General features: G+C 47.7%; 7 protein-coding genes and 1 pseudogene across 21 annotated transcripts; 1 reads left to right on the top strand and 7 right to left on the bottom strand.

Annotated features, from left to right (window-relative positions):
* Window positions 1–2332: 2332 nt before the first annotated feature.
* On the bottom strand, window positions 2333–8020 carry FFAR3 (free fatty acid receptor 3). Of its 2 annotated transcripts, none has more exons than XM_036346989.1 (2): window positions 7912–8020; window positions 2333–3861 (listed from the first exon to the last, which is right to left on the bottom strand). In XM_036346989.1, the coding sequence occupies exons 1-2, from the start codon at window positions 7988–7990 to the stop codon at window positions 2840–2842; spliced, it is 1101 nt and encodes a 366-aa protein (XP_036202882.1). In that variant the 5' UTR covers window positions 7991–8020; the 3' UTR covers window positions 2333–2839. The 2 variants fall into 2 exon arrangements, with proteins under 2 accessions (XP_036202882.1, XP_036202883.1); XM_036346990.1 differs by lacking the exon at window positions 7912–8020 and adding an exon at window positions 4060–4519.
* A 65-nt stretch (window positions 8021–8085) lies between these two features.
* On the bottom strand, window positions 8086–9587 carry FFAR1 (free fatty acid receptor 1). Its single transcript, XM_036346991.1, has one exon. The coding sequence runs from the start codon at window positions 9012–9014 to the stop codon at window positions 8112–8114; it is 903 nt and encodes a 300-aa protein (XP_036202884.1). The 5' UTR covers window positions 9015–9587; the 3' UTR covers window positions 8086–8111.
* Window positions 9588–22768: 13181 nt separating this feature from the next.
* CD22 (CD22 molecule) lies at window positions 22769–34589 on the bottom strand. 2 transcript variants are annotated; one of them, XM_036346997.1, is made up of 16 exons: window positions 34382–34589; window positions 33971–34019; window positions 33414–33549; window positions 32315–32370; window positions 31710–32084; window positions 30169–30474; window positions 28584–28862; window positions 28196–28459; window positions 26889–27146; window positions 26421–26684; window positions 26076–26339; window positions 24737–24833; window positions 24488–24563; window positions 24200–24324; window positions 23497–23581; window positions 22769–23225 (listed from the first exon to the last, which is right to left on the bottom strand). In XM_036346997.1, exons 4-16 carry the CDS (start codon window positions 32346–32348, stop codon window positions 23094–23096), a joined length of 2559 nt encoding a protein of 852 aa, XP_036202890.1. In that variant the 5' UTR covers window positions 32349–32370; window positions 33414–33549; window positions 33971–34019; window positions 34382–34589; the 3' UTR covers window positions 22769–23093. The 2 variants fall into 2 exon arrangements, with proteins under 2 accessions (XP_036202890.1, XP_036202891.1); XM_036346998.1 differs by lacking the exon at window positions 33414–33549.
* Window positions 34590–37334: 2745 nt separating this feature from the next.
* Window positions 37335–68005, top strand: LOC118674739 (annotated as a pseudogene).
* Window positions 68006–71770: 3765 nt separating this feature from the next.
* Window positions 71771–85188, bottom strand: MAG (myelin associated glycoprotein). Of its 4 annotated transcripts, XM_036346964.1 has the most exons (12): window positions 85119–85188; window positions 83417–83475; window positions 82901–82968; window positions 82361–82729; window positions 80907–81203; window positions 80571–80828; window positions 79170–79430; window positions 74782–75069; window positions 74101–74197; window positions 73260–73353; window positions 72966–73003; window positions 72156–72292 (listed from the first exon to the last, which is right to left on the bottom strand). In XM_036346964.1, the coding sequence occupies exons 3-11, from the start codon at window positions 82944–82946 to the stop codon at window positions 72977–72979; spliced, it is 1737 nt and encodes a 578-aa protein (XP_036202857.1). In that variant the 5' UTR covers window positions 82947–82968; window positions 83417–83475; window positions 85119–85188; the 3' UTR covers window positions 72156–72292; window positions 72966–72976. The 4 variants fall into 4 exon arrangements, with proteins under 4 accessions (XP_036202856.1, XP_036202858.1, XP_036202857.1 ...); XM_036346963.1 differs by lacking the exon at window positions 72966–73003 and having other exon boundaries at window positions 71771–72292; XM_036346965.1 differs by lacking the exons at window positions 72966–73003; window positions 73260–73353 and having other exon boundaries at window positions 71771–72292.
* A 3796-nt stretch (window positions 85189–88984) lies between these two features.
* On the bottom strand, window positions 88985–92677 carry LOC118673970 (hepcidin antimicrobial peptide). Its single transcript, XM_036345058.1, has 3 exons — window positions 90472–92677; window positions 89493–89552; window positions 88985–89407 (listed from the first exon to the last, which is right to left on the bottom strand). The coding sequence occupies exons 1-3, from the start codon at window positions 90553–90555 to the stop codon at window positions 89303–89305; spliced, it is 249 nt and encodes an 82-aa protein (XP_036200951.1). The 5' UTR covers window positions 90556–92677; the 3' UTR covers window positions 88985–89302.
* A 149-nt stretch (window positions 92678–92826) lies between these two features.
* On the bottom strand, window positions 92827–102402 carry USF2 (upstream transcription factor 2, c-fos interacting). Of its 2 annotated transcripts, XM_036345056.1 has the most exons (10): window positions 102341–102402; window positions 102035–102081; window positions 101809–101927; window positions 101504–101704; window positions 100936–101086; window positions 100728–100815; window positions 100379–100437; window positions 93829–93923; window positions 93592–93720; window positions 92827–93498 (listed from the first exon to the last, which is right to left on the bottom strand). In XM_036345056.1, exons 1-10 carry the CDS (start codon window positions 102400–102402, stop codon window positions 93409–93411), a joined length of 1041 nt encoding a protein of 346 aa, XP_036200949.1. In that variant the 3' UTR covers window positions 92827–93408. The 2 variants fall into 2 exon arrangements, with proteins under 2 accessions (XP_036200949.1, XP_036200950.1); XM_036345057.1 differs by lacking the exon at window positions 101504–101704.
* A 1089-nt stretch (window positions 102403–103491) lies between these two features.
* LSR (lipolysis stimulated lipoprotein receptor) lies at window positions 103492–117893 on the bottom strand. Of its 9 annotated transcripts, none has more exons than XM_036345046.1 (10): window positions 117616–117868; window positions 115937–116281; window positions 110517–110636; window positions 108500–108556; window positions 107823–107969; window positions 105066–105227; window positions 104840–104899; window positions 104616–104747; window positions 103705–104330; window positions 103492–103619 (listed from the first exon to the last, which is right to left on the bottom strand). In XM_036345046.1, exons 1-10 carry the CDS (start codon window positions 117815–117817, stop codon window positions 103584–103586), a joined length of 1887 nt encoding a protein of 628 aa, XP_036200939.1. In that variant the 5' UTR covers window positions 117818–117868; the 3' UTR covers window positions 103492–103583. The 9 variants fall into 9 exon arrangements, with proteins under 9 accessions (XP_036200939.1, XP_036200940.1, XP_036200948.1 ...); XM_036345047.1 differs by having other exon boundaries at window positions 104840–104896; window positions 117616–117866; XM_036345055.1 differs by lacking the exon at window positions 115937–116281 and having other exon boundaries at window positions 117616–117893.
* Window positions 117894–140448: the final 22555 nt, after the last annotated feature.

Below are 140448 nucleotides of genomic sequence, written 5' to 3' on the forward strand. Positions count from 1 at the left end.
ATTTGGAGAAACCAAGATGGCGGCATAGGTAAACACTGGAAATTGTTGCCTCCCACAACAACTTCAAAAAAACAACTAAAAGACAAAACGGACATCATCCAGAACCACAGGAAGGCTGGCTGAACGGAAATTCTACAACTAGAAGGAAAGAAAAGCACTGAGACTCAGAGGAGGTGCGGAAGTAAAGTGCAGAGGTACCGAGGCGCATGCGGCAAGGGCTGGCAACTGAGGACACGGCTGTCTTTTTGAATCGGGAGGGAGTCACAAGACCTCGACTGCTCTGAACTCCAGTTCTGGGAAGTCTCTGGGGACCCAGACTCATACAGAGAGAAACTGGACTGTCTGGCAGCAGGCAGGACTCAGAACTTGAAGGCGGCTCTCTCTCAGAGGCGCTTGCAGCAATTACTGGGACACTGAGACGCAGGGCCTCTTAGGGCAGGGCTGAGGATCAGCCATAGCTGTTTGCTCCACCCTGTTGATTCCCTGAGACCCCGCCCCACCCAAGTGGTGCACAGAGGCTTTTGCATATGAATGCCCTGGCCCTTTGCAACCTGAAAATTACCTAACAAACTGCAGCGGGGCCACAGACCCAGAACTTCCAAGAGAAGGCCCAAGGCCCCACAGCAGCTTGCATTGCTTCACAGCTGGGCCTCATCAGGGCACCTCCAAACTCCAAAAAAGGACGGGGAATCTGCAGTTCTCTCCATAGCTCCTGCTGGGTAACCTCCAAGAGCCAGTGTACCCAGTGGTCAGAGGGGGACCATCTGGATTACAACTCCTCAGATCCATAAGGGACACACCCAGGGGGCAGACTCAGTGAGCACCCAAGCCCCACTGAAGCAAGTCTTGCCCCATAAGGGTGTCTTCAGCACAGAAGTTCTCCCACCATAGACACAGCTGATTCTCACTGCCAATTGGCCTGGAGGTCAATTCCTCCCAGTGATACCTACAACAATCAAGGCTTAACGACAACAAGACTGTGCACAAAGCCCACAAAGGGGTGCACCAAGAGTGTCCACCTCAGGTAATTGGGGAGGCTGAGCCACTGGGCCCTATAGGACACCTAGCACACAAAGCCACTCTACCAACACAGAGAAGCATAAAAAATACGGAGACAAAGAAACACGTCACAAATGACAGAAATGGAGGAAAGCACACTGCTGGATATAGAGTTCAAAACCACGGTTATAAGGTTTTTCAACAATTTACTAGAAACCACTGATAAATTTAGTGAGACCATGGAGGATATGAAAAAAGACCACTAGAAATTAAGCATACACTGACTGAAATAAAGAATAATATACAGAGATCCAACAGCAGACAAGAGGGTCCCAAGAATCAAGTCAAAGATTTGAAATACGAAGAAGCAAAAAATACCCAACCAGAAAAGAAAAAAGAATCCAAAAATATGAAGATAGTGTAAGGAGCCTCTGGGACAACTTCAAGTGCAAACAACATACGAATTATAGGGGCGCCAGAGGAAGAGAGAGAGCAAGATATTGAAAACCTATTTGAAGAAATAATGACAGAAAACTTCCCCTACCTGGTGAAAGAAATAGACTTACAAGTCCAGGAAGCACAGAGAACCCCAAACAAAAGGAATCCAAAGAGGACCACACCAAGACACATCATAATTAAAATGCCAAGAGCAAAAGACAAAGAGAGAACCTTAAAAGCAGCAAGAGAAAGACAGTCAGTTACCTACAAGGGAGTACCCATACGACTGTCAGCTGATTTCTCAACAGAAACTTTGCAGGCCAGAAGGGAGTGGCAAGAAATATTCAAAGTGATGAATAGCAAGAACCTACAACCAAGATTACTTTATCTAGCAAAGCTATCATTCAGAATTGAAGGTCAGATAAAGAGCTTCACAGATAAGAAAAAGCTAAAGGAACTCATCACCACCAAACCAGTATTATATGAAATGCTGAAAGGTATTCTTTAAGAAGAGGAAGAAGAAAAAGGTAAAGATAAAAATTATGAACAGCAAATACATATCTATCAACAAGTGAATCTAAAAATCAAGTAAATAAAAAACCTGATGAACAGAGTAAACTGGTGAATATAATAGAGCCAGGGGCATAGAAAGGGAGTGGACTGACAATTCTTGGGGGGAAAGCGGTGTGGGGGTGCAGGAAGAGACTGAACAAAAATCGTACACCTATGGATGAGGACAGTGGGAGGGGTAAGGGCAGAGGATGGGGTGGGAACTGGGTGGAGGAGAGCTATGGGGGGAAAAAAGAGGAACAACTGTAATAATTTGAACAATAAAGATTTAATTAAAAAAAAAGAAAGAAAACAGAATAAGGAAAGACCATTGTCTTTTGCTTGCTATCAAATTTATTCAGGTAATTTTTGTTCTGTCATTTTTTTCATAAATGTCCCTGAAAATCTGAATTTATTGAACAATGGAAACTTTCTGGAAAAGTCCATGTGAGAGCAGGACGCTCCTTCGTGCCTGGATCCTGTGTCCTCCGCTCCTGACTTGCCAGGTCAGCGGCTCTGAAGGGTAGATTCTTCTCTCTTGTCTCAAGCCACTGGGTAGCTCCCTCGGCCCTGGACACTGCCCTCAACTCCTCTTTCACCGGAGCTGGCTGCTGTCCCCGGGAGCTCGTTTTCCTCGCGCGCTCACCTTGACTACATCCTGGGCCTAATCCACAGCGGGGGGGATGGGAAGCGAGGGAGGGAGGGCAGAGTGGTGAAATCAAGAATTGGGCTTTGGCGAGCACATCCTTAGGAAGGCTGGGTGCCTGCTCTGCTCGACGGCATCAGTCTCCAGCCTGCCACTCCCAGGTCCCGCCTAACTTGAGCTGGGAACTGCCTTGTGATGAGATGTCTTTCAGTTCAGGCCACTTGACGCCCGCTCCACAGCCCTCTTAGAGTCCACTACCTGTTTCTCTACATTGGACAGCTCCCGCGGTTGCCCCTCTTCATTCTTCTTCAGTTTCAAGCAGCTCTCCTGCCTCCAGAAGCCCCAGACCCCAGGCAGCCTTTGCAGCAGCCTCTGAAAGTCAGCCTGGAACCCAGATGATGAGAAGTAGTAAACCAAGGGATCAACGCAAGAATTCAAGGTGCTGAGGAGTAGCACGTAATTTCTCCATACTGGGCTTTTATTCTGGAGGTAGCCCACAACATGAGAAATATTGTAGGGCCCAAAGCAGATGAGGAAGTTAAGCATCGTGGCTGCCACTAGCCCTGCCACCCTCTTCCGCCGGTGGCTGGCTCCCCTCCTGAGTGTGCACACCAGGCAGCTGTAGCAGTAGCTGGTGATGAGCAGGGGAATTCCAAAAAGGACCACAGCCATCTCCAGCCGGACAGGCAGGAGAATGGCCAGCTGCTCCTTCTGGAAGTCCAGGTAGCAGGTGCTGAGGGAAGAGTTTCCTGAGAATTCGGTGATAAAGACCACGCTGCAGTGCCCAGTGGCCAGGAGCCAGCAGGCCCCACTGACCAGGCCAGCCTGTCGGAGCCTTGGCCGGGCCTTGTACCACAGCGGGTAGGCCACGCTCAGGTAGCGCTCGATGCTCACAGCTGTCAGGAAGAGGGATGTGAGATAGATGGTGGTGAAGAAGAGGAATTTGGTTAAGGGGCAGAAAATGAAGGGCAGCCGCCAGTGCATGCCGCTGGCCGCCTCCACCATGCGGAAGGGCAGGAAGAGCAGCAGGAGCAGGTCCGAGAGGGTCAGGTTCAGCAAGAGCACGTCCACGGCCACTGGGCGGCGCTGCAGCTTGCGGGCGAAGATCACCAGAGCCACCAGGTTGAGCGGGAGCCCCACCAAGAAGGTGAAGAGGTACACGGAGAAGTACAGCCAGTGATTGCCGGGGAAGAAGGATGGATCCAGGCTTGTGTCCATGGTGATGGCCACTAGAGAGAAAGAGGTTGTGAGACAGAGAGGGAGAGAGATGGCAGCGTCTCAACAATCCACAGAGAACATCGTCACCACCTCACTTTCTCATGCCCCCTGACGCCTTCCCCACTGGGGTCAGCCTGTCTCCTACTGCTTCCCCCAGTAAAGTAAGCGCCAAGCGGCTCCTCCACAGTTACTCAGGGCCCAGCACTCACCTGCTTATTTAAGAATCCAAGTGCTCTGCCACTCGGCACCTTGCTGGTTCCTCCAGAGCAAGTGCAGTTAGCTATTAATCTGACGGAACTGATAAAGATCTGGCAGTGCCTGTGATGTCACTCACTGCTGAGCCATAGCACAAAAGATGCCTTTAGCTCTGTATGCAAAATGAAGAGCAAATTCCACAAGTGGAGGCCTGGCTCCTAGGGCAGCCTCCAGTGGAATGCCCCCACCAGGCCTGAGCCGACGTCATCTCTCCTTCCCCCATCCTCCACTTGCAGTTTATCTGCTCTCTACGTGGCACTCGTCTAGTTTGCCTTGTAAGGACAGGAAGCAGGATGCAGTGATGGTAAGTATGGCCTGGGTCCAATGTCGGCTCCGTCACTTATTTACTCTGATATGGAGCAAGTGATGTAAACTCTCTGAATCTCTGCTTTTTCATCTAAAACAGAGAGGATCACAGTACCAATCTCATATGTTATTGTGTAGATTACAGCATTAGTCCATATCAAATGCTTAGAAGCGAGCCTGACATGTTAGGGTGAGCACTTAACAGGTGTTAGTTGCCATCACCCGAGTCCCTGGTATGGGCTTGTCCCTGGGGTGACGGTAATAATAACATTAATAATAATGATGATGGTGGTGGTGATGATAGCAGCTACCTTTTAGGGGGCATATAATCTATAGCAGATACTCTGATTCTCAAGGTATCACCATTATGTCTTGTGCCTCACTGTGCAGAAGTGACTTGCTCCAGGTAATCACCACCAGAATTCAAACCCAAGTTCTGTCCAGCTTCAGAGATTATTTATTTATTCATTCAAATATTTATGGAACACAATGAGATACCATTTTATTCCCATGCTACTGGAATGGCTATAAGTAAAAACAGATGTCAAGTGTTGGTGAGGATGTGAAGAAATGAGAATCCTCACATGTTGCTGGGGAGAATACAAAATAGTGGAGTCACTTTTAAGCAGTGTGAGTGTCTTTAAAAGGTAAACATAAACTTACCATGTGACCCAATTCCCTTATAGGTAGGTATCTACTTAAAAGAAAGAAAAACATATGTCCACACAGTCTTGCTCATAAGTGTTCAAATAGCATTAGTCGCCCAGCCAGTGTTACTCAGTGGTTGAGCGTTGACTCATGAACCAGGAGGTCACGGTTCGATTCCTGGTCAGGGCACATGCCTGGGTTGTGGGTTCAATCCCCAGTAGGGGGCATGCAGGAAGCAGCTGATCAATTATTCTCTCTCATCATTGATCTCTCTCTCTCTCTCTCTGCCTCGCTCTCTCTGAAATCTTTAAAAACATATTTTAAAAATAACAAAAAAATAGCATTAGTCATAATAGCCAAGAAATGGAAACATCCCTCTGTGACCTATCAGCTAATGAATGGATAAACCAGGCAGCATATCCATACAATAGAACACTACCTGCAATAAGAAGGAATGGAATACCCATGTGTACTATAATGCGGATGAACCTCAAAAACATTATGCTAAGTGAAAAAAGCCAGACATTAAAGACTGAGCATTATATGTTTTCATTTATATAAAATGTCCAGAATAGGCACATTTATAGAGACAACAAGTAGATGACTGGTTATAGGGGTGGAAGTGGGAGTTACTGTAAATGAGCATGAGGGATCTGACTGGGGTGATGAAAATGTTCTAAATTGGATTTAGTGATAGTTGCACACCTCAGTAAATTTACTAAAACTCATTGAATTGTACATACCAAATGGGTGAATTTTATGATATGAAAATATTATCTCAATAAGTAGTGGACAAAACAAAGTTTTTGCTGTTGTGGTGCTTACAGTTGGTAATGAGAGGGTTGGGAGGGTTGAGTGGTGGGAGGATAATACAGAGGCAGAGAACCACTGGAGGAAACACTGCAGGCAGAAGGAATGGCAGGTGCACAGGCTTGACCCACTGGGGGAACTGGTAGAAGGTTTAGGGTTCAAGGGCCAGGGGTCAGGAGATGATGCCAGGGGAGGATCATGCAAGGCCCATGGGCCCCAGAGAGCAACTGAAATCTCCCCTATGAGGATGAGGCACAAGTAACAGGAAGAAGTGGCCCAGCAGCAGGTACTCCAGAGAATAGGAGAGAGAATAGTCTCTGGCATTATGGGAGGAGCAGGGGGCCACCGGAGCTGTTATGGGAACCTCTCTGGAATCACCACAGTGTAGGGAACTAACGTGTTTCTGCCCCCGACAGAGCCTCCAGCAAGTTACTTCCCTGGCCTGTTTCCATGTTTATAAAACAGAAAATAAAACTTGCTTTGGAGGGCTATTGTGAATATTCACTCATGCAACAAACATTTACTGAGAGCCTACTGTGTGCTAGGCTCTCTTCTAGGTGCTGGGGATATATCAGAAAATAAAACAAAATTCCTTGCCCTTGTAGACATTTAAGCATGAAAAGAAATAACTTGTATAAATCTGTTCACGCATGCTGGGCACATAGCTACCACTTTTGGTGCTCCTATATGTTCATGGCACTGTCATCATCAGAGGAACAAATCTGCTTTCTACCCCTGGCCTGGGCAGAGCAGATGCCCAAGTGTCTGCCTCCTTTATGGCCTCTCTCTTCTGCCTGCTTTCTTGTGGGTTCAGGGTGCCACCATTCACCTTTGTAAAATGGACCCCAAGGACAGGCATTAACCCAATAACTAAGTTTTCCAAATGTCCCCTGACCTTGGGGGCCCTGCCTTGAAAGATCACATCCCACATCTACCCCTTCCTTGCTGTAGGGCCTTGGGAAAATTTTTTCTCCCTGCAAAATAAAGATGATAATGGCTTCAGTTACTCTCTGGGGTCCTTCAGCCGGGCCTGCCCCCTTTCACAGTCCAGGAGCCCTTAGGGGTGGGAGGCAACCCGGCGATCAGGGGAAGACGATGCCCCCATCACACCTCTGCTGCTGCCACTGTCGGCAGCGCAAGCCTCAGCTGGCCCTGGTTACCTGAGCCTTGGGTGGCCCTGGGCAGCTGGGGGGCTGAGAGGACTGGAAAACTCCAGAGGCAGGCATGCAGCAAGGTGGGCCCAGCCTTGCTGCGCCTGCTGCCCCAGCGGTGCTGTGGGGACTGGGCGCCACCATCTTGTGGCTGTGGGCACTGCCATATTTGAGGGCATGGCAGTCAATTAGCATGTTCCCTCCTTATTGGCTGTGGGTGCCACCACTTTGAGGGCGGGGCAGTCAATTAGCATATTCTCTCCTTATTGGCTGTGGGCGCCACCATCTTTGCGATGGTATGTGGGTCAATTGGCATATTCCCTCTTTATTAGATAGGATGCTGCTTCCCCTGGATAGAGGCCCCCCTGTGCCAGGCACATGGCTTGGTGAGCAAAGCACAGGCTAGAATTGAGTTAATGAACAACCTGCCCAGCTGCACGGGTAAATCAGAGGCCTTTGTGAGGATGAAATGAGACAACACTAGTCAAGCACTTGGCATGGTGACTGGCTCGTATTAGAGGCTCTGTATTTGTTTGCGACTATTTCTGGTGTTGCTAATATTTTCCCTCCCCCTGCTGAAGCATCCCTTCTCCCCAACTTCCTGTTCGCAGTTCTAATGCTGCCCTCTTGTGAGTTTCCAGTGGTATTACAGTGTCATTATTTTGCCTCCTGTCTCAGTCAGAAATTAAATGACTAGGAAATGACTTTGGAGTAGCATCTCCCAATATGTATCATCAGATGGCAGTTCCTCTAGATTAGAAGCAAACTCCCCTCCTACTTTCCCACTAGTAAAAGGCCTCTGCCCATAACACTGACAGGCAGGCAGGTAAGGACCAAGCAGAGGAGAGACAGATACGGAGAGTCTGCTGCTGTGTGCAGAGGTCAATTTACCTTTCTCCTGCGACCAGCTCCTGGCCTCCATTCTTCTCTCCAGGTGGGACGATATCTTGCCAGACTCAGTTCTTCCCATAAGTGGCTCCAGGGGTGCCCCAGGGCAAGGCCACCCTGCAGTTCCTTTGGAGCAGCCCCCACCAGAGGCCTAGAGAAGCAGCGGGGTTCTGCTGCATGTTCCTGCCCCCCAGCAGAGGCTACTACTTCTGAGATGTACCCCCTTTGATTCTTGTCCCACATGATGTCCCCCGGCCAATCCCCCTTCCCAAGTAGCCGGTCACCAATGGGTTGAGCACCACGCTCCAAGCACCTGTGAGGAGCCCCAGCTTCCTCCAGCGGCCTCCCATGTCGGGTTGCAAGAAGCCAGCCACATTGGAGGCATTGTAGGGTCCCAAGCAGAGCAGCAGTGTGAGCAGTGCCCCGCCAGCCACCCACGCTGCTCTTAGTTTCCGTCTGTGACTCAGGCCTGAGCTGGCCAGTGCCCGGAGGCAGCCCACGTAGCAGAAGGCTGTGATGGTCAGGGGCAGAAAGAAGAGCAGGAGAGAGAGGCTGAGGCGAGCAGGGCCTGCTGAGGCTGGGTCCCAGGCCTCCAAGCAGACTGGAGAGCCATTGACTGGTGTGTTGATGCCTAGGGAGCTGGTGGTATTGTCCATCCAGCCTCCCGGAGCCTCCAACCCAAAGACCAGCCCCAGGTGACAGAGGACAAGGGCCCATATGGCCACACACACGCCCCAGGAATAGCAGGGCCTCCTAACAGCTTGGTAGCCCAAGGGGAAGGCGGCTCCTAGGTAACGGCCAGCACTCAGGGCAGCCAGGAAGCCGCCACCCGCATAGAGCGGAGCAAAGTGGGCCAGGGCAAAGGCAGGACAGAGCGGGGCCGGCAGAGGCCAGGCTCCCGCAGCCAGGGCCTCCACCGCCTTCAGGGGAAGAGAAGCCGCCAGCAATAGGTCTGAGCAGCCCAGGTGGAGGGCATAGACAAGGCTGGGAGTGAGGCGGAGCCGGGCGTGGGCCACGGCGCCCCCAATGGCCAGGACATTGAGTGGGAAGCCCAGTGCAAAGGCGGCCACGTAGAGGGCAAAGGAGAGCTGCGGGGGCAGGTCCATGGGGCCCGGTGGCCCAATTGGCTCCTGTGCTCACTGCTCCCTGACCTCAGATCTCAGGCCTGAGGAGGGAAGCTCTGGAGTCACAAACCGCCCAGGGTATTAGAAGCCTTCGGCAGACGGAGGCCCACAAAGGGAGGTGGCAGCCAGTTAGCAGGGGAGCCCGGATGATAGCGACACTGCTAGCCCTCAGTCCTCTGCTTTCTTTCCACTGTATCGCCTCTTAAAATACAGAATGTGATCGAGGATTGACAAGAGAAGACAGAACGAAAGCGTGCAGGTCCCAGAAGAGCGAAGGCTGCTTAATTTCTGAGACTCTGGGGAGAGAAGGGGGAGAGAGAATTCAAAACAGAGTTGGGCCCCACAGTACGTGCTTTTCTTAGGCATGGAAGTTAGACTTCTGCTTTCAGTTCCCTTCCCCCAACTCCCTGGGAAGAGAAGTGGCTGCTCCCCCACTGTGGACCACCAGTCCAGCAGTGGAGGGTTGGTGTTAGCTCCTAGCCAAGGGAAGGAGAAGTTGGGGTTTGGGTAGGGTGGAGGTTGTGGCAACCAAAGGGTCCCCCCAGCAGAGAGCCCCAGAGAAGCCAGGTCCCATCGTGTCCACGGGAATGAACTTGCTGATTTCAGGGGCGCCCTGAGCAGGGGGATTTGGGAATCTGGGGAATAACTGTTGGTGTAGAGAGGAGCCACAGAAAGAAGGACTCACCTCTTAGTGCTGCCAGATGTCTCTGAGGCTCTGGAGTCCCCGTGCTGGGCTGAGGGAGGGTGCCTGGGATGGGCAGTGGGCCGGAAGGGAGAGAAGGGTGGAGTGGCAGGGCCATTAGCTCAAGGCACCAGCAGCCTGGGTGAGCAGCTAATGGGGCATCGCCTGCTGGAGCTGAGGCCAGATGGAAGGAAGTAAGGGTCCAGGATGACGTGAACACAGGAAGGGGAGAGGGCAGAACTGTGGGCTTTTTCTGAGTAGCGAGGAGTGCACAGCCAGCACCTTGGAGGAGCGGGATTGGTGACACACAACCAGAATACAGCTTCATCTCCCCCGCCCCCACCCAGCCTGCTCAAACCTGCTCTCCAGTCCTGGAGGAGCTGCTGGGCAGGCTGCAGGCTCCAGTCGCCTTCGTCCCCACACTGTCTCCAGCTGGTCACTCATATGTGGGATAATTACATAACTGCATCAAGGTGTGGCCTGTGCCCTCCCCCCCCACCCTCCACTGTGCGCAAGTGTGGGCACGTGCTGTGGGGAGCACTCCTCCATTCTCCCTCTCCTTTCGCTCTGCCAGGATCACACTGTTTTCTGCCCCTTCCGGTGTTGACAGGAGGAGGAGGAGGAGAGACAAGGTCTCATTTGGCAGCACTGGAGTAACCGGGCTGCGTGGATGGCAAAGGGGACTCCTCCTTGGGCATTTGTAAGGACATTGGCCAGCACAGTGCTGGCCCAACCAGCTGCTTAGCTTTCCTCTCTCAGCTTCTGGGAATTTGGCCATTTACCGCCTGTCAGCAGGAAGACCTCCTCAATGAGATTTAAAATGGCCCCAGGTTGTGTTCTCTGTCTCTCTATCTCAGAGTGTGCACGTGTCTTCCTGTCTGTCTGTCTCTATCTCTCTGCTGCCTCAGACTGACAACAACCTTCTGACTTCAGTTTTCTTGTGTGTGTGTATGTGTTGCTCACCAAGCTACTGTGCCCCTCCCACATTCAAAGTCTCTCTAAATAAGTAAATAAGCTTCTTTGGGTGGTTTTCTGGGAGTGCTTCTCACCAGGCTTCAGGTGAGGGCTACATATCAACAACTACCTCCAAAAAAATAATCTAATTTCCTTTTATTACTTCAGTCACTAAATTGATTCCAGGTTGCCTCCCTTGTAAGTCCCATGGATGTTGTTCAGCCCCTCTCTTGGAATGCAGAAGAATTTGCCACCTGTTGAATAGTATTTTCTCTTTGGAAATCACTGAGAAATTGACAGAACCAAAGGGAAAAGCAAGAGGAGTGCCATTTCACCTCCCGTAACAAGCGTTTGTGAGAAGAGCAAAGCTGGGCACAAAGGGAGACAACAGGTCTTCAAGATCTCTACTCTGGCCCCGCCCACCTGGCGGTTGAGGTCTCTGGCCATTGCCACCTTCTTAGGGGGCCTTCCTTGATCCCTCCATACAAACAGTCCCCTCCCCTGCTCCAGCCTCTCTGCATTCCTCTTGTTTTGTGCTTATTCACAGCACTCACTGTTCTAGACATCAGATTTGCTAGCTCCTCTGCTAGAATGTTGGTCAGTGAGGGCCAAGATTTCTGTCTACTTTGTCTACTGCTCTTTGCACACATAATAGTGGCTCAGGGAGTTGAACAGTCAATTGTCTGGGCCCTGGGAGGGTGGTGAGATCTGCAGCTGGAAAGCGGGCTGCCTGTGGTCCAGAGTCTGGAGAGTCTGCAGAGGGCTGCGGCCTTAGAGCTCCCCAGCAAACTGCTGTACACACCTCAGCAGTGCCTATTCATAGTCACATCTCTTGGTCAATTGGTCATGAAATAGATTTACGTCAGTGACCAGGCTCAGGGACAGGAGGAAAGGAATCCACTGGTTGCCAGGAAGCCTGTGCCAGGCCTCATCAGGCTCAGGGCTAACTCCAGCTTCTTTCAAGGGGCCCTGCCCTAAAACCCTTTGGGTACCCCAGAGATTCCCCCAAATTAGGACTGTGTCATATTTTTTCTGTGCCCCAATAACTGGCTCTGTGCTGGATGCATTGACATGTGCTCAGTAAATGTTTGTTGAATGAATGGTTGAATGATACTGGGCCTCATTTTCAACAAGGAAACTCCCAATCCCTTCCCTTCTCATTTAAGCAGCTCTTGGAGTCTCTTCTTCCTCCAGAAAAACTGATGGTACTCACAGGAATTCAAACAGGACAGTTCTTGAGGAAGATGGCAGCCAAATAGGCAGACCTTTCTGGCACCCCTCCCTCAGGACCAGGCAGGAAATACAACTAAACTGGAGAATATTCACCCAGAATTACCAACTGAGGCCCAGCTGAGGAAGAGACTTATATCAAGGAAGGACAGAAAACACCTGGAGACTGGTCGGAAGGATGAGGTGGTGAGAGGAGCTGACCCAGCTTCTGCAGGTGGCAGGCCAAGAATGAAGAGGGATCTTTCGGCTATGGAAGCATTATTTCCCTGAGAAGATCGAGGCCTGGAATCCAGGCTGGGCCCCCTCCCACCCCCACTCCCACCAAACCAATGGCCACTTTTCCTGAGAGACTATGGCCCATTCCAGTAGCCACAGCTCAGGAAAACGAAAGCCCTGCCCTAGGCGTCACAGCCTGCCACACCCTGCATCTTGACCTTTGCAGAGCAGACAGCAGCAGAGGCCAAGTTTTTAATAGTCTCAGGAACCAGTGACTGGATTAGGGATGGGGCTGTCCACCCTACTATCCCGGGAAGCTGCCTGGTGCTTCCCTCTCACAGGAGAGCTGATAGAAGCTCCGGGTTTCCAGCTGTTCCCCTGGACTGCATATAAGGGTCTCGGCCCAGCTCAGGGCATGGAAATATTGGATCCTCTCAGAGGAGTAGCTCTGGAACAGGGAAACACACCCATCACGTTCCCTGACATCTGAATGGCACCTCCTCCTCAGGGGAGACCCAGAGGTCAAGACTCCTGATTCTGCCTAAAGCCCTTTCAGAAACAGACTTTTGAGTGATTAAGATTGACAGTTGGCTGGCAGGTGAAGGCAGGCAGAGGTAGAGCCCGGTAACCTGGGGAAGGTTGCTGACCCATCACTGGGCCCTGTACTGCTAATGGAACTGGCCTTAGAGTGCAGCTCCTCCTGCGAGCAGCCAAGTCCTAGGGAGAAAGACACAAACTGCGGATCCCTGGAAATTTCAAACAGGTTGCTGAAAGCCAAAGGAGGACAGTTCCTGACAGTGGTTAGCACCTGAGTACCTCCTTGGGAGGCCCAGCATTAGCAGACAGAACAGCCTTGGTCATCAGAAGAGCAGAATCCAAAGGGACCTCCCAGGAGGCACTGAAGTCTGCTGAGATCAATGCCACTTTACTTTTTTTTTCTTTATCTTCTGTGTCTTTCTTCTTTATTGATTATTATTTTAGTCTCTCTTTTTTCTTTTATAGATCTAATTTTCCCTTCCCTTTTCTTACTCTATTTTTTCTTCTTTCTCCTTCTTTCTATTTGCTTTGCCTTTTCCTATTATTTTGTCTATCTGCTTTCTACTCTATTTTCCTTTACATAATTATCTTATTTCTCTTTTCTTTTATAAAATTTTCCTTCCCCTATTCTTTATTCTTAACTTTTTTCTTTCATCTTTGCCCTTTCATTGTACTTTTTCTTCTTTCAAATTTTCTCTTCTTTTGTGGTTGCTTTTGTTGTTGTTGTAGGGGCCTTGTATGTTTTTATTTTGTTTTATTTTGTTTTTATCTGCCAGCACCTAGGCAATAGCTTGGATGATGTGGTTGGGGGTGAGCCTCACAGTCAGCCAACGTCAGAGGAGATTCTTCCCAGAAATGGGACAGCAGCATTCAGGACCCATTTATAATGGGAGAGCCCAAGTAACACACAAGTAACCAGCTCAGGGGATTTAAGAAACTGCGCCACTGGGTCCCATAAAATATTTACTACATAAGGCCACCCTGTGAAGACTGGGAGGCATAGCAATTTACTTTAATACATAGAAAAAAAATACAAAGGAACAACAAAAATGGGAGACAAAAAACAACCCCCAAATAAAAGAAAAGGAGGACACTCCAGAAAGAGAGTTAACAAAATGGAGGGAAGCCATTTATCAGATACAGAGCTCAGAGTAATGATAATGACTACACAAGGAACTTAGCGAGAATTTCAAGACACTTAGTGGGACTTACAACAGTATGAAACAAGAAGTAGAAACTATAAATAAGACCCAGAGACACAAAAGCATGAACAGACTGGAAAGGCAGGGGAGGGTGGGTGGGAAGAGCTCAATCAATGAACTTGTATGCATATATGCACAACCCATGGACACAGACAATGAGGTGTTGAGGGCCTCAGGTGGGGGTGGGGGGGCAGCAAGCAGGATGAAAGAGTATAATGGGGAGAAAGAAGAACCTATGTAATACTTTCAATAATAAAGATTTTTTTAAAAAAAAATCAGTTGGAAATGAGGAATAACATAACTGGCATCAAGAATACATGGGAAGGAATAAAAAGTAGGTTAAATGAGGCAGAAGAGTGAATCAGTGACTTGAAGAACAAGGTAGAAAAAACACAATCAAAGAGCAGCAAAAAGAAAAAAAAAATTATGCAGGAGGACAGTTTAAGGGAACTTTGGAACATGCGAGGTAACAACATTTGCATCATAGGGATACCAGAAGGAGAAGAAAGTGAGCAAGGATAGAGAACCAGGTTAAATAAATAATGACAGAAAACTTCCATAATTTGGTGAAGGAAAAAGTCACACAAGTGCAGGATGCACAGAGAGTTTCAATCAAGATGAACCCAAAGAGACTCATTCCAAGACACATCATAATCAAAATGTCAAACATGAAAGACAAAGAAAGTATCTTAAAGGCAGCAAAAGGGAGACAGAAAGTTACCTACAAGGGAGTACCCTTTAGAATGTCAGCTGATTTCTCAACAGAAGGGATTTTCATGAAGTATTCAAAGTAGAGGAGAAACCAAGATGGCGGCATAGGTAAACACCAGAGTTTGCTGCCTCAAACAACCACTTCAAAAATACAACTAAAAGACGGAACGGACATCATCCAGAACCACAGGAAGGCTGGCTGAGTGGAAGTTCTACAACTCGGAGGAAAGAGAAAAACATACCGAGACTCAGAGGAGGCGCAGTGCTGAAGTAAAATACTAAGGTGCGGAGTGCATGCGGAGCAGGCTGGTGGCTGAGGGCGCAGTTGTCGTTTTCAATCGGGAGGGAGTCTCAGGCTCTGAGCTCCAGTTCCAGATGAGTCTCTAGGGACCCAGACTCATACAGGAGAAGCGGGACTGTCTGGCATTGCTCAGAACCCTAGGGCAGCTTTCTCTCCGTGGGGCTTGCAGCGATTACTGGGACATTGAGAAGCAGAGCCTCTGAGGGCAAGACTGAGAGCAGCCATAATTGCTAACCCCGCCCTGTTGATCCCGTGGGACCCGCCCCGCCCTAGCCCTGCAGGGAGACTTTTGCTGGATAGCCTCAGGCAAAGGCTAGATTAGCACCTCCCTAGAGATCCAGGAGCCAGGAAGCCCAAAGGTCAGAGTGGGACCATCCAGTTTGCAGCTCCATGGAACCATAAAAGACACACTCAGGGGGCAGACTCAGTGAGCACCAAAGCCTCATCGAAGCAAGTCTAGCCCCAGAGGGTTGTCTCCAGCACAGAAGTTCTCCCACTGCAGACACAGCTGATTCTCACAGCCAATTGGCCTAGAGGTCAATTCCTCACAGTGATAAATACAACAATCAAGGCTTAACTACAACAAGACTGTGCACAAAGCCCACAAGGGGGTGCACCAAGAGCGTCTACCTCAGGTAATTGGGACACTTAGCACAGAAAGGCACTCTATCGGCACAGTGAAGCATAAAAAATGCTGAGACAAAGAAACAGGACACAAACAACAGAATTGGAGGAAAGCAAACTGTTGGATATAGAGTTCAAAACCACACTTTTAAGGTATTTAAAGAACTGTCTAGAAGCCGCCAATAAATTTAATAAGGCCCTCGAAAAGACTGTTGAGACCGCCGATAAATGTAGTGAGATCTTCAAGAAGACTGGTGAGACCGCCAATAAATGTAGTGAGATCCTCAAGAAATCTAATGAGACCCTCGATGTTGTGATAAAGAACCAACTAGAAATTAAGCATACACTGACTGAAATAAAGAATATTATACAGACTCCCAACAGCAGACCAGAGGGTCGCAAGAATCAAGTAAAAGATCTGAAATATGAAGAAGCAAAAAACACCCAACTGGAAAAGCAAAAAGAAAAAAGAATCCAAAAATACGAAGATAGTGTAAGGAGCCTCTGGGACAGCTTCAAGCGTACCAACATCAGAATTATAGGGGTGCCAGAAGATGAGAGACAGCAAGATATTGAAAACCTATTTCAAGAAATAATGACAGAAAACTTCCCCTACCTGGTAAAAGAAATAGACTTCCAAGTCCAGGAAGTGCAGAGAACCCCAAACAAAAGGAATCCAAAGAGGACCACACCAAGACACATCATAATTAAAATGCCAAGAGCGAAAGACAAAGAGAGAATCCTAAAAGCAGCAAGAGAAAGAAAATCAGTTACCTACAAGGGAGTACCCATACGACTGTCAGCTGATTTCTCAACAGAAACTTTGCAGGCCAGAAGGGAGTGGCAAGAAATATTCAAAGTGATGAATACCAAGAACCTACAACCAAGACTACTTTATCCAGCAAAGCTATCATTCAGAATTAAAGGTCAGATAAAGAGCTTCACAGATAAGAAAAAGCTAAAGGAGTTCATCACCACCAAACCAGTATTATATGAAATGCTGAAAGGTATCCTTTAAGAAGAGGAAGAAGAAGAAAAAGGTAAAGATACAAATTATGAACAACAAATACACATCTAGCAACAAGTGAATCTAAAAATCAAGTGAATAAATAATCTGATGAACAGAATGAACTGGTGATTGTAATAGAATCAGGGACATAGAAAGGTAATGGACTGACTATTCTTGCGGGGGGAAAGGGGTGTGGGGGTGAGGGAAGTGATTGGACAATAATCGTGCACCTATGGATGAGGACAGTGGGTGGGGAGTGAGGGCAGAGGGTGGGGTGGGAACTGGGTGGAGGGGAGTTATGGTAGGAAAAAAGAGTAACTAATGTAGTAATCTGAACAATAAAGATTTAATTGAAAAAAAAAAGTATTCAAAGTAATGAAAAACAAGAACCTGAACCCAAGACAACTCTATCCAGCAAGGCTATCATTTAAAATTGAAGGAAAAATAAAGAGCTTCCCCGACCCCCCACTCCCCAAAAAAATGCTGAAGGAGTACATTACCATCAAACCAGCATTGCAGGAAATGTTAAAGGGAGTGCTAGAAGAAGAAGAAGAAGAAGAAGAAGAAGAAGAAGAAGAAGAAGAAGAAGAAGAAGAAGAAGAAGAAGAAGAAGAAGAAGAAGAAGAAGAAGAAGAAGAAGAAGAAAAAGAAGAAGAAGAAGAAGAAGAAGAAGAAGAAGAAGAAGAAGAAGAAGAAGAAGAAAAAGAAGAAGAAGAAGAAGAAGAAGAAGAAGAAGAAGAAGAAGAAGAAGAAGAAGAAGAAAGAGAGAGAGAGAGAGAGAGAGAGAGAGAGAGAGAGAGAGATAAGTAGAAAGAAAAAAATGGCATATATAACTATCTATCAATAATAACCTTAAATGTAAATGGATTAAAAGCTCCAGTCAAAAGACATAGGGTGACTGAGTGGATAAGAAAACATGACCCATATATATGCTGTCTACAAGAGACCCACCTCAGAACAAAGCTTGACACAGACTGAAAGTGAAAGGATGGAAAAAAATTTTCCATGCAAATAGAAATGAAAAAGAAAAAAGCCAGGGTAGCAATACTTATATCTGACAAAATAGACTTCAAAACGAGGGCCATAAAAAGAGACAAAGATGGTCATTACATAATACAAAAGGATATAACTCTAGTAAACATATATGCACCCAATATAGGAGTACCTAAGTATATAAAAACTTTGTTGGAGAACCTTAAGGGAGACATTGACAGGATTACAGTCATAACAGGGGACTTTAACAACATTGACATCACTGCATGTATCTTCCAGACAAAAAGTTAATAACAACAAAAACAGAGACCTTATATGACACACTAGAACAGATGGATTTAATTGACATTTACAGAATATTCCACCCCAAAGCTGCAGAATATACATTCTTCTCAAGTGCATATGGGAAATTCTGAAAGACTGACCACATATTAAGACAAAAGATAAATCTCTACAAGTTCAAGAATATAGAAATCATATCAAGCATTTTCTCAGATCATAATGGCATGAAACTAGAAATTAATTACAATAAAAACACTCAAAAACATTCAAACACATGGAGGCTAAATAGCATGTTATTAAACAATGAATGAGTTACCAATGAAATCAAGGAAGAAATAAAAAAAAAACTTCATGGAAACAAATGAAAATGAACACACAACAACCAAAAATCTATGAGACACAACAAAAGCAGTCCTGAGAGGGAAGTTCATAGCATTACAGGCCTACCTCAAGAAACAAGAAAAAGCTCTAATAAACTATTTAACATATCAACTAAACGAATTAGAAAGTGAACAACAAGAAAAGCTCAGAGTAAGTAGAATAAAGGAAATAATAAAGATCAGAGTGGAAATAAATGACATAGAGATTGAAAACACAATAGAAAAGATCAATGAATCCAATAGATGGTTCTTTGAAAAGATAAACAAGTTTGATGAACCTTTAGCTAGACTCATCAAGAAACAAAGAGAGAGGATCCAAATAAGTAAAATCAGAAAGAAAAGAGGTAAAGTAACAACTGTCACCACAGAAATACAAGATTGTAAGAAAATACTATGAACAACTCAAGCTGTACAACATGGACGAAATGGACATGTTTCTAGAAAAATACAATCTTCCGAAACTGAATCAGGAAGAATAAAAAAACCTGAGTAGGCCAATAACAATTAATGAAATTTAAGCAGTATAAAAAGGTCCCAGCAAACAAAACCCCTGGTCAAGACAGATTCACAGGGGAGTTTTACCAAGCCTTCAAAGAACAACCAACACCCATCCTCCTCAAACTATTCCAAAAAATCGAAGAGGAAGGAACACTTCCAAACTCTTTTAGGAGGCCAGCATTATCCTAATTCCAAAACCAGATAAAGACACTACAAAGAAAGAGAATTACTGGCCAATATCCTTGATGAACATAGATACTAAAATCCTCAACAAAATATTAGCAAATCGAATTAAGCAATATAATAAAAGATCATACACCATGACCAAGTGGGATTTACTCCAGGTACTCAGGCTAGTGCAATATTCTCAAGTCACATAAAAAAAATTGAAAGACAAAAATCACATGATCATATCAATAGACACAGAAAAAGCATTCGACAAAATTCAGCAACCATTTTTGATAAAAACTGTCAGCAAAGTAGGAAAAGAGGGATCATACCTCAACATAATAAAGGCTGTATATGACAAACCTACAGCCAACATCATACTTAATGGGCAAAAACTAAAACCATTTCCCCAAGAACAGGGATGTCCTCTTTTACCACTTTTATTCAACATAGTACTGAAGTCTTAGCTACAGCAATCGGGCAAGAAGAAAAAATAAAAGGTATCCAAATTGGAAAGAAGGACGTAAAATTGTCATTATCTGCAGATGACATGATATTGTACATAGAAAACACTAAGGACTACACAAAAAACTTCTAGATTTAGTAAATGAATTTGGCAATGTAGCAGGGTACAAAATTAACACCCAGAAATCTATGGCTTTTTTATACACCAATAATGATCTCTCAGAAAGAAAAACTTAAAAAATAATCCCATTTACTACTAAAACAACAAAATTAGGAAAATTAGAAATAAACTTAACCAAGGAGGTAAAAGACTCAGAAAACTAAAGGACAGGAAAAAAGAGATAGAAAAAGATATAAAGATGTGTTCATGGACTGCTAGAATTAACATAATTAAAATGGCCATACTACCCAAAGCAATCTATAGATTCAATGCAATCCCTATTAAAATACCATTAGCATATTTCACAGAGCTAGAACACATTCTCCAAAAATTTATATGGAATTTAAAAAGACCCTGAATAGCAGCAGCAATCTTGAGAAAGAACAAAGTTAGAGGGATCACAGTATCAGATATCAAAGCCACTGTAATAAAAACAGCCTGGTCCTGGCACAAGAACAGGCATATATACATCAATGGAATAGAACAGAGAACCCAGAAATCAACCTAAGCCACTATGTTCAATTAATATTTGTCAGTGGAGGCAAGAGAATACAATGGAGCAAAGATATTCTCTAAATGGTGTTGCAAAAACTGGACAGGTACATGCAAAAAAATGAAATTAAACAACCAAATTACACCATAGACAAGAATAAACTTAAAGTGGATAAAATACTTAAATGGAATAAACTCAAAATGGATATAATACAAAGTCATGAAACCATCAAATCCTAGAAAAAAACCATAGGTAACAAAATGTCAAACATCTCATGTAGCAGAATTTTCACAGATATATTGCCTAGGGGCAAGAGGAACAAAGGAAAAAATAAACAAATGGGACCATATCAAACTAAAAAGCTTCTGCACAGCAAAGGAAACCAGCATCAAAATGAAAAGGGAACCCACTTCATAGGAGAACATATTTGCCAATGATACATAAGGGGTTAATTCCCCAATATATAAAGTATTCATACAACTCAACAAAAGGAAGACAAATAATCCAATTAAAAAGTGGGCAAATGATCTGAATAGACATGTCTCCAAAGAGAACATACAAATGGCCAAGAGACATATGAAAAAAATGCTCAACGTCACTAATCATCAGAGAGATGCAAATTAAAATGACTATGAGGTACCACTTCACACCTGCCAGAATGATTATCATCAATAAATCAACAAAAAACAAACACTGGCAAGGAAGTGGAGAAAAAGAAACCCTTGTACACTGAGAATACAGATTGGTACAACCACTATGGAAAACAGTATGGAGTTTCCTCAAAATATTAAAAATAGCCTGGCCAATGTTGCTCAGTGGTTGAGTCTCAACCTATGAACCAGGATGTCACTGTTTGATTCCAGGTCAGGGCACATGCTGGGGTGTGGGATCCATCCCCAGTGCGGGGCACGCAGGAGGCAGCTGATCAATGATTCTCTCTCATCATTGATGTTTCTATTTCTCTCTCCCTTCCTCTCTGAAATCAATAAAATATATTTTTTTAAAAATTAAAAATAGAACTGCCATTTGACTCAGTGATCCCACTTCTAGGAATATATTCTAAGAAGCCTGAAACACCAATCAGAAAGGAATATATGCACTCCTATGTTCATAGCAGCGCAATTTACAATAGCTAAAATCTGGAAACAAAAATAAATAAATAAAATAAAATCTGGAAACAACCCAAGTGTCCATCAGTAGATGAATGGATAAAAAAACTGTGGTTCATGTGGTGCACAATGGAATACTATGCAGCAGTAAAAAAGAAGGCTCTCTTACCCTTGAGACAGCATGGAGGGACCTGGAGAGTATTATGCCAAGTGAAATAAGCCAGTCAGAGAAAGACAATTATCACATGATCTCTTATATGTGGAATCTAATGAACAAAATAAACTGACAAACAAAATACATCCAGAGACATTAAAGTATGCAACAGACTGAAGTATTTCAGAGGGAAACCAGGAAGTGTGGGGGTGGGGGTAGGGTGTGGGGGAGGGAGAGGAAGAGATCAACCAAAGAATTTATATGCATATATGCATAACCCACGGACACAGACAGTAGTGTGGTGAAGGCCTGGGGAGGGGGTGGTAATACTTTCAACAATAAAGATAAAGTACAAAAAGACAAAAATAAAGTGGGGACAAAGTAGGCTGATAAGAAATCGGTGCCTCACTCTGTGTAATTGTGAGGATGAGCAGAACCTCCTCTTCTCTTTGAGAGCTTTCAGGTATTGAGCAGACAGGAAAGGGGACAGGGAAGAGAGGTGGATTAACCACACGTTCTTGCTCCTATGGAGAATGGGCCTTTGCCCGTTGGCATAAGCAGGAGAATGGGAGGGGAGAGGTCAAACCTGACAAGTAGAGGGAAGTTGCAAGGACCTACTGGAAAGTCGGAATTAGCAAATGCAATAGGGAACTGGTGGGGCGACTGCAGGAGGTAGAAAAGCTAAGGTTTCTCAGGGCAGGGGGCCTTCGAGGAGCTCTTAGGCAACTTGGATTGTAAAGGAACTTGGCAGGGTCACTCTTGAGAATAGCTGGGAGTAACGGGTTGGCTTCCCCTTTTTGCATTCTTCAAGAGATGCAAATAAGACGGGACTTTGGTTTCAGGGACTTTTGGCTATTGCATAAGGCTTCTCATAACGGGACGCATGCAATGTAAATTATACAGCACTTCCTACACTGAACCACCTGCACAAAAACTGAGGCTCAAATAAGCAGATGAACTTTGCCCAAGATGGCTTGGCTAGTAAAGCAGAGGGGGCAGACAGAGGGGGCAACAGTGGGCTCTTTGCAACAAGATAACAGACTTTTCAGTCTGCTGATTTAATCATGAAATTACCTTGACTCCTGTCCCTTTTCCTTAAGCCCCATTCATGAGGCCATCCCACATCTCTGTCCTACTCTGATACCACAGACCAGAATTAGCTCACTGATTCTTTGAAATAATACCAAGACATTTTTATTGTGCAACTCCGTGCTTGTTACATGTTTGTTCACACAGGTGTATGTCTCACACCACCAGCCCCTGAAGGTGGGCTGCAGCCGCGTGATCCTCTCCGTGGAATGCCTCGCTGACATAGAGAGAAGTCAGGGCCAGGTAGTTCCTCTTTCTACCTCATTTCTGTTCCTTTCTCTGGACATTGCTCCAGGTAGATTAGGCATAAGATTAGTGAGTGGGGCTCTCAGAGTGGGGCGGATGGGTGGGGTGTTAAGGAGAAGGGGAGGGAAAGAGGAAAAGCTAGCGACCAGCTGATCTCCATAGGGGTACAGACAGCTGGGGGTGGGAGTTGGAGGGGGTGGGTGGTGGCAGACGGTTGGGGAGGAGCAGGGGGACTTGTACAGTGCAGGCTAGGTGTTCAGATGACTTTCTGGGATGGAAGGAGCGTGGGACAGGACAGGGCCAGGCCTTTTGGATGGTTGAGGTTACAATGCTGAGAGGGAAGACTGTCTCATGTCCAAAGTTCTCTGTACCGACTGGGGTGCAGTAATTGTGTGTGTACACACGTATGTGCATGTGTGTGTGTGTGTGTGTGTGTGTGTGTGTGTGTGTGTGTGTAAGGAGAGGTTGTGTAACTTCTCAACTGAGCAACAGTGACTGCAGGGGCCATGACTATACCCGACAGCCCCTAGGCACCTCCAGCTCAGCCACTTGGATCCATTAGTGCTTTAGGGTCACGTACTCCACTCCTTCCTGTCTCAGAGGCCGCTCCCCAAGCCCCAAATGAACCAGCTCTGAGTAATGTATCCCATCGTCTTCTGGAACATCTGGAATCACGTTCTCATAGTCGCCCTGAGAAAGCCACATCATGGTCAGTGTGGCTGACCCACTGTTTTCTCTCCTTGACTCCACAGGGGAGAAGGGTTCAAGAGCCCAAGCAGGAACCCTCTTATTCAGAAACCAGCTGCCTTTGGCATCTCAGAGTGGGAGGTGCTGGCCCTGTGCCTGGGCTGCCTCCCCAGTACCCAGCCTTGACACCGCTGAGACCACCCAAGCCTCCCCACCTGGGGCTCACAGCTGGGGCCAGGTCCTCCACTCCCTCCTTCCACACCTGCCCTCTTACCACTCGAGGCTTCTGCACCACCGAGTAAGTGACCGTGTTGTCCCTGTTTAGGGAAGGTCTGTGCACCTCTGGGGTCCCTGCATCCCTGAGAGGAAAGGCAGATAAATGACCACAAGTGAAGCATTTCTTATGAATTCTGCCCCTTCTTTTAACTCCCTAGACCCCAAGAGCACCCCAGCCTCTCAGCCCTTTATGTGTATGCCTAATGCTCACAGTAGGAGCTAACTTGTCAAACGAGTGAGTACCACAGCCTTAACCTAGGTCAGTGATGGCGAACCTATGACACACGAACTCATTTTTTTGGTTGATTTTTCTTTGTTAAATGGCATTTAGATATATAAAATAAATATCAAAAATATAAGTCTTTGTTTTACTATGGTTGCAAATATCAAAAAATTTCTATATGTGACATGGCACCAGAGTTAAGTTAGGGTTTTTCAAAATGCTGACACCCCGAGCTCAAAAGGTTCGCCATCACTGACTAGGTGATAGAGACTGACCCTGGGCATACATTCTCCTGGTGTGAAGGAGCAGGTCCAATTCCTGAGACCATTACTTACCAAAGGGGATTGGTTGTCATGGAGCTGGAATGAGGAAATGGTGCTTGGCATGGGCTTGGCACAAAGATGGCAGGTGAGACATGGGCTTTCCCTCCCACAGCCCTCCCAGGGTGCAGCTGTCACCTTCCCGGTCCCTTCAGTACCCAATCCTCGGTGGGTCCGTCTCGCCGACAGGAAAGCGCAGCGTCGCATAGCTGATGGAATCTTCCATCATCGGATTGTAGCAGCCCAGGGACTGGGGGCCTTCAGGGAGGGGGGCTCTTCTAATCTGCATGAGGGACAGGGTCTCAGCTCTCACCCCTCCTTTCCCCACCACAGTTCCCTTCCCCGGAGGCTGACAGCCCAGGCTTCTCCACAGCACTCTTCATCGCCCCCTTGCTTCTTTGCTTGACTTCAAGGTCTGCCTGCACTTCGTCTTTCTTCCATCCTACCTTGTTATTCCTCACAAAGAAGCTCTGCCCACTGGAATTTTCCTGAGGCCCTTGCTGGCTCTGAATCCTCTTCCAGCTAAGAAATAAAGACCCGCTCAGTGAGGAGCAAGGGATGGGGACAGGACCCTGTGGAGTGGGTGAGCTGGGTCCTACAGGACTGAGTAACTGGAGTTACTCCCTGGAATGGGCTGAGGGACAGAGGAGGGAAGGCAGAAGGAAGAGAAAGGGAGGGCAGTGTGAGGAGCTCACCTTCCCTGAAACTTGACTCCCAGGAATGCCAGGAAGAGGATGACCAGGCACAGCCCCAGTCCCAGGGCCACTCGCCGGCTGATGGTCTGTGGACTATCTGTGGGGAAAGGAGGACCCTCCATTGAGGACATTGTCTCAGTCAGATACCAGCCCACTCTGCCCTGGACATTCGCCTGGAGGGCATCCTGTCCTTTCTCCTGCATGATCTCCACCAGTGAGGACACAGTGCAGACGAAGAGAGAGACTCTAGTCCCTGCCCTCTGGACCTGCTGTTAAGAGGTCCTGTTTGTGACAGGCAGGGGCACACACGAAGCACGGAAGCCTCATAAATAAGTACCACTTCTTCAGAGGGCGCTTGGCCTTACTATGAGAACTTCACAAAACTGTCCTTGCACCCAGCAATTCCATGTAGGAATTTATCCTGCAACTATCCTTGCAGGGGTGCCCTGAGCAAGAGGCTGCACACGCGTGAGAAGGGCACTAAGCAGCATTCACACACCGGACTACGGCGTGGCCGTCAGGAAAAGAGACAGGTCTCCAGGGGAGACCAGGGGACATGCTTTTAGACAGTTGCATTTCCAAGTAGCACGCGCAGGCTATTTCCTTTTAGTGCGCCGTTTTGCAGGCAATAATCCTCTAAATTTAAAAACATAGCTCCAATCATAAATCTGAACAAAGCATAATAAATAAATAAAATATCTTCCCTATGTTTCCAGACACCCTCTGTATGCACTCTCCAAGTGGTGTTATTACATTGGGGGGAGGGGGGGACAGCGGGGAGATTCAGGGCAAAGTGTGAGCCCTGCTACCATTTGTGTAAGGAAGGGTGCGTAGACACCGATGGACAGGTGCACACTGTGCACATACAGAATCCTCTGAGGAGACGTAAACCGCTGCCAACAGTGAAGGCTTTGAAGAAGAGGGCAGAGTTCTCAGGGAGCAAGAAAGGAGAGGTATTTCCACTATGTACCCTTTCATGCTGTTTTAGTCTTTTATCAGGTACTTGTATGGTTTTAAAAAATCACTCAAGTTTCAAAAGATAAAAACAAGGGTGAGACAGAGAGAGACAGAGAGAGGGACCCGTAGGAGCTCAGGATGTCTGGGAGGTGGAAGCAGCCTGCCAGGGATCCTCCTGGAGAGAGTCAGGAGAGACTGGGCGGGAGGAGGGAGCCAGGGAGCTGTGTGCAGCAGGGTGTGCCTTTGAGCACACAGGTTGGGCTGGCCTGGCAGGATAGGGAGGGAGAGGAGAGGGAAGAAGGGGCAGGTGGTCTGGAATTCAGTCTCGGGGCAAAACCACAGGAGTGGCCAAGGCCAGAGAAGAAGAGGGAAGGGGCCTTACAGTAGACAGTGAGGGTGCTAGGGGGCGACCGGTCCACACCCAGTCGGTTGCCCCCCTGGCACCAATAGGCGCCTGAGTGCTGGACCTTCACAGGATCCAATCTCAGTGTCTGATGATCATGGTGGAGGTTCTGGTTATTCCAGTCAAACCAGGTGTAGCGGGAGATGGGAGGGTTGGCATCACTCTCACACGTCAGGACTGCTTTCTTCCCCTCCATCACACTGTCTTTAGGGCTAATGGACACCCGTAGCCTCCTAGGTGCATCTGTACGAAAAAGCGAAATCAGGATCCGGGTAGCCAGTTACCTGCCCTTCTCTGCTCTTAGGTCCAGACCCAGCCACTCACACAGCACTGGGAGCACCCAGGCCTCGGATGTGCTCTGTCCTATGGAGTTGCTGACCACGCAGCTGTAACTTCCAGCATCTTCTGGGGAGATGGAGCCAAAGCTCAGTTCTCTTCCTTCCTTCAGAAAGATCCCATTCTTCTTCCAGAAGAAGTGGACGTCCGTGGGACGGCTGCTAGAGAAGTTACATCGGAGGAGGACTGCGTGTCCGGAGTGAATCTCAGAACGGGGGCTAATCCACAGGACCTTGACATCTCTGGGGGCATCTGGAGAGCAAGGGCCTCGGTCTGACTTCTTGGGTCCCCTTTTCTCCTCCTGCCCCAGGAGTTCCTCTCCCCTTGGTGCTGAGGCCTGACTCTTACCCCCTCAATTCTCTGTAAAGACTCTCGTCCAGGCTTCTGGCTCCTCCCCCTTAGAGCCCCATCTCCCACCCAAGCCACCTCCCAGATGGCCCTGCCCGGGTCACTCACACTGGACCTGCAGGCTGACAGGTTGAGCCCACGAACACCACAGGTTACAGGCTGCACAGGTGAATGGCATGGCATTCCAGGCAACTTTTTGAATCCTTAGCACCCCAGGTACTAGCTCTTTCCAGGAGCCCTGGGGACTCCATTCATATCTGGTAACTCTAGGGTTACTGGAATTATAGTTACAGAACAGGGTCACATTGTCTCCTTCTCGAATTGGTGTAGGATTTTGAATCACCATGGTTACCTCCTTGGGGGAATCTGGGAGGAAGTGAGAGAAATGGGTGAAGAAAAGTCAGCTGGTCGTAATACCTATTCCTTCCAGCATTCACGTAGTTCCTAAACTAACCATAGGAAGGCTCGTGCTTCCTTCTTGCATCTGTGTTAGGACAGAAACCCTCCCCTTCTTCTCTGGCCTGGCTGTGGTTAGAGGCAGGATGGAGCAGTGGTTAGGAGCACAGCTGTGACAGAGAACATGTGGTGCTGTTTGTGGGTCTTTGCAAGGGTCTGGCGCACACAGCTGGGTGGCTGCAGCATGAGTGTTAGTAAAAATGACAACAACAACAACAATAATAATAATAATAAGCACAGCTCTGAAGCCAGGCTGCTGGGCCCTATCACTTAGAACTGTGTGACCATGGACTGCAGGACTCAGTTTACTTATCTGTCAAATGAGGTCCTAAGAATATCTAACCTCATGGGATTGTTGCCAGGACAAAATAAGATGATGTCCTTAAAGCAGTGTGGTGTGTAGTAAACACTTAATAAGAATTGGTGCCACTGCTGCTATCACATATCAGGCGATATATCTAGATGTTCAAGATCTGGGCATTCCCATCAGCGTATTTGGTCCAGATGATAATGTTCCAGGGTCCAAGGATGAAAACTATGGATTCTCTTTGTCCTGGGCTTGACTCAGTGACAAGATTCACTGTGTTAAATAAGGTCTGATGATGGAGAGGTAATGACACGTTTTGCCTCAGTTCTCCTTGAACACTTCAGAACCCCTTCTGGGACACAGCCACTGCTTACTGATGCCAAGTCTCTGTGTCCCTCAAGGGGCCCTGGCATCGAGCAGTATATTCGTTCAACAAACATCTACTAAGCACCTCCCACCAGCCAGACCCTGTTCTGGTACTGAGAATACAGCTGTGAACAACAGCAGAACACCCAAGGAGCTTACATGTCAGGAGGCCCTGGCTTCTGCTTGCTGTCCATCCTAGGACCCAGGAATGCCCTGCACTCATCTGCTTCCTCCTCCACCCACATCCCTCTTCTTTCTCTAGGACCCAAAGGCTCTGACTACTCACATTGGACATCCAACTCAGCAACCTGGTCAACGTGTCCACCACCAATACTGTTTTGTGCTATGCAGTAATAATTCCCAGCGTGCCTGAGGCGGACCTGTGGGATCTCGAAGGTCTCATCTGTCCCTCTCCACACTTCATTGTCATTGTGATACCAGGTATAATTGGTTGGAGGAGGATTGGCCTGTGATATACAAGTCAGCTTTACACTAGTTCCCTCCTTAGCTGGTGAGGAGAAGATCTGAACCCTGGAAGGTTCTGGAGCATCTGGAAAAAGGGGCAGAGACAAGTGGGGGAGTTGAGCAGAGGCCTCTGCTGCTGACCTCTCAAGGGTCTTGGTCCCACCCCACTAACTCCCTGCCTGCCCTTCCACAGCTCCCAGGAGGCTCACAGTGCACTTGGAGGACCACTTCTGATGTTGCTGAGCCCACATCGTTGCGGGCCTGGCAGTGATACTTTCCACGCATCTGTTTGGTCACTTTGGGCAGAGTTAGCTTGAGAATCTTCTGCTCCCTCTGCAGTGTCCCCTGCTCTGTCATGGGGATTCCATCCTTGAGCCAGGAAAGAGTCTGGTACTCTGGGTAGCTGCTGATGACCTGGCACGTCATGGTCACAGGGTCATTCTCTGTTACATTGACTTCTTTGGGACTGACCTTCAATTTTGGGGAGTCTAGAGGAGCAGAGGAACAGTGAGGGATGAGAAAGGGAATTCTTAGAGAGTGTAAAGCAGTGAGAAGTTGTAGAGCATAAAGTTGTATAGCCACTTCTTCTGATAAAGCAGTGGCCTGTGTATAGCGTGTGGGGTGTGCAGCCTTGTCAACAAGCATGGGCTGGCAACCATCACAGCCTCCTAACTCCTGTCTCTGCTCCTCCCACTCCCAGTCCCTGCAGGTCTGGTCTCCCCAGCAGCAGCAGCATTCCTAATACTGTCAATCAGACCTTGTCACTCCCTTGCTTGAAACCATTCAGTGGGGTCTAAAACCTGACTGCTGCCTACAAGCTCAAGTGCCCTGGTCCCTCTCGACTATCCTTTCCTACACTGGGCCCCTCAGACATAGTGCTGGGGCTCTGTGGCCCCTTGTTTCTCACAGATACACTACATTCCTACTTTAAAAATTTCTCATTCTTTCCTCTTCCTGGAATCTTCTCAAAAAAATATGCCTGCCTCAGTCCCTCCCTTCACTCAAACCTCAGCACAAGTTCACCTGCATCACAGAAGTCTCCCTCTTTCCAAGCCCTGCTTTAGTTTTTCTTAATACACTTAGCACTACCTACTCTTATGAACTCTATTTCTTTGTTGATCTCTTTTTGCTTGTCTTTCCCACTGCAATGCTAGCTCCACACGGGCAAGAATTTTGCTCACTGCTATCTTCCCAGCAGCCATAATGAGGCCTTGCACCTAGTAGGTTTGCAACAAATATCTATTGAACGAATGAATGAATGATGAAAAAAAAAATCCCTCCCCTCTCCCCAAAGAACAATAAAACCTAACCAGATGATCCCAAAATCATGTCATGGCTGGAGGATAGATTAAAATATTTTATTCTGACCAGGGATGGGAAACATCCTGTTCACAGGCTGTATGAGGCCCATGAAATCATTTGGTCTGGCCCTGCCAAGGCATTAGGGGTGAGGTAATTAAATGTTTGACCAAATATAGCAGCTAATTTTTAAGTTGATAATTTTGTATGGCCCACAAATGATGTTATAAATATCCAAATGGCCCTCGGCAGAAAAATGGTTCCCTACTCCGATAAGCAGATGCTGAAGTGAGTCAGTTTCCAGATATACCAGGGCTGACCACAGGGATGATGGAGGAAGGAACCCAGCTCAGTTAGACCACTCCCGGCTCTGGGGCCCACAGACTGATTATGCTTCCTTCTGAGGAGGCTCATGCTACCCTGGGTGCTCACTGAAGGGTTGGGAGGAGAGGACAAGTTCCTCGTCCTTCCCATAGGAGCATTGGAGAGACTCACGCTTCACATCTAGCCGCACCGTTTCCTGAGAGAGCAGCCCATCTGCTGCGTCATTCCAGACCTGGCAGGTCAGATTCTTGCCATGGTGAGTCCACTGCGGCTGCAATGTGAGCTGGCTCTGGGTGAAGATAGTCTTGGTGGTCAGGGAAGTTAAGGGGACAGAGGGATGTTGAGATAACCCTTCCAGGAGCCACAGCAACTTGACCTGGTACTCAAAGCAGGCAAAATTCAGCATGCAGGTCAGAGTGACTTCTCCGGACTCCCAGATTTCTGGAGGGAGCTCAATGCGAGGTGGAGGAGCCGTCTCTGCAAAAGAGTAGAGACCATGCTGGCAGCCTGGAAAACAGGACTGCTGTGTACCAGCCCTCACACCTGGCTTTAGATGCTCTGGCCCAAATAACCCTTCGGGATCCCCTTACTAGTCCACCCACCTCTCTCCAGGCCTGCTTTGAATCACTTTTGCTCAGTGAAAGCATCCTCTGAAAGGTCTTGCAAGTGCTGAACCTCCTTAGAATTACACGTCATATTTTGTGCTTATTTTATTCTACTCCCAAATGTTTGCTTTCTAAATGTTTTCAAAAAATAAAAAATAATAAATGTTTTCAAGATCGTTCTTCCATCACCACTAAATGAATTTTACCAGTTTAGCTTAACATGCATTTCTTAGTTTTGACAACAAGCCTGCACTAATGGCCTCGCTATTGGAGGCACAACTAACAGCACTCCTGTCAGAGGCTCCTCTGGTGGAGCAGGATGGTGGACAGCCAATCCTGGCTCTCCCGGGGCTGGGCTACCCTCCAACTGCAGGGTCTGAAGCTACATCTCTTACTCCAAACATAGGGCTGCCTAGTCCCCCCACCAAGACAGGCTATAAAACGGAGTGAGCACATGCCCCAGGGGAAGGCCTCAGATCTGTGCTTTATCTGCCCCTACACATGTCATTTATCTATGAAGGGCCAGTTAGCATTAATCACCGACATTAACACATTGCAAGATTTTACTTAAAAATCTAGAGTTTTCCCTTGAAAAATCAGGTCACCTGGCATCCAGACTGCAGAATGGGCAGAAGCTGGGTGGCAAGTGGGTGCTTGAGGAGGAACAAGAGCGCAGGGGTGAGGTAATTAAATGTTTGACCAAATATAGCAGCTAATTTTTAAGTTGATAATTTTTTATGGCCCACAAATGATGTTCTAAATATCCAAATGGCCCTCTGAAGAGAGAGGGAGACACACACACACACACACACACACACACACACACACACACACAGCAAGACACAAACCCTACCCCACATTTACTCTTCTCTGCCCCAGATCTTTCCTCCTCCTCCAGCTCCACAGTCACCCCAGAACCCAAGCACCAAGAGCGCATGCTCCAATTTGGCCACAGCCCCATTGTCTTGTGCTGCTGAGTCACTCATTGGCACCCCCTGCCTGGCCTCTGTAGGCCACCTGGTTTTCAGGCCCTGGCCCAGGAGGTGGTGTTTCCCACTTCCCTCCTACCCTTAACTGAGGTAGAGGACACCATGCCCAGGGTCTTACTGGAGATGTTGAGGACTATTTTCTCCATCCACTTTCCACTCTTTGATGTCATCCTCAGCCCCAGCTGACCGTTGTCTTGGGCTTTTACAGGGTGGATGCGAAGGGTGCAGTTGGATTTGTTGTCTCCCAGGAATTTCACTCTTTCCAGAGACACAGTCATCTTTGACTTTGTATTCTCATAGAGGATTGTCCCATTGTAGTCCTTGGTCTTGTCGTCAAACACATAATTCTGGTACACAGTCAGGTTTTCCAGGACCATTCCATACCCTGGGATTGTGTAGTGGCAGGGAATCCAGACACAGGCTCCCTCCCAGGCATAGAGGGTGGCCGGGTGCTCAAAGTTCCATGTGCTTGAGTTTGAAAAGGCCAAGTATTCTGAAACCCACCACAATGATCAGAAAGCATTATTGAGGGACATGGAGAACTTTCAAAGGAGTAAAGAATCCCCTCTGAAGAGAGAGGGACACACACACACACACACACACACACACAGCAAGACACAAACCCTACCCCACATTTACTCTTCTCTGTCCCAGATCTTTCCTCCTCCTCCAGCTCCACACTCACCCCAGAACCCAAGCTCCAGCCCAGACCACAATCCTTACCGAGGAGCAGGAACAAGGGGCCAAGGAAATGCATGGTGTTGTGTCTAGGCGGGAGCCTGGGGCAGAAAGAGTGTGTTTTTGAGCCACCTGGTCGCTTACTTCTTCTTAGACGACTTTTCTTGCTCATTTACTGAGTTCCGACCCCTTGTCCCTGATCCCGGGAAGCCCATGTCTGGCTGCATAGAGGGATGTGGGGCTCTGGATGCACATTGGGCTTCTTTGGTATGCTATGCCTCTCTCATCAGTCCGAGATCCTTGCAGGGCTAGTCTCAATCTCTCTTCCCAGCACTCCTTCCTTTCTTACTTCCATCTACCCACCAATCCATCCATGCATCGTCTATCCATCCATGATTGTATAAACTTCCTGCCTAGCTCTTGGGCTTTGAGGAGCACCAGACGACTGAGCACTGCAAGTACCAGGCTATAGGAAACTTGGAGCTCACTTTGGGGCAACTAGTGAAGAATTTGCATAGGGAAGAGACATGACCTAATAATTAAGTATGATATCAGGAGAACATTTAAAGGGGTCTGAGAAGACTTAGAAGTCCAGGGGTCCCTCTCAGATGCCTAGGGGCTGGGTAGGAAACATAAATCAACCAGGTGGTTCTGAGTCTAGCCAATTGTGGCCAAGTGGGACTGTGGGCTCAGCACAACCTGATCTTCCACTGTTTTAAGAGAAGCCAAATTGCCATGTGAAATATCCTGCTTAAAAAACATAAACAAGCAGCCTGTCTGTGCACCACAGACAGTCTAAGGACTGCCAATGTTCAATCTCTCTCTCTCTCTCTCTCTCTCTCTCTCTCTCTCTCTCTCTCCCTCTTTCTCTCTCTCTCCCTCTCTTCAGTGAGCTGGCCACCACCTTACTATACTTTTACAAAGTTACATTTACATAAAGTTAAATTTAAGTCTTAATTTGCATGGCTGTGCCCTCAATGCTGTCCCTGGGGAGTCAGGCAGGATGTGTCCACAGAGTGTGTCTCCTTTCTCAGCACAGATCCGTGCCCCTCCCACCCGCCCAGCCAACATTTCCCACACATCAGTGTCCCCCACCCCCCACCAGCTATGTGGCTTCTGCCAAAGGCTGTTGGGTATGCAGTACCTGGTGTGCTGAAAGCATGAAGGGGTCTGTCCCCAGGGGTAGTGGCTGTGCTGGCTTGGCCCAAGCAGGGATTAGGGGTAAAGTTTCTGAACGGGCGCAGTCTCTCCAGGCAGAGCTGACACCAGCTCTGTAGGCACTAATAGTGTTACACACAAAAAAAAATCTTCAAGGTCAGATCCATTTGAGAAAAACTGGGTTTAAAAAGTTAAATAAGACTTTACTGCAGGCCTTTCAATCAATGGAGGGTAGGGGGGTAGTCCGTGGGGGAGGGGGGAGTGTCATACATCTCCCAGCATGGGGTTAGGGTACATACTTCTTTAGCCATGGGACTACTTTACATTTTCCATGAAAAACTCGGCAGGGTTGCAGGGTCAGTGTTTTTAGAGATGCACTTTGGATCCCCTCTGAGTTTCCACAAGGTCTGTGGCAAGGGCCAGATTCCATGCAAAGACTAGCCTTCAGCAGCTGGGCCACTGTGCCAGCAGCCAGCATCCACCCTCTCATTGAGAACTGGCTTAATAATTCCAGGATGAATGGGAGAGGGGCTGGGTGCTTACCTGAAGGAGCTCCAGAAAGTCTCTGGGGCACAGGAAGTGGGCTCCAGGCCTGGAATTGAAAGGCTGCTAAAGCAGGGTGGAGTGTGGAGGCTAGGGACAGTAGCATTAAGCACAAAGACTGAGGACAAGGCTACACTGTTCAGGACCTCAGAGCCAGCCTCCCTGAGTTCATTCTTCCCTCTTGGACATCCAGTGACCATCTTATTCTCAGAGGCTCACCAAGCCCAGCAGGGGAGATGCTCAAAGACAGGCCTCTACAACCTGCTATAACACAGCAAGAGAGGGAGAAGGTCCCGTTGTACCACCAACCCCAAGACCTGTGCCTGGCACACAGTAGCTGCTCTATACTTGCCTGTTGAATGCAAAAAAAATAACACACACACAAACCACCAAAACAAAATTAGTTTTTACCTGTTTCCTGGTGTCTTCTCTCTTCAGAGACCCTGGCAGCATCTGAGAGTGAAAGGAGAAGCACAGTGAAGTCTTCACTAACTAATTTTCACCCTTTGGACACACCCCCTGCCTCTTAGTGGCTCTGAAGGTGACTAAGAGGCATGACGATCTGGGGAGTGGGGAAAAGAGGCCATGAAGGGGATATAGGCTTGGAGCCAGTTTGGAAGGAACACTCAAATGTCTGTGGTCAGTTTTTCTCAGTGTATGGAGTTTGTACATCAGATGAGTGTCAGAGTGAGCTCCTCCACAAGTTCCCCTGCATCCAGCTCTTAGGAAATGACAATGACTCAATCCAAGCAGATTAGAACTGTCAGCCTGCTGGAAAAGGCACAGGCCAACTTGAAAGTATTTGTCTTTTAGTTTCACCATCCAATTATTCTATAGCAGTGATGGCGAACCTATGACACGTGTGTCAGAGGTGACACGCGAACTCATTTTTTTTGGTTGATTTTTCTTTGTTAAGTGGCATTTAAATATATAAAATAAATATCAAAAATATAAGTCTTTGTTTTACTATGGTTGCAAATATCAAAAAATTTCTATATGTGACACGGCACCAGAGTTAAGTTAGGGTTTTTCAAAATGCTGACACGCCGAGCTCAAAAGTTTCGCCATCACTGTTCTATAGGCTTGAAAGGTAGGGAATCCGACCACGAACATTGACGTTTCAGGAACCCCCCAAGGGTTGAGAAAGAGCCCACATATATCAGAAAGGAAGGAGATAACTTATGTGAACTATGATTACATGGGCAAGTCTTGGAACTAAAACCTCACCACTTTTATCAGGCGTCTAGTCCAGGGGTGGGCAAACTTTCTGACTCGAGGGCCACAATGGGTTCTTAAACTGGACCGGAGGGCCGGAACAAAAGCATGGATGGAGTGTTTGTGTGAACTAATATAAATTCAAAGTAAACATCATTACATAAAAGGGTACGGTCTTTTTTTTTTTTTAGTTTTATTCATTTCAAACGGGCCAGATCTGGCCCATGGGCCGTAGTTTGCCCATGGCTGGTCTAGTCTGTGAGTATTTGAAACCAGAACTGGACAATAGGCAAAGCCATCCAAATCCTACAGATGATAAGGGAAGCTTCTGAGAAATCTTCACTCTGACACCACTCTGCTGACTGCTGGGCATTAGGAATAAAAGAGGGAAGAACAAGGTCTTCAAAAAGCAGTGATGTCCTGGGAGGTTCTAGGTACCTTGATTGTAGCATCTTTGCTGCAAGAATTTTTGCCAGAAATGTTTTTGCCATATAACTGGCCATAAGGCAATTTTGCCATAAAAAAAGTAAAATAATGAAAAATAAAAGAGAGCACTCTCCCTCCCAGGAGCATGTCCATGTTTTCCCTTCCCCTCCCCGCCCCCACTACATTACCATTAGCTTCCTCACTCCCAAGCTCCAAGGGCCCTTCCTTTAACTCTAGAACTTGTTTGCTAAGTCCATTTCTTCTAGGATTACTTTTTCTACCTCTGTAATTTGCCCAATAAAGGTCTCTTACAGTTAAAAAGAAAATAGAAATATTAAAAATAAAATCCTGTATAATAAAAGTGTAGTATACAAATTGTCCCCTCCACCGGGAGTTCATCCAGCAGTTAGACCAGGGGGTAGGGCCAGCCAGGGGAAGGCAGGGAGGCCCTGACCGATGGTGGTGGCAGGATGCCCCAGCCGGTGGCGGCAGGTGCTGGGGGAAGGGAGGGAGTACCCAGCCAGCAGCTGGTAGCCACTATGGACCCTACCAGTGCATGAATTTCATGCACTGGGCCTCTAGTTAAACCTAACAAATTTAAGAAGACGTTATTAAGAAATACAAAATATTTGAATGCATTTAAAATGTGTGTAGATTCATAGCAATACTGTGCAAATAACTGACGTTATTTTGTACCTAAGCACTTGTCTTTGTTCATGGGAAATGTGGGTTCAACTCTGCACCCTCAAAGAGGGTCATTGGCCTCTTTTTCCCTCCTAATGTAATGTGTTTCAAAACAAGAAACCAACTCTTGGGGCAAATAAATGCTAACTATTTTAAGACCAACACCATGTCTTCTCATCACTGTGCCGACCACTGCGAAGACTAGCTATTACTTATTTATAATACAAAAATGTGAGTAACTGTGAAAACCTCGTCAATGGAGAAATGAAACCAAACAAACAAATAAAAACACCAAACTGTCAATTATTTTATTTTTTTACAGTGGTTGATTAATCTATACTAATAATAGCCTAGGCCCGTCACAACCAGATGGGATGACCAAAAAGTAACAGTAACAATCACACAGCAGCTGCGTGGTGTGACCAGACCGGCAGCGGGGTTAGCGAGGGACAACCGAAGGACTGACCAGCAGGCTGCATGGGGCAACCAGGCCAGCAAGGGGGTTAGTGAGGGATGACCAAGCGAATGACCAGCAGGCTGTGTGGGGTGACCAGGTTGGCCAGGAGGGCTGTTTGGGGGGCGACCAGGCCGGCAGGAATGGGCAGTTGGGGATGATCAGGCTGGCAGGCAGTGGTGGTTAGGGGTGATCATGCTGGTGGGGGAGGCAGTTAGGGGTGATCAGGTAGGCAGGCAGACGAGCGGTTAGGAACTGGCAGTCCTGGATTGTGAGAAGGATGTCCGACTGCTGATTTAGGCCTGATCACGCCTAAACCAGCAGTCGGACATCCCCCAAGAGGTCCCAGATTGGAGAGGGTGCAGGCTGGGCTGAGGGGACCCCCCCCCCACTCCTGTGCACGAAGTTCATGCACTGGCCCTCTAGTTACTCAATGAAGAAATGAAACCAAAAACACAAACAAACAAAAAACATACAAAGTATCAACCAGTTATTTTATTTTTGTGTGTGTGACAAAATTGCTTTATGGTCAATTAGTTCTGTTGCAAACATGCTTGTGGCAAAAATGCCTGTGGCAAAGACGGTATGGCGAAAATACTGGACATGGTTCGGGGGAGATGGGGTAGGTGTACTTTCCCCTATTTCTTTTTTTAAGTATAATTAAAAACCCTGGACATTGTAAAACAAGCATAAGAAAACTCTGAAAGGTGTAAATAAGGTACACTAGTTAGGGACCTCAGGATCTGAGGAATAATATGGCAGTGAATTCCGTTGATTTTCTCTTTACTTCATATATCCCAGACTAAATTCTGGAGAAGCCAGCAACTAGAACTACCAATGAGCACAGACCAAAAAAGTTTCAGTAAAATCCCGCTCTTCTAGCCAAAGAACCAGGAAAGGGGCAGTCTAGATAGACAGAAATCTTTCAGGCAATAACTGCTCAACTACAGAAAAACATGCAGCTTCACCCTCACTCCCTGGCAGCAAAGGCTGAGTGGGGAGCCTAGACTTTTTTAGCACGGATCCTCAGGCCACTCCCTTAAGCCCCATCTAAGTGGTTCCAGAGGAGGCTGAGTCTGGAGCTGGGCTCTCATCCCCACAGGGCTCCCCTTCTCACTGGAGTGGTGTAAGAGGAGGTCTAATGGTCAGTCAGGACGTCCACCATCACTCAGTGGTAACAAGCCCACATCCTACAGTAGAATCTGTGTGGAAGCCATATGGACTGCCATAATAAGTTACCCCTCCTCCCTTCCAACTAGGGTGGTAATAGTGGGTGCCTAATGGGGGACTTGAACTCCCTCTCCTGTCCAAAAAAAAGGAACCTTCATCCACCCCCTGCCCGCCGGGTCAAGGGACGCTGAATGGAGAATCTGGACTTCTACCCCCACACCCCCACTTAACAGTAGTGAGGCAGTGCCCCGCTTCATTTCATTGGAGCATTGTTGGGGAGGTTTGTTATAACACAGATTTAAGGTCCATTCCTGAGCAAGATTAAAAATGGCGGTGGAGTACGTGGATGCTGCATTGACATGCTCCCAGGACCAAACTGGAATTACAACTAAAATACAGAAAAACTGCCTGAATAATCAATGGAAGACTTGCTTGAGAGAACCCTGATAACCAAGGACAGTGGGGTGGTGAAGGCCTGGGGCAGGGGACAGGAGCGGGCTGGAGAGGGGTAATGGGGATGAAGGGGTACATATGTAATACTTTCAACAATAAAAAAATAATTTTAAAAGATCCATTCCTATAACATAATATCCAAAATTCCAGGTTTCAATTGAAAAATCCCTTATCATACTAAAATCCAAGAAAGTTCTTAAACTGAATGAAAAAAATTATCAACAGACCAAATGCCAAGATGATACAGATGTTAAAATTATCTGGCAAAGGTTTTTAAGCAGCTATCATAAAAATGCTTTAGTGAGCAATTACAAACATGCTTGAAACAAATGAAAACAAAATAGAAGGTTTCAGCAAAGAAATAGAAAATATAAAAAGAACCAAAAGGAAATTTTAGAACTAAAAAAATATATTAACTGAAATAAAAACCTTAATGAATGGGCTCAATAGCAGAATGGAAAGTGTAGAAGAAAGAATTCATAAAATAGAACATAGAACAATAGAAATTCCCTGTGGAACCACCAACCTGTGCTCCACCAGAGGGAGGGCAGAGTGGACTGGAGCTGTGTGAGCAGAAGCCAGGATCGGGGACTCTGGGATTAGAGCTCAGAAGGCAGGCACCCTGGTTTCCTGTGCAGAGTCATTTCCTCATGCTACGGATGTCATCTTTCTCACATAGACATCTGCTATACAGGCAGGTTTGCCTGGGGGTAAGACAGTTGACCGCTCTATTAGAAAACACCTTGCCCCATGGTGTGGAGTTTCTGAGGCCCAATAAGAGACTGAGAATAACAATTAGCCTCCAGACAGAAGCAATTGTCCACACTGTGGATGAAAAAACTCCCATCACACCTGTGCACGATTGCCTGCAGGGAATTTAACACAGAATCCTATTCGTCTGTAGGCAGAGGAGGTCTCTGGAGTCTTTGAGTCTTTGCCTGATCTAAATAGACAGTAACAGCAATTGACACTATCCTGCACTAGAGATTGAGAATGTACTTTTCTAGGAATTTATCCATTTCATGCACATTGTCCAGCTGTTGACATATAGTCATTCATAGTATTTTCTTACAATCCTTTGTATTAGTGTTAGTGTTAGTGGTTACTTCTCAAAAAGTATAAAGTACCCCAATTCACTTAATGTAAATTAGGTAACTTGAATAGTCCTATAACAACTAAAGTAATTTAAAACCTGAAAAAGAAACTTCCAGCCCATATAATCTACTCAACATTTAAAAAAGAATTAACACCAATTCTACATAATCTCTTCCAGTTCATTCTATGAAACCAGTATTACCATGAAGCCAAATCAGAAAAAAATAAGCCAACAAAACAAAGATAGTACAAAAAAAGACAAACAAATATTCCTCATAAATATAGATGCAGAAATCCTTAACAAAATATGAGCAAATAGAATCCAGCAATATATAAAAAGAATTATACAGTATAGCCAAGTATATTATTCCAGGGATGCAGGGCTGGTTCAATATTTGAAAATCAACTAATGCACTCTCATATTAATAAGATAAAGGAAAAAAATCACATGGTTATATAAATTGTTGCAGAAAATAAATTTTATAATATTCAACACCCATTCATGATTAAAATTCTCTGAAAACTAGAAAGAGAAAGAAAGTTCTGCAGTGTAATAGCCTATAACTAACCTACAAAAACTGCAGCACTAAAAGACTAAATAATTTCTCCCCTAAGAGTGAGAACAAGGGAAGGATGTTTACTTCTCACCATTCCTATTCAAGACAATACTGAAACTTCTAGACAGCACAGTTAGGGAAAGAAAGGCAATAAAAAGCATATAAATTTGAAAGGAATAAATTAAACCATCCCTATCAGCACATAACACAATGTTCTATGTAGAATATCCCAAGGGGAAAAAATTCTCTCAAAAGTGAGTTCAGCAAGGTTACAGAATGCAAGATCAACACAAAAATTAGCCACATTTTTTGTACTAACAATGAACATGTGGAAACTGAAATTCAAAATACAATTCCATATATAATGGCTTAACAAAAGAAGTACTTAAGTGTAATACTAAGTGTACCAGTTAATAATGCGGATTTTTTTCAATAGATGAAGTTATACATATGTTGATATATATGCAATTTGGTATGTATGCTATTTTGTTGTATTGACAGCAAGCTTCAAAACTTCACATGTCAAATGAAGGTGTTAACATCATAGATAATTTTAAAATGTCGAATTTCATGCCAAAAAAAGAGCATTTGCAGGAAGTTTTAATTCATTACTTTTTTTGAAGAAAAGTGCTGCTGAATACTTCATGAAGCTTATGGTGAACATGCTCCATCTCAAGATACTTGTGAACGTTGGTTTAAATGCTTTAAAAGTGATGATTTCGATGTGAAAAACAAAGAACTTCCAGGTCAACCAAAAAGTTTGAAGACCAACAATTACAAGCATTATTGGATGAAGATGCGTGTCGAACTCAAAAATAACTTGCAGAAAGATTAAATGTTGCTCAGCACACAATTTTAAAGGAAGGAAAATGGGTGCCACATCAACTGAACAAAAGACAAATGGAAAACCGAAAAGTCATCAGTAAAATGTTGCTTCAACAGCACGAAAGAAAGTCTTTTTTGCATCGAACTGTGACTGGTGATGAAAGTGGATTTATTTTGAGAATCCCAAATGCACAAAATCATGGGTTAATCCAGGTTAACCATCAACATCAACTGCAAGGCCAAATCGCTTCGGAAAGAAAACAATGCTCTGCATTTGGTGGGATCAGGAAGGTGTGGTGTATTATGAGCTTCTACTAAAACCAGGTGAAACCGTTAATACTGATCGCTACCGACAACAAATAATCAATGTGAACCACGCTATGATCGTGAAACAACCAGAATGTTCCAGAAGACACGGCAAAGTAATTTTGCTTCATGATGATGCACCATCACACACTTCAAAACCAGTTAAAGACATGTTAAAAGATCTTGCCTGGGAATTATTAACCCACCTGCTATATTCACCATACCTTGCTCCTTCAGATTACCACTTGTTCTGATCGATGGCACACGCACTTTCTGAGCAGCATTTCAAAACATATGAAGAAGTGGAAAATTGGGTCTCTAAATGGTTTGCCTCAAAACAAGAAAAGTTCTGAATCTGAAGATGGCGGCGGTATAGGCAGACGCGTCCCAGGTCGTGTCCCGGAGCAAATGGAGTGAGCAGCTGAAACTAGTAACATCCACCCCGAATTGGCGAAATTGCTCAGCTGATGAGACGGTTTGCAACCGGGAAGAGCAGAACTCCCCTGGAAAGGTAAAAAAACCAGGGATTTGGGCAGGAAAGTTTGCCAGACCTATGAGCCCAGAGAGTCGGAGGGAGACCGCGTGGCAGACAGCCGAGTCCCTTGGGACAGGCACAGCCCCTGACGGGGGGGGGGGGGGGGGGGGGGGGGGGAGAACCACGGGATTTCTGGCGCCGCCGGGGGAATTGAGAGCTGGGTTCTGTGATCACAGAGGACTGAGCCTAAAGGGGGCAGCCTGAAGAGCTGACCAGACCATGCAGTCCCGGTAAGAGAAGAAGCTTACAGAAACCAAGCCTTTCCCGTTTCCGTGGCCGGCGTTTGTTTGTTTGTTTTTACTGAATCCTGTTCATGGGACATTTCCGATACAGACACTCACCTGTGCTGAAGAGAGGGAGAGTGTGCGGAGGAGTGGAATCTGGGGAGAGACTGAGGAGAGAAGGGGGGCCAGGAGAGGTGGCAGCGAATTGAGTGCTGAGACACCCCTGAGCCCAGGACTGGGGCAGCCATTCTCTCTGGAGAGTGAGACTCCTCCCCCCAGCCCCCAAGCAAGGAGCACAGCCACACCCAGATTCCACCCTGTATGAGATCAAGGATTAAAATAACCTGATCAGTCCCTGGGAGTTAACAGGGTCTGGCCTATAGAGGGATTTTCAATCCCAGCAACAACACAGCGCTGGTAACTATTACGCAGCCAGCTCTGGGCAGTGAACTTCCACTGGACAGAGAGGCCCTATAGCCTCAGAGGCCAACCCCAGAACACTGCCACCCAGAGGCTGACCCACAAACTGACTCTTTGCTAAACACAAAATAAGGCAGTCTGGGAAACAAATGCGGCTTGCTTTAAAATAAGGACTGTGGTTTACAACACAGAGGAACAGTGTATCGCAGGGAAACTCAACACTCTCCTGAATACCTGGCAGGTCTAAGGCGAGCCACACTGAAGAATAGAAGAACCGAAGGACCTTCACTACTGCAATTTTTTTTTCTTTTTTCACCTTTTAACTAAGAAACCAATTTTTTTTTCTTTTGTTTTCTTTTCTGCTTTTTTTTCTCTTTTTTTCTTCTTTTTTCCATCACCTGATTTTACCCTTTTAATTACTACCTTCTTATTTTTAACCAGTATTATTACTGCTACCATTTTACCATTTTTTTTAAAGTGCCACTTTATTTTCTCTTTATTTTATTTTGGGATTAGTGTTCTCCATTCTATTTTCATCCTTATATTATTGGTTGTTTCTAGTTTGCATTCATCTCCAGGGAGCTGTTGCTGGAATTTGTTGGGATAAATGGCTGTTCTATAGGAGTATTCTCCTAAAAAAAAAAAAAAGTCTCTTCCCCTCTTCCACTTCATTCTCTCTTTTTTTTTTCTTTTCTTTTCTTTTCTCGCTTTTATTTTCCCCCCTCCTTTTTCCCCAATTTCATTTTTGCACTCCTTTTTTTGATCCCTACATTTCTTTTCTTTTTTCTCTTTTATCTTTTTCTCTTCCTTCTTCCTTATCCCCTAATTCTCTTAATTCAGGTGGTCACCTTTATTTAGGGTTATTAATATCGTGAATATATTTGTGTATAGTGCCTGGTACGTGGTGCCTTGTTGTGTTGTATTTTGTGCCTTTAAATCAACGCAGCAGATCCAAGCAACAGCAACCTCCTGAGCACCACACCCTCTACTGAGGAACAGCAGCTGTACGTGAAACCTCGCCCCACCAGCCAGAAGAGCCACCACAGCTGTGAACAGCACCCACCAGAGGAGCTACTGCCATCTGAAGAGCAGCTGCTACCGCAACCGCCCAAAGAGCAACCACAGACCAAGGAGTCACTGCCACCCAGGGAGCAACCACTGAACGACTCAACGTCTAGATATGTCAGTGAGATCAAACATGGGTAGACAAAGAAACCCCCAAAGGAAAGAGAAGGAGGACTCTCCAGAAAAGCAGCTAAGTAATACAGAGGCATGCAACATGACAGAAAAAGAATTAAGAATAAGGGTCCTAGAGTGCATAAACCGGATGGAGGAAAAAATCGACAACCTCTGCAAGAAGCAAGAAGAAACAGATGAAAAAATCGATAACATATGGAAGAAGCTAGAAGAAACAGATGAAAAAATCAACAACTTAAGTAAGACCCAAGAAGAAATGAAGAGTGATATAGCTGCAATGAAAAACTCCATTGAAAGTATCAACAGTAGACTAGGAGAAGCGGAGGACCGAATTAGTGAATTAGAAGACAAGGAAGCAAAACACACCCAAAATGTACTGCAATTGGAGAAAAAAATGAAAAGACAGGAGGAGAGCCTAAGGGAGCTTTGGGACAACAGGAAACGAAACAACATACGAATAATAGGGGTACCAGAACAACAGAAGGATGAACAAGGATTAGAAAACCTATTAGAAGAAATAATATCAGAAAACTTCCCTGAGGTGGGGAAGAAAAAAGTCACACAAGCACAGAGAGTCCCAAACAATGTGAACCCGAAAAGACCCACACCAAGACACATCATAATTACCATGGCAAATGTTCAGGACAAAGAGAGAATCTTACAGGCTGCAAGAGAGAGACGAAAAGTTACATACAAGGGATCTCCCATTAGATTGTCAAATGATTTCTCAACAGAAACACATCAGGCCAGAAAAGAATGGACAGAAATTTACAAAGTGATGCAAAGCAAAGGACTGAATCCAAGAATACTCTATCCAGCAAGGCTATCATTCAAACTTGAAGGGGAAATAAGAAGCTTCACAGACAAAAAAAGGCTAAGGGAGTTTATCACCACCAAGCCAGCAATGCAAGGAATGCTAAAGGGACTGGTATAAAAATAAGAAATAAAAAGCTCAGAAAGAAAACAGCCACACAAAAACAGAAATGGCTATAAACAAGTACCTTTCAATAATAACTTTAAACGTAAACAGACTAAATGCTCCAAACAAAAGACATCGAGTGGCTGAATGGATAAAAAAACATGACCCATACATCTGCTGTCTACAAGAAACCCACCTCATTAGAAGGGACTCACACAGACTGAAAGTGAAAGGATGGAAAAATATCTTTCAGGCAAATGGAAAGGAAAAGAAAGCTGGGGTAGCAATACTTATATCGGACAAAATAGACCTCAAAGTGAAGGCCATAACAAGAGATAAGGAAGGCCACTTCATAATACTAAAGGGATCAATACAACAAGAAGATATAACCCTGGTAAACATATATGCACCCAATGCAGGAGCACCCAAATTCATAAAAAAACTCCTGGAAGATATCAAAGGAGAGATCGACAACAATACAATCATAGTAGGGGACTTTAATACACCACTGACAGCACTGGATAAGTCCTCTAGACAAACAATCAGCAAAGATACAGCAATCCTAAATGACTCACTAGATCAGATGGACTTAATAGACATCTTCAGAACACTTCACCCCAAAGCCAGGGAATATACATTCTACTCAAATGCTCATAAGACATATTCAAAAATAGACCATATATTGGGTCACAAGCAAAGTATCCCCAAATTCAAGAAGATTGAAATCATAAAAAGCATCTTCGCAGACCACGATGGCATAATATTAGAAATAAACTACAATAAAAACAACCCAAAATACTCAAACACCTGGAAGCTGAATAGCATGCTATTAAATATTGATTGGGTTACCAATGAAATCAAAGAAGAAATTTGAAACATCCTGGAAACTAATGACAATGAAAACACAACAATCCAAAACCTATGGGACACAATGAAAGCAGTCCTGAGAGGGAAGTTTATAGCTCTACAGTCCTATCTCAAAAAAACAAGAAAAAATGGTAGTAAATCATCTAACTCTACAACTCAAAGAATTAGAAAGAGAGCAACAAGAAAACCCCAGAGTGAGCAGAAGGAAGGAGATAATAAAGATTAGAGCAGAAATAAATGACATAGAGACCAAAAAAACAATACAGAAAATCAATGAAACCAAGAGCTGGTTCTTTGAAAGGATAAACAAGATTGACAAACCTCTAGCCAGACTCACCAAGAAGCAAAGAGAGAGGACCCAAATAAACAAAATCAGAAACGATAGAGGCGAAATAACAACAGACCCCACAGAAATACAAATGATTGTTAAAAAATACTATGGACAGCTCTACTCCAACAAACTAGACAACCTGGAGGAAATGGACAAATTCCTAGAAAAATACAACATTCCAAAACTCAATCAGGAAGAATCTAAAAATCTCAACAGGCCAATAACTATGGAAGAAATTAAAGCAGTCATCAAAAAGCTTCCAGCAAACAAAAGCCCAGGACCAGACGGCTTCACAGGGGAGTTTTACCAAACATTCAAGGAAGAACTAAAACCTATCCTCCTCAGACTACTACAAAAAATTCAAGAGGAAGGAACACTTCCAAGCTCATTCTATGAAGCCAGCATCACCCTCATACCAAAACCAGGGAAAGACAACACAATGAAAGAGAATTACAGGCCAATATCCCTCATGAACATAGATGCCAAAATCCTCAACAAAATCTTAGCAAATCGGATCCAGCAGTACATCAGAAAGATCATACACCATGACCAAGTAGGATTTATCCCAGGGATGCAAGGATGGTACAATATCCGCAAATCAATAAACGTGATACATCACATAAACAAATTGAAAGAAAAAAACCACACGGTCATATCAATTGATGCAGAAAAAGCATTTGACAAAATCCAACACCCATTTTTGATAAAAGCTCTCAGCAAGGAGGGAGTAGAAGGATCATACCTCAACATAATAAAAGCCATATATGACAGGCCCACAGCCAACATCATACTCAATGGACAAAAACTAACACCATTTCCCCTAAGAACAGGAACAAGACAGGGATGCCCCCTCTCACCACTCCTGTTCAACATAGTACTGGAAGTGTTAGCCATTGCAATTCGGCAAGAAGAAGGAATAAAAGGCATCCAAATTGGAAAAGAGGAAGTAAAACTGTCCTTATTTGCAGACGACATGATATTATACATACAAAACCCTAGAGACTCCATCAAAAAGCTACTAGACTTAATACATGAATTTGGCAATGTAGCAGGATACAAAATTAACCCCAAGAAATCTGAGGCATTTCTATACACCAATAGTGAACTTTCAGAAAGAGAGATTATAAAAACAATCCCGTTTACCATCGCACCAAAAAAATTAAGCTACCTAGGAATAAACTTAACTAAAGAGGTAAAAGACCTCTACTCAGAAAACTACAGGACGTTGAAAAAAGATATAGAGGAAGACATAAACAGATGGAAGAACATACCGTGTTCATGGATTGGTAGAATCAACATCATTAAAATGTCCATACTACCCAAAGCAATCTATAAATTCAACGCACTTCCCATTAAAATACCAACGGCATACTTCAGAGATCTAGAACGAACTCTCCAAAAATTCATCTGGAATAAAAAAAGACCCCGAATAGCTGCAGCAATCCTGAAAAAGAACAAAGTAGGTGGGATCTCAATACCAGATATCAAGTTGTATTACAAAGCCACTGTTCTCAAAACTGCCTGGTACTGGCACAAGAATAGACATATAGATCAATGGAATAGAATAGAGAGCTCAGAAATCGGCCCGAACCAATATGCTCAATTAATATTTGACAAAGGAGGCAAGAACATACAATGGAGCCAAGATAGTCTCTTCAATAAATGGTGTTGGGAAAATTGGACAGATATATGCAATAAAATGAAACTAGACCACCAACTTACACCATACACAAAAATAAACTCAAAATGGATAAAGGACTTAAATGTACGACAGGAAACCATAAAAATTCTAGAAGAAGCCAAAGGCAACAAAATCTCAGACATATGATGAAGCAATTTCTTCACTGATACAGCTCCTAGGGCACTTGAAACTAAAGAGAAAATGAACAAATGGGACTACATCAAAATAAAAAGCTTCTGCACAGCAAAAGAAACCATCAACAAAACAAGAAAACCCACTGTGTGGGAAAATATATTTGCCAATGTCATATCTGATAAGGGCCTAATCTCCAAAATTTATAGGGAACTCATACAACTTAACAAAAGGAAGATAAACAATCCAATCAAAAAATGGGCAAAGGACCTAAATAGACACCTTTCAAAAGAGGACATTCAGAAAGCCAACAGACATATGAAAACATGCTCAAAGTCACTAATCATCCGAGAGATGCAAATCAAAACAACAATGAGGTACCATCTCACACCTGTCAGACTGGCTATCATCAACAAATCAACAAACGACAAGTGCTGGAGAGGATGTGGAGAAAAAGGAACACTTGTGCACTGCTGGTGGGAATGCAGACTGGTACAGCCACTATGGAAGACAGTATGGAGTTTCCTCAAAAAACTGAAAATGGAACTCCCATTTGACCCTGTGATCCCACTCCTAGGAATATATCCCAAGAAACCAGAAACACCAATCAGAAAGGATATATGCACCCCTATGTTCATAGCAGCACAATTCACCATAGCTAAGATCTGGAAACAGCCTAAGTGCCCATCAGTAGATGAATGGATTAGAAAACTGTGGTACATCTACACGATGGAATACTATGCTGCTCTAAAAAGGAAGGAACTCTTACCATTTGCAACGGCATGGATGGAACTGGAGAGCATTATGCTAAGTGAAATAAGCCAGTCAATGAAGGAAAAATACCACATGATCTCACTCATTCATGGATAATAGAGACCATTATAAACTTTTGAACAATAATAGATACAGAGGCAGAGCTGCCTCAAACAGATTGTCAAACTGCAGCAGGAAGGCCGGGGAGGGTTGGGGGGCAGGAGGTAGGGGGGTAAGAGATCAACCAAAGGACTTGTATGCATGCATATAAGCATAACCAGTGGACATAAGACATTGGGGGATAGGGGAGGCTAGGGGACTGTCTAGGGCGGGGGGATAAAATGGACACATATGTAATACCCTTTGTAATACTTTAAGCAATAAATTAAAAAAAAAATTGGAAATTGCTTTTACAAAAAAAAAACAAACAAACAAAAAAAACAAAAACAAGAAAAGTTCTATTGGGACGGTATCCACAAATTACCTAAGGATGGGGGAAATGTGTAGCTAACGATGGGCATTACTTTGAATAAAGCACTTTTGATGTTTCTCTTGAAATTATGTTTTCATTGATTACAAAATCCACATTATTAACTGGTACACCTAGTAAGTTTGAGAATAAGTGACATCTTTACTATGTTTAGTATTCCAGTTCATTAACATGGTATTTATTAGGTCTTTTCTTCTTTGATTTTTTCCAGCAGTGTTTTATAGTTTTCTGTATATGAGTCTTATATATGCTTTGTTAGATTTACTAGGTGTACTCAGAAAACTACAGGATGTTGAAAAAAGAGATAGAGGAAGTTATAAACAAGTGGAAGAACATACTGTGTTCATAGATTGGTAGAATTAACATCATTAAAATGTCCATGCTACCCAAAGCAATCTACAGATTCAATGCAATCCCTGTTAAAATACCAATGGCATATTTCACAGATCTAGAACAAATATTCCAAAAATTTATATAGAACCAAAAAAGATCTCAAATAGCCACAGCAAGCTTGAGAAAGGAGAACAAAGTTGGAGGGATCACAATACCAGATATCAAGTTATACTACAAAGCAACTGTATTCAAAATAGCCTGGTACTGGCACAAGAACAGTAATATAAATCAATGAAACAGAACAGAGACCCTAGAAATTGACCCAAGACATTACACTCAATTAATATTTAAGAAAAGTGGCAAGAAGATACAATGGAGTTAAGACAGTCTCTTCAATAAGTGGTTTGGGAAAATTGGACAGATACCTGCAAAAAAAAAAGAAAGAAAGAAAAGAAAGGAAGGAAGGAAGGAAGGAAGGAAGGAAGGAAGAAAGAAAGAAAGAAAGAAAGAAAGAAAGAAAGAAAGAAAGAAAGAAAGAAAGAAAGAAACTAGACCACCAACTTATACCATACACAAGAATAAACTCAAAATGGATAAAAGACTTAAATGTAAGTTGTGAAACCATAAAAATCCTAGAAGAAACGATAGGCAGCATTCCACTCATATGTGGAATTTAAAGAACAATATAAATGAACAACAAAACAGAAACAGATTCATAGATACAGAGAACAAACTGATGGTTGACAGAGAGGAGGGGGCAATGGCAGACTGGGTGAAAAATGTGAAGGGATTAAGAAATATAAATTGGTAGATACGAAATAGTCATGGGATATAAAGCACAGCATAGGGAATATACTCAATATTGTAATAACTGAGTCAAGATGGAGGTGTAGGCAAATGCAGTACTTGCCTCCTCCCACAATCACATCAAAATTACAACTAAAGTATAGAACAACCATCATTTAGAACCACCTGAAACTGAGCTGAATGCAAGTCCTACCACTATGAAATTAAAGAAGAAGCCACATCAGGACTGGTCAGAGGGGCAGAGACTCGTCTGGTGCCACACTCATGTTTGGTGAATAAAAATCAGGAGGGATATCTCAGCTGTGAAGGTACCCCCTGAGGAGTACCACACCAGGCCCACCAGCTCAGGATTCCAGTGCCAGGAAGAGAATTCACCATAGGTTCTGGTTGTAAAAATCAGCAGAGTTTGAGTCTGAGGGAAATAGACGCTGTTGGAGTCCCAGGAAGTTCCTTTTAAAGGGCCCATGCACAAACTTAGACTCACTTCCTCTGAGCTTCAGCATGGGGGCAGCAGCTTGGAAGCCATCAGAAACATTCAGGGAGGAACTAAATTATTTGACATCAGGGTGAGAGCTGAAGGGGCAACATTCTGCCAGACAGAAGTGCTGGCAGAAGCCATTGTTCTTTTGATGAGCCCTTCCTCCATGGAGCCCGTAGACAGGTGCCATATCTGAGACTCCCTCAACCTGGCTCACACTGTTTGCCCCACTTTGGTGATTCCCCGAGATCCTGTCCCACCAACTTCCAGGCCCACCCAAACTGTTTCCAGTGGGTTTACCACAGGAATGGCCTGTCTTGGCTCATGCTTCAGATTTTCCTAAAATCTCTTAAATAAGCATCATCTTATTTAAGCCTCAGCAAGTCCCGTACCTCTCACTAAGTAGTCCCAGGCCCAGCAATAACAGCAGCCAGCCTTGGTTCACAGCTTGTCCTTGCCTGGGCACCCTAAGCCCACGATACCAAGCCTAGGAGACATAGAAGTTCTACCTAATATATAGAAACAAACACCAGGAAGGGGCCAAAATGAGAAGACAAAGAAACATGGCTCAAATGAAAAAACAGAACAAAACTCCAGAAAAAGAACTAAACAAATTGGAGACAAGCAACCTACTAGATGCAGAGCTCAAAACACTGGTTATAAGGATGCTCAAGGAACTTAGTGAGGACCTCAATAGCATATAAAAATGAACCAGTCAGATATGAAGGGTACACTAACTGAAATAAAGAATAATTTATAGGGATTCAACAATAGAATAGGTGAAGCTGAGAATCAAATCATCAATTTGGAATATAAGGAAGCAAAAACCACCCAATCAGAAGAGCAAAAAGAGAAAAGATTTCCCACAAATGAGGAGCCTCTGGGATAACTTCAAGCATACCAACATTTGCATCATGGGGGTACTGGAAAAAGAAGAGGAGAGAAAGAAATTGAAAACCTATTTAAAGAAATAATGACAGAAAACTTCCCTAACCTAGTGAAGGAAATAGACATATAGGGTGTCCCAAAATTCACACAAGATTTGAATTTTATGTGAGCATTAACAACAACAACAACAAACAATAAAAGCCTACTTTTACTTGGTTTATTGAATCAGATTCAATTTGATAAGCATTACCAAGTACCAATTATGGCCCAGGAGCAGGGACAATGAAGACCAATGAAGACCACGGCTTTGCATATGTGCCAGCAAAGCCGTGGAGGCCATTTACCCGATGTGCTATTCCATAGATAGCCCTATACTGTATACTTTATGAATCAATAAAAAATTTACAATTTTTAATTATAAACCTGTGTTTTCTATCAAAATTACTTCTTGGGTGAATTTTGGGACACCCTATACAAGTCCAGGAAGCACAGAGAGTCTCAAACAAGATGAACCCAAAGAGACCCACACCAAAACACATAATCAAAAGGCAAAAGGATAAAGACAAAGAGAGAATCTTAACAACAGCAAGAGAAAAGCAGTTAGTTACATGCAAGTGAGCTCCCATATGACCGTCAGCTGATTTCTCAAAAGGCACTTTGTAGGCTAGAAGGGATTGGCAAGAAATATTCAAAGTGATGAAAAGCAAGGACCTACAATCAAGATTATTCTATCCAGCAAAGCTATCATTTAGAACTGATGGACATATAAAGAGCTTCACAGACGAGAAAAAGCTAAGCGAGTTCATCACCACCAAACCAGTATTATATGAAATGCTGAAGGGTCTTCTTTAAGAAGAAGATAAAAAATATGAACAACAAAATGGCAATAAATACATATCTATCAGCAATTGAATCTAAAAACAAAATGAACAAGCAGGAGGAGAACCAAGATGGCGGCATAGGTAAACACCAGAGAATGCTGCCTCACACAACCACGTCAAAAATACAACTAAAAGACCGAACGGACATCACCCAGAACCACAGGAAAGCTGGCTGAGAGGAAATTCTTCAACTAGAAGGAAAGAGAACAGCATACCAAAACTCAGAGGAGGCGCAGTGCGGAAAATACAAAGGTGCGGAGGTGCGTGCGGAGCAGGCTGGTGACTGAGGGCGCGGTTGTTGTTTTCAATCAGGAGGGAGTCTCAGATTCTGAGCTCCAGTTCTGGGCGAGTCTCTAGGGACCCAGACTCAAACGGGAGAAGCGGGACTGTCTGGCATCAGTCGGAATGCGAGGGCAGCTTTCTCTCCGAGGTTTGCAGCAGTTGCTGGGACTCTGAGAGGCAGAGCCTCTGGAGACAGGACTAAGAGCAGCCATAACTGCTCCCTCCGCCCGCCCTGTTTGATCCCCTGAGACCCGCCCTGCCCAAGCCCTGTGCAGAGCCATTTGCCGGATAGCCTCAGGCAAAGGCTAGATTAGCACCTCCCCAGAGGACAGAAGTTTTCCCACTGCAGACACAGCTGACTCTCACAGCCAGTTGGCCTGGAGGTCAAATCCCCCCAGTATTAACTACAACAATCAAGGCTTAACTACAACAAGGCTGCGCACAAAGACCACTAGGGGGTGCACCAGGAAAGCATAAAAAATGAGGAGACAAAGAAACAGGACAAAATTGTCAATGGAAGATATAGAGTTCAGAACCACACTTTTAAGGTCTCTCAAGAACTGTCTAGAAGCCGCCGATAAACTTAATGAGATCTACAAGAAATCTAATGAGACCCTCGATGTTATGATAAAGAACCAACTAGAAATTAAGCATACACTGACTGAAATAAAGGTCCCAGGTTCGATTCCGGTCAAGGGCATGTACCTGGGTTGCGGGCACATCCCCAGTGGGGGGTGTGCAGGAGGCAGCAGATCGATGTTTCTAACTCTCTATCTCTCTCCCTTCCTCTCTGTAAAAAATCAATAAAATATATTAAAAAAAAAAAAAAGAAAAAGAATACTATACAGACTCCCAACAGCAGACCAGAGGAGCGCAAGAATCAAGTCAAAGATTTGAAATGCGAAGAAGCAAAAAATGCCCAACCAGAAAAGCAAAATGAAAAAAGAATCCGAAAATATGAAGATAGTGTAAGGAGCCTCTGGGACAGCTTCAAGCGTACCAACATCAGAATTATAGGGGTGCCAGAAGAAGAGAGAGAGCAAGATATTGAAAACCTATTTGAAGAAATAATGACAGAAAACTTCCCCTACCTGGTGAAAGAAATAGACTTACAAGTCCAGGAAGCACAGAGAACCCCAAACAAAAGGAATCCAAAGAGGACCACACCAAGACACATCATAATTAAAATGCCAAGAGCAAAAGACAAAGAGAGAATCTTAAAAGCAGCAAGAGAAAGAAACTCAGTTACCAACAAGGGAATACCCATACGACTGGCGGCTGATTTCTCAACAGAAACTTTGCAGGACAGAAGCGAATGGCAAGAAATATTCAAAGTGATGAGTACCAAGAACCTACAACCAAGACTACTTTATCCAGCAAAGCTATCATTCAGAATTAAAGGTCAGATAAAGAGCTTCACAGATAAGGAAAAGCTAAAGGAGTTCATCACCACCAAACCAGTATTATATGAAATGCTGAAAGGTATCCTTTAAGAAGAGGAAGAAGAAGAAAAAGGTAAAGATACAAATTATGAACAACAAATATGCATCTATCTACAAGTGAATCTAAGAATCAAGTGAATAAATAATCCGATGAACAGAATGAACTGCTGATTATAATAGAATCAGGGACATAGAAAGGGAATGGACTGACTATTCTTGGGGGGGAAAGGGGTGTGGGAGATGCGGGAAGAGACTGGACAAAAATCGTGCACCTATGGATGAGGACAGTGGGAGGGGTAAGGGCAGAGGGTGGGGTGGGAACTGGGTGGAGGGGAGTTATGGGGGGGAAAAAAGAGGAACAAATGTAATATTCTGAACAATAAAGATTTAATAAAAAAGAAAAAGAAAAAAAAAACAAAATGAACAAGCAGAACAGAAACAGACTCATAGAGAATTTTTTGTTGGTTGCCAGATTAGAGGGGGTTGGGAGGTTAAGTGAAAAAGGTGAAGGTATGTGTGCAGGATTTATTGGGGTGATCACTTATTAAGTTATGTAATGTCTGGTCACTTGGGTGTACAGCTGCAACTAATATAATGTTGTATGTCAACTACAATTGAAAATAAAAAATGATTAAAATTGTAAAAAAAAAATTTTAATAACTATGTATGGTGCCAGGTGGGTTCCGGAAATATTGGCAGAAACACTTTGTAATATATATGATTGTCTAACCACTATGCTGTACACCTGAGACTAATACAAAATAATATTGAATGTAAACTGTGATTGAAAAATATAATGTAAAGTTCACTTAAAATAAATAGACAAACAAGAAAAAATAAAGAAGCTCAGATCCTCTGGTATAAGTGGTATTGTTAGCACTTACTTCCTGCCACATGATTCTACCTGATTTATATTAACTCATCTCCGTGTACCTTCTATAGCAACTATGACAATGATTCTCAAAGTGGGGTCCCTGCATCAGCAGCAGCAGCAGCACCTGAGCACTTGTTTGGAAGACAAATTCTCAGGCCCATTCCAGGCTGCAGGAATGGAAAACTCTGGTGTGGACCCAGCACTCTGTGTTTTGATGAGGCCTCCAGGTGTTTGGAGGAGCCGATGCAAGGAGAAGTTAAGTCACTTCTCTGGGGTCCCCCAGCTGGTAACTGTGCAGCTCTAATTTGAACACAGAGCCCCAGCTCCTCAGTCAATGCCCTTACCACTGTGCTCCACTGCCATTTTGGTGAGAAGCCGCAGGAGCCCCAAGGCCCCAAAGTGCTAAGGGAGCAGTAAAAAGAGAGCTTCAGGCTCTTGAGGAAGGCAGCTTTCCTCTGTTTTTCCAAGAAGGCAGAGGATTCAACAGAGGTCAAAGTCAAAGTCTAGAGGCAGGAATAACCAAACCCAAGTTGGGAGGGAAGGGAAGGGAAGGAGGCTGGTTTGTCCCGAGGCAGGAGAAAGGAAGAGATGCAGTGGTAGGTGGCTGTGAGCCCTGGGGAGGGGCCCCTGCCCTGCAGCCTGCCCAAGCCCTTTCCTCACAGGACTGGCCGTCTCCCAGGGAGAAGACCATTAGACAAATAACCTTACACATAATGCCTGACTGCCACTTGTGACACCCGCTCCCAAGGTAAATGCAAAGTGTGCTTTTAGAGCAAAGAACAGAAGCATGCCTTAGGGCCTCAGTGGCCAGAGGTCCCTGTGGAAGGAAAGTTACCCAGGAACACCCTGCGTGAAACCCTCAAGTGGGAACGAGTTTGGGGAAATTCCAGGAACTGAACTAAGGCTAGGTGGTATGAGACGAGGCAGAGAATAGTAGGGGCTCACAGCAGCCACAGTGGAACTTTCTACCAGATCTCTTGCACACACAGGGGCCCTGCCCTGACACACCTGTCCCCTGACAACAGAGCCTGGCTCCAGCAGGTCTGGCCTGGTGGGAATGCCCTTAAGGACTTTGCCCTAAGGAACAGAACAATGTCAATAATGAGGGATTCTGGGTAACCCTGTGCTGCCTGAAGTCCCACCCCACCCCCACGCCAGACAGCCAGGCGATTCAAGGAAGGGCTAGGAGTGATTTTTCCACTAATATTTATGCTTTATTTAGTGTGTATCAGAACAAAAGAAAACCAGCATACCACACTGGTAATTTTTTTTTTCTATAAAAGCTTAGGAGAGGCTAAGTTGTTTTTTTAAAAAAAAATCAATCAATTGAATTGACTTGAAGAAATGTAAGAAATAAAAATGACCCTGTCCTGAGGACCCTCATTCATTCTCAGTGAGGAAAGGGCTTCATTCAGGTCTGCACTGGCTGCTCCAATCTCCACCCCTGGGTTGGGGTTGGGTGCTCACAGCACTGCTGTAGCAAAGCTCTAAGCCTCCTTCTCTCCCGCCCACCTTTCTCTCAACTGCATCTGCTCCCTGAACAGAGGTGACAACCTAAGCCTGCAGGCTAGGCAGTAGCAAAGCAGAAGACCTCTTCTCACCCCGAGTTTGGTCTGCCTGTAATTTGAACCCAGGTCTGTTTTTTTTCTCAGCCCCACACCCCCCTTGGCCTGGCACTGCCCGCATCCACTGCCACACACAACCGGTTCCCCAGTTCTGTGGAGCCCCACCCCCAATCTATCACCCCCCCATGTTCATGGATTGGGCCTCCCTCTTTGGGGCAATTAGAGCCCCCCACCCCCATCTATTGACCGCCAGCTGGTGGCCTGGGCCTCCCTCTGTGGGCAATCAATCGTGGAACCGCCCCCCCCCCCCCTTGCATGGATCACCCTGCAGAGGGTGGCCTGGGCCTCCTTTGGGGCGATGGTGGCCCCCTGACCAATTGCTTTGCACCTGCCTTGGCTAGCCTGGCGCCTGTGCGTGTCATAGTGTGTCATCTGGATGGTCATTCTGCTGCTCAGCCTTTCGGTTGATTTGCATATTATGCTTTTATTATTATAGACTAGAGGCCCAGTGCACGAATGTGTGCATGGGTGGGGTCCCTCGGCCTGGCTGGAGATCAGGCCGATTGGGGCCAGCAGGAAGCGGGGAGGGACCACGGAGTTGGCTGTTGGAGCACACTGACCATCAGGGGGAAGCTCCTGTGTTGAGCATCTGCCCCCTGGTGGTCAGTGTGCATCATAGCTACCGGCCAGTCATCCAGTCCTAACAGTCACTTAGGCTTTTATATATATAGATTTTCCATACAAACAACTGTAAACCTACTTTTACATAATACACATACATGCATTCCCTCCCTTCCCCCCAAACCACTTAAGAATAAGTTGTACATAAGTGGGCGCTACTCGGCCACTCAGGCCCCCTGGAGCATCTGGGCAGACAGGTCGTCCTGCAGGCTGTGCGTTATAGCAGCAGGGGCCGAGGGTCCTCCGGTGAGCACCCGGCGGGGAGCATGAGCGTGGAGCCCCGCGAGCTGGTCCCGGCCCTTCTCCCTGGGCCCCCATCTCCCCTGGGTGCAGGGCAAATGCCAGCCCCTCCATTCGGAAGGGACGCAAGGAGGTCGTGCGGCTGCACCCCGCTTGTCCCACAGGGGACTTAGGGAACCCTGGCAGGCGTAGACGCATCCAATTTGGGACGGAATAGCGAAACCCAGGCAGATCTTCCAGGGCTCTGTGGGCGCACACCCAGGCCCGGCCGTCTGACCGTGGCCTCCGGGTGGCTGGCACGGAGGACGCCACATGCCAGGAAGACCTTCTGCGTTCCGAGTTTCTCGCTGAGAGTGCGTGTGGGTCCCGGGTGCCACGGTTCCCCGAGGGGCTCGCCTAAAAAAAAAAAAAAGAATAAGTTGTAAACATCATGCTCCTTTATCCCTAAAGACTTCAGGCTGCATTTCTTAATACCAAGGATATTCTCTTACATATCGATGATAGAAGGATTAAAATCAAGACATCTAATGCCATTAGCTAAACCACAGCTGGTACTCAAATTTTATCAATTAACCCAACAATATACCTTTTAGTTTTCCCTTCCCCCACTCTCTTCCTCCCCTCCACCCAGAATCCAATTCCAGATTATTCACTGCATTCAGCTTTCGTGTCTCATAAATCTCTTCAATCCACAAGAGTTCTTCAGCCTTTCTCTGTTTTTCACAACATTGCCATTTTTGAAGAATCCAAGCCCATAATTTTGTCACTTGTCCCTCACTTGGGTTTGTCTGATGTTTGTTAAAGATGAGATACAGATTATGTGCTTTGGCAGGAAGACCACAGAAGTGCCATTATGTCTTTCTTAGCGCATCATGTAGGGAGACACATGTTGGTTTTGTCCTATTTTAGGAGATGGTAAGAAGGTGTCTGTGAGGTTTTTCCATTGTAAAGTTTGTCTTTTTGCCTTTGTAAGTAATTGTGTAATTTACAGGGAAATAGTGTGAACTATACAGAGAGCCTAGTCTTCAAATCTTCATCCTTTAGTTTTTAGAATTCATTGAAGACTTTGGCTTGAACCAACTGTTACCATGATGATTGCAAAATGGTGATTCTCTTATTCCATTAATTGTACACCGATGGGGTCCCTCAAACTGGCCTGCGAGGATCTGGCCTAAACCAGCAGTCGGACATCCCTCTCACAATGCGGAACTGCTAGCTCCTAACCACTTCTGCCTGCCAGCCTGATCGCTCCTAACCACTTCTGCCTGCCAGCCCGATCGCCCCCTAACCACTTCTGCCTGCCAGCCCGATCACCCCCTAACCACTCCCCAGCTGGCCCGATTAATGCCTAACTGCTCCCCTGCTGGCCCGATGTCCCCCAACTGCCATCCCCTGCCGGCTATCTTGTGGTGGCCATCTTGTGATGACGTGGGGGTGGTCATCTTGTGACAACGTGGGGGCGGCCATCTTGTGATGACGTGAGGGATTGCACGAGGGCACGAGGGCCACCTAGGCTGTTATTAGTACAGATACCTTTTCTCATACTTTGATCATCTTTGCTGTCATTATTCTGTACTCTATATCTGATAAATTTCTTATCTCCATTTTGTTTAGCTCTTCTTCTGTGGAATTCTCTTATTCTTTCACTTGGGGTTTGTCTTTTTGTCTCCCCATTTTGGCTCCCTATTTGCGTTTGTGCCTATGTATTCGGTAGATCTGCTATGACTTCCAATCTCTAGTGCTGGAGAGCGGCTGTTTCTGACTGGTCCTGGGTACCCTGTTTGGAGCTATCAGCAATCCACAGCTTGTGGCTCCTTCTTTTGAGGCTTTCTGTCTTTGGAAAGGACCAAGATATGCACCAGGGTCTGCTTTTCCTAACCCTGGCCCCAGAAGGAGATCAGGCAAAGACTCAACACCTCCAGAGATCTGCCTCTGCCTGCAGTCCATTTGACGCTCAGTCTTGATTTGCCTCAGGCTATGGACTTAGGGTGGGTCAAGAGGTCTTCCAACAGGGCGGGGCTGCTGTCTTCCCCCCAAGGCCAAACTGCCTGGATAGCAAATGTCCATGGATAAAGATGTCCTCCGCAGCAGGAGGCAATGACTCTTCACAGGAAACCGGGGTGGCTGCCCTCTGAACTCCAACACCAGATCCCCAACCCTGGACTCTCCTCACACAGCTCAGTCGACTCTGCCCTCCCTCTGCCAATGCACAAGGTGAGTGGCTGCACACGAAATTCTGTGCGTTGGACCTTTAAGAGGGTGCCTGCATTTCTAGCCATCTCTCTCTGTCAGACAGCAACCCTGCTGCTTTTCACAGCCAGATGTTCTGTAGGCACATTTCTCAGTTCTGGTGCTCTCTGCCGGGAAGCCCAGCTTGGTGTTTAGACCCCAGAGTTCTCAGTGGGAACCCCCCACAGCTGAGATATCCCTCCGGACCTTCAGCTGCTATCTGTGGGAGCCCAGTGAGGCCTTTCACATCTCCGCACTTCCTACCAGTCTCTATGCAGTCTCCACTTTCTGTCCTTGGCTCTCTTCAGTTAGTCTTTATTAGATTTTTCAGGGTGGTTTTTCTATATTTTAGTTTTTTTCCCAGTTTGGTCCTGGGAGAGTGTCAGTGTAACTTCCACTTACTCCGCCATCATTTTTAAGCTCTCAAAAAGTTTTACTGCCTATGTTTTATTCTAGGAGCTTTATAGTTTCAAGTCTTACTTTAGGTCTTTAATATATTTTGAGTTTATTTTTGCATATGGGGTAGAAAAGTGTTCTAGTTTCATTTTTCTATCCAGTTTTCCCAATACCGTTTATTGAATAGACTGTCTTTACCACTGTATGTTCTTGCCTCTTTTCTCAAATATTAATTGACTATATATGGGTTGTTTTATTTCTGGGCTCTCCATTCTGTTCCAATGCACTATATGTCTATTTTTATGCCAATACCATGCTGTTTTTTATTACTATCGCCTTGTAGTATAGTTTGATACCAAGTAGTGTGATATGTCAAATTTTTCTCCTTCTGTCTCAAAATTGCTGTGGCTAGTTGGGGTCTTTTGTGGTTCCATAGAAATTTTTTGATTACTTGTTCCAGTTCTGTGAAATACACCATTAGTATTTGTTTGTTTGTTTGTTTTGAGAGAGTAGAAGGGAAGAAGGGAGGGAGGGAGGCAGAAAAAGGGAGAGAAACATCAATGTGAAAGAGACACATCGATTGGATGCCTCCTGAACACACCCCAACTGGGGCCAGGGAATCAAACCTGCAACCCAGGTATGTGCTCTTTGGTGCTCAAGTTGACGCTCTAACCACTAAGCCATACTGGCCTGGGCGGCATTGGAATTTTGATAGAAATTGTGCTGGATCTATAGATTGCCTTGGGTAACATGAACATTTTAATGATGTTAATTCTTCTTAACCATGAACACGATATATGCTTGCATTTATTTATATTTTTTCAATTTCTTTCTTCAGTGCCTTATAATATTCTGAGTACAGGCCTTTTTTAAAAATCCTCACCTAAGGATATGTTTATTGATTTTAGAGATAGAGAAGGGGGAGAGAGCCTGAGATAAAAACACCAATATGAGAGACAGACATTGATGTGAGAGAGAAATATAAATCAGTTGCCTCCCATCCATGCCCCGACTGGAGATTAAACCTGAAAGCTTTTGGTGTTTGGGACAACACTCCAACTGAGCCACCTGGCTGGGAAAATGAGTCCAGTTACCTTCTTGGTTAAATTTATTCCTAAGTATTTTTTTATGCAATTGGAAATTGAATTATTTTCTTAGTTTCCATTTCTTTTTTAAAAAAAATCTTTATTGTTGAGAGTATTACAGATGTGCCTCTCCCCCCGCCCCCCACCATCCCCCCTGCATTGGCCTCCTCCACCTGGTTCCCATCCCTCCCAGGTCTTTGCCACCCTATTGTCTGTGTCCATAGGTAGTGCATATATGCATATCAGATCTTTGTTTAATCTCTTTCTGCCCCCCCCCCAACCCCAATCCCTCTGAGAATCATCAGTCTGTTCCATTTCCATACCTCTGATTCTATTTTATTCACCAGTTTATTCTGTTTATTAGATTTCAAATTCATTTATTTTGATTTTTAGATTCAATTGTTGATAGATATGTATTTATTGCCAGTTTTTGTTCATTTTTCTTCTTCTCCTCCTCCTCCTCCTCCTCCTCCTCCCCCTCCTCCTCCCTCCTCCTCCTCCTCCTCCTCCTCCTTCTTCTTCTTCTTCTTCTTCTTCTTCTTCTTCTTCTTCTTCTTCTTCTTCTTCTTCTTCCTCTTCTTAAAGAATACCCCTCAACATTTCATGTAATACTGATTTGGTGGTGATGGACTCCTTTTGCTTTTTCTTATCTGTGAAGCTCTTACCTGACCTTCAATTCTAAATGATAGCTTTGCTAGGTAGAGTAATCTTGGTTGTAAATCCTTGCTATTCATCACTTTGAACATTTATCACTCCCTTCTGGCCTGCATAGTTTCTGTTGAGAAGTCAGCTGACAGTTGTATGGGTACTCCCTTATAGGTAACTAACTGCTTTTCTCTTCCTGCTTTCAAGATTCTCTCTTTGTCTTTAGCCCTTGGCATTTTAATTTTGATGTGTCTTGGTGTGGGTTTTTTTTTTTTTTGGGGGGGGGGGGGGTGTGTGTGTGTGTGTGTGTTTATTCCTCTTGTTTGGGACTCTCTGTGCTTCCTGGGCTTGTAAGTCTATTTCTTTCACCAGGTATAAGTTTTCTGTCATTATTTCTTCAAATAAGTTTTCAATATCTTTCTCTCTCTTCTCTTTCTGGCATCCCCATAATACAAATGTTAGTACACTTGAAGTTGTCCCAGAGTCTCCTTATGCTATCTTCATATTTTTGAATTCTTTTTTCTTTTTGCTCTTCTGATTGGGTGTTTTTTGCTTCTTTGTATTTCAAATCATTGATTTGATTCTCAGAATCCTCCACTCTACTATTGAATGCCTGTAAATTATTGTTTATTTATGTTAGTGTATGCTTAATTTCTGACTAGTTCTTTTCCATGTCTTTGGCATTCTCACTAAGATCCTTGAAAGTCTCACTAAGTCCCTTGAAGGTATCGTGAAGATTCTTGAGTAACCTTATAACCATAGTTTTGAACTCTGTATCCAGTAGTTTGCTTGCTTCCATTTCTTTAATTTGTGACATACTTCTTTGTCTATGCATTTTGGCTGCTTCCCTGTATTTTTTCCTATGTATTGGATAGAGCTGCTATGTCATCTGGAGTTGGTAGAGTGGTCTTGTGTAGTACGTGTCCTATAATGCCTAGTGGCTTTGCCTCCACAGTCACCTGAGCTGGGTACTCTAGGTGCACCCCTTTGTGGACTATGTGGAAGTTTTGTTGTAGTTGAGACTTGATTGCTGTTGGTGTCACTGGAAGGAATTGACCACCAGGCCAATTGGCTGTGAGGACCAGCTGTGACTACAGTGGGAGAGCTGCTGTGTAGGAAACACCCCTGTGAAGCAGGACTTGCTTCAGTAGGGCTATGGAACTCACTGAGTCTGGCCCTTGAGTGTGTCACTTGTGGATGTGTAGAGTTGTAACCTGGTATGGTTTGAAGCTGTCCACTGGGTGTACTGGCTCTTGGGTCTCCAGGGAGATGCAAAGTCAACCACATGGCAGGAGCTACAGAGAGATCTGCAGATTCCTCCTATTTTTATAGGGTTTGGAAGTGCCCAGGTGAGGCCCAGCTGTGAAACAAGGCAGGCTGGCGCTGGTGCCAGGTCTTGGACTTTTTATTGATAGACTAGAGGCCTGGTGCACAAAAATTCGTGCACTCAGGGGGTGGGGGTGGTCCCTCAGCCCGGCCTGTACCCTCTCACAATCCGGGACCCCTTGGGTAGGGTCCCTAGGCCTGGCTTGAGATTTCTTGAGGGTCTCACTAAATTTATCAGTGGTCTCACTAGACTTATTGAGGGTCTTACTAAATTTATCGGTGGTTTCTAGAAAATTCTTGAAAAACCTTAAAAGTGTGGTTTTGAACTCTATATCCAGTAGTTTGCTTTCCTCCATTTCTGTCATTTGTGACCTGTTTCTTTGTCTCCACATTTTTTTTATGCTTCCCTGTGTTGATGGAGTGGCTTTCTGTGCTAGGTGTCTTATAGGGCCCAGTGGCTCAGCCTCCCCAATTACCTGAGGTGGACACTCTTGGTGCACCCCCTTGTGGGCTGTGTGCACAGTCTTGTTGTAGTTAAGCCTTGATTGTTGTAGGTATCACTGGGAGGAATTGACCTCCAGGCCAATTGGCTGTGAGAATCAGCTGTGTCTGCAGTGGGAGAACATCTGTGCTGGAGACACCCCTCCAGGGCAAGACTTGCTTCAGTGAGGCTTTGGTGCTCACTGAGTCTGCCCCCTGAGTGTGTCTCTTATGGGTCCGAGGGGTTGCAATCTGCATGGTCCCACTCTGACCACCGGGCTCACTGGCTCCTGGATCTTTCAGGAGGTGCTAATCTAGCCTTTTCCTGAGGCTATTCAGCAGGAGCTCAGCTGTGAAGGAATGCAAGTTGCCCTGGGGCCTTGGGCCAGCTGCAAGTTTGTTAGGTAATTTTCAGATTGCAAAAGCCTCCGTAAAGGGTGGGGGGAGGGGGGGAAGGACACATATGTAATACCCTTTGTAAAACTTTAAGCAATAAAACAATTAAATAAATAAATAAATAAATAAATAAATAAATAAATAAATACAGGGGGGAAAAAGCCTCCGTGCACAGCTTGGCCGGGGAGGGGTCCCAGGGGATCAATAGGTTGGAGCAAATAGCTATGGCTGATCATCAGTCCTGCCCTAAGAGGCCCCAAGTCTCAGTGTCCTGGTAATCACTGCAAGCACCTCTGAGAGAAAGCCGCCCTCGAGATTCGAACAATGCCAGACAGTACTCTAGCCTCTCCCCCGTATCAGTCAGGGTCCCCAGAGACTCGCCCGGAACTGGAGTTCAGAGCAGTCGGGATTTTGAGACTCCCTCCTGATTGAAAAAGCCAACCGTGTCCTCAGCCGCCAGCCCTTTCCGTGTCCGCCTCCGTACCTGTGCACTTAACTTCCGCACCGCAGCTCCTCTGAGTCCCGGTATGCTTTTCTCTTTCCTTCTAGTTGTAGTATTTCCACTCAGCCAGCCTTCCTGTGGTTCTGGATGATGCCCGTTCTGTCTTTTAGTTGTATTCTTAAAGTGGTTGTGCGAGGCAGCAATCTCCGGTGTTTACCTATGCAGCCATCTTGGTTCTCTTTTTCTTTTTAATTCAGTGGTTGAGCATCAGTTTTGAAAGATTATGTGCATTCTAGGAATGTATCCATTTTTTCCAGGTTATCCAATTTGTTGTCATAATATCTATATATGTAAAAGCCTAGGTGACTGGCCCACTGTTCAACCATCCAACTGGTAGCTATGACATGCACTGACTACCAGGGGCTAGACCAGGGGTGGGCAAACTTTTTGACTTGAGGACCACAATGGGTTCTTAAACTGGACCGGAGGGCCGGAACAAAAGCATGGATGGAGTGTTTGTCAACTAATATAAATTCAAAGTAAACATCATTACATAAAAGGGTACGGTCTTTTTTTTTTTTAGTTTTATTCATTTCAAACAGGCTGGATCCGGCCAGCGGGCCGTAGTTTGCCCACAGCTGGGCTAGACTCTCAACACAGGAGCTGCCAAGCTGCAGTGACTTGGCAGCTGCGGTTCTTGAGTGACACACCTAGAACCAGAGAGGAGGGAGCCCGATTCTGGGGTGCATCATCAGAGAACCACCCTCTCACAATCCAGGACCCCTCGAAGGGTGTTGGAGAGCCAGTTTCAGCCCGATCCTCACAGGCCAGGCTGAGGGACCCACACACACACACCCCGTGCATGAATCTGTGCACTGGGCCTCTAGTTTTCTTATACTTTTTATTTTTGTGGTGTCAGTTACTTCTCCTTTTCATATCTGATTTTATTTGTTTGGGTCCTCTCTCTTTGTTTCTTTTTTTAAAAAAATACATTTTATTGATTTCAGAGAGGAAGGGAGAGGGGGATAGAGATAGAAACATCAATGATGAGAATCATTGATTGGCTGCCTCCTGCACACCCCTTACTGGGGATCAAGCCCGCAACCCAAGCATGTGCCCTTGACTGGAATCAAACCCGGGACCCTCCAGTCCGCAGGCCAACTCTCTATCCACTGAGCCAAACCAGCTAGGGCTCTCTTTGTTTCTTGATGAGTCTGCTTAAAGGTTTATTTATCTTGTTTATCTTTTTATCTCTATCAGCTCTTGGTTTTGCTGATCTTTTATATTGTTTTTGTTAGACTATTTTTCATTTATTTCCACTCTGATATTTATCATTTCCTTCCTTTTACTCACTTTGAACTTTGCTTGTTGTGCTTTTTCCAGTTCCTTAAGGTATAAATTTAGTTTATTTGAGTTTTTCTTACTTCTTGGGGTAGGACTATAATGCTATGAATTTTCCTCTTAGGACTGCTTTCGTTATGTCCCACAGATTTGGGGTCATTGTGTTTTCATTTGTCTCAGGTATATTTTGATTTCTTCCTTGATCTAATTGTTAGTTCATTCATTGTTTAATAACATGTGCTTTAGCCTCCGAGTGTTTTGTGTTTTTTAGGTTTTTTTTCTTGTAATTGATTTCTAGTTTCATACCATTGTGGTTGGAGAAGATGCTTGATATGAATTTAATCTTCTTCAATTTACTGAGACTTTTTTTGTGTTCTAACATGTAGCCTATTCCTGAAAGTGTTCTATGTGCATTTGAAAAGAATGCATATTCTGTTGCTTTGGGGAGAAATATTTTGAAAATAGCAATTAAATCCATGAGGTCTAGTGTGTCATTTAAGGCCACTATTTCCTGGTTGATTTTTTGTGTGGATGATCTATCCATTGATATCAGTGAGGTGTTAAAATCTCCTACTATGATTTTATTACTGTTGCTCTCTCCCTTTTGCTTTGTATATTTAGGACCTAGGTGCTTCTTGGTTGGATGCATAAATGTTTACAAGGGTTCTATCTTCTTATTGTATTGATCTCTTTATCATTATGTAATGTCTTCCTTTGTCTCTTAATATAGCCTTTGTTTTAAAGTCTATTTTGTCTGTTATAAGTATTGATACCCTGGCTTCTTTTTTGGTCCCATTTGCATAAAATATCTTTTTCTATCCCTTTACTTTCAGTCTGTGTGTATCTTTCATTCTGAGGTGGGTCTCTTGTAGACATCATATATATGGGTCTTGTTTCCTTACCCATTTAGCTACCCTATGTCTTTTAATTGGAGCATTTAATTCATTTACAATTGAAGTGACTACTGATAGGTGTGTATTTATTGTAATTTTGTTTTTTTATAACTATTTTTTTTTTCTCTTTCTCTTCCTAAAGAAGTCCCTTTCACATTTCTTATAAAACTGGTTTGGTGGTGCTCTTGACCACAGGACCTGCTGCTCTCACACCGGCCCCCAGCCCTTCCCCAGCGCCCACCCTCCGGTGGCCCAACCACCCGACCCCTCCAAGTTCTCATTCCCGTGGCCCTGGTGCCCATGGCGACCCCTGGAGGCAGCCACTGCTCCTGCTGTTACTCGCAGGCCTTATGTGGTGCATCAGCAGTGTTGTTTGTGGTGAAGGTTGGCAACAGGACAGCTTGTATAATGGCCAACTTCTCTGCTGACTTCTCAATCAACTATAATACCAAGAGTGGCTCTAAGAATGCGATCTTCGACATGTCACCTAATGTAAAGCATTAAATAGCAGCTCCTGTGGTAAAGAGGAGCTTCTAACCCCAGTCTCATGATTGCTTTTGGAAGAAGACATACACTGACCCTCAATTTAGCAAGAAATGCTACACGCTACAGTGTCCAGATGATGCGTTCTGTTTTATGACAGAAAATCAGACACACAGATTTTCCCCAATGCAAGCTTCCAGGGAGTCAAGACTGTAAAATCCATAACTGACATCATGGCAGACATAAATAAAAAATACATATGTGTGAGCAGCAACCAGGTCCACATGAATAGTGTAACTGTCACCATCTAGGCAAACCTTTCAAATGATAGCTTCAGCAAGGAAGAGACATGCTGTATGCAAGATGGACCTTTCCCAACAATTCACCAACATCTCATCATCCCCTCCCCACTCTTCACCTCCCTGCCCTTCCCTTCCCAACCTTCACCAACCCCTCCCCACTCCACCGTCTCCAGTGCCTGAGAGCCCCTTGGTGCACAAGTACAATGTGAGTGGCACCAACGGAACCTGTCTGCTTGCCAGCTTGGGGTGCAGCTGAATGTCACCTACAAGAAGAAGGAAGACAAGACTCTGACCAGAGTATTCAACATTAACCAGATAACACCAAAGTCGGTGGGAGCTGCACTACCCAGCTCATGACCCTTGAGCTCCAGAGTGATACCAGCACTTTCCTAGTCTTCCAGTTTGGAATGAATATGAGTTCTAGCTGTTTTGTTTTGTGTGTGTGTGGTTGTTTTTTTTCCCCAAGAAATCCAATTGAACATGACTCTTCCCGACACCAAAGACCCCACCTTCAAGGCCACTAACAGCTTACTGAGAGCACTTCAGGCCACTATAGGGAATTCCTACAAGTGTAATGCCAAGGAGCACATTTGGGTCACAGAGGCCTTTTCTGTCAACATTTTCAAAGTGTGGGTCCAGGCTTTCCAGGTAGAAGGTGGCAAGTTTGGGTCTGTGGAAGAATGTCAGCTGGATGAGAATAACATGCCAATCCCCATCACCGTGGGTGGTGCCCTGGCAGGCCTGGTCCTCATCGTCCTCATCGCGTACCTCATGGCAGGAAGAGGAGCCATGCCGGCTACCAGACGATTTAGCGTGGCTGCAGACCAGCAGAAGCTGCAGGGCTCTGTTCATTTCCCTGAGCTCAGGATGACGTTGAGGGAGGCACACTTTAATGCAAACTGGTTTTCAGATCTGCTTTATCCAATGTGAAGTTCATCTTGCAACATTTACTATGCACAAAAGAGTAACTCTCGCAATGATGGTGTTAATTTTGCTAACGGGGTTAAATATTTTCCTAATTGGTTATGTTAATATTTACCAAAGTAGAACTTTAAGGGGGAAAGGGTAAGAGTGCTTTTCTAAATGGGCACTGGCTCTACTGTCATTTGACTTTTTAAGGTTCTGGTGTCTAGTTTCTCTTCATTTTTGACTCAGATATAAACCTACAAAGGGAGGTTCTGTGGTCTTAACACTTACAACTAATGAAGACTGGCTAACTGTTAGACTGACACAGTTCATAAATTAGTAGAGAAAGAAAATTCTAAAACAGAAGTACTTCAAAAGAGGAAACTCTAGAATGCTTAAATTAAGCTTTAGAAGCCAAGACAGGCTGCACAGCTGAGCATTAAAGCGATTGGTCTTTCCATGCTCTGCCACTCAAGAGCTGGCACTTCTTTAAATAGAAAAATGGGTGTTATTTTTATTTACTTTTTTTTTTTTTTTGTAAAGTGATTTTCAATCTTCTGTTTGAGGTTCAGGGTGATCCTGTGTCTGAACTTGTATACAATAATCGGTTCCACTCTCTGATTTGTCTGCTTGCAGCTTGGGTGGGCTGTGCACTGAGGATCCCTTCATTTAATGCATTGCCGTAACAAGGCTAATAAAACGTCTCTTTCTTTAAAAACAAAACAAAACAAAAAAACTGGTTTGGTGGTAATGAAATCCTTTAGCTTCTTCTTGTGTAGGAAGCTCTTTATCTGTCCTTCAAATCTAAATGATAGCTTTGCTGGGTAAAGTAATTTTGGTGTAGGTCCTTTCTTTCATCACTTTGACTATTTTGTGCCAATCACTTCTGGCATGAAATGCTTCTGTTGAGAAATCAGCTGACGGTCTTATGGGAGTTCCCTTGCAGATAACTGTCTTTCTCTTTCTGCTTTTAAGATTCTTTCTTTGTCTTTAATCTTTGCCATTTTAATTATGATGTGTTTTGGTGTGGGCCTCTTTGGGTTCATCTTGTTTGGGACTCTGCACTTCCTGGACTTGTGTGGGGTTTTTTCCTTTACCAGGTTAGGAAAGTTTTTGGTCACTTATTTCTTCAACTAGGTTCTCAGTCCCTTGCTCACTCTCTCTTCTCCTTCTGGTACTTTATGATATGAATGTTGTTATGCTTGATGTTGTCCCAGAAGTCCCTTAAACTATCCTCATTTTTTAAATTATATTGTTATTGATTTCAGAGAGGAAGGCAGAGGGAGTGAGAAATAGAAACATCAATGATGAGAGAGAACCACTTATCAGCTGCCTCCTGCACACCCCACACTAGGGATTGAGCCCTCAACCCAGGCACGTGCCCTGACTAGGAATCAAACTTCGACCTCCCAATTCATAGATTAACGCTTAACCACTGAGCCATGCCAGCCAGGCTCTATCCTATTTAAAAAACTTTTTTTCTGCTCTGATTTGGAGTTTTCTGCTACCTTGTCTTCTAAATCACTGATTTGATTTTCTGCTTCATTTTACCTGATATTGATTCCTTTTAGTGTATTCTTCATTTCTTATATTGTATTCTTCATTTCTGACTGGTTCTTTTTTATAGTTTCTATGTCCTCTTTTATGATTACTATCTCTTTGTTTAAGTTCTCACTGAGTTTATCCATTCTTACCCTAAATTTCTTGAGCATCATTATAATTATTGTTTTGAAATCTGTACCAGTTAAATTGCTTGCCTCTATTTCACTTAGTTCTTTTTCTGGGGATTTCTCTTGTTTTTACATTTGGGGTATATTTCTTTGTCTCCCAATTTGGCTGCCTCTCGGTATTTGTTTTTGTGCATTAGGTAGATCTTCTATGTTCCCAGTCTTGGCATGGTGGCCTTATGTAATAGGTGTTTTCTGGGCTTGGTGGTGGAATCTCCCTGATCACCTGCTCTAGGAAACTTGTGAGGATTATGTGAGCCTCTGTTTGTAGTTGAGTCTTGATTGCTGTTGGCCCATAGTCAGCCCAGTTGACTATGAGGATTGACCCTGACCACAGTGTATGAGCTTCTGTGAAGAGGCTGACCCCACATAGCAGAATTCATCCCAGCAGGGTCTGGTGCCCGCCAAGATCTCTCTTTTGATGTGTTGGTTGTAGAGGTAATTGGGTCATGCTCTGATGGGGTCTGAATCCTGCCACCAGGTGTGTTGTTTCTGAGGCCTCTTGGGAGGGATTCTGGTACAGTTCAATGTCAGGTACTTTCTGTGATCATCCCTGGGCTAAATGTTTGGAGCTACAAAGCAATCCACAGTTTGTGGCTACCTCTACTTGGCCTGTGCACATGGGAGGGGTCAAGCTACATAACAAGACCAGCTTCCATTAGCATCAAGCTGGTCAGCGAAGGGCCTCAGACACCTGAAATCCTAGATTCACCTCCTCCTGCTGGCTGCCTGTTAAGCTCAGTCATGAAAAAGCCTCTGGGCAGTACACAAGTTGCATGAAGTAGGTTCTCAGTGAGTAACCAGGTAGGGGCGAGTGGTGTTCACCAGGTTCATACAGATTCAAACTCAGCACCAGTGCTGGGTCTGAGGCCACTCAGCAAAAGTCTCAGGATACACCAAGGCCACTTGCCACCTTCCAGGGACCTGTGGACCTTTGTGGTTGGCAGGGTCTTAGGGAGTCATCAGAGGGAGGTCAGCAGAGTTCATTAGGCTGAAACAGACCAAGATTTAGCCATGTGAAGGGAGGACTGTGCACAGGATCAGTAGTGCTGCTTGGGTGTGCGAGGGGAACATGGCCCCCGCCCTAGAGCCACCCAACAAGTCTCTCCATGTGTCTGCCCAAACCGTCTTGAGAGTCTTCCAAGAGAGTCTGGATCACAGGCACAGGTTGTCCACAGCCAGCTGACAAATTTGCAACCTCAACAAGGCGTGGCCCCTGGAAGTCAGGAGGTAGAATGTGGCTAGTAAATCTCCTGTGAGTGTGCCACTCAGGGTCTGGAGCCTGGCCACATCATTTACTAGCTTCAGGGCCCCGGGAAAATCACCTAGCTTCTCTTGGCCCCAGTGTTGTCATCTTCAGAGGGTTGTCCTGGGGGTCCCTTCCCAGGATAGCCTGTGCCTCCTGAATGGGCTCAATGCACAGCTGGAACCCAAGTAATGTTTCTTAAACCAAATGGAGTAGTTTGAAGACTGAAGTTGCAGAGTGCAGCATGAATGTGAAGGATGGCAGTCAAACCAACACAGGCTCATGAATAGGCCTGGGGTCACCCCTAACCACGTCAGTGAGTGAGGGAAACCAGCCAGGTGTGGGACAACAGGAAATGGTGGGAACTATGGCATATAGGGAGCCCATAACCCTTCTCTTTCAGGGAGTCACAGCTGTGGTGGTCAAGTGCAAGTGCAACACTGTCAGTCACTCTGACTGTGGCGGAGGCAGGAATGAGGGTTGTTGTGTGAAATAAACCAGAAGTCAAATAAGGCATGCTGTGAGCCAGATCCAGCCCACAGCTCAGAGTGGGAGCGACTTAATGGTGGTTGGCCTGAGTTCAGGGCTAGCATCCCTGGGCCTTGCCCACACACAGGGCCCAGCAGAGGGTAAGGAGGGGGTAGAAGTCTCCCGCGGGAACAGGTCAGAAATCATCAGGATCTAGACAGGCATTTGGCTTTGGGGCATTTATTCCATGTCCCTTCAGTATACACCCTGGGGCCAGGTGTAGGGGAGGAGACCAGGCAGGGGATAGCAATAAATAACACAGACAGACAAAACTCCCCTCCAGACAGATGAGGTTAAAGGAGGTTAGAGGAGAGCCACACTGTGAGGATGCGGTGCTGGCCGGGGAGGGGCAGCTGGGAAGGATGGGGGGCCAGACCCCCAGGACCTTGCTGTCACCTGCTCCATCCCTTTCCTGCCTCAGCCCCCAGTACTTTGGGGAGGAAGGGAGCCCGCAGCCAGTGTGGGCCAGGGAGGGCGCTGCGAGGGCGCTTCGAGGGTGGCGGCCACATAGGCTGCCCCCAGCTCCCTCACTTGACACGGATTTCCGCATACTCGGCCAGCTCCTCTGTCAGGGTGTAGCTGTCCTTGGTGGGTCGTTTTCCCAGGTCCGAGTGAGAAAAGCTCAGGTCCAGCTCTGGGTGCTCCCCCCGAAGGCCCAGAAGCCTCCTCTCAGATCCCAGGCGCCTCTCACTCTATGAAGGGAACCAACCCATTAGAAGGGTCCCATTCCACCTTTTCCAGATCCAAAGGCTGGAGTCGCTTGCACCCCATAGCTTAGAGTTAAATCCCAAAGCTTTATAAGAACCTCTTTTCTCAAGGACCTCCAGCCCAGCCAGCCCCACAGTCCCTGCGTCCACTCTAGAGCCTTTTCCCATGCTGATCCCCCTTCGCAACACCCACCTCATCGCTTAGCCTGAAAGTTGCCTACAAATTCAATGTCTTCAGGAAAACTTCTTCAACATAGGAATTTGGTGGCACACAACTCAATCCATAACACCTTTCCAGAGTAAAGCCACCTGGTCAGATTTCACCTTTCCAAATGTTTGTACACCTCAATCTTGGTGATCCTGTAGGTGTGTCTTTGGCTTCCCCTTCATGCTTTCTACCACCACCCCCACCCCACCCCCATACTCCCCTCCCACACACACACAAGCCTTTAGACAGACACATAGAACAATGGCCAAAGACAGACAGACAGAAGGGAGTAGCAGTGGGACAGAATAGACAAGGCTAGGAGTGCTGGGCAGGGCAGACTTAACCAGGGACCATCTTGGACTCCTGACAGGGATGCACACATATGCATGACAGCCCCAAGGCCCACTGAGGGCCCAGAGGCAGGCACACTGAGGCCCCCCCGGAACCTACCTCCTGGGTGCTCATTCCAGGGTAGAGACCACTCTGGACTATTGGAGAAGGAAATGCTGTCATAGACCTACATGAGGGCTTCCCTGGGCCTGAGCCCCATAGTCCCCTTCACAATCTCAGCCTCAGCACCCCTCCCAGCCTAGGTCCAAACCAGCCCTCCATACTTCCTCCTTGTCCCTCCTAAAGGGCATGGCATCCCCTCTGCCCCTTGGCCTCCCAGGCCTCTCCCAGGACCCCAGTGTCCCTGACATTTAGGTTCCAACTAGCCTGGAACCACAGGGTTCTGGCCCTCACCTTCTCCGGTGCCCCCGAGATGCGGAAATCGCTGCTGAACAGGACTGGGGGGTTGTCCCCTGCGGAGAAGCTGGGGCTCTCTGTCACGTTCTTTCTGTTGGGCAGGAAATGAGAGCCCCAGTGGGACTCCCAGGCCTCCCTCCCCCTCCCTTTCTATACTCCCATCTACCTTAGGAATTTGGCCCAAGGGACCCCAGAGTTGGTCCCACCAATCTCTCTAAGATGGGGCAGACGGGCTCTACAATGACCAGCCCTTCCTGTCCACCACCATCCATCCCTCCCCTGTTTTGTGACCCCTGGTCTCTACCACTTTTTTGGACCCGCCTGGCTTCTCCAGGTTCTCTTCATTTGCTCTGGGTCTGTCTATCCCTCTTGCTGCCAAGATATGGAGCAGGGAGATTAACGCATTTTCAGTAGAGCCACAAGGAAGGAAAATAGCAGCACAGTGGTGGCAGGTGGGTGTGGTTTGGGCTGGGGAGCATTTTTGTTGCCATAGATGTGTGTAGTCATTGGCACTTCTGGAACCAACTGTGACCGATGCTGTAGCTGCAAGCAGGGAAGCCGGCTTTCCCCATCACACCTCTTGGAGGGCAGGAGGGCAGAGTGGAGAAACAGGAAATGACTGGTGGAAAGTGCTTGGCTCAGGCACTGGCACTTGCTGACCTGTAGTGGCTCATGGAAGCAGGACTCCTTTCTCCTCCGTCCAGCGGAACATCCTCAGAGCAGAATACACCCTCCCACATACACAGGGCCCTCCCTTGCCCAGCCCTCAGCCTCCCTCCACCCCTCCCCCACCGTTAGAGTCTCTCCCCTCCCCCAGGTTGCCCGGTGGGGCACTCACTTTCTGCGTGTCTGGGTAATGTAGCAGACAATGGCAATCAGGATGGCAAAGGCAACCACGGCTCCCACGGGCCCAATCTTAGCCCACATCAGGCGGTCTGAGGAGAGAGAAAACCCAGGTGCCCTCAGACTGCTGGTGGGAGCGAACACGCCTGGGTTCTTAGGAGACGGACTGGGACAGCAGTGACAGTGAAAAATATCTGTATAGCTGGCACATCCTTCACTGACTGACTAGCCTGGAGGGCCTGGAGGGCCCAGGACAGTCGCCAGTGATGGTGAACCTATGACACACGTGTCAGAGGTGACACGTGAACTCATTTTTTTGGTTGATTTTTCTTTGTTAAATGGCATTTAAATATATAACATAAATATCAAAAATATAAATCTTTGTTTTACTATGGTTGCAAATATCAAAAAATTTCTATATGTGACACGGCACCAGAGTTAAGTTAGGGTTTTTCAAAATGCTGACACGCCGAGCTCAAAAGGTTCGCCATCACTGGTAGGCAAACTCAGGGCGGCCTCTCCTTCCGGCCCAGAGGGACCTCTTTACCATATGATCCACCTGCGTAGCCTGACCCAGGCTCGGTGGCTGATGGTCAGTCAGCCTTGGGGAGAGGAGCCTGGATCCAAGAGGAGCCCCCTCTTCCCTGGGGCTCCAGCCCCAGACCACGCCACTCACGGGCTCCCTGGAAGGGCAGCTCCAGGCTCTTGGTGCCGTAGAGGTTGCGGGAGGTGCAGATGACGCGGGGCGGGGCCTGGGCCTGTCCCCGCAGCGTGAGGATGCTGGTGAGCAGGAGGCCACTGCGCTCCGAGTACACGAACTCCCGCTCCGTCTCGTTCACTGTCACGTTGCGCGAGGGCAGCTCGAAGGCCACAGAGGGCTCCGGGTTGGATTTCACCACGCACAGGCACTGCACCGTGTCTCGGGCCGCTGCACAGTGGGACTCCAAAAGGATCACGGGAGCAACTGCAGGGGCAAAATCGGAAGGAGGGGCTGGAGACGGCCAGAAGCCAGGACTCCCTGGCTGAGGGCCCGGAGCCGCATAGCTGTCATCGAGGTGAGCTGCGCTTTCTCCTTTACACCATCCCTTTACACGGCTAACTTTGTTCACCTCCCAAAACATAAATCACATCATGGCGCGCCCTGCTCCAACCTATCCTCCAATCGCTCTGTGTCCCTTAGAATACAATCCAACTTATTTGCCTTGGACTGCAGGACCCTGCGGGACTGAGCCACTCTCTGACCTCCGTGTCTTACCCTGAAAGGCTCATTCCTTCCGTCACACCAGCCTCCTTGCTGTTTCTCACGTTTATGGAGCTTTCCCCACCCACGTATTTGTGTTTCTCCCTCAGCCTGGAACACTCCCTGAAGGCACCTTCCCACTCTCTTCTTCGCTCCATGAAGGTTCTGCTCAGACCACTCACATACTCTCTCCTTCTCTGCCCCCTCGCTTCACTGACACCACTCCTGTCCCGCTAAGATTTCTGCCCAGCACTCATTCCTACCCGGCTTATATATTGATGCGGCTTGTCTCTCTTTTCCACCAAGACAGGCTCTTATTCTGTCTTGCTCTGTTGCCCACACTTACATCGTGTCTCTCACATAGCAGAGCTCTGGGAAGACTTGTGGGGTGACCTATTGAGTTCTGCCGCCCCCCTTTCAGGCCACCCTGCAGACGGCCCTGTTGACTCTCCAGAGGCCCCTTGCATTCTGACCCCCCTCATGAGAGTCCCAGTGCCACTCGAACCCAGCACCACCCTCCACCCAAGGTTCTGCTGCCTTTGTATTTTTTTAATATGGTACAGGTATGATGATTTTCTTTCATTTTCCAAAATATGAAATTATCGTCAAAATTTGAATGCTGCTTTTTAAAACTATATTCTCTTTCCTCCTGGAGAGTCGAGCACTCCCCTCTGCTCACCGTAGCCTGAGTTCTGGTTCTCGGTTTTGACCAAAGCCCATGTACACATGGGCCAAAGACCCTCAGCTCGCCAGCCCACTTACTAGTATTTTCACTTTCCAGCAAAAGAATATGCAGGTGACAGTGATGGGCCAGGGAGTCACGTGACCAGATGTATACATAATAGAGATGGTTCTAATCAGAACCTCAGTGCGTACACATATCTAAGTCTAGTAAATCAAAAGTTAAATACCCCCAATTCTGTTCAGGTAGGCATACACCAGGCTTGCTGTAATGTTAACGAATTAACACACTACAAAATAAACCAATAATGACAAACCTGAATGGGCAGCAATTAAATTTTTTAAAAAACCCTTTCATTCAAGACTGCACCGCTAGTGCTCCGGTGACGGTGTCTGCCCGAGATGCTGTGGGAACGCTGGTACCTGCCTGCATGTGCTCAGCATTTTCCAAGCTTTGCAGGCCGCCTGGGACACCCCAATTGACACTAGACAAACCCCAAGTGGCCATCTACTGGCTGGTGGCCTCAATCAGGCCGTCAGCATCCTTGGGCCTCCAAGATGGAGGTCTCATTATGCAAACAGGGTAATGGTCCTTAACTCACAGGGGCTACAGAAACTCTGAAGATAGGCACAGGATTGTGCTGTAAAGACAAATTAACATCCACCCGAGGACTAATGATTAGAAAAATAGAACCATTCCAGCAGAGGGAGCATGTGAGCAAGGCCTTGGCTTCAGCATGCAGGGCGGACATCCAGCCTGGAGTCCAAAGGAAAGATGGGTGGGAAGCGATGAGGATATCTAAGACTTACGGAACATATAGGAAGTGTCAGATGCTGTGGAAGATCACCATCATTTCCGTAGTCTTCATACCCAACTTTAGAGTAAGATACTCTTATCACACTCATTTTTCAGAGGAAATGATTTAGGCTCAGTAAAGGTGAAGTCTCTTGTCTGAGATGGTGCAGCAAGACAGAGAGAGAGCTGGCATATAGACCCAGGGTGGTTCAGCTCTCAGGTACTTGATACTAGTAACATTTCCGTTTCCTTAAACTGGTTTGGGGTAAAGAACAACAGTCCCCTCTCCCAATCACATTGTTGTGAGAATAAAATTGCCAATACAGGCAAAGAGCTCAGACTCGTCGCTTGCATGTTGCAAACACTCTGTAAGGGTGAGAGCCTCCTGCAGTGCCCAAGCCATGCCGGGCTCTGGGGTGGGCAGGTAAGACTGGGAACCCTGCACCAGACTGCGTACCCACCATTGTCAATGAACACTAAAGCCAGGTGCTAGGGGACACAGGCTTTAGGGCTGAGGCTGCACTCCCAGAGGGAATGCACTGTGACACAGGCCTTGGAGACGCCTGAGGAGCTTAGCGGGGGGCCGGGGGGAGGGGAAATGTCATAGCTGCTCCACTACTCCAGGGGGTTGATGGCTTTATATTGCAAATTGAGTTATTTTTTTCAAAAAAAAATCCAGATTAAGTGAGTCCTTGGGTGCTAAGACCTGCAGGGAGGTGAAGCAGCCGAGGTTTACCAGGTAACATCGGGGGGCAGATGGGAGTCCAGAAGAATCTTGGCTCTGACCTACCTTCCTAGCTGCATGAGCATGGGGGAATTCTGACCTTCGTTTTACTTAGTTAAGGACTAAGGATAACACACACCTGCTTCACAGGGCCACCAGGAGGACCCAGCAAAGCCACACCTGTGGAGGATGGAATCGTGACCGGAATAGGCCCTTTATGGCCATTTGCTGCAACCACTCTTACTATGTGGGGGGCTGAGGGGGGGGGTGACTGACAATGTACATGAGAAGGTGTTCTGTGTATGTTCAGTGGGTTCTGACTCTTAAACCTAAGGACCACTGACAGAAAAAAGGGTACATCAGAAGAGGGAAGCTGGGCCCAAAGGGCACATGCGGAGAAGACAGTGCCACGAAGCCCATACATGGTGGCCACATTGGATGCTGTGAGTGACCAGGGACTGAAGGGAATGTGGCCAATGATGAAAGGTCAGCAAAGGAGTGGATGGCCATGGCATTGCGCTGGAAGATGGCACTCCGGGAATGATCGATAGCTACCATGTACTGGTTATCACCATACATGCAGAATATTGTGTATGGGCTGTGCTCATTATCTTCTGGCAAACTTGTGTGGGGGGACCATTATAAATGAAGTAATTGAGGTTGAGAGTAGTGACGTTTGGAGACTAGTGCCAGAGGTCAGGTCAGAGCTGAGGAGGAAGCGGGAGAAATGGAAATGTGGAGGTGACATTGCAGAGAAAGTTGCTGAAAGAGGGCGGGGGGTGGAGGGAGGGGATGGTCAAAACTGTGACCTGGGAGCTACAACCCAGGATGGTGGCCAGGGTGGGCGTCGGTGTGTTAGTGCTGCTGTCCATAGAGAGGATGCTGGGGAGGCACCAGCTGGCAGTGGAACAAGGAGTTTCATTTCCAAGGCAGTTAGCTTTTTATGTGCATCCATCTCATCTCCCTGGCTTATATCTGTTAATAAGCTTGGTGTCTTCTTGGGGCTATGCCCCACCTCTCACAGAGCCACACGGCCCTTTGCACATAACCACTGCTAGACCACTGACTGTATTCTGGTGTAATAATGCAGGATGAAGTAAGCTTTGGGCAGCACAGAAGAGTGGAACCAAACTGCCTGGATTTGAATCTTAAAGTTCTGCCCTTTCCTAGCTCTTGTGACCTTGGGCAAGTGGCATAACCTCTCTGGGGCTCAGCTTCTTTCTCTAGAAACTGGGGGCAGTAATGGAACCCCCTCATAGGGATGTCCTAAGGATGAAATGAGTGGGTCCCTATTCAGAGCTTCCAACAATGCCTGGTACATAGGGGTGCTCCACAGGGTTAGATTTCATGGTTACTATTTTAGTTAAAGGGGCAGTGGCCACAGGATCCAGATCTCCCTGGTTAAAAGCACACTCCAGGATGTGGAGACAAGTGTTCTCAGGTGGGACTTGTATTTTCTTATGTGGATTCCACTTTCCTGCCTTTCCCATCCTTACCTGCTGGTGCAACGTTAACTCTTGGTTACCCAGACGTCCCCTATTGAACCATCTACCTCAGGTGGAGGGGAGACACCAGTCAAGCCCGCTCTCAGCAGGGGACGGGGGTTGGAGGGGGCATACTCACACTCCACAGAGAGGTTGAAGGCGGTGGCTCTCTGGCCATACTGGTTCTCGGCCACACACCAGTACTCTCCATCATCCTCAGGTGTGACAGCCGGCAGCTCCACCTGTAGTTCACTCTCGTAGATGACTGTAGCCAGGATCTGCTTCTCTTTGAAGATGGTGAGAATAGGATCCGGGTTGCTCTGTGTGGAGCACAAGATGGAGACCGTCTCCCCCTCCACAGCCACCACTGTCACGTTCACCGTTGGCTTCCAGGGTGCATCTAGGGGCAGAACAGGAGGCAATGGTCAGATGCCAGGAGGTACCTCTTCTGCCAGCCAACTTCTACCCCCAAATGTGACCCATACACCCCAATCCAAGCACAGCAGCTCAGGATGGCTCGGGGAACCCCAGGCTTGGCTGTCCAGTTTACAAGAACAGGGGCTGTACAGCCAGAATGCTTGTGTCTGAATCCAGGCCCTGCTCCTTCCAGCTGTGTGTCTTCACCTCTGTGGGCCTCATTTTTTCTTATCTGGAAAATGGGCTTAATAATAGTTCTAACTCCATAGGGGTAACTGAGAACTTAAGTAATAGGCACTGTTCTAGCCTGAACGAGGTAGAGGAAGATCCCTGCCCATGTGGGTAGTTGCCATGTAAATAAATAAAATGTGTCATTGGCAAATTTGGGATAAGTGCTTTGGAGAAAAATGAAGGGAGGGATGGGAAGCTAGGGTAGTTACTGTTTTAACTAGGATGGTGAGGGAAGGCTTCAGTGAGAGTAGAAGGAGGTGGGAGGAGCCAGCCTTTGGGATGCCTGGGGGAAGAGCATTTGTGTAAAGTAGTCAGAAACTGCTGAGTAAATGTTGGCTGTAGCTGTCATTATTATTATCCACAGCCCTGGCATTTTGCCTCAATAAGTATTTGTGAATGAAAAAATGAATGAATGACTGCTCCTGGGTTCCTAGCTAAGAATCCTGTCTGATTAGCCCCCTCCTCTGGGGCTCCATAATGTACAGGTGCACACAATGGGCTGGGTGAGGCCTGGGGTCCCCCCAGCCCTCCCATTAGAACTGCAATGGGACTCATTTAAAATTCAGATTCATAGGGTCAGCCCCTGATCTACTCCCAGGTCAGCCAGGCTGCCCCAGGAAACGGAATAAAACCAGCTTTCCTGGGTGACAGGGACCACATCTGACTTCTGCTCCTGTCCTAGGGGTGAGAGTGGTGCAGAGTAGGTGTTCACTAGATATTTGTGCAAAGAATGAAGGAATGAATGAATGCCTTGACCCACAACCTTCCTCTCCATCTTCCCTCAACCACAGTTCTGTTCCTGATGGCCCAGCCCCGCCCTGGGCAGGGCCCCTTTCCCCTAATCCCTGCTCTGCAGGACAGTGCCAAGCGAGTCCACAGGGCGGCTACTCACACATGACACTGAGCTCCACGGTGCGGTTGTCCTGGCCATAGGCATTCTCTGCCAGGCAGGCGTAGACGCCGTCCTCCCCGGGGGTCACTTCGTCCAGCTCAAGGAACAGGCTCTCGGCCACGGCCTCCCGAAGCACCGTGCCGTCCCGCATCCAGGTCAGCAGCGGCAGCGGGTTGCTGTCAGCCCCGCAGAGCAGGCCGACGTGGGACCCCTCGATGGCCTCCACCGAGGAGTTCATCTCCACAATCACAGGGGGATCTAAGGCCAACGACACAGTGGAATCAGCAGGCAGGTGCCACGGGCCCCACCCCCGCCCCCGATGGCACCCAGGCTCACACTTGACGTCCAGACTGGCGTAGCCCTCGAACTGCAGGGTGGTGTTGGGGAAGGAGGCCTGGCAGCCCAGCCGAAGGCCATTGGCCTCCCTAGTGGGCACGAAGTGTAGCAGCGACATCTGCACCCATGTGCCCTCGTCCTCGCGCAGCCGACCCAGCACAGCCGGCTCCCCCAGGCCATCGTGGCCCAGCCAGCTCAGCTCTGGGCGCAGCTCTGGGCAGTTGTCAGGCACCAGGCAGCTGACCTCCACTTCCGTGCCTGCCACCACTTCCAGGGGGACCACGATGTTGGGGGTGTCTACATGGGCAGGGAGAAGGAGGACGGAGGAAGCAGACATCCCCACCTTGACCAACTCCAATCCTGGTACCTGGTTCCCTCCCCTTGGATACAGAATTCCCTGAAACGTTCTCTCTGCCCGGTTACCTTCACCCAGAGCCCTGCACAGATCCACCCATGGTGAATGGTAATGAAAACAACAATTGCTGGTCTGAGTCCTTCACAGCGTTGAATTTGCCTTCCAGCCATGCTAGCAGGTAGGTAATATTACTTTACTCATTCTGCAGTTGAGGAGACTGAGGCCACAGCTGGTAACACTGAGCTTCAAACCCTGTCACTCTGGCTTGATTCTCTGTGTCTTGGCACTGCAGCATATTCCTTAGAAGCCTGTCTCCTCCCCATGTTTGATTTGGTGCACTTCCGTGCGTGTGTGTGTGTGTGTGTGTGTGTGTGTGTGTGTGTGTGTGTTGGAGGTGGATCAGGCCTGTAATCCAGCTAGACTCACTGCTGACAGGAGCCTGAATCTAAGAGCCCCAGGCAGTAGGGCTTCTCAGGCACTCGCAGTAGGAATGTCCGAAATCAAGCAGTGGACCCTACTCTGATGGTCAAATCTGGCCCAGAGCTGCATTTTATTTGGCCTACATTTAGGAATTAAAATATATATATATATATAGGAACCAGCAGCTAATGTTTAGGAATTAGGAGATCACAGGAAAATACACAATTCTGGTTTCTTTTTCAAGTTCAAACTGCCTGGCAGCAATGGCTCTGTATTCTCGCCCAGCGCGGTGAGCAGAGCTGGTGCCATGTGCCAGGCACGTCTCTGAGCACTTGACAAGCACTCACTCACTGAGCTTAAAGTGCTGCCCCTGCCCCCATCGCAGAAGAGGAAACCAAGGCTGAGAGAAGTGAAGTCGCTTTCCCACAGTTGCCCAGCGAACGCAGTGATCAAGAGACCTTAGCCCTATCCCCTGCTTCCCTTTGAGGGCCACGAGACTGCTTGGGGCCCCGCTCTGCTCATTTCTGTCATCCGCCTGGTCTCTGTGGGCACCGGGCTTTGCACCTCCCAGCCTAACAAACAAGTCCCTGGGTCTGTGCTGGGGAGGATTTCCTGCTACACCCCTGCCTGCCCCAGGGATGCCCCTGCCCCACTGCTGTGCAACCCCCGGGGCACTCACTGATGATGTCCAGGACGCTGTGCTCGGAGAAGGTGTACTGGTTGTAGCCCCCTAAGTCCCCGCGGAAGTAGTACTTGCCGCCGAGCTCGGGGCTGAGGTTGCTGAGCAGGAGGGTGCAGTTGCGCAGGCCCAGGTCCCCCAGGAGGCGGCTGCGGCCCTGGAAGCTCTCGTGGACGACTTGGGTGCGTGACTTGAAGACCACCGGGGGGTAGTTTTTCGGGTAGGGGCTGTTGAAGTACCAGACGCCATGCACAACGGCAGGCCGCAGCTCGTCAGGGAAGTCAAAGCGGCAGGGGATGGAGACGCATGTGCCCTCGAAGGCCGAGATGGACGAGGGCATCCAGGCACCCCAGTGACCCCCTCGAGAGGCTGTGGGTGAGTAGAACTGCTGAGGCCAAGGGACATGTCCTGACCGAATCACCTGGCCCCATTCTCATCACCTTCCCCCAGCCTGAGGGATCCAGGGACCCACAGAAACAAGCGCAGCCTGCTGGGGCCAACGCCCCAGAATCCCCAGCCACCCTCTTCCCCCGCCATTACCTGCAATCATAATCCAAAACAGGGGCAGTGCTGTGAGGAATATCATTTTGTACAGCGTGTGATGACAGCTGGAGGAGGAACAGGAGGGGTTAAGGATTAGGGAAGGGGTTCTTCCCTTAAGGCTTCAGCGCTGCTATTAATATTGATAATGACAAATATTTCTATGGCATTGACCAGGTACCAGTCCTCAGTGCTTTACTCTGCCATATTAATTCATGCGATCTCTTTGAGGCAGGTGCAGTCACTACTCTGATTTTACAACTGAGTTCCAGAGAGGTTAAGTAACCCGTCCAAGCCACACAGCTCGTAAGTATCAACTAGGACAAGCCCTATCTGCCCGGCTCCAGGGGTGCAGGCTTAACCCCCAACTGTCCTGTCTCTACGTGGTTGTAAGATGCTGACAAGGATCCTCAGCACCATGGTGCTCCTGGGGACCCTCAGGAAGTAATGACAGAGCCAAGCTGGACCAGCAGCAGGAAGAAGGGGGAGCCCGGAGGAAGGAACCCTGCCCCTCACCTCAGTCTCCCTGAGTTGGGGTGTCTTCTGGTCCCACTTGAAGATGTCAGCCTGCCAACCTGGAATAAGAGTCAGACAGGTGCAAGGGGGCAGGAGCCTGAGCACCCCTGTCCCACGCAGCATCTGCTATGAGTTGCTGCCTGTTGTAAGGCTGCCTGCCCATGGATGCTCGGGTCTCTCCCACACAGCCTAGCAGCTACTCTACATAGGGTCACTCCCCACCCCACCAAACTGCCATGGAGAACTGTGGGGAAGGAAAGGGGAATGACAGAGCCTTGTGGGGGGAAGGGGCTGTGGTGAGTGGGGGGAGACCTGGGGGTGGTAGGCAGAGAGACTCAGGGCCATCAATGACTGGGTTTCACAGCATCAACATTCCCAACATGCCGTGTGAATTCCTGCCGCCCGCTCCCACCCCACAGACGGCCCCTGCTGTCCCCACCCTCAGCAGAGGCCAGTGCCCAGCACAAAAGAGCCCTGTTCCCTCACGGGGAGGGTGCTGCATCTTGGGGGACTCCTGGGGTAGGTGGGGTGAGAGAAGAGACACAGTCCTGGCTGGGCTCTATGTGGGGCCAGGAAGGACCAGGGGTTGGGAGGTCAGGAGACCCTCCTGGCTGCTCTGTAGGTCCCCCTCAGGGTTGTAGACAGGGTCTCCAAGTGCTGCCTTTCCAGGCCTTCACCGCCCTCTTCCCACGGACACAGATGCATACACAGCCAAACACATGCAAATGCTGCTATGAAATATGATAGATCTAGACCCAGCCAGAGGAGCAGGCTTGGACCGCAGAGACTCATGTGGACACCTGGTCAGGGTCCTACAATGTGAACAGGCACTGAGACCCCAGTGTCCGCAGACTGCTGGCACACACAGTCACAGAAGCACACCTGCACTGACATTGGCACCACGTTCAGGCATGCATGTGGACCTGCCTGCATGCCATGCTCACAAAGACACGGCTGCACACCCACACTGACGTGTAGCTAGGACAGACCTGCCCAGACACATACTGATGGACACAAGGCAGATGATGGCAGTGATGGTGACCCTCCAGGGCCACAGTACATAAACATGCACGGCACATCTGTAGTAGTGAAATTCACAGGGCCAGTGGGCTTTAGGAAGAGCAGGTCTAAAAAATTTTTTGGTGGGGGTGTAATGAAAAAAGGTTGACAAACACTGATGTAAATTCAGACCCACCCAGGGTGGTACACACCCACACGCGCACGCACACGCACACACACGTGTACACACACGCGCGCATACACGCACACCCCTTGTTGTGCTCCCAGGTGCTGGAACTTGCTCACTCAAACCCCACTGCCTCACCCTCCCAGAGGGCAGGATGCAGGTATCTAATCACCTGGGCATCAGTCAGCTCTTCACCCAGCCCCAGGCATTTCCACCACATCTGCCCCAAACTTGGAAGCCCCAGGGCAGCTGTTCCTGCAGAACCTCCACCAGGAGGGGTGCTGAGGAGGGCCCTTCTTTCTCTCTCTGTAGTTTCTTCCAAAGCCCTGTCACTGTCCTGCTCTGGTCCCAGCTCATTCCAAAGTCCCAAGGAACACCCTCCCCATCCTAAATTAGTGGCAGTTCACAGCGCCATCCTCGCTTTACACATACCTCCGGTGCCCCTGCTACACCCTCTCAGTCATGGCCCTCTGCTCCCACCCTGTCCCCAGGCCCTCTTGGCTGCTGTGTACTCACCAGGATGCTCCTGTGTCTGCACCCTCTGCTCCTCACCCCTGCTGACAGTCCCCTGGCCTCCCAGGGTCTAGGCCCCCACTTGCCAGCCCCTCCTTCCCACCACCCGCCCCCCGCCCCCCTGTGGGTGCCAGGGACCGCCTGCCTCCAGGGCCCAGCTCCTCCCTGTCCCCGGGGGAGGGGGGCACAAAGGGGCCCTTGTCACCATTGCTCGACTGGGCAGCCTGATGCCTGGGTTCTACTAGCTCCTTCCTGGAGGGGATGGGGGCGCTGCCTCACTTGTTCCCCTCTCCTGCATTGCTGTGCACCCTGGTTCGGAGTCCCTGGGAGGGCGTTCTAATATCTCTGAACATCTCAGACTGAGAAACAGAAGGCGTTGTCCTCAGCAAACAGGGAATCTTGGTGGCAATGACAGGTACAACCCTGGTCAGGAGAGGCAACAGAGGCCGGTGTGGGCGGAGAGGAGATAGGACCTTGCCATTCTGGGCTTCAGTGTCACCTCCACCCTCCCTTACAGTCACTTCCCTGGTCACAGTGGTGCCTGCATCCTGGTCTATTTGCTTCTAGGCTCTTCTTGTCATCAGAAATGTCCTTAGGTATTGACTATCTCCTCTCATGAGAACATGACCTCCAGGAGGACGAGGGCTTTGCCTGCTGTATGTAGCCCAGCTCCTGGCGTAGCTAAGCTTCATAAATGAAGGGTGGATGCATGCACATATCTGTCCAGTACCTTGTGGCGCCTTTTGACTGGAGGCCTTTGCACTGATTCCCTCCTCCTGGAAAGCTCCTCTACCTCGCCCCACGCCCACTCTGCCTAGCCAGAGCCACCAAGTGGATGCCACTTCCTCTGGAAGCCGGCCTGCCTTCTCACCAAGCCAAAGTCCCTCATTTACATGTGACTGTCCCTCCACACCCCTCAGCACATCTGCTCCTCTGCACAATCGGTGAGCTCCTTCCCCACTAGCCAGGAGCTTCCAGAGGGCAGTGTTTCTATCTGTCTGTCTGTCTTACTCCCCTAGAACAGAGCCCCAAGGGTATTTGCTGAGGGCTGTGCTGACTCTGAGCAGGGTAGGGACCCACTGTGGCAGATTCCGCGTGATCCTCCTGCCATCCAGACCCTTCCATTGACATGATCTCTGCAAAGTGGTGGTGGGAGCTGGCAGTGGTTTGGTTAAGGGCAGTAGTGTTTTGACTGTGAGCTGCTCAGTCACATTGGGGCATCTTCTGTGGGGAGGGAGGGTGGAAGGGAGTGTCCTTCCTCCCAAGGGAGAACCTGGGTGGATGGCGGGCTGAGGGGCGGGAAATCCCTCAGACAGGGAATTGAGGAGAGAAGGCTGGATGGAGGAGGGAAGGAGAGTCCCATCCCCACATCAGGCTTTATGATGTCAGACTCTGCCCGTGCCTTTCCCAGTCAGGGACAAAGGCCCATTGAGAGTGGGGTGGGGCTTGAACGCCTGGGTCCTGGAGAAGAGAGGGGCCTGGTGCCTGGGCTTTGGGGGAGGGCACCATGACCTGGGATACTCATGTTACAGCCTTCAGTGTCAGCACCAACCCCCTTGGGTTCATGTACCTGTGCTGTTTTGGGGTACATCTTTCTGGGTGTGAACTGAAGGCTGTCCCTGAGAGAAGGATGCACAGGCGAGTGAGTCCCATAGGCAGCACTGGCAACTATTACCGAAATCTGAAAACCCCGGTGTCCAGAACACAGGAGGACTGGGGGACCGGAGAGCATAGGCCTGCCTACAGGGGAGCAGGGCCACTCACACCCAGCCCCCAACTCTGCCAGATCACCCAGTCCTTCCATTCAAGGCTAGGGATACTGTGACAAAGTACCACAAAACGAATGGCTTAGAAAGTTTATTCTATCACTGCTGGAGGCTGGAAGCGGGAAGTCAGCATTTTGGCATCGGTTCCTTAGGGCTGGGGGAAAGGAGCTGTTCCTTCCCCGCAGGCTCCCCTGGGCTTGCAGACGGCCACCTTCATGTTCAGCAGGCGTTCTCCCTGGGTGAGGGCCTCTGTGCCCAAGAACCCCTTTTATAGGACACCAGTCCTCCTGGGTTAGAACCTACCCTAATGACCTCATTTTAACTTAATTACCTCTCTACAGACCCTCTCTCCAAATAAGGTCACAATCTGAGGTACTGGGATTTAAATCTTCAACTTATATTCAACTGAAGGAGAGGGACACAGTTTAGCCCATAATATCAGGAGTTCAGATTTTTATGTGCCATACCTTGCTTTTTGGGTATTAGCCCAATTGTATCTAAAAATACTGTGCAGTGCAAGCAAAACTCAACTCAAGGCAGATGAAGCCCTCTGGCCCACTTGTTTAAAGCTCTCTTGAGGGATAGCTGGTTCTTGGTCTCAGCGCTCAGCCAGAGTTGTCAGCTTTGTACCCGCACACCCCCCCCCCACCCCCACCCACCAGCAGCATCAGTATTGCCTGGAAGCTTATTAGAAATGCAAGTTCCATGGCCTCGCCCCAGCCCTGAAGAGTCAGCAACTCTGGCAATCTGCCCCCAGCAGATTCTGGTGCCCACAGAAACGAGCACCTCTGCCGCTCTCTAGGACCACCTGGAGAACTTGCTAAGATGAGCGGAGTACTCAGCATCATTAAATGTATTTAGCTGCTTCAGGTCTCCCACCTCCCAGGCATTTAGTGAGGGGGCCCAGAGTCCTCTTCCTCCCCCTTTATACTGATCCTTTATACTGATGAGGCATTTGACAGTTTCCAAAACCATTTCACACTCATTCCTTGCTGAGCCGCTCAACAGCCCAATCAGCTGAACACTGTAGGGACACTTCTGTCCTTTCACCTTTCACACATGAGGAGGTGGGGTTCAGAGCGGGAGGGGGGGAGGTGGAAGGTGGTGGGTAGAGAGATGCCTGCTCCATCCTACAGCAAATGAGGCCAGGCTCTCCAGCTTGCCTTCCTCTCCCTCCCCTTAGTCTTGGTTCAGGAAATCCTCTCAGAGGAGGAGCCTCTCATGGCTTCGAAGGCAGAAAGCAGAAGTTTGTGGGTTACCAAACTGATCCAGCTCCCAGTTGGGTTTAGTTTAGCTCCCAGAGTGTTGATTTAAAAAAATCAAATTCCTATAATCAGTTTCCAAAATTTTTACAATCAGGAAGGATGGCCACCTTCTCTGGGAAAGAAGCTCTAGCCATGTTTCACCCGGAGCCACTTTAGATGGGATCAGGCCTCCCACTTCCTGTCCATACACAACACTGAAGCCAAATGGCCAAGCCCCTTCATCATCACACCACTGCTGATGTTTTCTTATAGGCTAAGAAGATAGTGAAATGCATCTTTGTTTCTATCAAAAGTGGGAAAATTGGATAAATTGAGAGGGATATAGTTTTTAAAAAGAATGGGAGAGACCTTAATTCCTTGCGAAGGTGAACGGTATTCTCTTCTGTGTGTCATGTGCAAAGTGTGTCCTTATTGAATTACAACCTAATATGCTCCTGCAAAACAAATCCACACCTCCCTCATTTACTGCAGCTGTCTGCAAGGCCAGTGGTTCTCAAACATTTTGGTCTCAGGAACCCTTTCTGCAAAATTGCTGTAGACTCCAACAACTTTAAGTGGGTTATATGTATAGTTGCTTAACATATTAAAAATTGAAAATGGGAAATTTTTAAAGCACAGCTACAATCCATTAGCCATCAGAGTGATGATGTCATCATGTCACAGAGCTTCTGGAAAACCCCACTGCACACTCATGTGAGAATGAGAGTGTAGGAAATAGTAACATCTTAATAGTGTCCGCCTGTGGGGCCTTGGATGGAGCCCCAGACCTGACTTTGAGAACCCTTGCTAGGCATTTGAGTTTGTCACCCATTTCAAGACTTAAAGAAGAAACTTTTGTTTAGTTTTTATTCCCTGCTGTAGCAACAAAAATTCTAGGTCTTATGAAGTGGGGCTTAAAGAAGGGTAGGAGCAGAAAACAAATTTCTTTCACCAAGCTTCCTTGCAACCTCGATACACAACAACCCCGCACATCCCACTGAGTACACCCTTACAAGACAGTAGCCAGGCAGGCCTCTGGCATAGGTCTCGGGCAGGGAGAAAGGGTAACAGGCTGGTTTGGAAAATAAAAGCTGGAACAGTCATTTTATTCCGAGACCATTTACAGAGTGTTCGAGGGCGGCAGGAATAAATAAGGGAGGGCGGGAGGGCAGGGAGACTACGTCTTGCAGCAGATCCCACACTTGGATGGGTAACAGCAGCCACAACAGAAGATGCAGATGGGGAAGTGAGTGTCTCGCCGCCTCCGTCTCTGCAGCCCGGGCTGTAGGAAGGAAGGAAGGAAGAGTGAGCGGGTGTGGGCGCAGGGAAGGCTGTGAGGCTCTGAAAGGAGGCCCAGGTGTTCTCACCATCAAGCCAGCTGTGGCTCCAGCTGTATCCTGGGTCTGGAGGTCTGCAAGCTGTGTTGTCTGTGAAAGCAGAAGGGAATACTGAGAATGGCAGGGCCCGGCAGAGCTTCATTTGCGCACCAACACATTCTTCCCTCAGCTGGAAGCCTTGCTTTCTGGCCTTTCTCACCTCCCCACAGGCAATCTCCTTCCTGCAGACACCCAGGTCTCCTACTCTCTCCACAGCTGCTGCTCTTCTTTGGGACATCACCCTCCCTAGCCTGGATGCCAACCCTCACCCATAAAAAAAACCTGCCTCCATCTTGCCCCTACAATCCATTCCCCACACATATCAGTCATGTTGTGGCTTTACCCATTAGAAAAGCCTGCAGGGCTCTTCCTGCACTTGGAGGAAAATCAGGGTTTGCATGATTGCCCATAAGACCCAGCATGCCCACCGCTCAATCTCAGCTCCAAGCACCACCACCCACTTCCTACTTGCCCCCACCTCGGGTTTTAGCTTACCGTCTCCGTCTCACCCTCCAAGTTCTAGGTCAAATACTATTTTCTCACAAAACACTCCTGCTTGACTGCCAGCTCTTGATCTCACCTATCCCCTTCCACCTCCCACCACCATGGTCACTCTACAATTTTTTTGTTAAACCTGAGTAGCATTTACTAAACACCATGATCTTTTGTTTTTACTAATTCCCTGACCAGATTGTATGCACCATAAGAGCAAAAATCTTCTCTCATCTCCCTTGTTCATTGCTTGATCCCCACTGCTTAGGACTTTACACAGAGTAGGCACTCAAATGTAGAATTAGTTTGGGACCCTCAGTCCCTGCCACTTGGACCCTATCTCTGTACTTTAGGCAGCTGCCCATCCCCCCTTTGCCTGCGTTGCCATCTGCCCAGTCCACTGCCCTCAGCAGTCCCCTCTGAGGGCCTGGCTCTCCCACGTGGCTGCCTGCTGGGCCCAGGCCCCGTGGGCTCTCACCTGGTGCAGAGCTGAGGCACTGGTCAGGCTGGCCAGGAGGAGGAGCAGCAGACAGGCAGCCTGGATCCGCACGTTCAGTGCCATTGTGCCGTCTGGCTAGCTGTCCTGCTGTGAAGTCTAGGACCGCTCTGGTGTCTGGGCCGTTACAGCCGCTTTTATGGGGCCTGCTAGGAGAGGCGGAGGTGCTAAGCCCCCTCCCCTTTGTCCTAACTCATTTCCAAGAAGGTAGTGGCGCCGAAAAGGCGGGAGATAAGCGGGAACAGAGTGACAGGGAACAGGGTTGTGTCAACCTCAGCCAGCAGAGGTGTGTACAGGGGGTGGGGCAGATGGGGCCACAGACACAGGCCTCTAGCCAGACACCTGGGAAACACTTTCCCTAAGATGACATCACCTTGTTGATCTCAGAAAAAATTCCCCCTTTTGCCACAGAGGTTACACAGGTCAATGAGCAGGAGCAAGGTGTCCTTGTTCCCCACCCCTCCTCATTCACATGGGGGATGGCAGTCACTTACCAGGGTCCTTTGGGGTGCCCCATACCATTCCCCCAGCTTTGGGTTCTGTTCTGTAGGGAACACTGCAACAGCCAGATGCAGGAGTTTGAGACGGCACAAGCGTGGTCTTTTCTAAGTGTCAGAACCTTAAGAAGTGGCCTGGTATCTGGAAAACGTTCCTGTAAACTTCAGACCATGGAATAGCAGTAATAGTAGTGGCTGCACCTCATGTCCCAGCAGGTGTAGACTCACTTTTGTGTTAACCTAGCCAGGACCACCTGTCCTCAAAGCAGTGCCTGCTGTCCCATTCTGGACTCTGCACTGTATTCAGGGCCCTAGCTGCCTCCTCAGCCCATTTCCAAGGACCTGGCTTCCCAGGCGCTGCTCCCTCTTAGGAGCCCACCATGCCTACCCGGCTTGCTATCCTCACTTGACAGGAGAGGAACTGAAGGCCAAGAAGGGGCTTTGCCCAGATCAGAGGCAGAGCTGGCACTCCAGAGTAAGCAGCCTGACTCAGGCCTGTGCTCTGATCACCAGGCTTTCCTGCCTCCCCCAAACAGAGGATGTCAGTGGGCTGTGCTAGACCTGGCTCATACTGGCTCAACAGAGCCACTGTGCACATCTCAACCCACCTCCACATTCAGTGGCAGCATGTTGGTATCTGGACACCAGCAATGGGGTATGTACACAGCAGCCAACACTACAAACCAGGGTTCTTTTGGGGGGAGAGCTGGTCCCTTAGAATAGCGGTCGTCAACCTTTCAGACCTCACGGACCACTGGTTGGCAATCACTGCCTTAGAATACCACTGGGTGGGGCCATGAACCAAGGCTCCTGACTGTCCTAGCCACTACCTGAATCACAGGTAGTGGGTACACACAGCCCAGAGGACCCACATACTTAATTCCAGAGACGGGACTTTGGCCATTTTGGCTCTGACTCATTCACAGATCATCCAGTGTCAACCTTACCACTGGAGCCTGAAGATGCTGCTGCCAAGGAATGAAAACTTCTCCCCTGCCCTGAACTATAGCCAAGCTCATTCAAAACAGTAAGATGGGGGCCCCTGGGAAATCAAGGCTGCTCCTTGCCATCTGCCTCCCCAATCACATCACATTAGGCTCTTCCTGCTGCACACACCCTCAAAGAGGGACTCAAACCGAGTAATGGCCAGGAAAAGGAGACAGGGCTCTCGGGGGAAGAAACCAGTTGGGAACATCTGGGGTGCATGCATGGTGAACTCAGCACGGTGGCAACTGGCAGGCCTAGATCCTGGGAGTGGATGGAGTTGCATGGGGGCTGCACGGTTGAACACAGGGAGACCAGAAGCATCCCCCAACATTGCCTGTGTCACTACATTTCCACTCAGGCCAGGTTTCATCATCAGCCAGGGGCAGGGGTCATAGCACAGGCGCCAGAGCCACAGTGCAAGGCGACAGGCTGACGGGCCAAGCCTGGCTTCCTGGCCTTCTGCCTTCCTTGGGGGTGGGGGGCTCAAGGCCAGGCCCCACCATTGGCTGATGCAGAGGGAAGGGCTTCAGCCCAGAAGGGCAGAGCCAGGAGCCAGTCCCGTTTTTAGGAAGTGATGACACAGGAGACCCCAGCCTCTCCTCCAAAGACATAGGTCCTTGACCCAACCTCTCCCGGCCCCTGCATACATATACACACCTGGGGCCTCAAAGAGGATATTCATTCTTTAATTCCTCCAGCCAGCCAGCCAGCCAACAGACTGGGTCCCGTGCAGTACAGAATGGCAGGGACTGGCACAGAGCCACCAACAGCAGCTGAGGCCCTGCCCTGATAGAGCTCTGCACAGACCCCATGACCCCTGCCCATACCTGAGATGGACAAATACACAAACAGACAAGGCGGGGCCACATGGGGCCAGTTTATTGCAGTTAAATACCTCTCTCTCTATTTTTTGTCCATTTTTCCATAAAGAAAATTAAAACACACACACACACACACACACACACACACACACACACACACACTCAAAGGGGAGCAGGAATCCAGAAACAAGAGGTGGGGTGAGACATGGCCTCCCTTCTTAGGTCCAGGTCCCAGGGATGGCCCCCCAAAGGCTCCCCTCCTGCCCGTAAGCACCATGTCAGTACCTCTAGAGGCCAAAAGAAGCAGCGGGATATGGCAGGACCTCTGTCCTCCTCCCTTTTGCCTCCAGGCGAGACCACTAGAAGTGCTGGGGCTTAGTGGGGGCCAGGAGAAGGGGCAGACAGATGGGGGAGGGAGATCATTTCCACATCCAGGAGAGCAGTGGGTGTTTATCCAAAGAAATGCATTACTTCTCCCCATTTTTTTTTTTGTTAAAAATCTACTATAAAAAAACGCAGCTGGGGGAGGGGCATCTGTCCCTCTCTGTGCTAAGGGCTGGGGAAGGGGGGCAGCAGAGTCCCAGAGGAGGGCCTGCCGCACGACGGGAAGGGCGTCACTGCCGGTTGCTCTCGCCCACCATCTCCAGGTTGTGCTGCTGCAGCTGGGCTCGAAGCACGGCATTCTCATTCTTCAGCTCCTCAATCTGGCAGACATGAGAGGGCACAAGGGGCCAGGGATAGTTCCCTGCACGGTGGGGTCCTGGGTCCTCCACCCAACTCCCAGCCCTGGCACTCACCTGTTGCCTCAGGAGCTCATTATCCATCTGCAGCCGTTCGGCCTCCTTGAAGGTCTCCTGCATGCGCTGGTTGGTCTGGCGCAGCTCCCGGATGTAGTCGCAGGCCTTTGACAGGATCCCTCCTTTACTCTGGGGGACGGGCAAGAGCATTAGAGTGAGCACTGCCCACTGGCCTCTGCCTACTGGCTCACCCCAGTGGTCCAGGCAGACTTTCTGGGTGGCGCCAGGGGCACTCACCGCTCCTGTCTTGCTGTTGTCTGTGTTACAATCTGGAATGATTTTTGAAAGTTGGACAATCCAGTTGTTGATCTTGTCCCTCCGCCTCCGCTCCACTGTAGGCACAATAGCAGTATCAACAGCTAGGTTTATAGCACTTTCTGTGCGGCTAGGCGATTTGCCTCCCGAGGCAGGTGCCGGCAGACCCCAGACTGCTGAGGGAGGGCACGGGCCCTGGGCAGGGTCACACTGCTAGCAAATCTAGAGTCAAGATCTGAAGGCAGGCCGCCAGCTTCCCCGCCTGCTTCCCAGTGCTTCTCAAGAGAAACAAAGAAAGTCTCGCTCTCAAGTACCACATATACCTTTAAAGCAGAAGTGGGTTCATTTTGTTTGCCTACTTTTAAAATTTGAGTCAACATTTTAAAATAAAGAAATTTCACATAATTGTTAGCATCTTTGGAAAAAAGGAGTTGTGGCTACAGTGGGCATGTACTCTTGAGAGGCAAGAACGGGCCAGTGTCCCCGTGCATGGGAACTGAGAGCCCTGACTGGTCCCCACGGCCCCTGTACTTGATTGTCCACAGTCCTCAGGTTTCCCAGGGCACTGCGTCCCCTGAGTCTGCTTTTTCATCTGTAAGTCACAGTCTGGCCATGTCTCATCTGTTTAAAACCCTTCTCCAGGGCCCCGACAGCATGCCCCACATCTCCAGACTGACAGTTGTGGCTCTCAGGGGCCTGGCCTATCAGGGCATTGGGTAACCCAGGAACAACATGAATCCTCTTAAAGACCAGGGATGGCAAATTAATGGAAGGTTTCATTTGAAAAATACCCAGATTTGTGGTTTTGTTTTATAAAACGCCACACTCTCACTGCCAGCTGAGCCGAGCAGTAGCTGCCCCCTCGCGCAGGGCATGTCTCCTCTCTGGCTTCTCACCTGGCCTGCACATCCTGACTTACAACAGCGGCCTGGGGTCTGCCTGCACTGGAGCCCGACACCCCTGGTTTGGGGCCCATTGAAGCAAACCTGTCTCAGCCTTTCTTTACCTTCCAAGTACTAGGCATTGTGGGGACAAAGAAGCCCAGCTATCCCCCAACTCTCAGTGCCCGTGGACAAATGTGGGCAGTGTCTGTAGAGAGGCAACGGGGCTAATAGGATCTGGAGGAGCGTGAGAAGATATTTTCTCAGGGTTGGGCAGTGTTGATGGGAGATTGTGGAGGGGGCCGAGGGAGGGTGGGAAAGGAGGGGTTGGCCAGTACCTCCTGAGGCTGGCACTGCCCGACCCTGGTGTTCCCTCAAAGAACATACCTGGCCACTGACAGACAAATCTTCTCCTGGCACTGGTTTTATCCTCTCATTGCTGACCAGTCCTTCCTACCTCTCAGGGCTCTTCCACTTTGGCCTGGGTGACAACACCTTCCTCTGTGGACTCTCCTCCTCCCTGGCCCTTCTTCCTCCCTCGCTCTCCTCTTTCCTCAGAAACCTCCCTAATATCATGACAAGAATGTGCCCAGTACAGAGCTTCATCTGACTCCAGCCCTGGGCTCTGTTGCTGGGGTGTGAGAAGAACCTTCCCTTCAAGGACAGCCTTGTCTGTCTTAGCGTCTCCAGAACTCGGGGGCCAAAATCTGCAGCAGAGCCAAGAGTGCAGCCCAGGCCCCACATCCCTCAGCTGTGTGCCTGCTCCCTTTCCAAGGTTTCAGCTGAGGAACTCACAGCAATGCCTTCTTGGTTTCTTTCCCTACCCCCATGCAGTCCAACATTCACGAGCCTGGGCACTAGGCTGTAGCAGTATCTCCCATGTACTCCTCATTCCGAGCCACCAGGGGGCAGAGACAGGGGTGTGGCACATCTCTAGCTTGCATTTACTTCTTAAAAACATATTGCCACCCAGCAGGAGTGGCTCAGTTAGTTGAGCATTGTCTTGTGCACTGAAGGTTGCTGGTTTGATTCCCAGTCAGGGCACATATCTGGATTGCAGTTTGATCCCCGGTCAGGAGGCAGCTGAATTGATGTTTCTCTTTCCCTTTCTCTCTCTCTCTCTCTCTCTCTCTCTCTCTCTCTCTCTCTCTCTCTCTCTCTCTCTCTCCCCAAGCATGCCCTCAGGTGAGGATTAAAATAAAAAAAAGTACTGCCTGCCGTGGCACTCTGAGAGGCTGGAACCCACAGTAAATCCAGTCTCTGTCCTGCTGGCACCACTGTGAAGTGCACGTGAACAGGGGACATGGTACAAACACTCGAGGGTACGTGTTATAACTGGAGATTGTGCCAAGTGCCTGGGAACTCCAGGGTAGAGCAATGGTCTCTGCCTGAGAGTGGGGTAGGATGCAGCCTCACAGTCTTAGAGAGGAAATATTTGGGCTAGTTTCCGAGGGGAGAGGCATCAGGCAGACAGGTGTCAAGATCCCAGAAATGGTGACACTGAAATACTTGGGCGCATGGAACAGGGTTGACAGGAAAAGGTTGTAAAAACAGGCTGTGAAGACCTTGAATGCCTGCTAGGAGTTCAGGCCCTTGGGTCTGGGGCCTTTCATTCAGCAGGTAGTGATGTGGTCAGACCTGAGGCTTGGGAAGACCATTTTGGTACAGCTGAAATGGAGGAAGACTAGTTAAGACCAAGGCCACATGTATTCCACAGAAGTGCTTCAGTTACACCCACACAACACTTAGAACACAACTGAGAAGTAAAATCTGCCAGGACAAAAGGAGAAGTGAACAAACTCACAAATATACTTGGAGACATCAACACTCCTCTCTCAGTAACTAATAGAACAAATAGACAAAAAAATCAGGATAGGAAACCTGAACGCTGTCAACCAACTTGACCAAGTTGACACTGAGGAAACACTCCGCAACAGCAGCAAATTCACAGAAACTGTCACCAAGACAGACCATATTCGGGGCCACATAACTAACCTTACTAAATTTCAAAGAACTAAAGTTACAGAGCATAATAAAACTAAATTAAAAATCAATAGCAAAAGACATCTAGAAAATCCACACATATCAGGAAATTAAGCAACACACTTCTAAATAAAACATGAGTCAAAGAAGAAATCACAAGGAAAGCTGAAAAATATTTTTAACTGAAAGATAATGAAAACACGACATATCCAAATGGGATGTAGCTAAAGCAAGTGTTAGAATGAAATTTGTAACTAGAAAGGTTTGTATTGGGAAAAAAAGTTTAAAATGATCTTTAAAAAGTAGAAGAAAAAAACCCTAGCAAATTAAACCCTCAGTAAGTAGAAGGAATGAATTAGTAGCATTAAGAGTGGAAACTAACAAAATAAAAAAAGCAGGTCCATCTTAAAAAATCAGATTTCACATAAAGATCTGGATTTTTGGCTACTGAAGAGGTTCTCGCAACAGTGGACCCAAAACTGACATGGCAGCAATGGGTGCTGCAAAGGCCACCCTTCAGGCAGGACACACGCCCCAGTTCATGAGGAGGCCGGAGACTGGTCCCACAGTACCAAGAACTGGTGGGAAAGACGTAAAAAGGAGAAAGAGAAGCTGATCTGAAGTCCACTTCAGCACAGAATCTCAGGTTTGGGGGATGAGAGCAGAGGGCAGAGTTGAAGGTGGCCTGGCTTTCAGTTCTGGCCTTGATACTTGTGACAGGGGCGCCCTTTGCTGCAGTGGGGAAAGAAATGTTGCATGGGAGCCTTTAGGGAGGAGAGATAGCAGTTAGTTCTGTTTGGACACACTGAGTCTGAGGTGTCTCAAGGACACCCAGAAATGGTACTTTGAGCAAGCAGCTCAAAATGAGCCTGGAGTTCAAGTAAGCCCCGCAGGGACATAGAGGGGCAGGTTTCACCTTTTTGGAGTCACATAGGAGAAAGCCAGCAGAAATCCCTCAGAGAAATACTGAGCAGCTACAACTGGGGATGGGGCTTTGGGATACTGACAATTCCCGAGCCTAACATTTCACTGTCCTGAGACTGACCTGAGACGGGATCAGACCTTAAGAAACACCACAAGCCAAAGCAGTTCCCCAGCCTTGCGCAATGTGAAGAATCACGTGGGGAACTTGTCAAAATACAGACTTCTGGATCTCCCTCTGTCCTACCCATTCAAAGGCTGTGAGGACAGCCCTGGAGACCTTGATTGTTAACAAGCTTCCCGGAGCATCTGGGAAGCCCTGCTCTAAGGAGCAGGCTGTGAAAAAGAGGCAAAGAGTGCAGGAGAAGGAGAGCAGGTAGAGCAGAAAGGATCATTACCAAAATGCTGGGAACAGGCAGGGTCAGACGTGTACAGCACCGACAGGGAAGGAAGCCAATGGGTTTGGCAATGAGGTTGTCAAGGATGGCCTTAAATGGAGCCATTTTGGTTGAGAAAAGAGCCAGACTGCCAAGGGTACAAGAAGGGTAAAAGGTGGCCCAACTACTCTGCAGGTTAGGAGAGGGCAGGATACAGCTGGAGGGTAAATGCAAGGTTATGAAAGACTTTTTTATAGGAGAAAGATTCCAGACTTTTTGCAGGTGGATTAACTGTGAGAGGCAGGTGAGAGTGAGGTAGAGGGTGGCTAGATGGTATCCCAAGAGTGGTTTGCTACAGTCTCACTGGGGGGCACACACACTGCCGGGCACCCAAACGTCTCAGCTCATGCATCCTCACCCTGAGCCTTTGCAGGAGATGGCTTAACACTTTACTGAGGGGACTAAACAGGTGCAGAGATTAAGAACCAGTCTGAGGTCATATGACCTAAGCAGTAGATACAAAACTGCTGGGTAGCCTACAGGAGGCCCCTCAAACTTGCCACACCCAAAAACCAAGCTCAGACTCACTCACTCCTTCCCTTTTCAAACCAGCCTGACCCCATCATGAAACCCTGATTCATGAAATCCTGATTCTTCAGCCTGTCTCAGGCCAGACATCTGCAGTCACCTCCTATTTTTCTACTATCTGACCTCCATACACAAACCCTCTGTTGGTTTCCCCTCAAACTACAATAAATATCCAAGAGCAGGGACACTGGGAGGGCCTCTTACAAGGATCTGGTCTGACCAATCTTCTGTAACTCTGCCAACTTCCTCTTTCCTTTTCTGAATTCTCTCTTCTTCACACATGCCAAGTCTGTTCTGACTCAGGCCTGGGTGTTTGCACTTGCTCATCCCTATGCCTGGGACCCTCGCCCAGTATTTGACTGGCCCATTCCTTAAGGTCTGTTCAGGCCTCTGCTCAAACGTCACCTTAGAGGCCTACACTGCCACCATTACCTAGCTTTATCTTCCTTCCTGCTATCTGACGTCATATTGGAGCTTTGTGCAATTTCTGTTTTTCCTACCAGAATAAACACTACGAGAGCCAAGACCTCATCTGTTTGATTACCCACTATCTGAAAACCTAGAACGGGCTGGCACATCGTATGTACGTGCTGAATGAATGCCTCAATTTAGTGAGATGGTTAGATCACAGCTGCATAGCCATCCCCAATCGAAGGCCTTTAGGACTGTGGGGTCTCACCCTGGCTTTCAGGGCCTTGACTCTCCTGGCTCCCTTTCCAAGCACTCCACATGGAACCTCTGCAACAACCAAGCCAGTACCCTCCAAAGCAACTTGACTCCTCTCTGCCACCCCCCTTCCAGCCTGTGCTCCCTCTGTCTCGCAGGCCCTCCCAAAGACTACCCCCCCCCAGTGGTCAGTGCTCAGTCAGACACTAGCCTGAACTCCTAAGCTTCCCTGACACTCTACATGCCCCATACCTGGCCCAGAATCTGTCTTCAGGAAATATTTGCTAAAGGACAGTTGTTTGGATGTAAGAATTCCCCTGGACTTGAATGCTCCTACATCGATCATAGTGGCTACTGACTGGAGGCAGAGGTTGAGTGGGAAACTAGGGGACAGCAAAAAGGGCCAAAAATGACCTTAGGTTGGATTTGGTGTTTATAAGGGCAGGATGCTCCAGCCTTGGCTAGCCAGAGGCACAGGTTCCTGCAGTTTCATCCTCAGATGTGCCCACTATCAGACCAGAGTTACTTCTGGAAGCCAGGCAGGCAGGGAAACGATGGACTCAAACACAACAGTTGCCAATGGAAACGAAGGTCCAGGGGAGCAGGAAATCCATATGTGAATGTGAAACCTGCCATTTTATTTACTTATTTATTTATATTTATTTGATATATTCTTATTGACTTCAGAGAGGAAGGGAGATGCCAAGAAACATCAACGATGAGAGAGAATCATTGATTGGCTGCCTCCTGCACGCCCCCTACTGGAGATCAAGCCAGCAACCCAGGCATGTGTCGTGACTGGGAATCGAACCGTGACCTCCCGTTTCATAGGTCCACACTCAACCACGGAGCCACTGCAGCCAAGTGAAACCTGCCATTTCTGATGCTGGCCCTTAATTCAAAACTAGCCAGGATAACAAAACACATTCCAGTCCATTCATCCTACCTATCGGTTACAGACAATGAACCTCCTCCACCGGTTTCCACTTTTCCAGCATTCAACACCTCTCTCATGTGGAGCATGCCCAGTGATCTGTGACCAAACACAAGGCCCGCCTGGCAGTGCCTGTGAGGCCAAGGCCAGGGACTGGCGCAGGGGCTCCACGCTGACTTTACCTTCATTGTGCTGAGCTCTCCTTCTCTCATCCCGGGGTGTTCTAGTTCCATCAATTTTCCTAGAAGAGGGATAAAATGGGCACATGTTATCTCAGGGCCCATTTGTCCAAGCATTTATTAAGAAGTCAGACTTGAAAATGACCTTTGCAAGACATATTCATATGTAGGAAGAAAGAGGAAATGATACTTTCTTTATACTAAAGAAACAAAAACAGACCAAAAAATATATCAAGTGCCTACTGCGTGCTCAACTGCCTGACTTGTACTCCAGAAAACCTTTCCTTCCTTCGACCCCACACCAGGCCCTCCCAGTGTCCCCTGCTCCTGGGCCCAGGTCTCCTGCACATACGGGGAGTAGGGATGGGTCCGAGGTGCAATCGTCCTTTGCGTTCCTGTCTGAAGCACGTCCTGGGGCGTCATCATGACATAGAACTGGCCTGTAGGGAAAGCCGGGTTAGTGCTAAAACTGGGGGCAGAGTCAGAAATGGCTGGGGAATCCCACCCTGATGGGCCTGTTGCCTCCCCTGCCTTCCACCTCGGCCCCTTCCTCCCTTTACCTCCGGCCTGCAGGCTCTGGTCTGTGGTCTGTACCGACACAGCCGTGGTATCTCCCACACTGGACGCTGGGAAATAGGCAAATCGTGCCTCCCCACTGACAGCCTCAGCTGCTGGGCTGCCGCCATTGCTGAAGGGATTTTGGATTACAGCCTGGGGAGTAGGAGGACACAGAGGCCACCCTCAGCCACCTTGTTCCCCGAACTCTCCCCGTCGCCCTGTTTGATGGATACTGCATCCTCTACGGAGGGTGGGCCCGCTCTCTATGCACTACTCTGCCGATGCCTCGGAGGCCTGGGACTTGCAGACGCTCGGCAATCATTTGGTGAACCAACTGACTTTTACCTCTGAGAAAGAGACTTTTCTATTACCGTGATCCCAAGTTTAAAAACAAAACAAAACGATGTTCCAAAGATCTTGTCCAAGATTTCACTGTGCAGAACAGGAATTTAACCCACACAGCCTGACAGCCTGAAGGCAGCGTCTGTGCTGCACATGCCCCACCCACTGGGACTCCCCCCAAACGGTCAGTGTCCCCTCTCCGTCCCCCCGGCACTGCTGAGGACCTACCAGTGGGAAGGGTGCTGCAGGACCTGGGGGCACAGAGGCGGCAGCAGGGCCGGGGCGCTGGGCTGCCCCATCCACACCCACCTGGGTCACAGCCTGCTGCCCCCCAGCAAAGGCAGCCGTCGACACGACGCTGACGGCGCCCGCCGTGTCGCCCTGGCCATCCAGCTGACCATCAGTCACCTGGACTACGCGGTATGTCACCTGCAGGGGGCGGCAGAGCGGCGAGGCCAGCGCTAGGGCCCGGGCAGGGGCCGGGTCCGAGCCCCTCCCGACCCGACCCTCCGCCCGCGGCGCCCCCCTCTCACCTGTCCTCCATTATTCTCTGTGCGGAACTGGTACTGGATGTTGTGGTCGCTGAACGCCGCCTGCTGGACGCTGGCGATAGCCACCGCCGTCTGCTCCTCCGCCCCGGGGCCGTCCCCGCCTACGGTCCAAGGAGGGTCGGGGCGACGGTCAGCGGTCGCGAGGGCCTGGGCATCCCCGGGCCCGCCCCGGGCGCAGGCCGCAGCCCGGCGCCGCGCGAGCACTCACCCTCCTGCAGCTCGACGCCCTCCTCGGCCTCGGGTCCTTTGTCGTGGCTGCGGGAAGGGCGGGTAAAGGGGGTCAGGGCCGCCCGCGCCCCCGCCCCTCTGATCAGGTGCAGCGCCCCCGTCCCGCCCGGCCCTTTCGGGGGCTGAGGCTCCGCTGGGACCCGGGGCTGGGGCACGAGCACGATCCTCCTCCCTCGCGGCCTCCATTTTGAGCTGGGCCCGGCGGTCGCTCGGGATCATGGCGGCCCGCCCGCCAGGCCGAAGGGCCGGAGCGGGGCGCGGGGGCACGACCGGCCGGCACCCTTACCTGGCGGCGGCAGCAGCGGTAGCCGAGGCAGCGGGATCCAGACCCGGGTCCAGCATGTCCATGGGGGGGTGGGGGCGGGGGGGGGCGCGGGGCCCGGGGGAGGGGAGGGGAGGGGTGGGGAGGGAGGGGAGGGGGCGGGCGGGCGGCCGGGGGGGCCCCCGAGCCCGGCGCTCACGCCGCGCGGCAGGAGGGGACGGAGGAGACACGGGAGCCGCTCGCGCTGATCACGGGGACAAACAGTGGGGTCATGTGAGGAGGAGATGCCGCCGCCGCGCTTTTCCTGCAGCCGCCGCCGCCGCCACCTCCGCCCGCCCTCCTGCCGGCTCGCGCCGGCTCTGGGCTCCGGGACGCAGCGGCCGCCCCCCGCCCGCTGCACGCGGCCCTCGGGCCTCCTTCCCGGAGCCGCCGCCGCCGCCGCCGCGACTTTTTTTTTTTAATCCGGCCCGACCTGGACGGCCGCCGCCTCCCCTGGATCGCCGGCTCGAGCGTCAGCCGCCCGGCCTGGCCCAGTCCCGCGGCGGATCGCTGCGGTAGCGGTCGCCGCTTTCTATTTTTTCCTCCTTTTTTTTCCTCCTTTACTTGAGCTGCGCGCGCGCGGCGGCGGCAGCGCGATCCCGGGCCGACGCGCGGGGAGGGCAGCCCCCGGGGAACGCGCACGCTGTTTGTCTCCGATGGCCGCGGGCGCGCGCCGGCCGGGTCTCGGCGCGGCGCGGGGTCGCCCCCGCCCCCGGACTGCCTGGCACTCGCCAGCGGGCCGCCGGGTGGAACGCGAGCCCGGATAGAACGCCGGGGGACGAGGCGGGCCGCGGGGTTTGGAGACCGTGAAGTCGTCGGGGGGAGGGGCGGGGGGCGCGTGTGAATGGAGTGGAACGGCAGTGGAGCGCGCATGCGCGCTCCCGTTTCGGCCAAAGTGCGCGAAGGCGGAGGCCCGAGGCGCATGCGCACGTCCGGACGGGGCTGGGGCGCGCACGCAGGGCCGGGCGGAGCCAGCGGGTGCGCACTCCGCGCCTAGGGGAGCGGGAGGAGACAGCTGGTCCTGCCCCGGGCGCAGGGCAAGTAGCGGGGAGCAGGGGCACGGGACCCTGTGCCCACACACAGGGCAGCTCTCCGGGGCCCCACCTCACGCAACAAAACAAGCGCTTCCCTCCACATTAGGCCTTGTGATTATATATTTTATTAGAAGAGGAACATCAACAGTTCCTCAAATTTTAAAAAAAAGTACAAAACTACATACAAAAGGCGATCAGACGACTAAACTTTCCCGACTCAGGGCCAAGTTCTGCAAAGGAGAAAGAAAGAAAAGGGTGTGAGCTTAGGGCTGGAGAGGGTCCAGGAAGGCAGGCCAGGGAAGGCTGTCCACTCACCTTCTTGAGCCTCCGCTCCCGTGAGGCCTGGGAGTCGGTCTCAGAGTAAGGGGGAGGCGCTGGGGGGTAGTAGGCGTCCTCGTCCTCTTCCTCCCGGTAAGGTCTCCTCTCCGCTGGCCCCTTTCTCCTCAAGGCCTCTTCCAGAAGCCGACCATCATATTGGGGGTCCGGGTCCCTGGACCTCTCGCTCCGAGCATCCCGAGCGCGGTGGGAGCGGTTCCTAGGGTCAGCACCAGGGCGGTCTCTAGACCTGAAGTCATCGAAGCGGGGTTCCTGGGAGTGTGGAAAGCCCCTTGGGTCCTCTTGGTCGTAGAGGTCATCACGGCTGCGGCTTCGGGGGTGTGCATAAGCTCGGCCTCTCTTCCCGCTATTTGGGGGAGACCTCCTCCCTGATTCAGCAGAGCCTGGCCGTGTGAGGTCATCCAGAGCATCCACAGAGCGAGCCCGGGGACGCCCGGCCCCCCAGCCACTCCTGGGCCGTTCTGTGAGGGGCTCTTGCTCCCACCTCCTTGGACTCCGAGGGGAGTGGCGACCCCATTCCTCATCCAGGATTGGGGTGAGGGCAGGGCCGCGGGAAGGCCGCGATCTCCAGTCGTCTTCATGGAGGGAGGTGACTTCACTCATGGCTGTAGGGAAGGGTCGTGTCACTGACTGCTGGGAGGTCAGGACCTAATGCCAGGAGCTCTAGGGTCCAGCAGTGTCACCACTGCCTCATACACTCTCTACAGGGCCAAAGACTTCTCCCACCGGTTAAGGGATGATATGCAGTGTCCCATACAATTCTCACTGGCCATGGTAGGGAAGGAGGTACCCTGTCCAGGATTTGCAAGCGAGCATTCTTGGGACAGGTAATCCGGGAGATGTGTCCCACCCCCCACCTCTGCAACCCCTCAAACTCCAAGGTTCCTCACCCCTCTCTACACGGCTGTTGGGGGGGCCAGGCCGAGAAGGGTCAAAGTTGGCCAGTTCCTTCTCCATGTAGTACAGGACCCGCATAGAGTCATCCTGCTGGCTGGCCTGAATTCTGTAGCCACTACGGACTTCTGGAGACAGGAGATGGAGGTGATGAGTTTGGGTGCTGACCCAGTCCCCCTCCCTTACAGGCATGTCCAACTTAGTAACACTTGATTCTTACCAGAGGTCACACTGCTGTCTGCATCACGAAGCAGGGGTATCTGGGAGCTACAGCCACCTACTGGGGGAGAATGGCTGTCAGTGGCTGCCCCCCTGGAGCAAAGTCCTGTATTCCCAGCCCCCTTCCCCTGCCCCCAGTCCTCTCTTCCTTCCAGCCCCATACCTCTTAGTGCCCAAATGCCCAGCCTATCCCTCCCCGAGTTGCTCCTGGCTCCCCCAGACCTCACCTGAGCTGTTCTTGTCAAAGTCTCCAGAGTATCCATTGTAAACGGTGCCCATAGGAATCATGGTTGCCGGGGGTGGGGTCTTGGCAGGAGAAAGGTAAGCATAGGTGCTAGGGGCGTAGATGCTCGGGACGCCTGAGGTGGCTGCTTTGCCAGCAGCATACACTGGTTAAGACACACAAAGCATGAGATGGTGGCCAGGAGCCATACTGCCCTTCCCTATGATAAAAGGACCAGAGGGACATGTGCCTCGACCTTCTCCCCACCCCCAGTTGTGGAGCCTCCCTGGGGACTTTGTTTCTGAAGGTCCGTCATTGAGCCACACTTCCTGTGATTCCTCACGGAGCTTTGAGGACAGGGACGTGCACTGCAGCCCCAATCTGCCAGGACATGTTTTCTTTAGCAGTGATGGTTACCAACATTTGTTGAGGTTTTACATAAAATCCCAACTCTCTAGCCACCTTATCAGAAGAAGTGGCCACCTGGAGCCTGCATTCACAGAGCAAAGGGAGAAGATGCCCCTTTCGATAAACCCATGTGCTGGACCCACAGGCCAAAACATTCCAGTTGGCAGCTGAGTCCCAGCTTTAGAAAACAAATCATCTCAGGGCAGGGGAATCCCATGCCTGCTCCCCTCAGGCCTGCTGGATCCTCGCCATGGCATCTTCCAGAACTCGAGGTCATGGGGATTCTCCTAGTGTTTTCAACTTCTGGGCTGTACCCACTTACTCTGCCTTCACCCCCTCCTGGTTCTAGGCTTGACAGTTCAAGGGCAAATCCTCCCTGCTGCCTTCCTCTCCAGGCCAGAGTCTGGGTTCTGGTGGCTGCTCCTGCAGCACAGTCACTGTGCCTAGGCAAGCTGTTTCTCCCCTGGGCTTCTTAACAGGAAAATGGGAGTGGGGTGGGGGTAGGAGGAATAGGCTCAGAAAGGTCCCTTCACTGCTGATTCAGTGGGGAAGCAAAAGGCGCAGTGGTCCCCCCAGAAGCTCAGGTGACTGGCTGATTTCTAATTTGCGGTGGGATTTGCTTTCAGATGCCCAGGGGGGCTGTGGCTGTCACTGTAGCTGTGGAGTAATGCAGCCTCTGGAAGGGAACTAATGGGGCCTCAGTTTGGGATAACAGAGATTCAGAATGGAGAGAATTTGCACTCCTGGCCCCGGCCTTCACCTAATTTGTGGGGTAACTGCAAATTTGGTTATAGCCCTTGGGAGTCCCTTTCCACCTGTGAAACGGACTAACATCCACCAGGTAAGCCAGAAGCTCCCAACTAAAAATGACAAGAAAGGTGGTAGCTTAAGACCCCAAACAGCAGCAAATTTTTTTCAGGGAATAGTATTTTGAGGAACCAGTTTGCCCACCACTGAGCCCAGTGACCACAGAATTAGTCGGCATGGAGTGGGTCACCGCCCTGTGCTAGGGACGCTCACAGTCTTCCCTTAATGCTCAGGACACCGCCTGAGGTAGGAGAAACAGGCTCAGAGAGGGAACACTGCTCTGAGGTGTGAGTGGCAGGGCTCTGATTTGCTCTCTGGCCCTCGGTCACTGCCGATGCTGACAGCAGCAATGCCCAATGGCTAGTGAGTATGGAACACTTCATGTCGGCCGAACCCTGCAGTAAATGCTGGACACACCAGTTTCCCACATTCACCCTATACAGAGGGTCTGCCATAGTCCCATTTTACAGAAGAGGAGACTAAATGAGGGGGATTTACTGGGCTTCCAAGCAGGTAAGGAGGCAGGCCAGGCCTCAAACCTCCACCTTAAAAAATCGCTTGTGATTCAACTTTTAACGCAGCTTGGACTGCTTTATACTGAAATCATGTGTATAAGCTTTAAATCTAAGTACACAGACATACACCCATCTGGAGTACATGTGTCATTCTTTCCATCACTTGTTCACTACTGGCCTAGAAATGGGCAGGTGCCATGAGAGGAGCAGGTCTGTCCCTCTTTTGGTCTCATGTTCTAGGAGCTCCTCATGTGTAAAGTTATGTTTCTAGCTGCCAAGGTCATCTGTTCATCAACCAAAGATACAGTGGCCTTTACACTGATAAAGGAAAAGGTGGGAGTGTTGAACTTACTAAGGACTAATAGAGAAGTGTACTTTCATGGCCTATTTTCAGTGCAAGAGACTAGATACACGTATGTATGGCTGAAAGTGGCCCGCATAAACGTCCATGTCAAAGTTGATTAAAACTTCAAAACAACTGAGTGCAGAGGTGCTGGTTTACCCAGACAGTCCCTGCAGAGGGGCCAGGGGGCAGCGGGAGGAGGGACTCACTCTCTTCCTTCTTTCCCCTCGTGCTTTGTTCGCTTCCTTCCCCGCTTCCATTCCCAACCCTCCAGGTGCCACTCATGTGCTAGACATGTCTTTAAACATAGTCCCCGTATAAAATCCAAATGGTTGTGTGGACAAGGTTTTTTAATTTGCTTAAATTATGTGATGCTATAAACCTCATTTGGTTTCTTACCTTTTGACTTAAGATTTTGTTTTTAAAGGGAGATTTACTCTCCAGTGACTGTTTTGTACTATTTGAGTTTTTCTTACCGTGCATATAGATTAAACTTTCAAAAGGAAAAACTCAAATGAAGAATCAAAATAAATGAAAAGTTAATGTAAATAAAAATCTAAATCTGCTGGTCCTCCTTGACCCACTTTCTCCCAAATTGCTCACCTCATAACCTCCAGACCAGTAGCACCTCCTCCCCTTGGACCCAGGCAAGATGCTGAATGGGGGTGGTCACTCGAGGGACACTCACAAGCCTCTGGGCAGCAGCACTTGTCTGGGCAGCAGGGGCACCGGACGTAACAGCAGCAGGTGTGCGGGCAGCACTGACACCAGCAGATGCCCAGGAGGAGGAAGACAAGGAAGACAGCTAGGCAGACAACAACCACGAACAGCCAGTCTGCAGAGAGACGGGAGCAGGCCCTGAGCCAGGAGGCCTGGGTGGGAACAGGGACACAGCAGGGCAGTGCAGAGACGGGTGGGCGAAGCTGTCTGCAAAGCTTGTCAGGGAAGCTGTAGCCCTTGCTGAAGCCTCCATGCCAGAAGCTGGGGCGCAGCAGCAGAGGGCTGCCCACTCCTCTACAATTCAGGCCGGTCCCAAAGGAACTCGCCCTGGACTCATCGGGGCAAGGCAGAAAAGGAGAGGTGACCTAGCCAGAGCAAGACAGGCTGTAGCCGCAGAGAGGGACAGAGAGCCAGCTGCCCAGACCAACCCCTAGAAGAACACTACAGGCACCAGTCACAGGAGCCTCCTGCCTACACCCCAGGCCACCCTCAGGCTCCCTGCCCACCCCGAAGCCCAGAGCCAGGTCACTACATGCCATGAGTTGGAGTCAGGAAAGGTTAGTGGGGGTCCACAGCGAGCGGCATTTGGGGGGGGGGTAATATTTAGAAGCAGTAAGTGGTGTGAAGGGGCCTCCACCCCCGTACCTTCCATGGGCCCCGCCTGAAAACCAGGTAAGAGCTCAGCCACCCCCGAGGTCCTGCCTGGAGGGACAAAAGAGAGACATATTATGCTGGCCAGAGCCAGCCCAGGCTGCCTCTCCCCAGAAGCCCAGCTCCAGGCTTATCAGGGTGAAGGTGTGCCTGGAAGCATCAGATAGGTCGGTGGCCTAGGAGGGTCATAGCACTTGGTTCCTGCCCTCACCTGCCCCCCCACCCACATGGGTGCTGTTTTCCAGAAGGCTTCCATCACATAATTTACCCTCTCTCATGCCTCAGGGGATTCTGTTGCCCAAAAGGGTCCCAGTACATTTCCCATAGGTTCTGAAGGTGTGACCTGAATTTGAGCACTTCATCTTTTCCACATACATGGGTCCTGTTGCCCCAAAGGGTTGAACCCATCCCATGTGATAAGGACGGTCCTGGTCCATCAGGCATAATAGGCAGTGTCCTAGGGGCCTTGAAAATATTTTTATTTTTAAATCTGAAGAAAAAATATAATAATACCAAATATATAACAAATGGTTTTTATAGCAAGGTAATCATAAATATATACATATATAAATATGTATAAATATAAATATAAATATAAATATAAATATAAATATAAATATATATATATTTTTTTTAATGCCTTCCCATGAAGGCAAAAGTGCCTACAGCCCTACAAGTTAGTGTGGCCCTGGTTCTTTAGTCCATGAGGGTCCCATCTCGGTCCATGCATTCTGTCCCATCTGCAAGTCCCATGGCCCAGCTAGTGACTTCCCTCAGGTGCCATCAGTGATGTGTGCCCACGAGCATATCGCAGGGGCATCTATACACCCAGCTCTCCGCCAGCCTCTATCCAAAGCTCACACACTCCGTGCCACATGCCCCACGAGGGGTTTTCCACCATCCAAACCAGCAGTTCTCAAAGTGTGGTCCTGTCCCCAAAGCCAAACTGATTTTCATAACACTAAGCCATTATTTGCCTTTTTTGCTGTCATTGTGACATGCGATGACACAACATTACCACTTTGATGGTAATGCATTATGTCCTTGTGTATCTTGCTTTAAAAATGTTCCAGTTTCAATCTCTACAATGTTGACCAACTACAGATATAGCCCACAGAAACAGAAACAAAAACTCTTGAGATCCTCAATAATTTTTCAGAGCATAAGTAGGTCCCGAGACTGCATTTTGAGAACTGCTGATGCAGACTGTACATTTTACCAAGGACAAGCAGAGGTTCTCTGGGTCACTGGTGCATGCACTGTCACCCACGAGTGAACTGTCACACGGTCTGAGCCCCTGCAGCATGCTCCCTCATCATGTGCGCTCATTCACACACATGTTTCCTTGTATCATGCATCTGATGGCAGTGTGTAGCCCGGCAGCATTTCACATATAGCACGTCACATGAGACTATATGTGTTGGCTGAGAACAGAGCATCTGGCTAACGGCAACATCCCTTCCACACACGGTAAAGGGCCTCATGGCCAGACAGGGACTGCTGGTGGCTACCCCACCCTGCACCTGGGCATTTGGAGGGGCCTGGCCTGAGGGAAGCACACACTGTATAAGCCACAAAATGCCATCCCAGCAGGCAGAGGGCAAGGTTCCTGTGCTTTGGCAAGGGCCTCTGGGGTCAGACGTGGCCCTGGAGATGTGACAGAGGTAGGTCCGGCTCCCTTCTCAATTACACATACCATCAACCCTCCTCACTCACTGCCAACCAACTCTGACCATTTCTGTATTAAAAACGAGACAAGAAGAGATCTGGTCCCCCATTCCCTCCACTCTTAGTCTGGCTGTGGCTTACTTGAAATGTTGTGGGGGGAGGGAGTGTCTGCCTAGGGTGCAAGGCACAGGTAAGCCCAAGTGACTGATGGTGCCATGTGGGGAGAGCAAAGCAGGCGACAGAGCCCGGAGAGTGAGCTGGAGGACAGGGGGAGACATGCAGAAGTAGGAGAAGAGGCCCCCCACCCCTCCCTTCCCAGGCCCTCAGGGCCCAGCCCACTCACCCAGGACGATGAGCTCTGCGTAGGCCTCGTTGTTCCCTTGGAGGTCCTGGGCCGAGACCACAGAGCAGTAATACACACCACTGTCCCCCCAAGCCGTCTGGTCAAAGGTCAGGTCAGCATCTGTACCAGGAGGAGAGTGTGAAGCCACTGTGGGGAGGCCGGAGCCTCCCACCACGGAGACATCAGGGAATGGGGCTGCAGGTGCGCAGAGTGGCTGTGAGACAGTTCAGACCAGGCAGTGCTTCCTCTTCGGCTGTGCATTAAACACTTGACATGGGGTAGTCAATAAATCTGTGAGGTGGGCAGTGTTACCCTTCCCGGTTCATAGATGAGATGACCTGACCCACCCAAAGTTGTCCAGCTCATCAGTGGCCTTGACTCCAGAGCCAGCAATTCAGAATTAACAGCCATTTTCTGTACCTCTCACAGCAAAAGTTACTGCCCCCAATGTGAACTACCAGGAAGCCTGATGTAGGCCAGGGCGTGGGCCCAGGGTAAGGGAGCGGAGGTAAGTAGCTCAGACTCTAGGAATCAGAATTCGTGTAGGCATGAGAAAAAAACGGGGTGTGTGTGTGAGGGAGAAAGACCTGGACCGTCCCAGTTCCCTAATTCATCCACCTGTCAGCCCCCACAATGCAGGTCAGGCCCAGGGCTTGGGGACGCTCAGGTACGAAGCTGCTAGGGGCAAGGAGCCTGTTAATTACACCAGTAATGAAAGTCTGTCAGCATTTCCCGTTTCCTCTCTATGCTCCAGGCCCTAATTAGTTAAAGCCCTTCAGGTATGCACCAGCGTGGGGCAGGTGGGACCCAGCTGGCAACAGGAACACGCCACAGCCACCAGCCAGCTTCTTCCCAAAAGTTCTGGCACTCGGGCCTCCGATGACTTGCCTGCCACATTGCCCCACATACCCGCTGCCCTTCTCCATGACAGTCGAGGGCAGTAATTGTGTGTGCCCCAGTCTGCAGCACCTGGCACTCACCAGGGCATCAGCCACTTGCCAAAGAAATGAAAAAGAACCGGAGCCTTCCTCCTTTGGAAAGAAGAGCTCACATCCACAGACAAACCCTCCTTTCGATGTCTACCTCCACCACTCCAAAAGCCTTTCCCTGGCCCACAGGCCCTTGGTATGATCTCGCTACCGGACACACCAGCCTCACCCCCACCAATCTCCTTCACTCACTACTCTGGACACTCTGGCCTCCTCACTGGGCCCAGCATGCTGGCCCACACCTGCCTCTGCTTGCACCTGTGCGAGTTCTTCTGCCTGGCACTGTGTTCTCAGACCCTGGCAGGGCGGGTTCCATTGCACTGGCACAGCTCCCCTGCCCCACTGCTACACTGTATCAGCTAGCTTAGAGGCTGAGCACACCTGGTCCTACCCAGAATGTGAACTCCACACAAGCAGACCCTGGTCTCAGTCACCGCTGAGTCCCGGGTGTCTGACACAGGGGGACTGGGAAATGAACCCCTTCCCTCCTAGCGTCGACCTCCCTTAGCTTTTGTAGTCTGTTCCAGGAGTCTAGGCACCTGGTTTTATTCAAATATGCCCTTAATACATTCAACATTTCACATAATTACTAAAAGCGTCCTATGTTCCAGGCAGTATCTGAGGCATGTGGTATACTCGACAGCAACAGTTCTCAAAGTATGATCCGTGGGTCCTGGGGTTCCCCAAGACCTTTTCAGAGGATTCCAGAGGTCAAAATTGCTTGCATAATAATACTAAGATGTTATTTGCCTTTTCCACTTAATCTCTGAATGAACTGTGGAGTATTCCAGAGGCTACATGACACACGCTATCACAATTTCTACTCAGCCAGACTTCAAGGAGATGAGCAAAATTATAAAGCAACGATGCAATTTTCATTAAAGTTTCTTATTTTGTTTTGGAAAATATGGTAGTATTTTCATTAAAGTATGTTATCCATATTAACTTATGAAGAGTTTATCACTGTCAGCTTAAATATTTTTTAAACTTCTCTCAGTTTGCTAGCTATAAAAACAAAATTCTTTGAGGATCTCAGTAATTAAGAGTGTAAAGGCCCTATCTCTAACCAGTTTGGCTCAGTGGGTAGGGTGTCAGCCCTAGGACTGAAGGGTCCCAGGTTTGATTCCGGTCAAGGGCACATACCTCGGTTGCAGGCTTGATCCCCCCCTCCCCCAATCAGGGCGCATGCGAGAGGCAACCAATGTGTCTATCTCACATCGATGTTTCTCTCTCTCCTCCCTTCCCTTCCACTCTCTCTAAAAATCAAAGGAAAAATATCCTCAGATGAGGATTAACAACAAAAAAAGAGTATAGAGGCCCTAAAACTAACAGTTTGAGAACCACTGCTATGGGCCACAGATATAAACCCCTGCCCTTACAGCAGACCTTAACTGGGAGAGACAAGTAAAAAAGGTTAAATATATGGCATGTCAGATGGTGGTAAGCAATATAGAGAAAAACAATCAGGGAAGACAGAAAGTGCCAGTGTGGAGGAGGGGGTTGTGCAAGTTTAAGGAGGGTGACCTTCGCAGCAGACATGAAGGACTGGGGGACACAGCACCCCTCCATGGTCAGGTATCTAGCCACCAATTACTAAGTTTCTGCTATGTGCTGGGTTCCTTTGCACATATTCTTTCACTGAATCCTCATAAAACTCGTAACTACATTCTCCCAAACTTTCTGGACTCTCCAGAACACCATCATTTTCCCAGCCTATCTTTTAAACCAGACTCTGACTACACCTCTCCAAACCAGAGCTCCAGGACAGGTCCCTGCCCAACACTGAAGAGGTGGACAGGAGCCCCATGCCATAGCAAAAGCTTATGGGCCAGGAGATGAAATCTGGGCTCCTGTGGCCCACACCCGGGCCTTGACGTGTTTTGTTTGGCTTGCATGGTGTTTCTAAAACCCACGAAAAATATGGATTTACAGCTTCTTTTGATCAATTCTAAGGCCTGGGCCCACCTCCTTCCTGCCAGGCGCGCCCTGTTCCCTGTATTATGTCTGGTCCTGACACACTGGGCTGGGCATTGCTCCAAGTGTTTTAGGTACAGGGAGAAGACACTGGTATCCAGTTGGAAACAGAAGCTGGGGCCTCCTCCGCACCTCTGAGCCTCTGGTTCCGTATCAGCACACAGCAGAGAGGGCCCTTACAATCTCGGGGGCCCCATGGGCTCTCTGGTCATGTTACTGAGTGGGGAGGGTGACACATGGACCCCAAGCAGCCTGAGGTAGAAACAGAGCTCCTATCCAGGCACCGACATCACCCACAGCAGGGAAGAATGGAAGGCAGTGGGGCCCCACTGAGCTGAGAGACTGGGGGTGAACTAACATTACAGTTTGCCCAGAACCACTTTCACTTAAGACCTGATGCTGGTGACCCTTGGGACACCACAGGAAAGTCAACTTTTCTCTACTTTCAAGGCTGAAATGGAGGAAGCTCCTATGGCTACTGGGTTTCCTGAGAGGACGTAGATACAATGGATGCTCACAGCCTACATCAAACATGGGCCGGATCAAGGCCGCTTGAAAGACCTGGGGCTGTGAGGCCTCCAGAGCATGAAGAATCTGCCCCAGCTGGAGCCTGAGGGCCACTCTGGAGTTTTGGACTCAGCACGGGCATGATTCCAGCCAGCCAGGCTGTCCCACCTGGTCCTGGTGGGAGCGGGAAAGGTACAGGACAGGTTAACCCCAAGAAGCCCTTTGTCCTCAAGAACAGCAGGATGCTTTGGGCTGAACTGCCCATGGAAATTCAGGGCAAGTAGGTCTGGTCTCTCCTAGAAACAGGACTGACAGGCTCAGCACCTGGAACCTTGCCTTTCGTCCATGGTCTACAGAGTGAGGGGAGGAGTGTGCCCTGGCCCTGGTCTCTTGGGGTCTGCAAAGGGACACTCCCTTCACTCCTCTGCCCCCATGCCCAAGACTAAAACTTTAATCTTGTTTTAAGACAGTAAAAGGATAAATCCATTAAATGGGAGAGCCTTCACTCCTCACCCACTGCTTCCCATCACCTTCCTCTCTGCCTTCTATTGATTTCAGAGAGGAAGAAAGAGGGAGAGATACAAACATCAATGATGAGAGAGAATCATTGATCGGCTGCCTCCTGCACACCCCTCACTGGGAATTGAGCCCACAACCTGGGCACGTGCCCTTGACCAGAATCAAACCTGGGACCTTTCAGTTTGCAGGCCGACGCTCTATCCACTGAGCCAAACCGGCTAGGGCTGCCTTCTAGATTCTTTAGGACCCAGTCCCAGTCCCTCCTCAAATTACATTTGTGTCGTTCTTAAGGTGTGCACTCGAGTCACTCCATACAGCACAACACCCAGGTCTGTTTTATTGTAACACTTAGTACTCTCTAATAGTCTTACTCTTTATCTGATGTTTACTATCTACCTCACCCCACTAGCCTGTCACCTCCTTGAGGGCAGGGCTATCAGATGTCCTGATCACCACCCCATCCCTTATGCCTAGTGCTTGGTAAATGCTCGATAAATACTATCTGAACAGATGAATGAATGTACAACTTCCCCTCCACCCCTTACTTAGTCCTAACAGGCACTTCCCATCATTAGGCAGAATTAAGGTCACGGAAAAGGGCTTCCAGGGCTGCCTGGGTTAAAATCCCAGCTCTAGCTCTGTGTGCTTAGACGAGCTACTTAACCTCTCTGTGCCTCAGTTTTCGAGTGGAAAATGTGGCCGTAAGGAGTCAGTGGGAGAATAATGTAATGCGCTGGCAAGTCATAGACCTTCTCCATTAAAATCTCTCACCCCACCCTGGTCAAGCAAAGGAGTTACCAGCTTAGAGACTAGACCCAAAGAGGCTAACTTAGAATCCCAGCTCTGTTATCAGCTCTGTGACCCTGTACAAGTCATGTTGCCTCTCTGGGCCTCTGTAAAATGACAGCAGATTCTATTCACACAATTGTGGAGTCTAAATGAGTTAATCCCCACAAACCTGGAATTACAGCCTGGCACATAGAAGGTCCTTTATAAGTTGTTACTTATAGAAATTTTACTTACTATTACCGATAATATTAGTATTATAGAACCCTGCCTCTCTCTCCATTACCTACTCGTCTTTATTTCCAAGCACTTGAGAGTATGTGTTGTATTTATCTTGTCTCCCTCACTGGATTGCGAGCTCCACAAGGGAAAGAATTTAATAATTTTTTTTTTAATAATTTTCTTTACTGCTATATTTCCAAGGCACCAAACAACACATGGTGTTTGTTAGGTGCTCCTTAAGTCTTTGCTGTTAAATAAAGGAATGGATGGATGGATAGAAGGAAGGGTCCTCCCTTTGTCAGTCATTTCAGACACTGGTGCTAACGAGCTTCCAGGTGGGGACTCCAGGTTGCACACAAGGGAGCCTGCGCAAGTCATCCCCAACCCCTTCCCCTGCCTTCTCCCTTGCCCCACCCAACATACTTCCTGTTATGGTGATCCTCCGGCCCTGGTAGTAGTCTCCCAGGGTCACAGCATTGCCCTGCTTAGTGGCTACAACCCTGACAGTGCGCACACTGTCCTGACACTCCACATAGGGGTTGTAGCCCGGGTTGCCAGCTGCCAGCTGGGCATTGAGCTGGTTGTCAACACTGGCTGGAGAAAAGGCGTCAGCGATGCGGTCCCGGCAGAAAGATTTGTACTTCCAGATCACGATGGGTGCTGTGGGGGTCGTGGTCAACTGGTAGGTGCAGGGCAGGGTCACAGGCTGGAAGAGGATCACCACGTGGTAGGGGTCTGACACAGTCACTTGGATGGCACTGGCAGGAGCTGAGGGCGAGAGTGGTTAGTAGGGACCACTACGAACACTGGAATGTGCTTCAGCAGAAATAAGCAACAACCTTTGTCACCAACTTGACACTTACAATGTATGGTTTTATAGAGAGCCTGGCGTATACTGTTCCTTAATCCTCAGGACTGATGGGGCAGCTCTGATAATCATGCCCATTTTATAGACCCATGGGGCTGAAGTGACAGGTGCAAGGTCAGATTTCTTGGAACATCCTGCCACCTCTTTTCCCAGAGTGTGTCCACTGAACCACCCCAGCCCCCTCTTGCCTTGCCCATTCTCTCACAGAAAGGGCTCCTCTCTGTGGCCCATACAGGCAAGTGCTGAAGTGCTGGAGGCCCCACTTCAAAACCATTGTTCCAAATTACCCAACTTTTGTGGACTGGAGGGTTAATTTTGGAGTTGTCTGAACTGCTTTGTCATGGAGTAGGTAAAGCTTGACAATGTCTCCTTCAGCCTCCCATCTCACCCTACCCAAAGCCATTTCAAATAAATATGCCGAAAGTGCTTGCAGAAAGATAAAATCCCGCCCCCCCACCCCCACCCCAAACAAACATCCGATCCAGCGAAAACTTGCCAGCACAAGATGGTTTCAAACCAAGTCCTTCTATGCCCTAACCGGTTTGGCTCAGTGGATACAGCGTCGGCTGCGGACTGAAGGGCTGAAGGGTCCCAGGTTCGATACCGGTCAAGGGCATGCACCTTGATTGCAGGCACATCCCCAGTAGGAGGTGTGCAGGAAGCAGCTGATTGATGTGTCTCTCTCAACGATGTTTCTAACTCTCTATCCCTCTCCCTTCCTCTCTGTAAAAAATCAATCAAATATATTAAAAAAAACAAGTCCTTCTAGAAGTCCATCCTACCAGACCCTTACGCACAGATACCTCGAGCCTGAGGGACACCCACCAGAACCTGGGCACTGTTTCTTGGTCTCGAGTGCCGCTCCCCATTGCCCCAGGACTTAGAAATGTCCGCGTGCGCTCACGTCTCCTTCCCGGCCTTTCCCGCTGATCGGGTGGTCCCTTCACCCCTGCCCTCACAGAGTTCCATTCTCCTTGCGCTCCAGGGTTTTCGGTCCCGGAGTTTCACTTCCTGCTATCCCCGAACAAGGGCGGGGGACCGCTTCCAACGCGAACCGGAATTCCCCTCACACCGTACACCAGGGATCTCGGAGACCCTGGGATCGGAAGATCCTGGTCTTCCCGATTCCCCTCCCCCAGCTCTCCTGCCTCCTCGGAGGTGCAGAACTTCATTCATCCCGTTTCTATAATGCCCTCCCGCCCTTCCGCGGCACCAGGGGCCCCGCTCTCCGTACCTGTGCACAAAGTGCCAACAAAGAGCCACATAAAGACGACCGCGCCCCAACCCGGAGTGCCCGGGTAGGAGCCCAGCACCCAGGTCCGGCCGCCAGCCCCTGGCGCCATCGCGGCCGTCTGGGCACGTCCGGTCCGCGCGTCCCCTGCTGGGTACCCGGAGGGTAGGGGGCGCGGCGCGCACCAAGGCTGGGAGGGGTACATGCTCCTCCCCTTCCCAGTTCCGATCTTTGTCCCTATTCCCAGGCCACCCTGCCCAGTTCTAGGGTTTTAATGAGCGGAAACGGCGTGGATGAAGGACACTTCCAGCTTTTCGGGGAGACACTTGCTTGACTCACTGTGTTTCTTCTAGCCAGTCCACCCCCTGTGCGCTCTGGGGAATGGATCGGCCCAGGTACACATAGTGAGAAGAGAGGGTTGGGCAAGGGGGTGGGCGGCGGAAGGGGCTCCTCCACCTCCCTGCCCGGAAGTGGGCTGGCCCAGGTGCGCGCCGGCCCTTAGGGTCAGAACCAAGTTACCGCCCGCGGGGAGCGCGCGTACAGACCTGGGATCCTGTCCGGCCCCCTTCTGCTCGTGCCCAGCCGAGCGGAGTGTGACTCACGAGAACCGAGACTCAGCTGGGGTGACTCACCTGTCGAGCGGGCAGGATCCCTGCGCGCACCTGTTCCTTCTCTCCCCTCTCCCGGGCTGGCGATGGACCTGCCTGGATACACCCTGCGAGGCGGGACGAGTGAGTCCCAGTGGACGTGGTGCTCGTGTGTCTTTCACTTACTTTTTTACAGTTTACTGACTGGTTTGAGAGAGAGGATAAGAGAGAGAGGGAAATAACACCGGTTTGTTGTTCCAGTTATTTATGTATTCTTAGTTGGTTCTTGTTTGTGCCCTGACGGGTTCAGAGGGTTTGGGGACGACGCTCTAACCAACTGCCTTCCTGGCCAGTGCCATGCCTTCCACATACTGCATTGACTTAAAAAACGAAGCGAGGTTCCTGAAAGGGACGCTCTGCCCCTCTTGGGAAGCCCAGGGAATCAGGCCCAGGAAAAGTTGGAATTCTACTTCCGAAGTTTCCTCCGCCTCCCTCCATTCCCATCTCGTGGTTTGGCCCCCGGAGCATCGCTTGCCCCAAGTCAGGCCTCCGGAAACTCTGGCTCTTAAGGGACCCAGCGGAGGCGCAGACTAAAGACGGGTTTTCCGCTAAGATTCCCGAGAACGAGACCACCTGCGCGCCAGGGCGGAGCGGGGCGAGGCCACCGGAGCGCGGGGTGCGCAGCGCGGCTCTGCTGCCCCGCGATGGCGGATAGGGGAAGCGCGTCCCGAGAAACACTGCGCTTCCGACTGGACTCCGGAGGTCCCTCACTGGCTGGCCGTTTCGGTGACCAGGGATGTTTTGTTTTAACGTTGTTAAAACTCAAGTAGGATCATGTACCTCTGCTCAAACCTTCCTGTGGCGCCCCCTCCCAGCAGAAACCAAAATACTAAACTGTGGCCTGCTGCGTCTCTGACCTCACCCGCTTCACTCAGTCACCCTGGCCTCCCCTGTGGAATGTCTCACACTCCCACTTCTGGCCCTTGCCCTTCCTACTCCCTCCGCCGGGACACCTTATGGGAGGTGGCCCCATGATCCTCCACCTCCTTTAGGGCTTCACTTAAAGGTCACCTTTGCAGTGGCCTCTCTCCTGGCCACTTTATATGAAATTTCAAGATCCTTTCCCAACTTTCACATCCACTTTATAAAAAACATATTTTTGTGTAAAATATACATACCAAAATATGTAGGTATCATTTCAACCATTTATAAGTGCACAATTCAGCATTAATTACATTTACAGTGTGTTGGGGGCCAGCCCCAGCAGGTCCAGGGGTTCCCAAAGGTGTGGACGGAGTCTGCGAAGAAGGAAGGACCCGGAGACAGCGTTCAGTTGATCAGCATGGTTGGATTCTCTCTTTATTGTTCTATTACATCTATATTTATACTATTTGATCCCATAAGCATGCCTCTATAATTACATCATGGTATGTTTCGGGAAACCTCCTACAGTTCCTAGTTTCATTTCCATAATCCTATCTCTGTCTAGTTCTGTTGATTTTAATCTTGTCTAGGTTAATCTCTGTGTTCCATTATAAAGGCTATTCCAAGGTCACTATTCTATTGCTCTACTGATAAGCTACAAGGAAGTGACTGAAGGAGATTATCCTACCCAGTAAAGGTTATGTCCTCCCAGCCTCGCTGCTTGCCTTCTCTGGGACTGCCCTGTGTCGGTGGGTCTCCAGGGGTATAAGCTTTGGTGCTTTCCCTGGTGGGCAGACCCCTGGGGATTTGGGCCCAACAAGTCCCAAATTTATTGCCAACAGTCATAAGTCCAAGTTCTTCTAAGTAGTACATGGTATTTCTGTAACACTAGGGGTATTTACTGATTTATTCTCTTCCTTAGTCCTGTTAACCCCTAACCTGGGGAAACAACCTTTCTCGGGGAGGTGGTCCTGGTTAAAACACATAGCATTAAGAGGGGGAGCAAACATATGTCATATATGCCAGGTCCCTTGAAACATAAGCTGTGCAGATGTTTCTTCCCTGCAGCGACTGTGTCAAGCAGCAAGGGTGGATTGGCTTCCAGCAAATTCCCCCATTTTTATTTTTTAAATGACAGCGCGTGTAAATCAGCGGCCACCTCTCGGATTGGGATGTTTAAGACTCGGAAGAAGACTTGTTTGTGATTTTGCTAACAGGTCAGTCCGAGGCTTAACCCTATATCGGCTCCCCACAACAGTGTGTACTCATCACCATTATTCTGGTACGTTCATCACCCTAAACTTTTTCATCATCCCCAATATAAGCTATGTACCAATTAAACAATAACTCTTCATCCTACCTGTCCCGTCCCCTGGTTATCTCTATATTCTATTTTCTTTATGAAATTGCTTACTCTAGGTACCTCATATAAGTGGAATCATGTAACATTTGTCCTTCTGTGTCTGACTTATTCACTAAGCATAATGTTTTCAAGCCCATCCATGTTGTAGTATATATCACAAAGCTTCATTCCTTTTTCTGGCTGAATAGTATTTTACTGTGTGTATATGCCACATTTTGTGTATCCATTTATTTGTTGTGAGGCACGGGTTGTTTTCACCTTTTGGTTACTTATCGTAAATAACACTGCTGTGAATTTTGGTGTACAGATATCTGCTTTTTATTTTTTTGGATATATACCTAGGAGTGGAATTCCTATATCATACCTGTAGGGGAGCTCAGAGATGATCATGTCTCCAGCAGTAAAGGTGTCTGGGAAATGTTGGACTCTCTGTTGAACTTTCTGTGACTGGTTAACTCTCTGTAGCCTCAGATTTGGCTGACTACCCAGAAAGCAGGACTGCCACCCAAAGATAAATGTCAGACCCCAGGAAGGGAGTTGACGAATATACGGAGTAAGGATAGCTGCCTGGTGTTATCTGCTAACTTAGAGATGCATTATTCTTTCTCGTAGTCTAGATGACTCCCCACCATGTGGTTTTACTACTCAATCCCCTATAAAAAAGAGACCCTGTCCTGGGAAGGGGTGGCTCTCTTCCAGGCCAGCCACCACTGGAGCAAGCAGCTGCTTTGCCCCTGTTTAAAGCTCTTTTGAATTCAAATAAGGCTACGTGTCAGTTCTTTGGAATTGTCCTGAATTTAGACTTTTGGGGCTTTCCCCCAACAGTGTTGTTTTATTTTTTATCCTGAGGAACTGCCAAACTGTTTTCCATATTACTGTGCCTTTTACATTATATTACAGCAGAGGAGGAGGGTTCCGAACTCTCCACATCCTCACCAACACTTGTTCTTTCCCCCTTTCTTGAATATAGCCATCCCAGGAGATGTAAAGTACCATCTCATCATGTATTTCATTTTCAGTTCACTAAAAACTAATGATGTTGACAACCTTTTCATGTACTTGTTGGCCATTTGTATATCTTCTTAGGAGAAATGTCTGTTCAAATCTTTGCCCATTTTTTAATTAGGTTGTTTTATTGTTGTTGTTGAGTTGTAGTTATTTTATATTCTGAATGTTAGTCCCTTGTCCAGAATAAAATCTGCAAATAACCTGCATTCTGTAGGTTATCGTTTCATTTTCTTGATAGTGTTCTTTGATGCACAAAGTTCTTAATTTGATGAAGTTCAGTTTATCTATTTTTTCCTTTTGTTGCCTATGCTTTTAGTATTATAGCTATGAGATCACCGTTAAATCTGAGATCATTAAGATTTCCCCAAAAAACCAAGATGGCGGCATAGGTAAACACCTGAAATTACTGCCTCACACAAGCACTTCAAAAATACAACTAAAAGATAAAACAAACATCATCCAGAACCACAGGAAGGCTGGATGAGTGGAAATTCTACAACTAGAAGGAAAGAGAAAAGCACACTGAGACTCAGAGGAGGTGCGGAAGTAAAGTGCAGAGGTACGGAGGCGCGTGCGGAAAGGCCTGGCAACTGATGACACAGTTGTCTTTTTCAATCGGGAGGGAGTCTCAAGCTCCCGACTGCTCTGAACTCCATTTCTGGGCGAGTCTCTGGGGACCCAGACTCATAGAGGGAGAAACTGGACTGTCTGGCATCGGTCGGAACTCGAGGGCGGCTTTCTTTCAGAGGTGCTTGCAGCGATTACCGCGGGACACTGAGACCTAGGGCCTCTTAGGGCAAGACTGAGGATCAGCCATAGCTGTTTGCTCCGCCCTGTTGATTCCCTGAGACCCCGCCCCACCCAAGCTGTGTGCAGAGGCTTTTTCATATGAGTGGCCTGGCCCTTTGCAATCTGAAAATTACCTAACAAACTGCAGCTGGGTCAGAGAGACCCAGAACTTCCAAAAGAAGGCCCAAGGCCCCACAGCAGCTTGCATTGCTTCACAGCTGGGCCTCATCTGGGCACCTCCAAACCCCAAACAAAGAAGATCTGCAGATCTCTCCATAGCTCCTGCTGGGTAGCCTCAGGCAGAGGCTAAATTAGCACCTCCTTAGTTAGATTCAAGAGCCAGTGTACCCAGTGGTCAGAGTGGGACCATCCAGATTACAACTCCTCAGATCTATAAGGGACACACTCAGGGGCAGACTCAGTGAGCACCAAAGCCCCACTGAAGCAAGTCTTGCCCTATAAGGGTGTCTCCAGCACAGAAGTTCTCCCACCATAAACACAGGTGATTGTCACAGCCAATTGGCCTGGAGGTCAATTCCTCCCAGTGATACCTACAACAACCAAGGCTTAACTACAACAAGACTGTGCACAAAGCCCACAAAGGTGTGCACCAAGGGTGTCCACCTCAGGTAATTGGGGAGGCTGAGCCACTGGGCCCTATAGGACACCTAACACAGAAAGCCACTCTATCAACAGAGGGAAGCATAAAAAATGCGGAGACAAAGAAACAGGTCACAAATGACAGAAATGGAGGAAAGCAAACTACTGGATGCAGAGTTCAAAACCACGGTTATAAAGTTTTTCAAGAATTTTCTAGAAATCACTGATAAATTTAGTGAGACCCTCGATAAATCTAGTGAGACCCTCGAGGATATGAAAAAAGACCAACTAGAAATTAAGCATACACTGACTTAAATAAATAATATTATACAGAGATCCAACAGCAGACTAGAGGATCGCAAGAATCAAGTAAAAGATTTGAAAAATGAAGAAGCAAAAAACACCCAACCAGAAAAACAAAAAGAAAAAAGAATCCAAAAATGTGAAGATAGTGTAAGGAGCCTCTGGGACAACTTCAAGCATACCAACATTTGAATTATGGGGGTGCCAGAAGAAGAGAGAGAGCAAGGTATTGAAACCCTATTTGAAGAAATAATGACAGAAAACTTCCCCTACCTGGTGAAAGAAATAGACTTACAAGTCCAGGATGCGCAGAGAACCCCAAACAAAAGGAATCCAAAGAGGACCACACCAAGACACATCATAATTAAAATGCCAAGAGCAAAAGACAAAGGGAAAATCTTAAAAGCAGCAAGAGAAAAACAAGAGTACCCATGCGACTGTCAGCTGATTTCTCAATAGAAACTATGCAGGCCAGAAGGGAGTGGCAAGAAATATTCAAAGTGATGAATGCCAAGAACCTACAACCAAGATTACTTTACCCAGCAAAGCTATCATTCAGAACTGAAGGTCAGATAAAGAGCTTCACAGATAAGGAAAAGCTAAAGGAGTTCATCACCACCAAACCAGTATTATATGAAATGCTGAAAGGTATCCTTTAAGAAGAGGAAGAGGAAGAAAAAGGTAAAGATACAAATTATGAACAACAAATACACATCTATCAACAAGTGAATCTAAAAATCAAGTAAATAAATCATCTGATGAACAGAATAAACTGGTGAATATAATAGAATCAGTGGCATAGAAAGGGAGTGGACTGACTATTCTCTGGGGGGAAAGGGTGTGGGGGGTGCGGAAAGAGACTGGACAAAAATCGTACACCTATGGATGAGGACAGTGGGGGGGGGGGATAAGGGCAGAGGATGGGATGGGAACCAGGTGGAGGGGAGCTATGGGGGGAAAAAAGAGGAACAACTGTAATAATCTGGACAATAAAGGTTTAATAAAAAAAAGAAGAGGAAGAAGAAGAAAAAGGTAAAGATACAAATTATGAACAACAAATACATAACTATCAACAAGTAAATCTAAAAATCAAGTGAATAAATAATCTGATGAACAGAATAAACTGGTGAATATAACAGAATCAGGGGCATAGAAAGGGAGTGGACTGACAATTCTCAGGGGGAAAGGGGTTTGGAGCGTGCGAGAAGAGACTTGGAAAAAATTGTACACCTATGGATGAGGACAGTGATGGGGGGAAGGCTAGAGGGGGGGTGGGAACCGGGTGGAGGGAAGCTATGGGGGGTGGGGGGGGAGAGGAACAACTGTAATAATCTGAACAATAAAGATTTAACTTAAAACAACAAAAAAAAGATTTCCCCCAATATTTTCTTCTAAGAGTTTTGTAGTTTTAGCTCTTTAGTTAGGTCTTTGATAAACTTTGAGTTAATTTTTGTATATTGTATAAGGAAAGGGTTCATATTCATTCTTTTGCATGTGATAATCCAGTTTTCCCATCACCTTAGGTTGAAAAGACTGTCCTTTACCCATTGGATGATATTAGCATCCTTGTCAAAAATCATTTGATCATGTATCTGAGGGTTTATTTTTGGATTCTGTAGTCTATTCCATTGGTCTGTATCTCTGCCCTTCTGACAGCCCTATATTAAAGCTTTTAGTAAGTTTTGAAATGTAAAATGTAAGTCCTCTAATTTTATTCTTCTTTTTCAAGGTTGTTTTGGCTGTTCAGGGTTCATTGTAATTTCATATGAATATTAAGATTTGCTTCCATTTCTTTGAAAAAGGCTGTTGGAATTTTGATAGGCATTGTGTTGAATCTGTCTGTATACACTTTGAGTGGTGTTGCCATCTTAACAATGTTAAGTCTTCCTAATTATGAACACAGAATGTCTTTCCATTTATTTAGATACTAGAGGCCCGGTGCACAAAATTCGTGCACTGGGGCAGGGGGCCCTCAGTGTGGCCTGTGCCCTCTCACAGTCTGGGAGCCCTGGGGAGATGTCCAACTGACAGCTTAGTGGGCTAGGAGGGTGGATTTAGCCGCACCCCCGGCAAGGTTCAGTGCACTTCTGCTGCAGAGACGGTGCCACTGCTATCAGGGAGGGGGTGTTGGGGGGGATGAGTCTGACCCTGAGGGGCCACTTAGGCCTGCCTTCACCCGGGTCTGGAGTTTTAGGGAGGAGAGGAGTGCCTGGCCCCAGTGGAGGGGGCCCAGCAGCGGCAGGCCACAGGCCTCGGGTGCCTCGGGGGCGCTGACGGGTTGTCACAGGCGTGCTATTGTTGTGGGCGCCCTGGCGGGGGTGTCAGAGGAAGAGATTGGGAGTCAGAAATACGGGCTGCAGCTACCTCCAAGGCTGGGTCTTCTCCTGTCTGGTCAGCTGCCTCGTCCCCCCGGGGGCATGGGGCCTGCGGTAGGGTGTCCGTGCAAGGGGATTGGAAGAGCTCCCTGTGGCCGCTTCCCCTTCCTTCTTTGCAGTCCGGGCTCCTGTCAAGCACTCTCCTCAGTCCCCTGGGAACTTGGCTCCGGCCGCTCTGCCCCTCCTTGGCTCCCTGCAGCCCCTGCCCCACTCGGCTCTCCGGGCCGCCCCCCTGTCAGGAGGCTGCCAGGATGCCCTGCTGTGGGGCCACCAGGGAGTGTGCACTAAGCCTTAGCTAAGCCCCTGGCCCTGCGCGCGCGGGCCAGTGGGCCCCCCTCTTTGCTCTTCGCTCGCCACACCAGCCTTCGCTTGCTGCTCCTGCCCGGGGCCAGCAGGCTTCGTTCCATAGCTTGGTGCCTACATATGCAAATTAACCACCATCTTTCTTGGCAGTTAATTTGCATATCGCCCTGATTAGCCAATGGGAAGCATAGCGGAGGTACGGTTAATTACCCTTTTTGTCTTTTTTTTTTTTTAATATATTTTATTGATTTTTCACAGAGAGAAAGGGAGAGAGTTAGAGAGTTAGAAACATCGATGAGAGAGAAACATCGATCAGCCGCCTCCTGCACATCTCCCACTGGGGATATGCCCGCAACCCACGTACATGCCCTTGACCGGAATCGAACCTGGGACCTTTCAGTCCGCAGGCCGACGCTCTATCCACTGAGCCAAACCGGTTTCGGCTTGTCTTTTATTAGATAGAATTCTTTAATATCTTTCAGCAATTTTGTAGTTTTAGCATACAAGTCTTCATCTCCTTGGTTAAATTTATTCCTAAGTAATTATTTTAGATGATATTGTAAATGGAATTTAAAACTGTTTTTCTCTTCAGATTGTTTAGAGCTGTTATATAGAAACACAAGTGATTTTTGTGTGTTGATCTTATACCCTGCAAGTTTGCTAGATTCATTAATTAGCTCTGGTTGTTTTCTTGTGGATAGTTTTGGATTTTTTTTTCTATATAGAATACTGTTGTCTTCGAACAGGATTAGTTTTACCTCTTCCTTTCCAATTTGGATGCATTTTACTTTTTTTCTTGTCTGATTGCTGTAGATAGGATTCCCAGTACAATGTTGAATAGCAGCGCTGAAACTAGGCATCCTTCCTTGTCTTGTTCCTGACCTTATGGGGAAAGCTTTCATCTTTCACTATTGAGTATGATGTTAGTTGTGGATTTTCTATAATACCCTTTATCAGGTTGAGGAATTTTCCCTCTATTCTTAGTTTTCTGAGAGTTTTTATCATGAAAAGATTGGATTTTGTCAAATATCATTCATCATCAATTGAGATAATCGTGGTTTTTTTTCCCCTTTCATTCTATTAATGTATTACTTTGATTTATTTTCTTATGTTGAATCACTCATATTCTTAGATAAATTCCACTTAGTTATGGTGAGTGTGGGATAGTCCCTGGATAGTCAAGGCTACAGTGTGGAGACCTTGTTGATAGTATGCCGAATGTCCAAGGCCACTCTGCACCTAGGCTAACATACCATAAGCAGCTGCAAGGCCATAGCGATCTCACGGTATGCTGTGCCCTTCTGTAACCCAAATGATTGATGTCACTGTTGGCAACTAGCCTTCTTTGTCTCTGGGGTAATATACAGGTTACTGACCAGCTAGTCTGCTGGAGTGTGAAGAAGTGTGCTGTAGAGACAGAGCTGAGCGCTGGTACTCCTATGATATAAGGCTAAGTGTTCATAGAGAGCTCAGATATAGCTACCATGTTAACCAGCTAGAGCAGCCGTGGGCAAACTACGGCCCGTTTGAAATGAATAAAACTAAAAAAAAAAGACCGTACCCTTTTATGTAATGATGTTTACTTTGAATTTATATTAGTTCACACAAACACTCCATCCATGCTTTTGTTCCGGCCCTCCGGTCCAGCTTAAGAACCCATTGTGGCCCTCGAGTCAAAAAGTTTGCCCACCCCTGAGCTAGAGTGTGCTGGGCAGGAGAGACAGGAGAAGCTGCAGAGCCAGAGCAGATACACTGCGATGTGAGGTGGTGAGTCTAGGGGGCAGCCTATGGCTGCTCAGATAGTAGCTGTGGGTACAGAGACTAATGCTGCTTTGTGGGAAAGAGGAACCAGCTGATGTTCAGCTCCCTGCCTGTACAGGACTTGCTGTGAAGGACTATTTTGTCTGATGGCTATATGGCCATTGGCTTCTGCAATAAAGATGCATTCTTATATACTCACTAGAGGCCCAGTGCACAAATCTGTGCACCAGTGGGGTCCCTCGGCCTGGCCTGTGGGATCAGGCCGAAACCAGCCCTCTGACATCCCCAGAGGGGTCCCAGATTGCGAGAGGGTGCTGGCCAGACCGAGGGACCCCACCGGTGCATGATCAGGCAGGGGAGGGACATGGGAGGTTGGCCAACCAGGGGAGGGACTACAGGAGGGCTCCAGGGTGTGTACGGCTGGACTGGCTCAGTCCCGATTGGCTGGACCGCAGCAGCAAGCTAACCTAGCAGTCAGAGCATCTGCTCCCTGGTGATCAGTGCACATTATAGCAACTGGTTGTCTCTCTGCCCCCTGGTGGTCAGTGCACATCATAGCAAGCGATTGAGCAGCCTTAGCATATCATTAGCATATTATGCTTTGGTTGAACAGCTGACCAGTCTACCAGACACTTAACATATTAGGCTTTTATTATATAGGATAACTTCTCATAACTTCTCCATCTAAGACCCAGCGTCCTAGGAGGTCCAGCCCTAGCAGGGGTCTTGGACCTGACACCTGTAACCAGTGAGTAGAGAATAAAGGAGGAATTTGTACTAAGTTCCCAACAGTTAATGTAGTGGGCATGGTTTGAGAAAAAACCTGCCCTGGCGTAGTCAGGAAGAATTTAGAAAAATATATGGACTCAGAGAAACTCAGAGCAGCAGATCTATGCAGTGCTTTTGATGGCTCTGACAGAGAGTAATCTTTTTAAAATAATCTTTTAATATGCTTTTGGATTCACATTGCTAATATTTTGTTGTGGATTTTTGTATCTATATTCATAAGGGATATTGATCTGTAATTTTCTTTTCTTGTGATGTTTTTATCTGGCTTTGATAGCAGATTAATGCTGGTTGCATAGAATGTTAGGAAGTGTTTATCCCTCTTCAATTTTTTGGAAGAATTTCAGAAAAATTTGTGTTAATTCTTCCTTAAAAGTTCACTTGGATTAATCTGTCAACTATTTGTTCCAGGACTTTTCTTTGCTGGGGGGTTTTAAATTACTGATACAATCTTTATTTGTATAGTCTTTTGAGATTTTCTATTTCTTCTTGAGTCAGTTTAGGTAAATGTATGTTTCAAGGAATATGTCCATTTCATAAAATTTTTCCTAGTATTCTCTTACGATCTTATTCCTGTAAGATTAATAGTAATGTCCCTACTTTCATTTCCTTTTCTCTTTAAAAAAAATAAAATCGTTATTGTTCACAGTATTAAATGTCTTGTTCCCCCCCCCCCCATTGACCCCTTCTAGCACGCCCTTGTCGCCCCACCCCAGGTCTTCACCACCCTCTGTCTGTGTCCATGGGTTATGCATATATGCATACAAGTTCTTGGTTGATCTCTTCACACCTACCTTCACCTGCCTTCCTTCTGAGATTCCGCAGTCTGTCCCATGCTTCTATGTCTCTGGATCTATTTTGTTTATCAGTTTATTTTGTTCATTAGAAATCATGTGATACTTGTCTTTCTCTGATTGGCTTATTTCACTTAGCATAATACTCTCCAGGTCCCTCCATGCTGTCTCAAAGGGTAAGAGATTCTCCTTTTTTATTTTCTGCTGCAATTATTCCATGGTATAAATGTACCAAAGCTTTTTAATCTACTCATCAACTGATGGGCACTTGGGCTGTTTCCTGATCTTGGCTATTGTAAATAATACTGCTATGAACATAGGGGTACATATATTCTTGCTGGTTGGTGTTTCAGGTTTCTTAGGATATATTCCTAGAAGTGGAATCAGTGGATCAGATGGAGTTCCATAGTTCATTTTTTGAGGAAACTCCATATTGTTTTCCATAATGGCTGCACCAGTCTGCATTCTCTCCAGCAGTGAACTAGGGTCCCCTTTTGTCCACATCCTCATCACACTTGTCCTTTGTTGATTAGTTGCTAGTAGCCATTCATACACCGGTGGGTTCCCTCAGTGTGCCCTGCGGGGATTGGGCTGAAACAGCAGTACAACGCCACCTGCTGCTCCTGCCTGCCTCTCCTGCTCATCCCAGCCCCACTGCACCTGCCGCTGCCACCTCTCAGTAGGCTCCCTGCCGCTCCGCTGCAGTCTCCAGGCTTCGGTGGCCAGCCACGAGACCTGCATCTGGCACCTGTCAGTGAGCTGAGCAGCACTCCCACTATCCACCTTCCATCAGTCGCTTATGCTTTTATATCCTTGATGTTTCTATCTCTCTCCCTTCCTCTCTGAAATCAATTTTAAAAAAATTTTGTAATGGGTATTGGATTTTGTCAAATGCTTTTTCTGCATCTATTGATTACGGTCCTGTGATTTTTGTACTTTAATTTGTTTATGTGATGTATCATGTTTATTGATTTGCAAATATGATACTAGCCTTGCATCCCTGGAATAAATCCTACTTCGTCACAGTTTATGATCTTTCAAATATTTTGCTGGATCCGATTTGCTAATTTTTTTTTTTAGGATTCTAGCATCTATGTTCATCAGGGATATTGGCCTGTAATTCTCTTTCTTTGTAGTATCTTAATCTGGTTTTGGAATTAGGATAATGCTGGCTTCATAAAAAGAGCTTGAAGTGTTCCTTCCTCTTTGATTTTTGGAATAGTTTGAGGAGGATAGGTGGTAGTTGTTCTTTAAAGATTTGGTAAATTTCCCTGTGAAACTGTCAGGACCAGGGCTTTGTTTACTGGGTTCTTCTTCCTGCTTGCTCTGGGATTTTCTTGTTGTTCTCTTTCTAGTTCTTTAAGTTGTAGGGGTAAATAGTTTATTATTAATTTTTCTTGTTTTTTGAAGTAGGCCTATAGTGCTATAAACTTCCCTCTCAAGACTGCTTTTGCTGTGTCCCATAGGTTTGGATGGTTGTATTTTCATTTGTTTTCAGGAAGTTTTTTTTATTTATTTCTTGATCTTGTTGGTAACCTACTCATTGTTTAATAACATGCTATTTAGCCTCCATGTGTTTGAGTGTTTTTGAGTGTTTTTACTGTAGTTGATTTCTAATTTCATTCCATTGTGATCTGAGAAGATGCTTGATATGATTTCAATCTTCTTGAACTTGTAGAGATTTGTTTTGTGTCATAACATGTGATCTATCTTTGAGAATGACCCAGGTGCACTTAAGAATAATGTATATTCTGCAGCTTTAGGGTGAAATGTCAATTAAATACATCTGATTCGGTGTGTCATTCAGTCTCTGTTTTCTTGTTAATTTTCTGTATGGAAGATCTATCCAGTGAAGTCAGAAGGATGTTAAAGTTCCCTACTATGACTGTATTGTCAATCTCTCCCTTAAAGTCCTTTAGAAGTTATTTTTATACTAGAGGCCCAGTGCACAGATTTGTGCACCAGTGGGGTTCCTGGGCATGGCCTGTGGGGATTGGGCCAAAACTGGCAGTCCAACATACCCTGAGGGATGTAGTAGTGCGTGAAATGGCAGGCAGCCGGGGAGGAGCCCAGGCCAGGCGACAGGCTGCTCCCTCTCATCCCAGCCTCACTGCGCCTGCTGCCGCCACTTGGTAGGCTTGCTGCCACTCTGCTGTGGTCTCCATGCGCCTGTCCTAGTGCGATACAGGTGTACCCATGACCAAGAAACGGCCGTGAGCTCATGCCCAGTGAGTCCTGATGCCAGTCCCGATCCCAGTCCCAGTCCTGGTCCTGATCCAGATGGAGGAGGGGCACACAGAGGAAGTGTCCGAAGGAGAGGTTCCCACCACCACAGCTGCACTAGCCAGCCATGAGCCCAGTGTTCGGTGTCCATGAGCGGTGTTCCGTGCCCATGAGCGGTGTTCCCACTGTGGGAGCACACTGACCACTAGGGGTCAGTTCCTGCATTGAGCATCTGTCCCCTGGTAGTCAGTGCATGTCATAGCAACCGGTCGAACAGTCAAATGGCCACTTAGGCTTTCATATAGATAGAGAGATAGATAGATAGATAGATAGATAGATAGATAGATAGATAGATAGATAGACAGACATAGATATATAGATATATATAGATATATATAGATATATATATAGATATATATATAGATATATATATAGATATATATAGACATAGATATAGATATAGATATAGATATAGATATAGATATAGATATAGATATAGATATAGATATAGATATAGATATAGATAGATATTTAGGTGCTCCTATATTGGGTGCATATGTTTACCAGGGTTATATCCTCTTGTTGGATTGATCCCTTTAGAATTATGTAGTGACCTTTGTTGTCTCTTGTGATGGCCTTCATTTTAAAGTCTATTTGGTCGGATATGAGTATGGCTACTGCAGATTTTTTTCTTTTCCATTTGCATGAAAAAAAATTTTCCATCCCTTCACTCTCATCCTGTGTGTCTTTTGTTCTGCACGGGTCTCTTGTAGACAGCATATAGTTGAGTCATGTTTTTGTATCCATTCAGCTACCCTGTGTCTTTTGATGGTAGCATTTAATCCATTTACATTTAAGGTTATTATTGACTAGAGGCCCGGTGCACAAAAATTTGTGCACTCGGGGCGGGCGGGGGGCAGATCCCTCAGCCTGGCCTGTGCCCTCTCACAGTCTGGGATCTCTCGGGAGATAACGACCTGCTGGCTTAGGCCTGCTCCCGGGTGGCAGAGGGCAGGCCCAATCCCTAGGTGCAGCCCCTGGTCGGGCTCAGAGCAGGGCTGATTGGGGAGTTGGGGCGCCGCCCCCTGTCATGCACAGAGCAGGGTGGATCGGGAAGTTGCGATGCCACCCTCAGTCATGCTCAGGGTAGGGTCGATCAGGGGTTTGGGGCGCCGCCACTGTCACACTCAGGGCAGGGCCTGTGGGGAGGTTATGGCTCTACCCCGTCACACACAGTCCAGGGCCCAGTGGGGGGGGGGGGCGCGCTGCACCCTGTCACACACAGAGCAGGGCTGATCAGGGGGTTGGGGCGCCACACCCTGTCACACATAGAGCCGCAGGGCGATCAGGGGGTTGGGGAGCTCCCCCCTATCAGGCATAGAGCAGGGCTGATCAGGGGGTTGGGGTGCCTTCCCCTGTCACGAACAGAGCAGGGCGGATAGGGAGGTTGTGGCCCCGCCCCCTGTCACACACAGAGCCGCAGGGCAATCAGGGGGTTTGGGTGCTGCCCCTGTCATGCTGATCCTGGTGCCGGGATGCCTCGCAGCTCCGCTGATCCCGGTGCTGGGAGGCATATTACCCTTTTATTATATAGGATAGAGGCCTGGTGCATGGGTGGGGGCCGGCTGGTTTGCCCTGAAGGGTGTCCTGTATCTGGGTGGGGGTCCCGCTTGGGTGCCTGGCCAGCCTGGGTGAGGGGCTGATGGCTGTTTGCAGCTGGTCACACCCCCTTCAGGGTGGGGGTCCCCATTGGGGTGCCTGGCCAATCTGGGTGAGGGGCTGAGGGCTGTTTGCAGGCTGGCGGGTGATGGAAGCTCCTAACCACTCCTTTTTTTCTTTTTTTTTTTTATTCTGGGCCAGCTTTAGCTCTGAGGCCTCCGCTGCTGAAATCAGGTATCTGGTTTGTTTGGGTTCTATAATCAAAACACTTTCAACTCCAGCTCTGAGATCCCGGCTGGCTGAAAGCAGGTTTCTGGGGTTTTGTTTAGCTTCTATATTTGTAACAATGTTTCAAACTGCAAGCTCAGAGGCTGGCAGCGGCAGGCGGGGAACATTGGCTTCCTCCATCACTGGAGCAAGCAAGCCTCATGTTCGCTTCAAGCTGCCTGGCCGCCGGCCGCCATCTTGGCTGGAAGTTAATTTGCATATCTTGCTGATTAGCCAATGGGAAGGGTAGCGGAGGTATGGCTAATTACCATGTTTCTCTATTATTAGATAGGATAGGTACTTATTTATTGCCATTTTAATTCTGTATGCCTAGGTTTCTCTCTCTATTTCTTCTTCTCTTATAGCAATCTCTTTAGCATTTCTTGTAATTCTGGCTTGGTGGTGATGTACTCCTTTACCCTTTTTTTGTTCAGCAAGCTTTTTATTTCACTGTCTATTTTGAATGATAGACTTGCTGGATATAGTAATATTGGTTTCAGATCCTTGCTTTCCATTACCTTGAATACTTCATGGGAGCTCCTTTGTAGGTAACAAATTGCTTTCCTCTTGCTGTCTTTAAGATTCTCTCTTTGACATTAATTTTTGGGAATTTAATTATATTGTCTCTGGGTGTGGGCCTGTTTGGGTTCTTCTTGCTTGGGACTCTGTGCCTGCTGAATGTGTGTGACTTCTTTCATCGGGTTAGGGAAGTTTTCTGCCATTATTTCTTCAAACACCTTGCTCACTTTATTTCCCTTCTGGCACTGCTATTATGCGATGATTGTTACCTTTCATGCTGTCCCACATATCCCTTCAACTGTCCTCCTGTTTTTTAATTTTTTTTTCTTTTGGTTCTCTGAATGAGTGACTTTTTTCTACCCTGTCTTCTAATTCACTGATCTGATCCTCGGCTTCTCCTAATCTGCTGTGTATTCCTTCCATTGTGTTTTTTATTCATGCTATGTGATTCTTCATAGTTACTATATATTTTCTCATGCTGTTGAGCATCTTTGCCATCATTATTCTGAATTCTATGTCTGATAAATTTCTTATCTCCATTTCATTTACCTCTTCTTCCGGAGAATTCTTTTGTTCTTTTATTTGGGGCTTATTTTTTTGTTTCCCCATTTTGGCTGCCTGTGTGGGTTTGTGTCTGTGTATTATGTAGATCTGCTACAACTTCCAATCTCTAGTCCAGGGCAATGTTGGACACTCTGAGTACCGTTTGGAGTTATCAGCAATCCACAGCTTGTGGCTCCCTCTGCTGGCACTGGATGCCTTTGGGAAGGACCAAGATGTGCACCAGGGTCTCCTTTTCCTAGCCTCAACCCCAGAAGATCAGGCAAAGACTCCAATCCTCCAGAGATCTGCCTCTGCCTGCAGTTCAATTGACTCTCAGTCTTGATTTGCCTCAGGCTATTGACCTCAGGGTAGGGCAAGAGGTTTCCAACTGGGTAGGTAAGGCAACTATTTTCCCTCCAGGCAAAAATCGCCTGGATAGCAAACATCCAGGAGGAAAGATGTATTCTGTAGCGTGAGGTAATGACTCAGCACAGGGAACTGGGGTGGCTGCCCTCTGAGCTCCAACCCAGAGTCCCCAACTCTGGGCTCTCCTCACACAGCTCCAGTCTACTCTGCACTTCCTCTGTCAAAGCCCAATGGTGTGGCTGCACACAGAATTTTGTGAGTTGGCCCTTTAAGAGGGTGCCTGCATTTCTAGCTGTCTCTTGCTGGCAGACAGCAACCCTACTGCTTTTCACAGCCAGATGTTATGTGGCCACCTTTCTCAGTTCTGGTGCTCTGGGCTGAGGAACCCAGCTTGGGGTTTAGACCCCAGAGTTCTCAGTGGGAACTCCCCACAGCTGAGCTATCCCTCTGGGACTTCAGTTTTTGTCTGTGGGCGCCCTACGAGCCCTTTTGTGCCTCCGCACTTCCTACCAGTCTCTATGCGGTCTCCACTTTCCATCCTTGGTTATCAGGGTTCTCTCCAGCTAGTCTTCAGTTGATTTTCCAGGGCAGTTCTTCTATATTTTAGTTGTATTTCCAGTTTGTTCCTGGGAAAGTGTCAGTGTAGCTTCCACTTACTCTGCTATTATTTTGGAATTACTCCCTACTTTTAGTTATTTGTATCTGCTATCTTTTTCTTGCAGGGGGAAGGGAGGGTGGAGCAGCATTAGATCTAGCCAAAGGTTTGACAATTGTATTCTTATTTTTTTAAAAAACAACAATTTTTGGTTTCATTGCTTTTCTTCATTATTTTCTGTCCTCTATTTTATTTATCTCTATGCTACCCTTCATTGTTTTATTCCTTCTGCTAGTTTTGAGTTTAACTTGCTCTTCTTTTTTCTAGTTTTTTGAGGTATAAAGTTAGGTTACTAGTTTGAAATATCTCCTTTTTAATGTAGACATTTCCTTACTTATCATCTGTCTATTTGTTCTATCTATTATTAAAGTAGGATATTTAAATCTATTTCTCCCTGTAATTCTGTCTACATTTGCTTCACATTTTGAGGTTCTGTTATTAGTTATGTAAATGTTTATATTGGTTATAGCTTCTTGTTGTGTCAAACCTTTTACTAATATGTAATGTTTTTATTAGTCTCTTACCTTTTTCAATATAAAGTCAATTATGTCTTATATGAGTATAAACACTCTAGCTCTTTTCTGGTTACTGTTTGCATGGAATATCCTTCTTTACCGTTTTACTTTCAACCTATTTGTGTCTTTAGATTTAAGTTAAGTCTCTTGTAAAAAGCATATACTTGGATCATGTATTTTTTATAAATACATTCCGCCAATCTCTGTCTTTTGATTTAAAGTAATTACTGATAAGGATAGACTTACGCCATTTTGCTGTTTGTTTTCTATATGCCTTATACCTTTATTGCCCTTAACTTACTCCATACTGCCTTCTTTTGTGTTTAGTTAATGTTTTTGTAGTGAACATTTTTTATTCCCTTCTGACTTCCCATTATGTCTATCCTGTGGCTATTTTCTTTGCAATTACCATGGGGATTAAATTATATATAACTCCCTGAATTTAAACACTTCAATTTGAATTTTACCAGCTTAGCTTCAATAACTTATAAAAAGTTTGCTCCTATACATGTCCCTCACCTCCTTTCTATTATTGACATCACAAATTACATTTTTATACATTGTTTGCCCAATGATAAAGATTAATAATTATTTTATGCATTTTAAAGTCATGTAAACAATTAAAAATAGGTTTGGTACAATAATACTAGCCCATGTATTTATCTTTAGTAGAGATTTTTATTTCTCCATATGGCTTTGAGTTACTGTCTAGTATCCTTTCACTTCAACTTGAAGGACTCCCTTTAGCATTTCTTGCAGGGTGGGTACAGTGGCAATAAACTCAGCCTTTGCTTATTTCGGTATATTTTAATTACTCCCTCATTATTGAAGGACAGTTTTGCTAGTTATAGAATTTTTGGTCGAAAGCTTTTTTTCTTTTGGCACTTTGAATATTTCAACCCATTGCCTTTGGGCCTCCAAGGTTTCTTGTGTCTTTCAAGATTGTCCCTTTGTCTTTCTTTCTTTTTTAAAAAAAAAAATATATTTTATTGATTTCTTACAGAGAGGAAGGGAGAGAGATAGAGAGTCAGAAACATCGATGAGAGAGAAACATCGATCAGCTGCCTCCAGCACACCCCCCACTGGGGATGTGCCCGCAACCAAGGTACATGCCCTTGACCGGAATCGAACCTGGGACCTTTCAGTCCGCAGGCCGACGCTCTATCCACTGAGCCAAACCAGTCAGGGCAATCTCTTTGTCTTTCAACAATTTGATTATAACATGTCTTGTTGTACATCTTTTGGGGGTTTTCCTATTGGAGTTTGGTGAGCTTCTTGGATTTCTAAATTCATGTCTTTCATTCAATTTGGGAGTTTTTTGGTGATTATTTTTTTCAAATGTAGTTATTTCTATGGCTTTCTCTCTCTCTCCTCCTTCTTGGACTCCCACAATATGTATGCTAGCCTACTTGATAATGTTGCAGAGGTCCCTTAGACTCTGTTCACTTTCCTGTAATATTTTTTCTTCTGTTCCTCAGATTCAATCATTTCATTTGTCTTATCTTCATGTACACTAATTATGTCTTCTGTTTGCTCACCTCTGTTTTTGAATTTCTCTAGAGAAATTTTCATTTCAGTAATTGTATTTTTTCAGCTCCAGAATTTTTTTTTTTTTTGGTTCTTTTTTATATTTTCTACCTCTTTATTTATATTCTCATTTCTATTCTTATGGGTCATTTTCCTGTCTTCCTCCATGTCTTTGTTAGCTATTTGAACATTTTAAGACAGTTTAAGTCTCTATCTAGTCTGTCTACTACCTGGACTTCCTCAATGATGGTTTATTTATTTTTTTATTCCTTTTAGTGGGCCATACATCACATAAGGCTTTTTTGTGACTGTGATGAACCAAGACAAAAACAAAATCACTCTGTAATCGTGTCTGAACACAGATGAAAACAGGAACATTGTCCAAGCCACAAAACACCAAATATCCACCTCTCCCAGCCAATATGAGTGACAACTGCTTTAACTTCACTGTATTCTTCTCATCTTCTAGATAATATAGATTACTACCACTTCCTGACAGCACCCAATTCAAAGCAAATCCCCACTTCCTTGAACATTTCCCTAAATCACATAACACAAGCCCAAATTATATGTCTTTTCAAACACCTTTTTACTGAGACATTGCACTATTTCCCATGATATGCACCTCCCCTCACTATATTTGTTCATTAAAGTAGATTTTATTTAACCATGGGTGTGTTTCTGATGGTCTTTGGCTGAACTACATTGACACATGCCAAACATGTTCCCACCTCAAGGCCTTTGCATGTGTTGTCTGCTTAGTCCAGACTGTAATTTCTAGCATGGCTTGAATCTGCATGGCTTATCTTATATGGGTCTGCTTAAATGTCACTTCTTTATAGAGGTCTTCTCTCCTTACTCCCTTTAAAATAGTCTCTATATTAGTTTGAAAGATTTGCCATAACAAATACCACAAGTTAAGTGGCTTAAACAACAGAAATTTATTTCTTCATAGTCTAGAGACCAGGAGTGCAAGTCAAGGCGTTGGCAGGGTTGGTTGCATTCTGAAGCCTCTCTGCTGGGCTTTCAGATGGCCACCTTCTCCCTGTGCCCTCACATGGTTGTCCTCCTGTCTGTGTTGTCTGTGTCCTAATCTCCTCTTTTTATACGGACACTACTTATATTGGATTGGAGCCCACCCTAACTACTTCATTTTAACTTACCTTTTTAAAGGCTCTGTCTCCAAATAAGTCACATTCTAGGGTACTGGGATTAGGGCTTCAATGTATGAATTTTGGGGGGATACAATTCAGCCCATAAAAGTCTCTATTCCCATCTCCCTCTCCTACCAACCACTTTTTTCCCTTTCAAAGCACTTACCATGAACTGGTGTTTTATCAGTCATTTATTTGTTTACCGTCTGTTTTCCCCCAAGGCAAAGATAATATTGCTTAGCAAATATTACATGTGCTGCCCTATATTCCCTAGTCCCGCTGCAGTTAGATGGGGATATGTGATTAATTCTAGTCAATGGCCTGCAGTGAAAAGTAGTGTAAATCCCTCCCAGGCCAAAGCATTTAATTGCCAGTGCATAACTCACTATCCTCCTTTCCCTTGCCATGGCAGTTAATGCTGTTTCAGATGGTGCAGCCTTCATAATCCATGGCATTTGAAGGGACTGTGTGGAGTAGAGCTCTCCACCAACCCACTTTGGACATGTAGAATGAGCAAGAAGAAAATTGTACTAAGCCACTGAGCTCTGAAATTCTTTTTTTTTTTTTTTTTTTTTTCAGATGATCAGCATAGCCAGGTTCTTCTTTATTGTCCTGTTACCTTGAAAAATTCTTTTGTTACACAGCTAACTTAACTTAATCTGATTAATACATCTTCACTAGAATGTAAGCTCCAAGAGGGCAGGGACCTAGCCTGGATCCGTAGTGCCTCATGCAAGTGAGTAAGCAATCTTTATTTATGGAGTAAATGAATGTGCCAGGCACAAAATGGTGAAGTTACTGGACCCAAATTAATAAAAGGTAGGTAAAGAGATGAAACTGATCCCAGAGCTTGGGACTAAAACCTTGGCTACATTCCCATTATCCAATATATATATATATATATATATATATATATATATATATATATATGCTTTTTATTTTAGAGAGAGATGGAAAGAGAAAGAGAGAGAGAGAGAAACATCAATATGGGAAAGAAACATTGATTGTTTGCCTTCTGTACCCACCCCAATTGGGGATCATACCCGTAACCTGGGTATGTGCCCTGACCAGGAATTGAACTGGCGACCCTTTGGTGCATGGGACAACACTCAACCAACTGAGCCACACCAGCCAGGGCCTAACCACTGTCTTATTCCAGATCCAAACTGTGCGAAGAATTTGACATGGATGATTTCTTGAAAGCTTTATAACAATCATAGTTTGTAATGGGCAGTACTAATGTCTCTATTTTACAGATGGGGAAATTGTGGCTTAGCAAGTTTCAGCAACTTGCCTAAGGTCATGTAGCTCATACAGTGCCTACCACTATCCCATCAGTGGATGCTGTGGTAGACATGGTTGGTTAATCAAATAAGCATTCTCTTCTACATCTCTCATGCATACAAATTCCTGATTTTATTTGGGTCTTCAATGATTTCTGTGGTCAGAGAAGATTGTCTTTCCTCATCCTTAGAGAGCAAATTCTGTTTGACTTAAGACAAGCATGGAAATTTCATTTCCTTTTAGGTATTGCTTTGGATCTGCACATAGGGCCTAATCCTGTCCAATGGAACTTTGGGAGAAATCTGATGGGAGTGTTTTGGAAATGGTTTTAATTGTATGATGTAAAAGAATGTTCCTTTTGGTAGATGTTAGCTGTGGTAATCATTACTAACTGGCATTTGCCAAATGTTTCAGAGGCATGTAAAATTCCATTTCCTATGTTGGCTTGGTGAATCAGTAATGCCATGTAACTGTTTCTGGCCAATGGTTTGTGAGCAAATGGCATGTGTAATTTAAAGCCAGTGCATGTAA

This window comes from Myotis myotis, unplaced genomic scaffold, assembly GCF_014108235.1.
Source record: "Myotis myotis isolate mMyoMyo1 unplaced genomic scaffold, mMyoMyo1.p scaffold_m19_p_19, whole genome shotgun sequence".
In the NCBI taxonomy this organism is placed as follows: Eukaryota; Metazoa; Chordata; class Mammalia; order Chiroptera; family Vespertilionidae; genus Myotis; species Myotis myotis.

Coding starts and splice junctions, on each gene's coding strand:
- FFAR3 (XM_036346989.1), bottom strand. CDS start 7,990: ATGGGAAGAACTGAGTCTGGCAAGATATCGTCCCACCTGGAGAGAAGA. Junction 3,862..7,911: donor GAGCTGGTCGCAGGAGAAAG/GTAAATTGACCT, acceptor CTTTCTCTCTAG/TGGCCATCACCATGGACACA.
- FFAR1 (XM_036346991.1), bottom strand. CDS start 9,014: ATGGACCTGCCCCCGCAGCTCTCCTTTGCCCTCTACGTGGCCGCCTTT.
- CD22 (XM_036346998.1), bottom strand. CDS start 32,348: ATGCATTTCCTTGGCCCCTTGTTCCTGCTCCTCG. Junction 28,863..30,168: donor GGTGCGGCTAGATGTGAAGC/GTGAGTCTCTCC, acceptor CTGCTCCTCTAG/ACTCCCCAAAATTGAAGGTC. Junction 24,564..24,736: donor GGAGTCAAGTTTCAGGGAAG/GTGAGCTCCTCA, acceptor TTTATTTCTTAG/CTGGAAGAGGATTCAGAGCC.
- MAG (XM_036346963.1), bottom strand. CDS start 82,946: ATGATATTCCTCACAGCACTGCCCCTGTTTTGGATTATGATTGCAG. Junction 73,354..74,100: donor ATTACCCAGACACGCAGAAA/GTGAGTGCCCCA, acceptor CCTGCCCAACAG/AAAGAACGTGACAGAGAGCC. Junction 72,293..73,259: donor TCTCGGGGGCACCGGAGAAG/GTGAGGGCCAGA, acceptor TTCCCTTCATAG/AGTGAGAGGCGCCTGGGATC.
- LOC118673970 (XM_036345058.1), bottom strand. CDS start 90,555: ATGGCACTGAACGTGCGGATCCAGGCTGCCTGTCTGCTGCTCCTCCTC. Junction 89,553..90,471: donor GTGCCTCAGCTCTGCACCAG/GTGAGAGCCCAC, acceptor CTGCTTTCACAG/ACAACACAGCTTGCAGACCT. Junction 89,408..89,492: donor GAGCCACAGCTGGCTTGATG/GTGAGAACACCT, acceptor TCCTTCCTACAG/CCCGGGCTGCAGAGACGGAG.
- USF2 (XM_036345056.1), bottom strand. CDS start 102,402: ATGGACATGCTGGACCCGGGTCTGGATCCCGCTGCCTCGGCTACCGCT. Junction 100,816..100,935: donor CCAGAGCCTGCAGGCCGGAG/GTAAAGGGAGGA, acceptor CTTTCCCTACAG/GCCAGTTCTATGTCATGATG. Junction 93,924..100,378: donor GAGAGCTCAGCACAATGAAG/GTAAAGTCAGCG, acceptor TTGTGCCTACAG/TGGAGCGGAGGCGGAGGGAC.
- LSR (XM_036345046.1), bottom strand. CDS start 117,817: ATGTACCCCTCCCAGCCTTGGTGCGCGCCGCGCCCCCTACCCTCCGGG. Junction 116,282..117,615: donor TGTTGGCACTTTGTGCACAG/GTACGGAGAGCG, acceptor TCTCGCCCTCAG/CTCCTGCCAGTGCCATCCAA. Junction 110,637..115,936: donor GAGGATCACCATAACAGGAA/GTATGTTGGGTG, acceptor CTCCTGGTACAG/ATGCTGACCTGACCTTTGAC.